Here is a 144179-nt window from a genome sequence, read left to right as displayed (position 1 = left end):
GACTGCAGTGTATGGTAAAGCCTTGGGAGTGGGACATCAAGGGAGTATGTGGGTAGGAATTGGAGGTGGCACTGATGTGGTGCCTGAGGATGTGGCCAGCCCAGGGGGCCAGAGCACAATGCAAACCCTATTAGGGTTGTGGTGCTGGGGGCAGAAATTGGCCTGGAGCTCTCCTATTTCATTGCACCATTTTAGGGGGTAGTTTCAGGGCTTAGCTTCTTAAAGGCAATGCCCTGCAGCTCAAGTGTGCAGCACTGGGGAGTCTCTGCCCCTTGGTCAAGGTAACTGCAAAAATAGACCAAACGTGCTCACAGTGGGTGGATGGAGGAAAGTGAGAAGAGATTGATAAAGAGAGGGATCTGCACACACCCACACTCCATGCCCTGTGGAATGACACTATCTTCACTGGCAGTTGTGCAGCTCAGATGATAGACCCCATGAACTGCAGTGGTGCTGGATGAGGGTTCACTCAGCACCTTGTGTGGGCTTCACGATCTCCATGCTGAGTGAAGGGCACCTGAGTCCTCCCTCAGTGGCTGCAATGGCAGAGGCAGGGTTTCTCTGGGTGCTGAAGGCAATGGGAACAGCTCCTCACCACCCTAAAACCTTGGTGCTGGTGGCCTGTGTCCTGCAGAAAGGTCAAACGAGCTGCAAACCACTGCAGTCTTTAGAAAGGTACCAGGACAGGAATCATTTATCACTGATAGCTTAGAAATTGACTGAATGTTTGACTCCTGTCAGGTCAGCTTCAGGGAGATGCTGTAGTTAGGGGAATTAAAATGGAGATTATAGCTAATAATTTAAAGCTTTAGGATATAAGAACTAAGCCTATGCTGACCAGACCTGAAAAGCCTGGACTATGTGGATAATCCCATGGACATTGCTACATGACTTTCTTGGGAAGTCAAAGATGTTCAATAGCTCAGGAACCAGCAACCCAGGCAACCAACACCAGAACAAGGGGACACAGTCTCAAGCTGTGCCAGGGGAGGTTTAGACTCGAAGTGAGGAGAAAGTTCTTCATGGAGAGAGTCATTCGTCATTGGAATGTGCTGCCCAGGGAGGTGGTGGAGTCACCGTCCCTGGAGGTGTTCAAGGGGAGATTGGACGTGGCACTTGGTGCCATGGTCTAGTCGTGAGGTCTGTCGAGACAGGTTGGACTTGATGATCCTTGGGGTCTCTTCCAACCTTAGTTATACTGTGATACTGTGATACTGTGAATGAGGAGAGAGATTCACAGATTGCATTGGGCTGGAAGGGACCCTTGGGGATGTTTTCAAGGGCTCTACCCTTGGTGTTCTTTTGCCCAGACTGACAGCAATGAGCTACTGAGTGCTCCAAATGAAGCACCTCAGTGCTCCTTGCTGGAGATAGGTTGGACCAGTGGTGAAAGCATTCATGAGATCCCTGCAAAGAGACCACATGGAGAGAGACAGTGGACTGCTGCTGCAGACTTAGGGCCTTGACACAAGAGAACAAGGGCTGGGGTTGTTCCTGCAGCTGCTTTTCAAATGACTGAATGTCTGCTGTCCCCGCAGGGCATGTTAGTCTGGTCCTTGCCCAATGTATTTGAAAGGAGACTTGGTTTTCTTTTTTTTATTGTTGTAAGCTGCCTTTGCAGAATAAAGCCCCTGACTTTTCCTCTTCCATAAGCACAAGAGCCTGCAGTGGTCACAAGACCACTTGAGCAGCATCCTGACTCCAAGCAGCTTGTTGTGTTGTTTGTAGAAGTTCAATTTTCTTTTTGAGGGAAATCAATACAGCTCATTACTTAGCTGAGAAAAGATCCCTCTGCCAGGCAGCTGCTCATTCCACTGGAGGGCAGCCCCCGAGCAGGCTCGGCCGCTGTTTCCTAAGCTGGACAACAGACTGATGGCCTCTCTCTTAAATGATCCCTTCTGAAGTAAAACTGCCCCACTGAGAAGTCCAATCAGCTTCCCGCGGACCAGCAAAGAGCTGCTCAACAAGTGAACACCACTAGCCTTGGGCAGATATGTACTGGCAAAAGAAACCAACACAAAAGACCTTCCCTCCCCCTCCCGACCCGACACCCCCCCCCCCCCGCCATAGCTGTTCTAATGCCTGCTAGTTCTCATGCTGCTTCTGTGTTAAATCCGGGCTCTGGCTACTTCATTAAGCTTTTTTGTTTGTTTGTTTTGTTTCAGTGCTAGGATGTGACATCAAGAACTACAAGGCTGACTGATAGCCAAGCAGTCTTTGTCTAGCCTCCCTGGTGTGGTGAGATGAAGCTCAGGTGCTCAGTCCAAACTTATGGTCAGTTTAAGACCTTTATGCAGGTGTGTAAGAGGTTTTAAAGCAGGTTTGGTGTCTAAGAAGAGTTGAGGGGTTGAGGCTGCTGGGTGAAGGAGGCAGTGCCTTTGCCTGCTTCATGTGTGTATGGCCTTGGGGACAGCACTATTGGTCACTGTGTTTATGCAAGACCTGGCTTAGGGGTAATGCTTGTTCTAGAGGGACATGCTTGTTCTAGAGGGACATGCTTGTTCTAGTCTGTCTCTTGTTTTTTCTGTTTGACCTTGGTCCAGAGCCTCTGTTTACCTTCCTGACTTTTCTATTTAACACCTTTTGAGCAGTAAATGCCTCTTGCCCTTTGTGCCCATTACTTACATCACTTTTCTTCTCCAGTAAGTAATACTTCATACGTGAAGTGACAATTGCTCCTTCCCACAGGCTGTCTTCAGGATCCAGAACTCCAGTCCCTTGTTAGAGGTTTACTAGTTGAGAAAGTTGGAGGAGAAATTGCTCCTGCATGAAATGGAGAATGGGGGGAAATCTGCACATTGTAGCTGCTGGGGATTTGGGAGTAAATAGTTGTAGTTTTGATTGTTTGTTTGTTTTGAGATCTGAAAAAGGCTGCTGAAACATTAGCAAAGACTTTTCACTGCAGTAAGTGAGAAAGTCAGTGAGATAAAAGGGCCAGTGCATGAAGAATTATGAAGCAAGCTATCTAGGGGTTAGGGCACATACACAGCTAACCAGGAAGACCTATAAAGGAGGATACAGAGCTGGGAGAGCCTGTTAAATAGATTCTCTGTTTTGACAGTTCACAGGCTGCTCCAAACCTGGACTGGATAACACAAGGACTAATGAGGAGTATTTTAAGAGAGCCATTGGCCAAGAGATCTCCATTCTCTCTCCAGATCACTGCTCCAGCCCTTTACAGTAGTTGCTTTCGAGAGCAGGTTTTGGATCACAGGAGTGCTGATGGGCTTGACCCTCCTCTCCCAGTCTGTTCTCCATAAAGCAGTAAAGGGCTGCTCCCCACCTTGTACCCCAGGGTGAGCAGGATACTCAGGGCCAGGGGGATGTGTCCTCACAGCAGGGAGCAGAGCAATGCCTTTGACAGAATTTTGCAGTGTGCTGGCCTTGAGACCTCCTTCTGGCTACACACATGTGCAGGACCAGGTCAGGAAGACTACAGACGAAAGCGATTGACATCCTTGTTACCACACACCTGCTGCAAAACCTCATTTGTTTGGAACTCCATTGGCTGGTCTTTTCCACAGTTTTTCTCTGTACTGAGACCTTAATCTCATGAGCTGTCTTTAAGAATCTATGCCAGATTGTAGATTATTTCAGGCTGCAGAAACTGTGAAGAGACGATGTTGCTTGTACTACCAGGCTCCTCTGGTGTTTGATGACAGCTATGATTGCAGTGCATATAACATTATGATTTGACTGCAATTACAATAGCATGGGTGGTGTTATGCCTGACTAGCTGATTAATCATCTGGAGCAATGAATGTTATCTCCCCCTCTTTTATGGTAATTAATATGTAGAGCTGGATAGCAGTTGGCTGAGCGAGTGTGGAAGTGATGAAGGTGAATGGAGAGGTATTGGGCAACTTCAGGCTGCAGAAAGGACAAACACATGAAGCTTTTAGAATAGAATAGGATAGAATAGAATAGAATAGAATAGGATAGAATAGAATCAACCAGGTTGGAAAAGACCTTTGAGATCAAGTCCAACCTGTCATCCAACACTATCTCATCAACTAAACCGTCCAGCACCCCAAGCACCCCATCCAGTCTCTTCTTAAACACCTCCAATGATGGTGACTCCACCACCTCCCTGGGCAGCACATTCCAATGGCCAATCTCTCTTTCTGTGAAGAACTTCTTCCTAACATCCAGCCTAAACTTCCCCTGGTGCAGCTTAAGACTGTGTCCTCTTGTTCTGGTGCTGTTTGCCTGGGAAAAGAGACCAACCCCCACCTGGCTACAACCTCCCTTCGGTTAGTTGTAGAGAGCAATAAGGTCTCCCCTGAGCCTCTTCCAGGCTAAGTAACCCCAGCTCCTTCAGCCTCTCCTCATAGGGCTTGTGCTCCAAACCCCTCCCCAGCTTTGTTGCCCTATTGGGACAATTATTCCATCCCTGATATGGGCACTGGCTTGAGGCAGCTCTGCTCCACCTCAGGGAGCTGCATTTGGTGGCCAAACTGCTGAACACAGGTTGGTCCATTCAGAGTTAGAAGGAGGTATTTCAGTGTGTAGGGATGCTCAGTAATGCCTTGTCCTCCCTTTCCTTCTTTAGGTTCCTGCTAGGTGCTGCTTCTGTTTCTCTCCTATCACAGGAAGGATGTGGCTTATTTTTTGGGGGTACCAGATACCTAAAGGAGGCAGTGGAGGCTGAATGGATTTACTGGGATTTGGTTTGCTGTATTGAAGGATTTACATGGGATGGACTACCTTGTGTATGTATATCCTTAGTGTAGAAAGCATGCTTGTTCTAGTCTGTCTCTTTTTTTTCCTGTTTGACCTTGGTCCAGAGCCTCTGTTTACCTTCCTGTCTTTTCTATTCAACACTCTCAACCTTTTGAGCAGTAAATGCCTCTTCCCCTGTTTGTGCACATTACTTACACCAGCCATAACTGAAACCCATGTTTAAAAGGTGTGGCTTTGAGGATGGAGCCATTTAGGATTCTGGGATGTAAAGCTCTTTCCTTCTTCCAGTGGTTAACCAGAGAATCCTGAGCCAGTATGTCTGCAGATACCCAGGAGTGCAAGGAGGAGGGAAATTCATTAGTACAGTTGGATTAAATACCTTCTGTGCTGGGCACCTGCCATGGTGGCTTAGTGCCACTGTTGTCTCCAAGCAGGTGGAGTGACTTTCTGGTTCTCCCTACAATCTGGGTCATATACATTCAGGCAACAGCAGTACAGATTATCTGGAAGTAACTCAGGGTTTTGCTTGTGGGAATTTGCAATTCAAATCAAGAGAAGTTTCAGCCTCTCTCTCCCTCATAGGGTGATTTTCTTTACTTTCCTGATACAGCAAAGATGAAATATTAAATGTCCTCCACAATGTAATTGTATCTTGCTGGTTGTAATCATTTCCCTCTGCCTCATGTATTTTGCTACTGCTTCTCCCTTCCCTTCATGCAAAAGACATGGGGCTGATTCTCATCTCCCCTGTGGGCTGGAATGGAGATGCTGCCAGCTCCCACATGGACCCACCAGTTTAACAGGAACAACTTAGAATCATAGAACAGTCCAGGCCAGAAGGGACCTCCAAAGGTCATCCAGTCCAACCTCCCTGCAGTCAGCAGGGACATCCCCAACCAGATCAGGCTGCCCAGGGCCTTGTTGAGCCTCACCTTGAATATCTCCAGGGAAGGGGCCTCAAGCACTTCCCTGGGCAACCTGTTCCAGTGTTCCACCACCCTCATAGTGAAGAACTACTTCCTGATATCCAATCTAAATCTGCCCTTCTCTACTTTGAAGCCATTGCCCCTCATCCTGTCACTGCAGACCTTTCGAAACAGTCTCACTCCATCCTTCCTGTAGGCCCCCTTCAGGTACTGGAAGGCTGCTATTAGGTCTCCCCAGAGCCTCCTCCAGGCTGAACACCCTCAGCTCCCTCAGCCTGTGCTCCAACCCCCTGATCATCTTTGTGGTCCTCCTCTGGACCCTCTCAATCAGGTTCATGTCTTTCCTGGGACTTATGAAAATGAATCCTCAAGAAAAGCCTCAAGCATTGCACAGTGTGTTGCTGATAGACTGGACTCTAGTTTTCATAGAGCCCTAAGAGATGCTTTATCTGCTAGGCTACAATTAAATTGTGGTGTTCAAAGCTCAGCCTATTCCAGCCAAGTGTCCAGGAGATCTTCCATCCACCACTCTGTGATACAGGTGTATTACAATGACAACACATGCAAAACTGTGTAAACCTTCTCCACACATTGGTCTTTGCCTTGTCTGTTGGAGCCTTTGATTTATTTGCTGCTGCTCCCACTACTGATGTGGCTTTGTTTATGATGCAAAAGAAAATGTGTCATTTTTGTTTGGTTGGTTTCTGATTGCTAGCATTGCTTCTCTTGTTTTACATTCCCTCCCCCCCCCCATCAATCTAAAGGAGCAGAGATAACTCAGATGAAAAAGAGTCAATTATGTGGTGCCTGGGATACTAGAAGTCTAGACTTTATGTCCCAGGAAGTTTCTATCTGGACCATGCTCCAAATTTGTTGGATTTTTTTTTTTCTCCTTAATATCAACAAATAACATATCTGCAGTCAACAATATTCACATTATTGGCAGGAAATGACTCAGAAGCTACTATATGTCTGTGGCTTTTGAGGTTTCTATCTGTCTGCCATCTCCCTCTCATCTCTTTCATCTCTTTCTCTCATCTCTCTCATCTCTTTCTCTCATCTCTCTCATCTCTCTCTCTCATCTCTCTCTCTCATCTCTCTCATCTCTCTCTCATCTCTCTCTCATCTCTCTCTCTCATCTCTCTCATCTCTCTCATCTCTCTCTCATCTCTCTCTCTCATCTCTCATCTTTCTCTCATCTCTCTCATCTCTCTCTCTCATCTCTCTCATCTCTCTCTCTCATCTCTCTCTCTCATCTCTCTCTCATCTCTCTCTCATCTCTCTCATCTCTCTCATCTCTCTCTCATCTCTCTCATCTCTCTCTCATCTCCTCTCTCTCATCTCTCTCATCTCTCTCTCATCTCATCTCTCTCATCTCTCTCTCATCTCTCTCTCTCATCTCTCTCATCTCTCTCTCTCATCTCTCTCTCTCATCTCTCTCTCTCATCTCTCTCATCTCTCTCTCTCATCTCTCTCTCTCATCTCTCTCATCTCTCTCTCTCATCTCTCTCTCTCATCTCTCTCTCTCATCTCTCTCTCTCTCATCTCTCTCTCTCATCTCTCTCTCTCATCTCTTTCTCTCACCTCTTTCTCTCACCTCTTTCTGTCATCTCTCCCATCTCTCCCTCCCATCTCTCCCTCCCATCTCTCCCTCCCATCTCTCCCTCCCATCATCTCTCCCCTCTCTCTGCCATCCCCACTCTGTCCCATCACCCCTCCCTCCCATCTCTCTCTCCTCTCCCTCTCTCTCCTCTCCCTCTCTCTCCTCTCCCTCTCTCTCCTCTCCCTCTCTCTCCTCTCTCCTCTCCCTCTGTTTTATTTTTTCCCCATCAGCTAGGAATACCTTTTATTTTCCCTTTTTTTTTCTTTTCTTTTTTTCTTTTTGTTCCTTTTCATCAGCACTTGAACATTTGCTGACACTAAATTTTGGGACAGCTTCTGGAGTGAACCCAAGCTAGAGATGTTATATTGTTTCCTATTTGCATGATGTTGTGTTCCAAAGCTTTCCTTCCCACTTCATCCTTGATTTGCACTGCTATGGACAGGAGAAGAAATGGGTCAGTGCTGAGTCCTTGGGAACTCTGTACCAGTGGCTGCTAGGAATGCCAAACTAGTGATGCAGTAGATTAAATTCACCAATGATATATTGCTATTGTCCTCAGGGAGATCTACACCTGGGACAAATACCTCCTCTTAGAGTGACTGCAGTGCTCAAGGTCCTCCCTTCTGAGCAGCTTTCTGTCTCAGCTGGCAAGTGGCCAAGCAATGGTGGCTGCTCTTAGGTGACTTTGAAGTTTGTATTTTTCTTTCTATTTTTCTTAAAGGTGAACTGAAGCTTATAAATTGCAGTCTTAGAATGTATTGAGAAGCAGAAGGTTTGAAGTAAAGTCACTATCCATTTTGAACAAGTCTTAAGGCACTAGGTGTGGGCACCTTGTAGGGGCAAGAATGTGCCTGGTTGGAAAGTACTAGAGAGCTAAATCTCTTTCCATTAAGTTTTGTTTCCAAACAGTGAAGCCTCACTGAAATATCTTATCTGTTGTGCAGTATTAAGTTATATATTGCATTGTTTCAGTACCAGACAGGAGTGTACAAAAGTATTGTTCCCTCTCTTGTAGAATAGAATAGAATTAACCAGGTTGGAAGAGACCTTTCAGATCATTGAGTCCAACCTATCATCCAATCATCTAATCCATGGCACCAAGCATCCCATCCAGTCTCTTCCTAAACACCTCCAGTGATGGTGACTCCACCATCTCCCTGGGCAGCCCATTCCAATGGCCAATCATTCTTTCTATGTAGAACTTTTTCCTAACCTCCAGCCTAAACCTCCCCTGGTGCAGCTTGAGGCTGTGCCCTCTTGTTTTGGTGCTGGTTGCCTGGGAGAAGAGCCCAACCCCCACGTGGCTACAACCTCCTTTCAGGTAGTTGTAGACAGCAATAAGGTCTCCCTTGAGCCTCCTCTTCTCCAGGCTAAGCAACCCCAGCTCTCTCAGCCTCTCCTCATAGGGCTGTGCTCCAAACCCCTCCCCTGCTTTGTTGCCCTTCTCTGGACACAATCCAACACCTCAACATCTTTGAGAGGGGATTACTTATTCCTTGTTATTTATAAATGGTTTTTTACTTGTCAGAAGGGTCATTCTGAATTGCCCTGCCTGCAGTGAATTACTCATGTATCTCTGTCTGGGCCTGGCACTGCTGGAAGGGTTAGGACCCAGTCCTGGAGCTGGTGGAGGCACCTCACCTTCTTTCTAAGGGCTGCATCCTTTGGCAGCTGTCCTTCCTGGGGATCAATGTGAGAGCGCTGGTTGAGGGATATCTGGTGTGCAGGTGTGGGTCTGCAGGCTCCAGGGTGGTTACCCTGACTTCACCAGAAGGACAATCTGCTTAAGAAAGGAATTCTGAATAATGCAAACACAGGCCACAAAACGGAAGGACAGCCCTAAAAACTTTTAAGGGACCTGAAAATCCTCTCACTGCAGCATGCCATTTTAAGCAGAGTCATTCTGATTAATCTTCTTTTAATATATGGTCAGAAAAACCACAACCCAACCCATACCTCTGCTGACCTGTATCCAGGAGACAGAGAAAGCCCTGTGAGGAGAGGCTGAGGAAGCTGGGGTTGTTTATCCTGGAGGAGATGAGGCTCAGGGGAGACCTTACTGCTCTCTACAGCTTCCTGAAAGGAGGTTGTAGACAGGTGGGGGCTGGTCTCTTCTCCCAGGCAACCAGCAACACAACAAGAGGACACAGTCTGAAGCTGCACCAGGGGAGGTTTAGGCTGGATGTTAGGAAGAAGTTCTTCACAGAAAGAGAGATTGGCCATTGGAATGTGCTGCCCAGGGAGGTGGTGGAGTCACTGTCCCTGGAGGTGTTCAAAAAAGGGTTGGATGTGGCACTTGGAGCCATGGTTTAGTTGTCAGGAGGTGTTAGGTGATAGGTAATAGGTTGGACTTGATGATCTCTGAGGTATTTTCCAACCTGTCTGATTCTATGATTCTATGGTTTAAAGAAAGATACTCTTTGCAGTCTGGTAGAAATGAAGTCCTGAAAGCAGGAAATGATTGAGGTGGAGAGTGGTAGGTAAATGTGGCACAAGTACCTGCTCTAAAAGCATTGGATGCAGTCATTCCTGGGGACACCAGGAAACTGTTAGCTGATTGGGCAGGGATGTGCTGTATGCTTCACTGTCATGTGAAAATTGAAACACAAGAGAAAATCCCTAAGGAGACAGTCAGCAAGTGACAAATGTTCATGCTGGGGCTCTCTGGAAGAGGGGAAAGCCATGGCCAGTGCCGTGACTCATTCCTGAACAAGCAGGGCTAAATGGCACTGAGGAAGCTGCTGCCTGAGTTTCATGAAGGGACCAGCCACGTGGCCATGGCATCCACTCCAGGCCAGCCTGGTGCTGCCAGAGAGCCTACTTGGCAGTGCCAGCAGAGCAGGTTATGAAGAGCCAGACTGGTCTGCTTCGAGGCAGCTCTCTCCCACTGCCAGGAAGTACAGTAAACACAGGAGAATGTTTGTAGAGAGCTCTTCTGCCTTGGCAGGCAGGAGACCAGGCTTAGCGTGACCCTGCTGGGAGCTGAGCAGGTCCCAGAGATGCCAGGTGTCCTCTGCAAGGCTGGAGGAGCTCCATGACCAGCAGGCTTTACTGTAACCAAAGGAGCAGAAAATGGCAATAGCTTATGCTTCACCTAGGGACAACCCACCAGGTGTTAAACAATTTTCTGGGAGGAATCATGTGCAACCCACATCATGGACCACTGCTCTTGCATAGTCCCTCCTCAACATGAGGAGGAACTTCTTCACTGTGAGGGTCACAGAGCACTGGAACAGGCTCCCCAGAAAGGCTGTGAAGTCTTCTTCTCTGGAGACTTTCAAGACCCATCTGGATGTGTTCCTGTGAGACCTGTGCTAGATTCTATGGTCCTGCTCAGGCAGAGGGATTGGACTTGATGATCTCCAGAGGTCCCTTCCAATCCCTAATATCCTGTGAACTTCTGTACATATGTTTGATGACTACTTTTCCCAGTCCACCCCCCTCCACCCCTCACATCCCACCCCCCAATGTATTGTGGAGGTTATATTGTACTCACAGAATCATTGAATCAACAAGGTTGGAAAAGACCTCAAAGATCATCAAGTCCAACCTGTCACCCAAGACCTCATGACTACTCGACCATGGCACCAAGTGCCATGTCCAATCCCCTCTTGAACACCTCCAGGGATGGTGACTCCACCACCTCCCTGGGCAGCACATTCCAATGGCTAACAACTCTCTCAGTGAAGAACTTTCTCCTCACCTATGCAGAGACTGTTGTACAGATTATGCTTTATTCTGGCTGTGTTGTAAACTGTGTTTTCTACAGATTCATAGATCCATAGGATGGTTTGGGTTGGAAGAGACCTTAAGGATCATTTAGTTCCAGCCCCATAGGTGGGGATACCTTCCACTAGACCAGGTTGCTCAAGGCCTTGAACACCTTCAGGGAGGGGACCTCCCTGTGCAATCTGTTCCAGTGCCTCATCACCTTCACTGTAAAGAATTTCTAATGTCCAGTCTAAATCTACCCTTCTCAGATCAAGAAGTGCACCAAAGTGCTGAAGCACAATCCCTGTCTCACCAGTGTTAGGGGCTAAGAGCACGAAAAGATAGGGTAAGATCATCTCCTTGCTCATTACTACCCACTAAGCTTCTTTCCTCTTCAGTTCTGTCATTTAGCTGTGCAAGCACTGGCACCTCTAGGACTCTCTTTATGCTGGTTCAACTCACTCATCTGACAGAAAAAAACCTATTACAGCAGAAAAAAAAAGGAGGTGATTGATTCATTTTATTTTTCTTTTCTGCTGAGTTAATGACCTGAACTCACCCCAGCTTTGTTGGCATAGGTGAGGGGGAAATCTCCTTCCCCAGTGGGGATGGGGCTAATTCTAGTCTCCAATTGTAGCTGATCTCCTGAATCATTCTTTTCTAGATTTCTTTTTGATGCAGGTAGGTAACTTGCCAAATGGACCTTGTGTGCTTTGCCTCCTCTGCCTGGAAAAGTGTTTTTGTTGCTACAGGTGGGCTGCCCAGGCAGGTGGTGCAGTCACCAGCACTGGAAGTGTTTAAAAAGAGACTGGATGAGGCTGGGCGGTGACTGGCTGGAAAGCAGCCCTGAGGAGAGAGACTTGGGGGTGCTGGTGGAGGAGAAGCTCAACAGGAGCTCTCAGTGTGCACTTGCAGCCCGGAAAGCCAATCAGATCCTGGGCTGCATCAAGAGAAGTGTGGCCAGCAGGTCAAGAGAGGTGATTCTCCCCCTCTACTCAGCTCTGGTGCGACCCCACCTGGAGTACTGCATCCAGTTCTGGAGCCCCTATTACAAGGAGGATCTGGAGGTGCTGGAAGGTGTCCAGAGAAGGGCCACGAGGATGATCAGAGGGCTGGAGCACCTCTCCTATGAGGACAGACTGAAGGAGTTGGGGCTGTTCAGTCTGGAGAAGAGAAGGCTCCAAGGTGACTTTATTGTGGCCTTCCAGTGTCTTAAGGGGACCTACAAGAAGGCTGGGGAGGGACTTCTCAGGATGTCAGGTAGTGATAGGACTAGGGGGAATGGAATGAAGCTGGAGGTGGGGAGATTCAGGCTGGAGGTGAGGAGGAAGTTCTTCACCATGAGAGTGGTGAAGCCCTGGAATGGGTTGTCCAGGGAGGTGCTTGGGGCACCGTCCCTGGAGGTGTTTAAGACTAGGCTGGATGAGGCTCTGGCCAGCCTGATCTAGTGTGGGGTGTCCCTGCCCATGGCAGAGGGGTTGGAACTAGATGATCCTTGTGGTCCCTTCCAACCCTGACTGATACTCTGATACTATGAGGCACTTGATGCCATGGTTTAGTTGATTAGATGGTGTTGGGTGGTAGGTTGGACTCAATGATCTTGAAGGTCTTTTCCAACTTGGTTAATTCTGTATTCTGTAAAGGTGGAGCCAGAGAACATTCTCTCCCCAGCACCACGTGGAGCTGGGCTTCAGGGATGCAAGCTGCTTGGGAAGTGGAAGAGATGCACAGTGCAGTAAGTGTAAGAGAAGGGCAAAACAGTGGTTAAGTAATGAGATAATTTTTGTGTGTATCTGATAGCAAGGGACTGGCTGTCTGTTAGGCTGGGCACCAGTAGGTTATTTTTTCCTTTCTTTTAGATTTGTATCTCCCAAAGCTGGTTTATTATTTTTTTTACTTTAAGCAATTACTTGTCAATGTACTGCATTTGAAATATGCCTCCTGCATGAGCACTGGTCTGGTCTTGTGGTGCAGGGAAAAGCCTTCCCTGGAGGGCAGATTCTCTGCTCCACCCTCTGGTCTGCCCCAGCCTTGCTGTGGGGCTTAGCCCCTGTGGGGAGGTGTCAGGGCTTGGTGTGCTCAAGCAGGGCTTAGGCAGGGAAACCGCTCTGTCAGCATGCAGCTGCAGCTGCTTCTCTCAGAAGTGTCTTGAGAGCATGGTAAAAGGGACTGGTGCTTGATGTTAGGACACTTGGCTTCTGGGCTGTGGGAAAGTTCATGACAGTGAAAGTGGCTGCTTTCTCTTTGCTCAGACCTCAGCAGTTCTTTCTCTCTGCTACCAACCCTTTTTCTTCCTCCTGCCTGAAGCCTCTCTGAAAAAGTACCTAGAGTTCTGTGCCCCCCTTCCCACATTCAGCCTTCATCTCTCTGCAGAGATGCCTGAAGCTAACTGCTTCTCTTGGACTGCAGCCCATGGACCCACCTACAACCTGATTCAGGTGCAATCATTAAAGACTAATGATGTTCCATTGTCTTGAATGCTATCTATATTGCACAGTGTAGTAGAAGGCTGAAAAATAACTATACATTTTTATGTAGTCAGCACAGTAAGCAGTTTAGCCAAGCTACCATGGGGCTCCTACAGGACTAATTTACCCCCTCTAGGAGAAGATCAGCAGAGACAAACCTTGATCTAGTAGGTGTAATTAAGATGTCAATCCAAAATTCAAATTGAGCTACACTTTCTGGAAGAAACCCAAACAATATCCTGAGTAAATCCATAGGCTGGAGGAAAACAGAATGAAGAGAAGACTCTTGGTTTAAAATTTCAATTTTCTTCATCCCAGTGCTAAAAAGATGCTTTGCATCTGTTTAATCAGCAGATGCTATTCACTGTGGGCACGCAGATGCAATAAAGCCAGGCCAGTGTTAGAGATAGGAGTCTCACTTTTAGAGGAGGCAGCACCAGAAACAACTTTTCCTAAGGAAAGATGCATGTGTGTGAGAAGCACTCAGCTGGACAGGACTCAGTGCATGGCCAGGTTGTGGGAGGAGCTACATGTGTTCAAGACTGCAAAAGCAAGCAACTCTGTTCAACAGCCTGAGAGGTACCTGGGGTGAAGGGCAACAGAGTGCTTAGGCATTGCCTGCAGTGACAGCTCTGATCTCTTCCTATCCCATTCTATTAGTATTTCCCATGGTTCCTCCATCTGTCATAGTCTTCATTAGATATGGAGAGATGAAATCATCCTCATAATTTCCTCTCTCAGTCTAAGTGAGGACTGTTTGTCCTTTGCTTGATTAAAATGTGCTGTGATTGTTTGGGGGACTCACAAATACCAGGATTTATCTGAAGCCACTGTACAAAGTGTGAGCTCTGGCACGTCTGTCAACAAGATTACTGTGACAGCGGTCTCTGGTCTCACATCTGGGCTGGAGGACGACATGGTAGAACTGCACTCCTGTGCATTTTCCCTTCATCAGGTAAAACATTGGCTTGTCCTCATTTAAATGGTCCATGGGAGAAAGCAAAGCTGCAGCACTGAGCATCTTCTGGATCATCGTGAACCGAGCGTTCATGGATTTTAGGAAGGGCTTGTGCAAGAGCAGGAGAGTTGGGAAGGAAAGAATCACAAAGCAGAAGACTGCCTCACTGCTGCTGCCTGAGAAGCTGAAAGTGGAAGAGCAGAAATACCACAAACACAACAAATCTCCTTTGCCAGGCTGCTTGGCATCACGAGCAGCAGGCAGCACAACTGTTCCCCAAATAGATAGAAACGGACGGCATGACGAAGGCAGCAGATAAGGGACCATAGGTTAATGCTGTTAGAGCCTATTCCACCCTTGAGCAATGGCAGACTATGTTTGGTCATGAAGCAGAGGGACGTCACCACATTCCAAGTGCTGAGTGTAATTATGGATGCAGTAGATCTCCTGCTAGGACATGGACATGGGGGAAATGTTTCCCATAGCTGGAGAGATTTCCATGGAGAGATTCCTTCTTGCCTTAACGCGCTGCGCCAAGGAAAACACAGCGCTGGGGCAAGGGAATCTCACAGCAGAAAGAAGTGAGTCCATGAGTGAGGGAGTCCACTGTAGCACACACAATGGGCACCAATGCATGCTGGCCCTTCACGTGGCAGTGGGAACAGGAAACAGCATTGGATGTAGCCCTGCCTTGCAGCTAGCTGCTGTTGATCCTGTCTCAAAACAGGAGATGGAGAAAGCTGTAACAACCGTCCAGGTTTGGCAGTACAGGAAGAAAGAAGGAAGGGAGGATGGAAGGACATAAGGAGAACACTCTTTGAAGACAGGCATATATCAATTCATGTGTTACTGAACCAAGACAGCTAAGTGAGAAAGTCATGATTACAGTACAAGGTCATGATTACAGCTCATTACCCCTAGCAACCTATGGCCATTCATTGTCTCTGGCAGCAGCACCTAAGTTTGTAGCAATGTCCAGCCTGGGGCTGGGGCTCTGTGTGCTGGAAGGTAGAGACACAATAAGGTACAAATACTTGTCTCATAAATGTTAAGGAAGTTGAAGAAGATAAAAGCAGTGCCATGGGAAAAAGAGCAGCTAAGCTAGCAAGGTGGACAACAGATCATGGACAGAAATTGCTCCTCCTGGCACCAAAGTTCAGCGGTGCATCCACAGGAGAAAACACCTCTACCAAGGATGACAGATACTTTCCATCTGTAGTTTCATAGCTCTTCATCTTCCCTATGTTGCCACAGGAATTCTCAGTGATAAAGCACTTTATTAGCTTAGTCCTTAAATGCTTCAGGAAGGAAATCAACCTGGCTGAGCAATCCTTCCTATACTGAAACTGCCCAAGAATTGCCAAGTCTGGTTTAAACTAACAATTCTCTAAGCTTTTCCTCACTACTGCAAAGCAGGATGCTGGTACTTATGTAATGTCCTGAAAGGGGGATTTTCTCTCCCTTTGCTTCAGGGGCTATTCCAGCTCTCTTCCTGGGAAAACAGAAATCCTGCCACCCACAGATAACTTCTTTCAGACCCTGCACTGTGCCTTGTGTCTCGGGGTTTTCAGACCACATCAGAGATCAGAATCTGGATTTCAATAACAAAGGATCATAAAAGGGAATGCCTGATCTTTCCCTCTGATACTCATGGGTATGTACTTAAAGCCCCTGCTACGCTCAGCTCTGGCTTTGGAGGCTGAGAGAGAGGAGTGATTTCTCTGAGTGAATCCTTTAGCCACTCTTGATCAAAGCCTGGCAGCTGGTATCCATCCTGAAACAACCAAATAGATGCATAGGCGAAGAAATGAGGATCTGGAATTTGCCCTTGGGTAGCAAACCTTCCATATAAACACTGAGCATTCTCAGCTGCTCAGCAAAAGCTGAGAAGATAAATCCCAAATATAAGAAATTAAAATCAATAAACTCACTGAGTCCTCCATGTCACTGTTCAGACTCATAAAGAGATACAACCACTAAATCCCTACAGTGCTGCTCTTTCACAATTGCACACATTAAGAAAAGGGAGGAAAAAGTTATTTGAAACATTTGGCTGGGTATAGGAATCAGTTATCTTAATAATGCAATATCAAAAGGAAATATTGTCTCATTTAGAGATCTACCAGCTACAGTCACTACAATACTCCCAAAAGGTTGGTAATTATTCTCACTGATGCCTAGAAATTAAGAATTATATGTTCACTGCCTTTAATATCCTAGCTGTAGTTTCAACAATCATCTATTTCTGTAAAGCTTTGGGGATCTAATTCCACTGGGCTTTCTCTGTCATTCCTTATATCTATAACGTGTCCTTCTGGTGATACCATGTTCCAATTGCTCTCCCAGAGGCTGGAAGTAGAACTCATGGACAAGAAAGGTCTGATCTATTCATCATGCATCTAGGACAGCATCCTGTCCTCAGCTGCCTTGTTTTGCAAAGCAAAGGACAGCATAAAACTTCCCAGCCAGATGTCTGAAGAAATTTGGCTTCCAGTTGCCTCCAGGTGACATCCAGCAGCTTTGTGGTCAGTAAGCCCATGGTTCCCTATGCCCCTGAGAGGCAATTGACAGCATCCTCTTCCATTTACCCCTTGTTAACACCCAGGTTTGTGCTCAGTAAGTTTACTGCTGGGAAAGAGATGTGTGCAGTGTTGATCTAGAGGTGCAAGTAGAGCATAAAATGTTAATGTGGACAATTTCACTTGGTCTTCACATGTCCAGTGTCTAGTATTAAAGAAGCAGTGCCTGGAGCAAGCCCAAGGACACAGTCATACAAGAAGTCTGCAACATGGGAAGGTAGGATCTTGGGAAGGCATCCAAAGGAGAAGGGAATGTTGGTGGTCCCAGGGGAGGGCTGGGTGGGATGCAGAGCAAGGAGGTAGGGGGGAGAGGAGGGGCACTGAACTCTTTTCTGCTGTTGAGCTTGTAAACACATTGCTACTTCTCTGAGCTGTGTTCCAACACAGCAGTTAACCACATTGAAAGTATGGGTCCATTTATGGACTCAGCTTGATGGTCAAAAGTACTCCTGATGTCCTAAAAATTAAATGTATGCCAAGTAGATTTGGGATGGGAATGTTAACTGGTAGGCAGCATCCAGTCTCAGACTAACAAATACATGTAGGGTCTTATCAGCTTATCAGGAAATAACCAGCAGTGCCTTTCAGCTTTGGAAGCTACCTCTCTTGATAGGCTCTTGATAAATGTATGCCAAGTAGATTTGGGATGGGAATGTTAACTGGTAGGCAGCATCCAGTCTCAGACTAACAAATACATGTAGGGTCTTATCAGCTTATCAGGAAATAACCAGCAGTGCCTTTCAGCCTTGAAAGCTACCTCTCTTGATAGGCTGGAGTATATTGTTCTCCTGATTAATAAACCACAAGATGGATTTCTTTCCAAACATGTGATGCCTTATGAATAATTTTCTTAATCAAAATGAATAAGCAGGAAGCACATATTTCACCATTGTTGCTAAGAGACTGTGAATTGTTGCATTTTTTTTTACCCAGCTGCTCTTGTGGTTTTGTACAGTTCTAGAAAATACAGGAAGAAATCATTCTGGAGAAGGGTTTAATGTGGTGCTGTAGAAAGTTTGGATTCAGCTCTCCACCAGATGCTGAGTCATAAAGAGAGAGAAGGATGTATCAGAGGTAATGGATTATGGATAGAGTTTGGAGGATTCAGTCTTAATTTCTATTAAAAAATCAGTGATTTATATCAACAGTGATTCTTGCTTGCCCAAGATCGATGTAGGAGAATCAGTGTAGGAGGGCATCTGTCCCTGGCACAGCACCAGCTGTACAGCTGCTGGCCCAGGTCTTAGGGCAAGAGGGAGAGAGAGAAGAGCCATCCAGAGCGTGTAGAGGAAAAAGATGTGCTGTGAGACTGGAGAGGGGGGAAAAAAAAATATGGACCATTTTTTACCATTTATTGATTAAATCCTGCCCAGTCTCTTCATGGAACACAGCTGTCTGCTATAAACTTTGAAAGCCAGCACAGATCAACAGCAGAGCTGTGCGGGGAGAAGTGCAGCTGTACAGCTTCAACAAACCCAGCGGTAAGTGTGCATGTCAAAGCACAGAATTCTGGCCTCACCCAGGTGTTCCCAGGGCTGTGAGCTTGGTCTTTCCCACTGTGCTATGGCCATTGGTCCTCAGGGGAGCAGCTGCTGCAAGATGCCTCCAGTTAGAGCAGGATTCAAGCCATGTTGCTGTGCTAGCTGGTTTTCTCTCTCTCACACACACATGCACGCTCACAAACAAAATGACAGTGATGGCAAAACCCAGGATGGGAAGTGGAGCTGTCAGGAATTTATTTGGTCATGTGAGGAAGATGGAGATTGGCCAAAAGAATTGAGAGGAGAAGGGGCAAATCCCTCATAAAGTAACCAGAAACACAAGAAACCAGAAGGTCTTTTGAGGCTTGAAGAAATAGAAGGAGCACCAAGTGGTGTGCAAGGAGAGGAGGAGGAAAAAGAGAGAAAAGCCAGAGAAGAGCTGTGAAGTTATTGATACCACAGGATAATGGACTTGATGGCCATGTGCTAATTATGCTTGGTTTGTAATAAGCAGTAAAGTTGATCCCCAGCTGCATTTGGATAACATGTTCCATAGAACTTGTTAGGCAATGGTCTTTTCCTACTGAGATATTTAGTGATAGACGACAATTGAGCTGGTCAGCTCTGCATCCATCTTCTAACAGAAGCAAGCTGTCCCCAAATCAGAATCTGTGAAGTTCCCAGCTGAACTGCTCTGCTCCAGCTCTGTTTTAGTTTCTACTGGAGAGCTGTGAAACCAAGCCCTCAGACTAATAAAGGTGGAAGTGAATGTGGGAGAGGCCACTAGCTGTGGACAACTGGAGTGATAGGGTGGAGAGAATCACACTGGCTGCTAACTTTGTGCACATGCAATGAGAATAATTTACAACTACAAAATGTTGCAGTGACCTCTGAAATATGTGTCTAGAAAAAGGACTGTTCAAAATAAAAGCATTTCCTAGATCTGGAACAAAGCAGCAATGTGAGTTCAGAGCTGCTGATGAGGACCACGCGAGGTTCCCCTTGCTACACTTCCATTTGCAACACATATGCAGGGAAAAGAGGACTGGGGGAGCTGAAGGAAGGATGATCCAGGAGAAGTCAGGAGTAAAAGAGAAGCAAGTCTTTAGCAACAGGTTGAAGAAAGTGCTGACTTGGAGGGAGGCCCACAAGTCCTCAGAGTGGGGCTGACCTCACATGGTCCTTGGCTGCAAGGATGAGCCTGAAGGCTGGTCAGCTTCTGGAGAGTGCTGAATACCCCTGGCAGATTGACAGCTAAGAAGTGCCTCAGGGACCCCACAAGTGTGACCACAGGAGAGGAAAGGCAGTGCCAAGCACATGCTTTTTACTGTGCCTCTGTTTCTCCTCAGCAACTTCTCATTTGGCAGCTGAGAACTTAACTAACTCTTCAGTGTGCTAGAGTACTTTGTGTCTCTAAGCTTGTCTAGAACCATGCCTAACGCCAGAAATGTCCATGGCTTGCTGCTTTTCTGGAAGGAAGGGATCCATCCAAGGCAGTGTGTGCAGTTTGTACACCTTTTGGGCATCTGCAAACCAGGATGCCTTTGGAAATGGCCACAGTATGGTTATAACCATTAAGACATACCAGGACTGTCAGAGATTGAGTTGAACCTGCTGCTGTTATTCATACCATGCTGAAGGCATGCCAACTTCCAAAATGGAAGTGCTGACTGGAGCAAAGTAATATAGGGCTTGAACTTCAGATTGCAATGTGGGAGGCCTCCTGTTTTGGTTGCTGCTTCTAGGTTCTGGGGTTTTTTTGGGTGTGGGTCTTTTCTGCTGGCATGGCAGTGGGACACGAAGGGATGGGGGAGCAGTACAACACTGGCTCACTTGCTCCTGCTTGTTGCTGCTTTGCACCATGCTGCTTCTGCAAATAGGCTAAGGTAATTATGCATTTGTATCATGTTTATCTGAGTTTGCTCAGTAAACACTATTCTTCTCTCACTTTTGTTTCTGTCTCAATCCCAAGTTTTTGTGTGTGTTACTTTCCCCTCACTTATGTGTTGGGAAAACAGCCAGGTTAACCTGCTGGTTCGGTTTAACCCCTTTTGTTCTCATTCAAACCATCACAAGGACCAGCCCATCAGCCTGAAAGAGCCAGCCCAGGGTTAGCACCTTCAGTGACAGTTCACAGAGAGAAAACCTTCAGGTTTACCCACCTGCCTGTCATGGGATAGGGATAGGCTGTTGGCAGATAGCTCAGTATGCCTTTTTATCCCAAACTGTCTCACCTAACAAAGACAACCAGCACCAGAACAATCCAGAACAATCCAGGCAATCAGCGCCAGAGCAAGAGAATACAGTCTCAAGCTGCACCAGGCTGGAGGTGAGGAGAAAGTTCTTCACAGAGAGAGTTAGCCATTGGAATGTGCTGCCCAGGGAGGTGGTGGAGTCACCATCCCTGGAGGTGTTCAAGAGGGGATTGGATGTGGCACTTGGTGCCATGGTTTAGCAGTCATGAGGTGTTGGGTGACAGGTTGGACTTGATGATCTTTGAGGTCTCTTCCAACCTTATTGATTCTATGATTCTGTGACAGCTTCTCAGGCTAAAGCAGATAGCATCATTACCAGGAAAGACATACAGAGATATTGAAGTGGGACCTGACTCCAGCTTGGGTACTTCAGGATCAGTTCTGAAGCACAAAATGTATGCAAAGATATCCTTTGTAAGGTGAGCTACTTCTGCCCCTGCCTTTTGCGTGAGCATGATGATTTCAGATCCTTATCTGTACTGCAATACACCTGTTCCTCTCTTTCCCTGCCTCCCTCTCCTGATTTCTCCATCCCAGATGCCAATTCTTTCAGTCACTTATCTGGCATGTGTGTATGAAGTATAGTGTTAGTTCCAGGACATGTACTAATAAAGTAAATATATCACAAAAGCCAGCCCCTGGTCAATATGCTTAAAATTTTGTGCAGCAGGTTTACCCAGGAGGAACTGGTGAAGCAACAACACTTGTTATGTTTGCAGAGTAGTTACACGTTACTGAGCAACTCAGATGAGCAGGATTCATCCCCAGTCAGTCCTCCCTTACTGTTATGTCACTTCAGGGAAGTGTGTTTTATTCAACTGCCTGTGGAGCCTGGCTATTAATAAGGGTCTAAAGTGCACTGAATTGGCCACTGGCAGTCCCATTATGGTGCATAAGTGCATATTACTCATTTTATAGTTTGCAATTTCAGCCATTCAAATTTCCCTTGAAAGTCTTAGCTTGGTTACGTATCATCATCACCTGAAGCAAAGGTGAGGAAGTTCAGGTGAGTTTTTCTCTTGAACTCCCTGGTGTAAGGTGTTGTGGGGGGTGGAAATCTGTGTGCATCCAGGATGCAAACTGCTGCTGGAGTCTGTGAATGTGTGTGGGAAATCTCATGGCTGCTGTTGGTGACAACCTACTGTCCCATGGGCTATCTGTTAACCTTAGTTTGACTGTGCTTCGATTCTGTGCTGTGTCATAGTTAACACACAGATCATGGCAGTTTGAGCTGTACTTGTAATAGGAGATGGAGAGGCCTCCTACTATCCCAGGCTGTTTTGAGGGCTTGCTGACAAGCCTTCACCATGTGCTAAAAAACATACTCTTCTCAATCATGGCTCCATTTCATCAGAAATTGGTAGTTTAAGGAGGAAGCATCTGCCTGGATATCTTCTGTTTTGCCTGAGCACACCAGGTTGCCAGGGAGGTTGTGGAGTCTCCCTCTCTGGAGATAGTCAAGACTCGCCTGGATGCGTTCCTGTGTAATCTGGTGTAGGTGATCCTGCTCTGGCAGGGCGGTTGGACTGCATGAGCTTTCGAGGTCCCTTCCAGCCCCTGAAATTCTGTGATTCTGTGATTGTCCATTTCACTGAGTGGTTAGTCCTAATCTGGCAGAGGACTTGCCCACACCTTGAGTACTGTGTCCAGTTCTGGGCCCCTCAGTTTAGGAAAGATGAGTTGCTGGAACGTGTCCAGAGAAGGGCAACAAAGTTGGTGAAGGGTTTGGAGCACAGCCGTATGAGGAGAGGCTGAGGGAGCTGGGGTTGCTTAGCCTGGAGAAGAGGAGGCTCAGGGAAGACCTTATTGCCATCTACAACTACCTGAAGGGAGGTTGTAGCCAGGTGGGGGTTGGTCTCTTCTCCCAGGCAAGCAGCACCAGAACAAGAGGACAAAGTCTCAAGCTGTGTCAGGGGAGGTTTAGGCTGGATGTTAGGAAGAAGTTCTTCATAGAAAGAGTGATTTGCTATTGGAATGGGCTGCCCAGGGAGGTGGTGGAGTCACCATCACTGGAGGTGTTTAAGAAGAGACTGGATGGGGTGCTTGGTGCCATGGTTTAGTTGATTAGATGATGTTGGATGATAGGTTGGACTTGATGATCTCAAAGGTCCTGTTCTATTCCATTCCATTCCATTCCATTCCATTCCATTCCATTCCATTCCATTCCATTCCATTCCATTCCATACTATTCTGTTCCAAACAGAGAGTCTGGGTAAGCCCATGCTGGCAATATGAAAATCACTCTTCAGAAAAGGAAAAGCATGGTCTTCTTCAGGGACAGAAGTACCTAAAATATGTATGATTGACTCTTGATGCTCAGATTGTACATGCTGCAACTCCCTCCCCTCTGTGTGTGGAAATTCTGAGGATTCTGATCACCTTTACATGAATTATGGAAAGGAACAGGATGAATGCTTAAAAACAAGAAAATGTATCTGCAGTCCAATAAGTTTGGAAAGCATCTCATTGATTCCTTCTTCACTGCATTGCCTGCTGCCTCCTAAGAACTGTGAATGGTCCTTAATAGCTCTGTATTTGAGTGCTCAAGATGACCACTAGAACCCTGTCTCTAGGAGCAAACTACAAACTTCCCTGAGAGGAATTATTGCACAACGATGCAAGTTCTGTAGCCTTTTCTGAGACATCCAGTGCTGGCTGCTCAGTGCTCACTCAGTTGGTGAGCAGTGTTGGCATTGCAATGTGAAGAAGACTCTTGGAGATGTCATGAGCAGGAAACTAATAGAGTTAGTACACAAACAAAGCCATTTTTTTTTGTTTTGAAGGAGCCACAGTTTAATTTCAAGTAGGATGTAGCATGGGAAGGTAATGAAGAAATCAGAGAGAGCAATAAGAACTGAACAAGGCTGGAGCAAAGAAGCATTGGACAAGTTATCTTTCCTATTTTCTGTGAGTGTGTAGCATGTGAAAGAACCTGCCTTATTCTTCATAGCACTGTTATGTGTGATGGTTTAGAGAATGGGTGCCTTTAAGAACCACAAAGTTACAGACCCCCAGTCCAGGAGGTGGGCTGGAAAAGTGTATTTCATTCCCAAAGTCAGCTGCAGAGTCAGTTTTCTTTCCCTTTTTCCTTCCCTCTCTCCTCCTGGGAGGACATACAGGGTGAATTTTAGCTGTCACAATGGTGTGGTATGAGGCATGGTGGGGTGGGAAGCATGAAGATTTGGGTTTGTTGGCTTGGTTTGTTGGCCTGGAGGATTGTGTGAAGCTTTGATTTCATGGGTTTCTGTGTTAAGCCCAGACTATGGATTTTTGTGTATTTTATATGCTTTGTACTGTTGGATGTAGTTGTGAATAGCATTTCCATTTAAACTCTCCAATTCTACCCAATCTGAAGAGGACACAGTCTCAAGCTGCACCTGGGGAAGTTTAGACTCGAGATGAGGAGAAAGTTCTTCACTGAGAGAGGTTTTAGCCATTGGAATGTGCTGCCCAGGGAGGTGGTGGAGTCCCCATCCCTGGAGGTGTTCAAGAGGGGATTGGACGTGGCACTTGGTGCCATGGTTTAGTCATGAGGTCTGTGGTGACAGGTTGGACTTGATGATCTTTGAGGTCTCTTCCAACCTTGGTGATTCTGTGATTCTTTTGTCCCTTTTGGAAGAGGTAAAAGAGAAACCTGTCTCACTCTAACCTCAGACATTATGATCTATATTACTGGTACTATAATCATATCTATATGTGCAGCCAACAGAGAAAATCAAGCCACAGGGATTTCCTGTAGTAATAGGTATGCTACCAGTCTGGAAGACTTATGGAAGCCAAGAAACATTTTGAGTCTTGCTACCTGTCCTTTTGACCACATTAGTATCAGGTACTAAAATAGGGCACGGCTCTGCTGTGCAAGATGCTGTGCAAACATACCACAGCAGTCCTTCAGCTAAGGAGTCATGAGGCCATTGTTTCCATTGGAAAAATCAATTTAGTACCTTTCTGCTTGATCTGTGGTAGGTTTTTTTTTTAACCTGGTATGAGCTTCTGTCCCTTCATGTCTGCTCTTCCCTTTGTCAGCTGCATCCTAGAAAATTGTTACAGGTTACTTCAAACAGGCTTTAGAGATTTATTTAGGGAGCATTGAGAGAATATTTAGACTGGGGGGAGGGAAAACGGTAGAGCAAGTGATCTTGAAGATTCAACTAGTTTGAGTGTTGTCTTCTGGGGATTTCACAATGGATACATTATGACTTCTCCTCGCCTCGCCCTGCCTCGCCCCGCCTTGCCCCTCCTCGCCCCTCCTCTCCCCTCCTCTCCCCTCTTCCCTCACCTCTCCCCTCCTCTCTCCTCCTCTCTCCTCTCTCCTCCCCTCCTCTCTCCTCCCCTCCTCTCTCCTCCTCTCTCCTCTCCTCCTCTCTCCTCTCCTCCTCTCTCCTCTCCTCCTCTCTCCTCTCCTCCTCTCTCCTCTCCTCCTCTCCTCCTCTCTCCTCTCCTCCTCTCTCCTCCTCTCTCCTCTCCTCCTCTCTTCCTCTCTCCTCCTCTCTTCCTCTCTCCTCCTCTCTCCTCTCCTCCTCTCTCCTCTCCTCCTCTCTCCTCTCCTCCTCTCTCCTCTCCTCCTCTCTCCTCTCCTCCTCTCTCCTCCTCTGCTCCCCTCCTCTCTCCTCCCCTCCTCTCTCCTCCCCTCCTCTCTCCTCCCCTCCTCCTCTCCTCCTCCCCTCCCCTCCCCTCCCCTCCCCTCCCCTCCCCTCCCCTCCCCTCCCCTCCCCTCCCCTCCCCTCCCCTCCCCTCCCCTCCCCTCCCCTCCCCTCCCCTCCCCTCCCCTCCCCTCCCCTCCCCTCCCCTCCCCTCCTCTCCCCTCCTCTCCCCTCCTCTCCCCTCCTCTCTCCTCCTCTCTCCTCCTCTCTCCTCCTCTCTCCTCCTCTCTCCTCCTCTCTCCTCCTCTCTCCTCTTCTTCCCTTCTCTCCCCTCCCCTCTTCTCTTCTTTCTCTTCTCTTCTCTCAAAACAAAAAGTTCAGTGTAAAGAGTGTATTGATTGTGAACAAAAATGTTCATGCAAGTTGCTAATGTGATTTCTTTAATCCACTTAAAAAATATGAACTCATTGATTTTCTTGGTTATTTGCATTAGCCCCAAGGAAGTGTAAAAGAATTGCTTGAGAGCTTCCCTTTGAATAACTCGAGCCTCTCAATTTATCATTATCAGCTTGAGAATATTGTTATCAAGAGAGAGTAGTTATCAATGGGTTGCTTTGCCAGCAGGCAGCTCTCTGACAACATGGGGTGTGCTCAGCAGAGGAAAGAGCAGGAGAGGAAGCCCAGGAAGAGAATTCTGAAGAAAGAAATGTTCATGAAGAAGTGTATCAGGTCTGTTTCGATAAGGAATCTGACCTCGGAGGTCCTCGCAGTGGAAGAAACAAAAATCCTTTCATATTACAGAGCTGCTGTCCCTAAAGCTACTGGCAAATACCCAGTGTCCTGGGTTATCAAGCTGGTATGGAGGAACAAAAAAAATCATGAGGAATTTCATGGAAGGCAGCCAGCCAGCTCTGGATTACATTTGTCCAGGGCAAGAATTTCCTTTGCTGCTTATTGGCGTCTGCTTAACATGAGCGAGATGAGGGAGAAAGGCCGTTCAATGAATCAGACTCACTCTGGACAGATAGAAAGGAAGCAGCAGGGATTTGAGTATTGCAATTTGGGAAACAAAATAATAATAAAAAAGGGATTAAAGTGATAATTTTTGGCTGTCAGACTTTGTTTGTAAAGCTCCAGTCATCTAATGGGGAAACTGAATTTCCTGGACAGCATATATATGCTGCCCTGTAGTCACTTGATTAAATAATTGATGGGGAAATGAAAAGAAAAGTGCATGGGGAATGATAAAGTACATGGACTGTCTCTGGCATCTCCATTTTGTGTGTGAACTACTTCAGTGCCACCAATACACTTGTGAGGGAAGCTTTGTCTTCATCCCTTGCTGGTATGTGTGAATCAGATCTATTCCTTACCTAGTAGACTAGACTAGACTAGGATAAACCAGGTTGGAAGAGACCTTTGAGATCATCATGGCCAACCCATCATCCAACTCCATCTAATCAACTAAACCATGGCACCAAGCACCCCATCAAGTCTCCTCCTAAACACCTCCAGTGATGGTGACTCCACCACCTCCCTGGGCAGCACATTGCAATGGGCAATCACTCTCTCTATGAAGAACTTCTTCCTAACATCTAGCCTGAACCTCCCCTGGTGCAGCCTGGGACTGTGTCCTCTTGTTCTGGTGATGGTTGCCTGGGAGAAGAGACCAACCCCCACCTGTCTGCAGCCTCCCTTCAGGTAGTTGCAGACAGCAATAAGGTCTCCCCTGAGCCTCCTCTTCTCCAGGCTAAGCAACCCCAGCTCCCTCAGCCTCTCCTCACAGGGCTGTGCTCCAGACCCCTCCCCAGCTATGTTGCTCTTCTCTGGACACGTCCCAGCAAGTCAACATCTTTCCTAAACTGAGGGGCCCAGAACTGGACACAGGACTCAAGGTGTGGCCTAACCAGTGCAGTGTACAGGGGGAGAATGACCTCCCTGCTCCTGCTGGCCACACTGTTCCTGATCCAGGCCAGGATGCCACTGGCCTTCTTGGCTGCCTGGGCACACTGCTGGCTCATGTTCAGCCTACTGTCAACCAGTACCCCCAGGTCCCTTTCTGCCTGGCCGCTCTCCAGCCACTCTGACCCCAGCCTGTAGCTCTGCATGGGGTTGTTGTGGCCAATGTGCAGAACCCGGCACTTGGATGTGTTAAATCTCACGCCCTTGGACTCTACCCATCTGTCCAGCCTGAAAGTAAGTCAGCCTGCTTCAGGGATGGGACAGAAAAAAGCTACTCCTCCTGAAGCACAGTTATCTGATGGGAGCAGCTAACCAAAAGAGATACAGTCATTCTGGGCAAGAGATATGTTAACTCTTCATCTTTCTGTCCTTCATCTCCTGAAGCTTGTATGAGGGCTGTGATGGCTTTCCAAGCTGCCTGCTCATGAAGGAACTGAAGAAGACAAGGCAATTATTTTCTCTCCTGAAGCAGAAAATGCCCTCTCTGGGTCTTACAGCCCAGACTAATCCAGGAGGCAGCAAATATGAAAAAGCTTTGTGGAACTCTCCACTGTGTAGATGTGGAGAACTACAAAGTATAGATGTGGGCAATTGAGAGACCATGGTGTACCCCTGAAATTTAGGTCAGAAGCCACACCACCATGAAGACCATAACCAAAGACAGAGCTTCCCTCCTGCTTTCCTCTCTATTTCTACAAGCTGAGCTGCCCCCTGCCTAGCTGGAGTGCTCTGCATTGTGGAAGAGGCAGAAGCAGCATTGGAGATATCCTACAAGCTATACCAAAAGAAAATGATACCAGGGTTTAATACAGAATAAGCTTCAGCACAGCAGCAGACTTCATTAGTTATTATGTTCCTGGCTCTTGTTTTGTAAGCAGACCTTCAAAGTCATCTTTGGCTTATTTGACATAATTACTATAATAGTACTCATCAGCTTGTTAGTGTAGAAGGCTCAGGTATTTGCTGTTCAGGTCGAGAGGCCACAGAAAGATATTGCCTGCCTTTGCACAGTGCTTGTTTTGCATAAACAACCAAATGGAAGATTTTCCATCATTCTGGAAGTGATGCAAATACCACTGCCCTTTTTTCATGGAAAGGAAAATCAGACAAGGAAGAGGTTAAATGATTTGTTTTGGTTTCTAGTAGAGTAGCAATGAAAGGTTTCTGCTGGCAGATGAAACCTTGGAGGCCAATGTTCTGAGTACCCTGGAGTCCTGCAGCAGCAGGGGAATAGGAGCAAGCATGAGCCAACAGGCTGTCTTTACTTGCACAGCCTCAGCCTGCCTTAGATCACAGGCTCCCTTGTGCCTTCAATGTGCTTAAATGTCCACACATCTCAGATTGAAGGGTAACATAGCTTCGAAGTACCTTGATTTCTCCTGTATGAGCTATGAACCTGTTCCAGAAAAATGCCAGGAAACTGACTTCACTTACAGTAGCAGGAGACAAGAAGTAGAGTCCCCTGTCCATGTTCCAGTGAAATATGTCTATGAGAGATGCTAAGGGAATACACAAGTCTCTGCTCAGAGAAATTCAAAGCCATGGTGTTGCTGTTATTGTTGTAATTATTATTGGTTCTATCACTGGTGTTATGGTTATTACCTAACATTCATTATTTTTTTACCTAGAAATATTTTGGCTGAACTCCTCAGTGAGTATTTTTGGACTGCCTCTGTTCTTGTGTAGGTGTTTCCATCAGATCAGCGCACGGATGGAGGATTGCTGTTTGGTAGCCTGCACATGTGAAGAGATTGGAAACTTGGAGGGTGGTGAGCGAGGAAAAAGAAGCCAGGATAAACACTTCACTGCCCTTTGAAGGGTCCTTACTGAACACTAGATGAAGACAATCCAAATCCTTTTATTGTGTAGGGTGAGGACTTTATCAAAGAGCAGATTGTCACCATCACACTTCAAAATGGCATTACATGATGGCATTCAACAAGTCCAAGTGCCGGGTGCAGCACTTTGGCCACAACAACCCCATGCAGTGCTACAGGCTGGGGTCGGAGTGGCTAGAATGCTGCCAAACAGAAAGGGACCTGGGGGTACTGGTTGACAGCTGACTGAACATGAGCCAGCAGTGTGCCCAGGCAGCCAAGAAGGCGAATGGTATCCTGGCCTGCATCAAGAATAGTGTGGCTAGCAGGAGCAGAGAAGTCATTGTGCCCCTGTACTCAGCACTGGTTAGGCCACACCTTGAGTCCTGTGTCCAGTTCTGGGCCCCTCAATTTAAGAAGGACATTGAGACTCTTGAACGTGTCCAGAGAAGGGCAGCAAGGCTGGGGAGATGCCTCGAGCACAAGCCCTACAAGGAGAGGCTGAAGGAGCTGGGATTGTTTAGCCTGCAGAAGAGGAAGCTCAGGGGAGACCTTATTGCTGTCTACAACTACCTGAAGGGAAGTTGTAGCCAGGCGGGGACTGGTCTCTTCTCCCAGGCAAGCAGCACCAGAACAAGAGGACACAGTCTCAAGCTGTGCCAGGTGAAGTTTAGGCTGGAGGTGAGGAGAAAGTTCTTCACAGAGAGAGTTGTTAGCCATTGGAATGTGCTGCCCAGGGAGGTGGTGGAGTCACCATGCCTGGAGGTGTTCAAGAGGGGACTGGACGTGGCACGGTTTAGTAGTCATGAGGTCTTGGGTGATAGGTTGGACTTGATCTTTGAGGTCTTTTCCAACCTTGTTGATTCTATGAAAATATGGTGGTGCTTCTCAGCTCCCATTAGCAGAACAGGTGGCAAGATGGCAGTGAATTGAAGGGTTTTTTTTCTTGAAGTATTAGAGACTGGACGTGTTGCCACTCTTTCCTTCTGATGTGGATATGGTTATGGGGCTCCTTAGTCTGCCTCATTTCAAGGTCTGTCTAATACTCTTCTGCTTACTTTAAACTGGCCAGGAAGAAGACTGAAGTAGAGGATATGGAGACCTGCCCACCATGCATGATCCTGGATAAGAGTCTGGCTTGTCAACGTTCCAAGTTTGCATTCTCAATATGGAATAAAGGTACTTGCATACTTTATTATTTTTTAAATTCACATTAGTTAGTTATTTATTGAAAAGAGATCTGATTCTGTTCCTGTGGGGAAGCTTTATGATGTGGACATACTATATCACGATTTATGTAACAACAGCGTAGTAGGAGTCCACAGCTAATTACTAGGTATGTCCAAACATAGTGGGAAAAGGAACAGATATAGGCATAGTTGCCTGCTCTACTTCATTCCCCCTGTCCCTTCCAAATATAAGGATCAAACAATTTTTCACATCCACTGTGATTTGATAGAGGATTAAATCACTTCAGGCTTAGATGCCCATCAGCTTGTAGTAGCTTTTTTATTACCACTTCAACAGGAAACTTTAGTCCCCATCCCTGGAGGTGTTCAAGAGGGGATTGGATGTGGCACTTGGTGCCATGGTTTAGTCATGAGGTCTGTGGTGACAGGTTGGACTCGATGATCTTTGAGGTCTCTTCCAACTTTGGTGATTCTGTGATTTCCAAGGGACTTGAGTTTGGTCTTCTGCTAAATTAAGTTGTTTGACTATCAGGGCCTCTGGGAACTCTTATTGAACTCTTCTAGCCCCCTTCATTCAGTGTCATGCTTCTAGTTTCTGTGCTTCTAATCAAAGGGATGGCTACTACCAGGCATCTAACTTAAAGTGATCTAGGCAAGCTGCTGAGAACTTTGTGTGAAACATTTGATATGAATGAAGTTTTCTTAATCAAAAAGGTCTTATGTCAAAAGTGAAGACAAGCCTCTGCTTTGGCTCTTCTGAAGCACTGGATGTTAGACATTAATCACTGAACTGGAAATCCAATTACATGATTATTAATCAGATGTGGGTTTTTTTCAGCTTGGGGGGGAAGAAAGGCCAAGTGAAACATGAAGGTCCACTGGGAAACACTGTCAGTTAAAGCAATTAAAAGGGGATGTGGAATTCTTCATTTTTACACTTGGCTGGAAAGTGTAAAAATCAGGCTAGATGGGCCTGACTCTCCTGGGAGTGGGTGTGCTTCTTAAGCTTATTTGCTTCTTGAGATCAAATCCCTCTTGTTTCCTTTATAAGGCATAATTAATTTTCTTTGCAGGAAACTTTACTTGTGATGATATGGGTAGCTGATCAAGTTTGAAGTGTTTGATCAGGTTAAGCGATGCCTGCCAGCTAACATTCCCACTCGTGAAGAGAAGCACATATTCTTTCCCCTCTAATAACACTCTGCAGATAGACTTTCTGACAGCTGAAGTGTAGCCAGTAAATTTCTTTTCCATTAGTTGCAAATTGTACAATAATATACTAAAGTAATTACACCATAAATCTTCTTGCCACAAAGTTAGGCTCTGTGGTATACACACTCATAAAGTCGTGCAGTAGTAAATAAAATCGCTGCATCTGTATATATTAGTCTTGCAGTAACTTTTCTAAGGGTGGTCTGAAATACTGACAACAGTGATTTGGGAGGAGCTGGGAGGAATCAAATGTTTCTTGCAATTTATAAGAGAGGAGCTAATGTTCTTCAATAATTAGGGCTACCTTGTAGCTGCACATAGGTCAAGGTGGTGACTATTGCCAGCAATCTCCACAGAAGGGCAACAAAGTTGGTGAGGGGTTTGGAGCACAAGCCCTATGGGGAGAGGCTGAGGGAGCTGGGGTTGCTTAGCCTGGAGAAGAGGAGGCTCAGGGGAGACCTTGTTGCTCTCTACAACTACCTGAAGAGAGGTTGTAGCCAGGCGGGGCTTGGTCTCTCCTCCCAGGCAAGCAGCACCAGAACAAGAGGACACAGCCTCAAGCTGCACCAGGGGAGGATCAGACTGGATGTTAGTAGGAAATTCTTCATAGAGAGAGTGATTGGCCATTGGAATGGGCTGCCCAGAGAGGTGGTGGAGTCCCCATCACTGGAGGTGTTTAGGAAGAGACTGGATGGGGTGCTTGGTGCCATGGTTTAGTTGATTAGGTGGTGTTGGATGATAGGTTGGACGCAGTGATCTTGAAGGTCTCTTCCAACCTGGTCTGGTCTGGTCTGGTCTGGTCTATTCTATTCTATTCTATTCTATTCTATTCTATTCTCCTCAAATGTTCATTGTGAACTAGAATGTAATATTGCCTGCATCATACAGGATGTGGTGAATCTTCATTGATGATCTAGGTCTGAGACAGACTGTGTTGAGGCACCCAAGGAGTCTATTCAGTCTAGACAGAATACCTCTAGACTAATCTAACCGTTGCGTGGATTTGAAGGTCAGGGAAACACAAACAAGAATATCTGCAGTAGAAGAAGTAGCTGCAAATGTATCTGTTTTTCTCAGATCCATGGAAAGGAGGAGGCAGGTGCTGTATCTAAAGCACTTTCTCAGAACCTTAATGTGAAGCTTAATCATTTAGCATTCACCACTGTATTGCAAACTGTGGCAATAAAACTATGTTTTCTAGGCAGTTTTGTTGCCAAAGCAAAAGGCTACCCTGGAGATAAAGCTGTCTGTAACCCTACTGATACACTTTGAATTGTGCAATAGGAAAGCTCCTTCTTTGGATGGCAGCAACCATTCCACCCTATCCTATCCCATCCTACCCCATCCCACATTTTTTCCCTTTGAGGCCAAAGCCTGTAGAGCTGATGCATTCTTCCTTCAAGCCATAACAGATATTTGTACCCACGTAGTCACAGGTCTTTCACGGGACAAGCAGCACGTGCTTAACACCTCTGTTTTGACTCCAAGTCAGTATACATGTGCACTTTGACTGCACAGCTCTTGCTCTGCCTTCCACCATCTCCAGGAGGACAATCAGGGCCTCAGAAAGTCATATACTGCTGAAGGACTCTGCATCCAGCTCTTTCATTGCCCAGCTAGATCCCCTGAGATAAGAACTGCAGGCTGGACTTCCAGGAGCCCGTGTCATGTTTAATTTGCTATAGTGTGTGTGGCTCAGCAGTTAGGGTGATTGAGCTTTGCTCTCTCCCCTGAGCAATGTTAATGCTGCTGTTTAATCTTCTCACATAAGGGACAGCATTTATAGAGGTTGGGCTCTTTCCAGGACCGTTCATTTCTTGATCTTTGGTGGCACAGATGGAGGGGTGGATTCACGGTAGTGACCAGACTGCTGGAGAAAACAATGCAGAGGCATGACAGGAAATAGGCTGAAAGAACCAGCGCCGTGGCTCATGATCCTGCACAGCAGCCAGGGGTCTCTGCCAGGGATCAGCCATGGCAGCAAAACCCCCAGTGTGGGAGCATTTCAGGAGAATGGGCTTTGCAGTTCTGTGAATAATTACCCTCATATGAGCAGCACCTTTGCCTGGGTCTCCAGTGATGGTAGTGTGAAGTGAACATTTGACTTGGAGTCATCTGGGAACCAGGCATGTACAGGAGCACTGGAAAAAGTATTTTCTCTGCACATCGAGGTCCAGGAAGTACATTTGATTATATTCACCATATTTGGTGTGATTTGCTGCACTCAGATATTCAGCTGCAATTAGGTGGTTAGAGGCTGATCGTTAATCTTCGCCTCAGTGCTGCCTATCAAGCTGTTACCCCACATAGCTTATAGCATTATTTTGAACATTTTGATGAGGATATATCCCTGCCTGGGATATATCCCTGCCTTGGAGCTGTTGCTGGTGACAGATTTCTCTGTGCATCTCCTGTCAATATCTGTATTACTTCTATTCAAGGCTTTTTAGAGCACTTGTCTATTGTGTATGACAATTATTTTGTCTTGTCTGATCCACAGATCCCTCAAAACCCTGCTGAGTTGGTGTCCTGACATTAGATTTCCAAGAAATAGCCTGTTCCTTGATACCTGAGCATATTCCTTGATGAACTTTTTGATTTTTTCTTTTTCCCCCCTTAGAATTTCTTAGGATGTTGGGATTCACCTAAGTTATCTCCTTCTGCTTTCCTCCTTCCTACAAAGGCTCACATTCTCATTGCTCTCATGAGATTTAAAATGAATTTGAATCTGCCTTCACAGGCCTTCCTGCTTTTCAAGTCATTCTTTCTTGAATAAGAAGAAGTGAAAAGCAGGGGACATTCAGGTGTGGTTGTGATGGGGAAAGAAATCAGAAACACCACTGTGAGGATGGCAGTGGGAAGTCCGTGCTCTTGAGGGAGTTCTCTTCCAGGTCAGGATACTTAAAGGCAGGGCTTAATTCCCTGATTTTAAGTAATGAGAGAGGCCAATAAGTGGATGGTTGTCTCCCTGCCTACATCCTTCTCTCTGGAAGCTTTAACCTTGTTTAGCCCTGGTCTGATATAGACACATGGTTCATTGGTGGTATCTCCTACAAGAAGACCTCACTGTATCACAGATACAGCTGTTCTTTATCCATGTGGTTCTCAGGCACCCTGAAGAAATCACCCTTGACAGGTTTATGGGGAATGTTTTACATATATCTAACCACCCTGTTGCACTCTGTATCACAGATGACATCCCCTTTGAAATCTCCAGCGTGGCTGCAGGTAGCTATGAACTTGAGGATTGTTATCAAGTATTAGTAAGAATGGATTTGTCCAAGATGAACCTGACCCATGCTGAAGAGAGACAATGGGGAAGTGAGAAACAGAATCCAAGCAATTTGTTTATTTCTGCCCATGCACAAATCCCAAACAATTCTCAATCTTAGCATGGTATAGTACAGTATCAATCAGGGTTGGAAGGGACCACAAGGATCATCTAGTTCCAACCCCCCTGCAATCATGGGCAGGGACACCCCACACTAGATCAGGCTGGCCAGAGCCTCGTCCAGCCTGGTCTTAAACACCTCCAGGGATGGGGCCTCAACCACCTCCCTGGACAATGCATTCCAGGCTTCACCACTCTCATGGTGAAGAACTTCCTCCTCACGTCCAGTCTGATTCTCCCCACCTCCATCTTCATTCCATTCCCCCTAGTCCTATCACAACCTGAGATCCTGAGAAGTCCCTCCCCAGCCTTCTTCAGTGTTGTTGATTTCCTCTCCCCCCTATTCAAATCCCACTCGTCTCCCTCTCTAGAGACAGCATGTATTTTGCCTGCTAGTGGAGCTCTCCAGTCAGTGGAGATGTTAATGATGCTTTTCCACTGTGGATCTACCTCTCAGCTATACCCTGCTGTGGATGAAAACGCATTGAATGAAGCTCTGAAGTTTTCTTCCCCTGGAAGCACCTCTAGTACGTTTCTTAAGTTTCTTTGAAGTTTCAACTTTTGTGTGTCTCTGCTTAAACAAATGAGGGCTGTGCTTTATTGTATTTGTGTCACAGATGTAGGAGAGATGGCTAACTGAGCCAAGTTTTGAATACTTTTCCTCTATCTTTATTTTTAATGAGCTATTGTATCATATTGCTTCTAATTGTCACCTACTTGCAAAATGTCAATTTTAATAGCTCAAATAGCTCAAAGCCTGCCCCAACTAATAACTAACAAATAGAATTCTGTGGGCATGCACAGTATAGAGAATGAGAGGAGGGGAAAAAAATAAACATGCATTGTGATTTCCCTATGATAAACATTTGCTGTTACTTTGGAAATGGTCATGTGTGTTACAAATGCTGTAGCTATACTATTGAAATTAAACAGTAGGAAGAGAATGACACAAAACTAGCTGCTAATCTTTGTGCATCCATGTCTGTTATGAGATTGAGTTTGGAGAAAGGATCAGAGATGCCTAAAGTCTCTGCTGTGCTTTATTTTCCACTGCTGGATACAGAGAAGTAAATCCAAATCATTCACTGCGTAACTTGCCTTGGATTGTTTACATTTGGCATCAGGATGCAGCTGTACTGAGTCTTCCTGAGCCAGATAAGGTCATATTAAGGGTGATGGGGCTGGGGAGAGGCCTTGAGCACAAGCCCTTTGAGGAGAGGCTGAGGGAGCTGGGGTTGATTAGCCTGGAGAAGAGGAGGCTCAGGGGAGACTTTATTGCTGTCTACAACTACCTGAAGGGAGGTTGTAGCCAGGAGGGGGTTGGTCTCTTCTCCCAGGCAACCAGCACCAGAATAAGGGGACACAGTCTCAAGCTGTACCAGGGGAAGTTTAGGCTCAAGGTGAGGAGAAAGTTCTTCACAGAGAGAGTTGTTAGCCATTGGAATGTGCTGCCCAGGGAGGTGGTGGAGTCCCCATCCCTGGAGGTGTTCAAGAGGGGATTGGATGTGGCACTTGGTGCCGTGGTTTAGTAGTCATGAGGGTGACAGGTTGGACTTGATGATCTTTGAGGTCTTTTCCAACCTTTTTAATTCTATGATTCTATGATATCATAGCTTAAATAATCCTTATGTTTTCAGTCTCTTGTAGCACATATCCTATTAGACCATTAAACTATTATCGCTGTTGTGTTTTTTTTTTCCTCTTCCCTGCAGCTGATGAAATGAATGATGATGATGTGCTTCTTACCAAAAGCATCTATCATTTAAACTCCCACACTTCCCTGTGCATTCAGTGCTGTTGAAAGCCAACTTAACACCTTTATTTCTTCAGTTCATGAAGACTGATAACGACCTTTAAATGGAGTCCAAAGGGTACCTGCAGGTATTTATTATTTGAATTAAAATCTGCACTGCTTTGTCAGAAGTTCAGTTTCCTCTAGAGTTCAGGTTTTATGGTAATCTAGGTCAGTTCTGTGCAATTATGGAAGACCAGATAAAAGTTTTTCTATTAGCTCCCAGGAAAAAAAATGCTTATTGGGCAAGGAGGCTGGGAAGTTTTGCTTTATCAAATTGTGTTTTCTCTGTCTTCCTCTCTTTCTGGGAACTGTCAATGTTTTAAGCATCAGATTCAATTTTGTTTCTAGTTCCAAGGTGGAATTTACCTAAATGAATGAGAGTAAATCTTAGGAGTGAGTAAACCTTAGGAGTGACTGAAGGAGCTGGGGATGTTTAGTTTGGAAAAGAGGAGGCTGAGGGGAGACCTCCCTGCTCTCTACAACTACCTGAAAGGATGTTTTGGAGAGGCTGGTATTGGTCTCTTCTCACAAGTAATTAGTGATAGAACAAGAGGGAATAGCCTAAAGCTATGACTGGGTAGGTTTAGACTGGATATTAGGACAACTCTTTTCAGAGCAAGAGTGGAATGAGCTGCCCAGGGAGGTGATTGAGTCACCAAGCCTGGATGTGTTTAAAGGTGGTTTGGATGTGGTGCTTGGGAATATGGTTTAGGGGTGAACATTGTAGAGCAGGGTTCTTGATTGGACCTGCTGATCCTGAGGGTCTTTTCCACCTGAATGTTTCTGTGATTCTGTAAACAAGTTTAGATTAGCCAGTTCTTAAAAAAACAAATAAATCACTAAGGTGCCAGCTGAAATAATGCTGGTGGAGACATATTATTTTTAATATGTGGCTGATTACCAAAGCTGGGAGAGCCCATGGGAAAAGACAGACTGCCTGGGAAAGCTGGAAAAGGCTATTGGCAGAGATTTTCCCAGTGCTGATTCACAGTCTCAGCCCCAACCATTTGCCAGACTCATCAGAACCTCTCAGAAGGTTATTCCATTTGTTTTTGGAGTGTTGTCACACTTCATGTCTCCCAGTGGTTCCTACAGGTATAAGACAGGAACCTTCCAGTGGAAGGTGAAACTTTGATAAGGGTTGAGAGGGATGAAACTGATTCATGCTGATAGAATTCACCAAACAGCATCATAGAATCAGTCAGGGTTGGAAGGGACCACAAAGATCATCTAGTTCCAACCCTCCTGCCATGGGCAGGGACACCCCACACTAGATCAGGCTGGCCAGAGCCTCGTCCAGCCTGGTCTTAAACACCTCCAGGGACGGGGCCTTAAACACCTCCAGGGACGGGGCCTCAACCACCTCCCTGGACAACCCATTCCAGGGCTTCACCACTCTCATGGGGAAGAACTTCCTCCTCACATCCAGCCTGAATCTCCCCACCTCCATCTTCATTCCATTCCCCCTAGTCCTATCACTACCTGATATCCTGAGAAGTCCCTCCCCAGCCTTCTTGTAGGCCCCCTTCAGATACTGGAAGGCCACAATTAGGTCACCTCTGATAATAATGATAATAATGATAATAATGATAATAATAATGGCAACCTGTATTATGCCTTGATCCAAGGGCCATGCCTGCCCATTCCCACATGAGTCAGGATGTCAGGACATTTCACAGGTGGGGTGGTTGTGGCAAGCCCTGAGCATCACTCAGGAAGCACACAGAAAGATGCTGTTTCTCTAGGAGAGACTTCCCTAGCATTTTTGATTGGCTCTTGGCAATAACGATCTTAAAAGGAATCCTAGAATCCCAGGAAGACACAGACCAGTCACATTAAAAAAACCCACCCAAACCAACCAAAAACCCCAAATGCAACAAAACAAAGCATACAAAAGAGAAAATAGAAATGGTTGAAGCCTATGGCTGAGAGACAACCAGTGCAGGGGACCACAGCAGACGACCGTCACAGGTAGGACTGGGAATTCACGCCAAGGTAAGTATCAGTTTGCCTGATTAAATTGCACATCTTCCAGCTGCTTGGTTCAGTATAGTTTGCACAGTCTCATTCTCTCTCTGTGTATGTCTTATACTTCTGATATATTAGCTAATTTTGGCTAAGTCTGATGGAGGGGTCCAGGACAGTAGGACTTGAGATAATTCAATTCCCAGGAGGATTTTGGAACATAGCAACTACAGATTGTGCCAAAGAGAAAACTAAGCACTCTGAGAAATTGTATTTGTTCCTTGGTTGTACATCACTTACAGGATATTCTCAAAAGAAATGAAGAGACCACAGGAAATGCTTTTAAGCTGATATGCCGGAGGCTTAGAGCCATTTTAGCTTTCTGGTATGGGCAAAAGTCACTTTAGAGTGCTTCAACGGTGCAGCAATGCTGCTAGTGAAATGACTCAAAATCCCAGCATTTCCACATTGCCTACTTTCTGCCTGGTAAAATATCACAAACATGGAGTAAATCAGGAGAGGTGTCTCTAGTGGAGACGTAGCTGTAGCATCAGGAATTGTGCAGAGAGAGTGAAACCCCACGATGCAACAGTAAAATGAAATGGAGCACAGCCTAAGCAGGGTGAGTCATATCCTCAGTCCTTAAATTGCAGTCAGGGAGACGTGTTGGTCAAGGAGCAGCTCCAGCCTTTCTGCAGCTGTTATTATTTGTATAGGCTGTGCATGCAGCAGCTCAGTTGTGGCTGATGATGCCACCATTCTGCACGGTGCAGGTCTGAAAAGCCAGATTCCACCTCGGGAAGGCAAGTACATTGAGCTGTATTGTTTTGCTTTGCTTTTGTTCTACATGTCGCTGTTCCTTCATCTGCACAGCCTCCAGGGAGAAAAGGAGAATATTTTGAGCAAGAGAGATTCATTCAGAGAGATTTTAACCTCAGTAAAAGCCTTCAGAATGGATGATTTGTTGATAAATTGTATCAGGTACCTCGGTGTTTGGAGAAACACTCTGAGAGATTTCAACTACTGATGGAAAAATGAATCTGAGAACTCCTTCTCCAGCAAAGGAGAATTTCAGAGGAGTCATGGGCTTGAAAGCAAACCAGAGGCTGAAGCTGAGTGAGGCTCATCTGGCCTCCCTACAGCTATGGAGAAGGAACAGGAGAAATCTTGGTGTTGAGCTTTCCACTGACCTGCTTGAGGCTGTGAAACTCAGGGCTTTAGGAATTGATAAGCAAGCTAGGTGCTGAAATTGCAGCAACCTGCAATAATGGCTGCAAGATGGCAACTTCCCACAGTGAATGTCGTCTTTATTTTGTGTGTTGTGTTCAAGAGGGGATTGGACGTGCCACTTGGTGCCATGGTTTAGTAGTCATGAGGTGTTGGGTGACAGGTTGGACTTGATGATCTTTGAGGTCTTTTCCAACCTTGTTGATTCTATGATTCTATTTTGTTCCTCCTAATTAGCTCAGTTGTTGTCTGCCAAGACCTGGAACGCTGCTGCTGAAAATGTTGAGGCATTTCTTATGTTTGTCAGTACCAGAAACCACAAGTGATGAGAAATCCAGCTGTCAGCCAGTCTTTTATCATTATGCAGCATTATGAATATCCTCTCTCCATTTCGATAGGCCAATGGTGCCATTGATTGAACTATCCTCTGATAGTTGGCGCCAGACTTATGATCCTTAAAACCACATAAAGATTGTCTTGGTTTCCTTGCAGCTGCATAATTTGTTTCTTGCCTCTCTCTGCAAGAGCACATACCTGGCTTCCTACATTCAACTATTCTGTCAGGCTTACTTTCTCATGGAACTCAAGACATCCTAATTGAGTGTGTGTGTGCTGGTGAACAACGGGGGTTCAAATAGCTAAGATGAGATATGAGGTCACACCTGGAATATTGCATTCAGTTTTGGGCTCCCCAGTTCAAAAGGGACAGGGATCTACTCGAGAAAGTCCAGTGGAGAGCTGCCAGGATGATTAAGGGACTGGAGCACTGCCCTATGAGGAGAGTCCTGGGGCTTTCTAGTATGGAGAAGAGAAGACTGAGAGGGGATTTAATCAATGTTTATCAATATCTGAGGGCTGGGGGTCAAGAGGCAGGGGACAGGCTCTGCTCAGTTGCACTCTGTGATAGGAGAAGGGGTAATGGATATAAACTACAGCACAGGAGGTTCCACCTCAACATGAGGAGGAACTTCTTCACTGTGAGGGTCACAGAGCACTGGAACAGACTCCTCAGAGATGTTGTGGAGTCTCCTTCTCTGGAGACTTTCAAGACCCATCTGGATGCATTCCTGTGAGACCTGTGCTAGATTCTATGGTCCTGCTCTGGCAGGGGGGTTGGACTTGATAATCTTTAGAGGTCCCTTCCAACCCTTGTGATCCTGTGATGAAAATCTCCTCAAAAATGTATAATGTGACCCTTCCTTCTCTGCTGTGGTTCTGGATCCTGCTCTACATCTAAAGAAGACGGGCCTGTGACTCTTGCTATGAGGAAGATCCATGTCTCCATAACACAGTGAAAGTGGAACACTTTGCGGTGTTTAATCTATCCCTGGGAAGCCAAGGACTGCTGTTACCTACTATTTTAGAGATAAGGACAGAGAAACATTAAGGCCCCTAGGTAGCCTGGGAATCAGTGGCCCTCAAGGGCACACATTTGTCTTTGCTGGACGTTTCTGGGAACTCGCAGCAGGGTTCTGGTCCTTCACAGCCGGCACATGAGAAAGTTCCAGGGAATGGTTAATTTTGGGAGGCATTCTCACACTGCTGTGACATTGTCCTAAGCTGGTGTCATGCTCTGGTAGCCACTGTCAACCAGTGCTATGAGATATGCCTTGGAAATAGGAACATGAACAACAGTCCTGCAGCAGAGGTGGCTGCAGCTGTGCTCGGGGTGATCTCAACTCAGCAGGGGCACACCATTCTGCCTCCATCCACTTCTGTGGAAGAGGAGGTTCTTTCATGGATCCCCTGAATGAAGCAGAAGGAACTGAGTAGTTGGCTGAGAGAAGCACTTGAATTTTATTTTGCTTGCATATGCAGTGGGAAAAGTTAGAAATATAGAAAAGGAGGAAAAGCAAGAAACAGCAAAGGCAAAGAGATAGTCACCACCGTGGATCTCACCACTACAAGATCTCACAGGTCCTGAAGGCCTCAATCACTGGGGGAGCCTCAAATTTTGCTGTTATCTTCGAGGCTTTATACCTTTTCCAATGTCATGTGTTCACAGTTCCTCACTTGGTCCAGCTTGTGTCAGCACAATCCCATGCTTAATTGAGTGCTGTTTGGCTCTAAACCTCATGTGTCAGTCATCTCTGGAGGGCTCTTTCTGTCTGAAGACGCCCCATAAACTGTTGAGCCATTCCATGACCTTCAGGTGCATCTGTGCAGTAAGCTCCAGCCTGTGTGACCGCACTCTTGGCCTTGGAACTTGTGGTTTTGTGAGCTCCAGCTTGTGTAGCAGCTCTAGCTTGTGGTTTTGTCTGGTTACAGTCACAGAGCTAAGTTTAGGACAAGATGTCCTGTTCAGTTGCCTTGGTTGCTGTCTTTTTGGGACAGTGTTGAAGCAAACTTAACTCCATGCACATTCTCCTGGAGCCACTGTACCTTTTCTTGGAGCAGGTAGTGAGGAGAGGTCTGTGCTTTCTGCTGCTCCTCTTGATAGAAAACTGAGCTAGTTATGAGGAATCATAGAATTGTTAGGGTTGGAAAGAATCAAGGATCATCTAGTTCCAATCCCCCTGCAACGGGCAGGGACACCTCACACTAGAGCAGGCTGCTCAGAACCACATCCAGCCTGGCCTTATAAACCTCCAGGGATGGGACTTCCACCACCTCCCTGGGGAACCTGTGCCAGTGTCTCACCACCCTCATGGGGAAGAACTTCTTCCTAACATCTAATCTGAATCTACCCATTTCTAGTTTTGTTCCATTCCCCCTAGTCCTAGCATTACCTGACACCCTAAAAAGTCCCTCCCCAGCTTTCTTCTAGGCCCCCTTAAGATATTAGAAAAAATGTATCTGTACTGATTATGTTAATCCAGTGTTTAGAACCTAGGAAACTCCATGAAATGATGTCATCTGGTACTGTCTGGCAGAAGATTACAATTAAAAATAATGGAAGTGTGTTTTGCATGCAAAATGCAGTGGCAGATCTGTAGTAATAATCATGACTCACTTGGGGTGAATCTTTGAGTCTTCTTCCTACAGCATTGTGTATAAAAAGACAGTGACAGCTGTTATCACCTCACAATATGAATACAATTGTCTTACTAATGCCTTCTTCTGTGCACTGGACTTGATGATCTCTTCTGGGGTTGTTTAGGTTCTTGGGGCCTTCAAAAACCTTCTGACAACTTTCTTGTGTGTTGTGGTTAATCAGGTGCATTTACTGTCAGAGAGCAGTAAAATTAAAGAAATAATGACAACTGTTGGCCACACCTTGAGTCCTGTGTCCAGTTCTGGGCCACTCAGTTTAGGAAAGATGTTGAGTTGCTGGAACTTGTCCAGAGAAGGGCAACAAAGCTGGGGAGGGGTTTGGAGCACAGCCCTGTGAGGAGAGGCTGAGGGAGCTGGGGTTGCTTAGCCTGGAGAAGAGGAGGCTCAGAGGAGATCTTATTGCTGTCCCCAACTACCTGAAGGGAGGTTGTAGACAGTTGGGGGCTGGTCTCTTCTCCCAGGCAACCTGTGGAAGAACAAGAGGACACAGCCTCAAGCTGCACCAGGGGAGATTTAGGCTGGATGTTCTTCATAGAAATAGTGATTGGCCATTGGAATGTGCTGTCTGCAGAGGTGGTGGAGTCACCATGACTGGAGGTGTTTAGGAAGAGACTGGATGGGGCACTTGGTGCCATGGTCTAGTTGATTAGATGGTGTTGGATGATGGGTTGGACTCGATGATCTTGAAGGTCTTATCCAACCTGGTTAATTCTGTACCTATTCTGTATCTATTTGAGGTCTACTAAAGCACCTTAAGCTGACAGTGGCTTTAAGCAGACACAGAATACAGTTCATATGATAAAGCACCTTGTGGATCTCAAATCAACCTAGCATCTCTTCTTAGATGAAAGAGAATCATAGAATCAATAAGCTTGGAAGAGACCTCAAAGATCATCAAGTCCAACCTGTGCCAGTCCACCAAGTGCCACGTCCAATCCCCTCTTGAACACCTCCAGGGATGGGGACTCCACCACCTCCCTGGGCAGCACATTCCAATGGCTAACAACTCTCTCTGTGAAGAACTTTCTCCTCACCTTGAGCCTAAACTTCCCCTGGTGCAGCTTGAGACTGTGTCCTCTTGTTCTGGTGCTGGTTGCCTGGGAGAAGAGACCAACTCTCTCCTGGCTACAACCTCCCTTCAGGTAGTTACAGAGAACAATAAAGTCTCCCCTGAGCCTCCTCTTCTCCAGGCTAAACAACCCCAGCTCCCTCAGCCTCTCCTCTTAGGGCATGTGCTCCAGACCTCTCCCCAGCCTCGTTGCCCTTCTCTGGACACGTTCGAGAGTCTCAATGTCCTTCTTAAATTGAGGGGCACAGAACTGGACACAGGACTCAAGGTATGGCCTAACCAGTGCTGAGTACAGGGGCAGAATGACCTCCCTGCTCCTGCTGGGTTTTATTTGGTTATGTGGCTTATTATAGGAGATTTTGAACTGTGTAACCCATTTCACAAAATGGTCAATCACACTATGGGAAGCATTTAAAAGTGTGATTTAATTCAAGGATTTAATACCTGGGCTTGAAGATGAGCACATTGCAAGGTTGCTGGGAACTGGGAGTTTCCTTTGGTTGGGTTGCTGGGTGCTGAAGGCTCTTGAGTATCTTACAGTGGCAGAGAGTGAAGAAGACAATTTTCTTGAATTGGTGCCTGAAACTACTAAGTCTGTGAGCACTCCCAGGAAACCCATCCAAGGTTTTATTTGAGAATCTGCACATCATGAGGCCCTCTGGGAGCCTTCCTTCAGCCCTTCATAGATTGTGAGGCTCCAGCCAGCTGGATCTAAGTCATTAAAGCTCCTTGCTCTATCCATTAGTACACTCATTAATATTTCCCTGTAACTTGGGACGCAACATTTCTCATGGCAAGCTTAGAAAAGTTAGCTTTCATCTAATTTTGACCTAGAGACAGCTGTGAGGACCAAAAGCCTGTGAGTGGAAGAAAAACTTTATAAGATTTGTGTTCACAGAATCTGTCCTTCTAAGCAAAGCAGTAGAGGAATTTTGCTTTGGAGAGGAAAATCTTTCCTGAAATTGTTGGCTGTAGGAGTGTTTAACTTTCGTCATTGTGCTTAGTGTTCCTGTCTAAAGCTTATTGAACTGCTAGCAGTAAAACAATGAGCTTTGCACAGCAGGTCTCTAAAAAGAAAACCAAAGGAATAAAGATTTCTTCTGGTTCCTTAGGAACTGGATACACATGGTGCTCAGTTGTTCATATCCTCTAGAGATCTGTACCTTTAGAAGACATCCGCTTTAAGAGAACTTGTTAGCCTTATCTCTCTGCCTGGGAAGATTATGGAACCGGTCCTCCTAGAAGCTGTGCTGAGGCACATGGATGACAGAGGTGATTTGAGACAGCCAGCATGGCTTCATCAAAGGCAAATCCTACCTGACCAGCTTAGTGGCCTTCAGTGATAGAGTGTACAGGTTATGAACGTTATCTGTCTGGATTTCTGTAAAGCTTTTGACTTGGTCCTCCAATACAACAATTGTAGAGATGTGGATTTAGTGGGTGGACTGTTTGGATGGCTTCATCCAGAGGGTAGTGGTTAATGGCTCAATATCCAGATGGAGAGCAGTGAAAAGCAGTATCCCTCAGGGGTCCGTACTGGGACCAGTGCTGTTTAGTATCTTCATCAGTGACACAGACGGGGGATTGAGTGCACACTGACTAAGTTTGCAGATGAAACCAAACTGAGTGGCACAATTGATATGCCAGAAGGATGGGATGCCATCCAGAGGGACCTGGACAAGCTGGAGAGGTGAGCCCCTGTGAACCTCATGAGCTTCAGCAAAGACATATTCAAGGTCCTAGACCTGGCTTGGGCCAATTCTTGGTAGCGCTACAGGCTGGGAGATTATGGAATCAAGGAACTGAGAGCAGCCCTGTGGAGAAAGACTTGGCAATACTGGTGGCTAAAAAGCTGGACATGAGCCAGCAGTGCCAACTTGCATCCCAAAAGACCAATTGCATCCTGGGCTGCAACGAAAGAAGTGTGGCCAGCAGGTTGAGGGATGTGATTCTGTCCCTCTACTCTGCTCTGCTGAGACCTCACCTGGAGTACTGCATCCAGCTCTGAAGTCCTCAGCACAAGATGGACATGAACTTGTTGGGAGTGGGTCCAGAGGAGGGCCACAAAAAATAATCAGAGGGCTGGATCACCTCTTCCAAAAGCAAAGGCTGGGATGGTTGTGGTTGTTCAGCCTGGAGAAGACTCCAAGGAGACCTTATAGAACCTTTCAATACTTAAAGGGAAACTGTAAGAAAGATATACAGTCTTTTTAGCAGGGTCTGTTCCAACAGGATAAGGGGTAATGGTTTTAAACTAAAGGAGGGTAGATTTAGAGTAGATATCATGGAGAATTTTTTTACAGTGAAGATGGTGAAACACTGGTGCAGGCTGCCCAGAGAGCTCTGTTCCTGGAATTCAAGGTCAGGCTGAACAGGGCTCTGAGCAACCTGATCTAGATGAAGGTATCTGTGTTTAGTGCAGGAAGTTAGACTACATGATCTTTAAAGGTCCCTTCCAACCCCAAACATGATAGGATTCTGTGATTCCCCATTTACATCCTTTTAGACTTATATGAATATAGATTCCATATGCACATTTATAGATATAAATATATAAGCTATCACATCTACATGTATGACCATGCATTTTAACAGAAACATCTGCATGCTCAGAAGGAATTTGAGGATTTGCATTTAGAATAGAGTAGAATAGAATAGAATAGAATAGAATAGATCAGGTTGGAAGAGACCTTCAAGATCATCGCATCCAACCTATCATCCAACACCATCTAATCAACTAAATCATGCAACCAAGCACCCCATCAAGTCTCCTCCTAAACACCTCCAATGATGATGGCTCCACCACCTCCCTGGGCAGCACACTGCAATGGGCAATCACTCTCTCTGTGAAGAACTTCTTAACAGCCAGTCTGAACCTCCCCTGGTGCAGCTTGAGACTGTGTCCTCTTCTTCTGGTGCTGGTTGCCTGGGAGAAGACCAACCCCCAGCTGGCTACAACCTCCCTTCAGGTAGCTGTAGAGAGCAATAAGGTCTCCCCTGTGCCTATTCCTCTCCAGGTTAATCAACTCCAGCTCCCTCAGCCTCTCCTCATAGGGCTTGTTCTCCAAAGCCCTCTCCAGCTTTGCTGTCCTTCTCTGGACACCTTCAAGCAAGTCAACATCTTTCCTAAACTGAGGGGCCCAGAACTGGACACAGGACTCAAGGTATGACCTAACCAGTGCAGTGTACAGGGGCAGAATGACCTCCTTGCTCCTGCTGGTCACACTGTTGCTGATGCAGGCTAGGATGCCGTTGGCCCTCTTGGCCACCTGGGCACACTGCTGGCTCATGTTCAGCCTACCATCGACCAGTACCCCCAGGTCCCTCTCTGCCTGGCTGTTCTCCAGCCACTCTGACCCCAGCCAGTAGCTCTGCATGGGGTTGTTGTGGCCAATGTGCAGAACCTGGCACTTGGATGTGTTCAGTCTCATGCCGTTGGACTCTGCCCATCTGTCCAGCCTGTCGAGGTCCCTCTGCAAAGCCCCTCTGCCCTCCAGCAGATCAATTCCTGCCCCCAGCTTGGTGTCATCTGCAAATTTACAGATGATGGACTCAATGCCCTCATCCAGATCATCAGTAGAGATATTAAAGAGCATGGGGCCCAGCACTGACCTTGGGGCACACCACTAGTGCCTGGCTGCCAGCTGGCTGTGGCACCATTCACCACCACTCTCTGGGCTCGGCCCTCCAGCCAGTTCCTAACCCAACACAGTGTGCTCCTGTCCAAGCCATGGGCTGACAGCTTGGCCAGGAGATGCTTTGCAAACTTGAGGGAAACACCCCCCCAAATATTTGATTTGACCAAGAAAAAAACCACTTCAGTGCTGAACACAGCAGGGGTGGTTAATTGCTCTCTGAAAATGGTTGCTGTTCTTAAAGAAAACAGTAGGCAGTGGCTCCTCATCACTTGACTGTAAGTTAGCTTTGAGGTCAGAGGTTAAATGTTTGCCTCATGCTCTTGGCCATACATGAGAAAACTCATTAAGCAGATTCTTCTTTTTATTTTTTAATTAAAGCTCCTTCATTCCTAAGAGGAATTTATGGGAGGAGAGAACTGGGGGCAGAGGGAAGAGACTCCGAGCCCTGCAGGGTGTACGCTGTACTGCCAAAGTCAATATTTATTCTCTGTATACAAAACGAGGAGCCCTCAGGCTCCAAACCCAAGTACAAGAACTCACTTTCTGCAGGTTTTTTGTTCTAGCTTTTCATTTGGGACATGGTTTGTTTTGATTCTTGCAGGCACAGCAGCTCTACTGGAATTTGGCTTTCTCTTCAGTGTTTTCTCCCAGCTTGGATGTTTGTAGCATGTCTCCACTCAGCAGAGGTTAATTATTTCTCCCCTCTCTGGTTAGTTGTTGTGTTGACAGTCATTGAAAGCTCAGTGTGCACTTTCTTGGTAACATCTAGATAGAGTAGGACTAAAGTAGTGTTGTAGTGTATCTCCTGAGTTGAGTCATCTAATCAAAGATGACAGAACTATATGGTCAGAAGTGCTGAAGTCAGGGTAGGAAGGAGGTGGCCCATGGAGACAGTTCAGGCTGAATACAGTGCATTGAATTCCACATATTTTGATCTTTGTTGCTGGAAGGACTCTGTTGGGACACTATGGAGCAGCCCTGCTGCTGAAGGTGTGGGGTTGCTAGGCACCTGGCACCTTGCCCAGCAAGAGCTGGTGCGCAGGGTGTCTGATACCTTCAGCAGTGTGGTGGGTTGAAATTACCCCCCCCCCAAAATAGATTGCTAGACTAGCTCAGATGAAAGCAATGAAATCTTTTCTGGGCCACTCACTTCAGGAAAGATGTTGAGTTGCTGGAACGTGTCCAGAGAAGGGCAACAAAGCTGGGGAGGGGTTTGGAGAACAAGCACTGTGAGGAGAGGCTGAGGGAGCTGGGGTTGCTTAGCCTGGAGAGGATGAGGCTCGGGGGAGACCTTACTGCTGTCTACAACTACCCGAAGGGAGGTTTTAGCCAGGTGGGGGCTGGTCTCTTCTCCCAGGCAACCAGTGCCAGAACAAGAAGACACAGTCTCAAGCTGTGCTAGGGGAGGTCAGGAAGAAGTTCTTCACAGAAAGAGTGATTTGCCATTGGAATGGGCTGCCCAGAGAGTTAGTGGAGTCACCATGACTGGAGGTGTTTAGGAAGAGACTGGATGGGGTGCTTGGTGCCATGGTTTAGTTGATTAGATGGTGTTGGTTGATAGGTCGGACTCGATGATCTCAAAGGTCTCATGCAACCTGTTTAATTCTAATTCAATTGAAGCTGTATTTACAAGCAAACCCACAGTCTAAAATATGAAATGCAATGAATATGCACAAAATATACAACATTGACATATATTTACAATTTATAAACAACACAAGAACCCCCCTGGACAAAACCAGGGGGATTACCAACAGCTTCACTCTGCTAGAGTGAAGAAGTCAAAAAGAGAGAGTTATTTTCTAGCACTAACTTTACATTAGTACTTAGACCAATGGGTTTATTTAGATCTTATCATTATTTTCTCTTTTACATCCAATGGTGATATATTTACATTCTACCACTTTTCTACTCAATCTGTGGAAAATTTTCCTTGGTGTAGCCTAAAACCACCACAGGCAGGAAGAATGATATCACTAGTATTTCTGTTGCAGCCACATGAGAATTATAAGCAGACCTTCTCCTGCTTGATGTCTGCCTTCCTGTTGCACCCACCCACAGCCTTCCAGTCCTAGTAAGCATGTTCTCAACAAGAGAGCTTGATGTGAGCCCACGAAGCCAACAGTGGCTGACACAGAGGCTTCTGACAGTGCTGCCAAGCCAGGACTTGGGGGTGCTGGTGGATGAGGAGCTCAACATGAGCCACCAGTGTGTACGTGTGCCCCAGAAAGCCAGTCACATCCTGGGCTGCATCAAGAGAAGCATAGTCAGCAGGTCGAGGGAGGTGATTCTCCCCCTCTACTCCACTCTGGTGAGACCCCACCTGCAGTACTGTGTCCAGTTCTGGAGCCCCTATTACAAGGATCTGGAGGTGCTGGAACGTGTCCAGAGAAGAACCACAAGATGATTAGAGGGCTGGAGCACCTCTCCTGTGAGGACAGACTGAGAGTGTTGGGGCTGTTCAGTCTGGAGAAGAGGAGACTCTGAGGAGACCTTCTTGTGGCCTTCCAGTATCTGGAGGGGGCTACAAGAAAGCTGGAGAAGGACTTTTTAGGGTGTCAGGTAATGATAGGACTAGGGGGAATGGAACAGAAATAGAAATGGGTAGATTCAGATTGGATGTTAGGAAGAAGTTCTTCCCCCTGAGGGTGGTGAGACACTGGAGCAGGTTGCCCAGGGAGGTGGCAGAAGCCTCATCCCTGGAGGTTTTTAAAGCCAGGCAATATGTGGCTCTGAGCAACTTGATCTAGTGTGAAGTGTCCTTGGCCATGGCAGGAGGGTTGGAACTGGATGATCCTTGAGTTCCCTTCCAAGCATGACAATTCTATGATTCAAGCCAGATTCCCACTACAGATGCAATGTGACTCCTGGTGCAAGCAAAACTCAGAGGATTAAAATAGGCATCTCTTCGATCTATGCCTCCTTGCACTCATAGTCCTTATCCAACATTGTATACACCTTTCTTCCTCTGCCTTAACTCACAACTCCTTGTTCTGCTGGAGCTTCTGCGTAGCTGAAGACTTCAAAGCCTTTGCTTAATTTGTGTTTGCACTTCTAAGTCCTGAACTAAGGTGTTAGGCACAGGCAGGTTCTTTCAAAGTATTTGTGTATAAACATGAAAGTTACAAGCTCCTGCTCCTTGCTCCTTTCATCTTTTCAGGCTCACAGATAAAATGCGGGTGGATAGTTGAACTCTATAGAAACTTTTATTAAAAGAGTGACTCAGACTCAAAAGTTCTTCCTCTGAGCTCCTTTCCTCTTTCTTCATTCCTTTATTTTTTTGTTTCTTTTCTCCCATTTAATCCTGTTCAGTAGTAGTCTCAGATGGTTTTGGTGGACATCTTAGAATAGAATAGACCAGGTTGGAAGAGACTTTCAAGATCATCGCATCCAGCCTATCATCCAACCCACCTAATCAACTAAACCATGCAACCAAGCACCCCATCAAGTCTCCCCCTAACCACTTCCAATGATGGTGACTCCACCACCTCCCTGGGCAGCCCATTCCAATGGGCAATCACTCTCTCTGTGTAGAATTTCTTCCTAACCTCCAGCCTAAACCTCCCCTGGCACATTGTTGGTTTGTGGAACGTCAGAGCTGTGTACTTGAGGGCCTCATTTGTTACAGCCCCCAAATCTGTCCACTGGACAGCCTCTATCACCTCTGATGTGGTGGAAATTTGTGCAAAATGGATTATTTCGATATCCTGTTGCCAGTTTACCTCCAGACTGCCATGGAGAAGAATTAAGGTTGTCTCTTCATTGACCACAGAGAGAGCACAGAAGACTAAAGCCCCCACATTTCAACCTTTTTTTCTCCTACGTTTATGGGGACATTATGGTCAAGAAATAATTCAACCAAAAGGTGAGAACTGGAGCAGGAATGGCAATGATCTATCACAAAAAGAGCTGCCTTTGAATGCTGCCATATTGTCCAGCAATACAGGAAGAACTTCTTGGGCTCCTCAGGTTCCCAGCAGATTTCTAGCCTCCTTCTCTTTGACCTTTCTGAGGTACTTGCATCTGTTTACACCAAATTTCATTTCTTGTATTGATACCAGCAGGGAAGTGGCATTGACATGTAAAATAGCATCAGTAATTTCAAATGTTGGTAATTACAGATCTAGGTTACAGTCCCTGGGTAACTGGAATGAAGATGTTAATGATAAACCCAGAAGACTCCTGGGACCTTCAGTGCTTTATCCACTAGATCAAAGATACAGAGCAAGTGCAAATATGTTAGTCAGCGACATATGACATTTATTTTGCTGAGCCTCCCATTAGTCCCAATTTTCTTTCAGTCTTCTGACCAACATCTGAGCAATGAGCACCGTATGCCCCCAATGTGCCCCTGTACTCAGCACTGGTTAGGCCACACCTTGAGTAATGTGTCCAGTTCTGGGCCCCTCAATTTAAGGACATTGAGACTCTTGAATGTGTCCAGAGAAGGGCTACGAGGCTGGGGAGAGGCCTTGAGCACAAGCCCTACGAGGAGAGGCTGAGGGAGCTGGGGTTGTTTAGCCTGGAGAAGAAGAGGCTCAGGGGAGACCTTATTGCTGTCTACAACTACCTGAAGGGTGGCTGTTGCCAGGAGAGAGTTGGTCTCTTCTCCCCGGCAAGCAGCAGCAGAACAAGAGGACACAGTCTCAAGCTGCACCAGGGGAAATTTAGACTGGAGGTGAGGAGAAAGCTCTTCACAGAGAGAGTTGTTAGCCATTGGAATGGGCTGTCCTGGGGGGTGGTGGGGTCACCATCCCTGGAGATGTTCAAGAGGTGATTGGATGTGGCAGTTGGTGCCATGGTTTAGTAGTCATGAGGTGTTGGGTGATAGGTTGGACTTGATGATCCTTGAGGTCTCTTCCAACCTTATTGATTCTATGATTCATAGTTACAAATGTCTTCTTTTTGGGAAGAGGTAATCATCACACAGAATCACAGAATCACTAAAGCTAGAAGAGACCTCAAAGATCATCAAGTCCAACTTGTCACCACAGAACCCATGACTAAACCATGGCACCAACACCTCAGGGCTTTCATGAGTGAATTACTCTAGTGACTCTCAGGACGAGCTCCTCTTGGAAGTTTGTGTTATCTACTTGAATTGACTTTGTGTCAGCTGGAATCTGATCATTTAAGTGATAATAACTTGTACTGGTGCAGCTGTTTGTCTTCCAGAACTCTATGAAGTATCATCCAAAATTTGCTGCTTCAAAGGTTATAAAGAGCTTATGTCCTTGAGGCATACTTGTGGGTTTTTGTTGTTGTTCTTTTTCCAAATGTGGAGAGCAGTAGCTATAATTTAACCTTTCTGTGCCCAAACCCAAGCTTGCTGAACCCCATTATAATGGCTTCAGTGGCTTGACTTACAGCACTTTGTATGTGGAGACAAGAAATATCCTGGAAAGTGTTTACCTCTTTTCTGTGGCTGCCAAGGTGACATTGACACATGGGCATCTCTACAGTTTCTTCAGATCAAGATGCTGGTCTCACTGATCAGACTGGGCCAAGGATACAGGATATCAGGTGAAATTTGCAGCTCTTCCCTTTTCATGAGTATTTTAATAAGGGTTTTCCTCGTTCATATTCCATCCACTGCCTTGGCTTAAAAGTGCAGTGCAAGGTTTCTTTTAAGGTCCACAACAAATTCCTTAAAATTATGGTCAAATAGTTGCAAGCAAGGAAATTATCATCTCCCAGGTGAGAGAAATCAACTTTTTGCATGCATTTGGCAAACCATTTCCAGAAAAGGTTGTTTGAGATCAGCCTTTTTGTTTTTCATTGCAAGATGCTGGAAGCACAGCAGCTTTCAGTTTCTGCAGTGCAGCTCAGGGTAGGTGAGTTCTTTAAATATGCATTAGTACCAGTATGAATTCAATATATATGGATACAAAAAATGGTTGTTCATTGCTTGGGAACCTGTGACCAGTGATGCAGACACCTCAGAAATCTTAGTGGTGGAGTCTCCTTCTCTGGAGACTTTTAAAATCCCCCTGGATGTGTTCTTGTGCAGCCTGCCCTAGGTGATCCTGCTTTGGCAGGGGGTTGGACTAGATGATCCCTACACATCCCTTCCAACCCTTAACATTCTGTGATTCTGTTGCTCAAAGGAATGCATTTCAGATGTTTTTTCTTCCTTTTTTCCATTATTTTTTTCCTTTTAAAAAATTCTTCATGCTGCTCTTTGTTAAAAATCTCCTGTCTTTTGGAACAGTCTCCCTCTCTGGAGATGTTCAAAACCTGCCTGGATGCATTCCTGTGAGATCTGGTGTAGGTGATCCTGCTCTGGCAGGGGGTTGGGTGATCTGAGGAGAAAGTTCACAGAAAGAGTAACTGGCCATTGGAATGTGCTGCCCAGGGAGGTGGTGGAGTCACTGTCCCTGGAGGTATTCAAAAAAGTATTGGATGTGGCACTTGGAGCCATGGTTTAGTTGTTCTGAGGTGTTAGGTATAAGTTAATAGGTTGGACTTGATGATCTCTGAGGTCTTTTCCAACCTGGTTGATTCTATGATCTTTTGAGGTCCCTTCTAGCCCTTAACGTTCTGTGATTCTCTGGGGGTTGGTGCAGGGAGGCTCTGTAACCCTGTAGGCCAATATGATGCTCAGCTGAAGAATTCCCACTTCTCATGTAGGCCACCTCCTACCTGGCCTCATTCAGCATCTGGACAGCAGCCACCCACGTGTGGCACATGAGGAGATTAGGACCCTAATGGCATTTGAGAATGGTGTTAATAAATGGGGACTTCCATCCTGCAGAACACTTGAAAAATGACATTTGTAAATCTGCTTCCTGAGCAGTGTATTCCCTTTTCCATTATCTCATCTATTTGTGAGCTATTAAGGATTCTTCTTCCTTTCTATTCAGTCTCTGCTTGAGCAGTTCAACACTGATTCATGATTCTGTGGTTTGTGCTGTCAAGATTTTACTGATTTTTTTTTTTCTTTAAAGGTATCTCAATAATTAATTACAGATAAATTATTGACAAAGCAGCAGCAGATGCAAAGGAAGAGTGCTCTGTATCAAAGAGAGGCTTTTCAAGCAGGTATCTTTGCAATGTCACAGATGAGTATACTTTCAATACTCAGTTATCAGAAATAAATCAGTGCTTGCCTGCCATTTGATTCTTCCTGTAATACCAGAAACTGCTGCAAAATAGTACTATTTCCTCTCAAGGTGCATCCATAACCAGCATGCACATCTGTTAAAAGTCTCTCAGAAGGATAAAAAAAAAAGTAATATACTGGGGTATCCAGACTACACTTCTGAGAAGAAAGTTCTGCATATTTAGGGAGCCCATTTTTGCTACCAGAGAAACTATGATAAGAGTAGACATACAGTTTTTGCCATTTTCTGCTTTGAAAATGCTTGCAGAATCTGAATGTTCACATCTGCCAACAGCAGCTCTGGAGTAATTCAAGAAAGTTACAGAATAGAATAGAATAGAATACAATACAATACAATTAACCAGGTTGGAAAAGACCTTTCAGATCATTGAGTCCAACCGATCATCCAACACCATCTAATCAACTAAACCATGGCACCAAGCACCTCATCCAGTCTCTTCCTAAACACCTCCAGTGATGGTGACTCCACCACCTCTCTGGGCAGCACATTCCAATGGCCAATCACTCTTTCTGTGAAGACCTTCTTCCTAACATCCAGCCTAAACCTCCCCTGGTGCAGCTTGAGACTGTGTCCTCTTGTTCTGCCACAGGTTGCCTGGGAGAAGAGACCAACCCCAACCTGGCTATACCCTCCCTTCAGGTAGTTGTAGAGAGCAATAAGGTCTCCCCTGAACCTCCTCTTCTCCAGGCTAAGCAACCCCAGCTCCCTCAGCCTCTCCTCATTTGTTGTCCTTCTCTGGACACCTTCAAGCAACTCAACATCTTACCTAAACTGAGGGGCCCAGAACTGGACACAGGACTCGAGGTATGACCTAACCAGTGCAGTGTACAGGGGCAGAATGACCTCCCTGCTCCTGCTGGCCACACTGTTCCTGATCCAGGCCTTAACACCTTCTGAAAGGATCTTTAGCCAAAGTTTTTAGTATCTTTTTTGTTGATCCAGGAAGGGCCCCTGTTGAGCTTATTGTGTTCTTGTGTGTCTCTAAACCTCAGTGAGGGTTTAGATACCAAATCTTAGTCTGAAATAATGTGAGTTACTCTAACTTCCTTGTGAGTACTGACTCAAGGAGTGGTTCAGACTGGAGGGGACCTCTGGAGGTTGTCCAGTCCAAACTAGGGTCAGGTCAGGTTGCTCAGGGCTTTGTGCTGAAGGTAGAGAGCTCACAGACACACTGGTCCTGTGTTTCAGTGGTTAATGTCTTTCATAGTGAAGATTTTAAACATTTATTTCCTTGTGATTGTTGTTCCTCATTCTTGCTGTGTGCTTCTGCAACAGAAGCCTGGTTCCCTTTATTTTTGTAATCTCCTTTCCAGCTAGGGGAGCACAGCAACCAAATTCCAGCTTAAGCTGCTCAGCCCCAGACTGAACATCCTCTGTGCTTTCAGCCTCTGCACATGCAGTGTATGCTCCAGACTTCAGCCTATGGCCCTCAGCTGGGCCCTACCCAGGATGTCTGCAAGCTGTGTTACCTCTTGTAGGGGACACATACACACAACTGCCAGTGTGGACTTTTACTGCAGCTCAAGTGACACACCTGGGTATGTCTGAGCTCTGAGAAGCATTGGCCAGATCCAGAAACATATCTATTCTTTTTTGCAGATCTCTGAACAGATCTGTATAGATATCTCCTCTTTCACATCTCTGCAGAGAACTGACTTTGAGGGTTAAATGTGGCATGGATAGCCTTCTCCTTTAATGTGACTGTAAAATATTTAAGAGTTTACACTAGGGAAGTAATTTCAGGACCTAGCTCAACAATACATCTCTCCTTATGAAAGCCCATTTTCAAAGAGCTGCCCCAAGGGCCCAGGGATGCCAAAAAGTATCTTTCCATTGACTTTTGTCTGCTTTGCTTTCTATTCTAAAGAAAATCCGAACTTAAACTAATCTATTGACTGCATTTGGTCTGAAACGTGGGCCAGTTTCACATCTCAGCTACCTGAAGAAGAGATGGCTCCAAGGCTGAGCTGCTGTTTTCATGAAGAACAGCACAAAACCCAGGCTCCTTGTTAGCAACACAAAAAGCTCTGCATGGGGAAATGAGCTGTCTTTGCAATGGCACAACTGATATTTTAGCCCCAGGATCCTTTTCTAAAGGTCACAGCAGAATTTAAAACCCTGAATATTGCAAGGCATTTAGATATCTGAAATCTAGGGTAAACAAGGTCTACTAATGTAAAACAGAAATGAAGAAATTACATATACCTTCCCCATGCCAGAACTGACTCATCTCAGGAATAACAATTCCAAGTGGCAGGAAAACAAAAATGGTCTTTCAGTGCCATGAGCTTAAGACCTCCTTCCTCACGGCACAGAAGGGTGATAGCCGCTAAGAGAAGACAGAGTCATAGAATGTTTTGGGTTGGAAGGGACTTTAAAGATCATCTTGTTTCAAGCCCCTGCCGTGGGCAGGGATGCCTCCCACTAGAACAGGTTGCTCAAGTCTCCATCAGCCTGGCTTTGAACACTTCCAGTGCTGGATCCTCCACAACTTCCCCGGGCAGCCTGGTCCAGTGCCTCATCACCATCACGGTGATGAATTTCTTCCTAATGTCTAATCCAAATCTGACTTCTTCCAGTTTGAAGCCATTACACCTCATCCTATCACTATATGCCTTTGTAAAAACTCCTCTCTGACTATCCTGTAGGCCCCTTTCAAATACTGGAACTCTGCTCTGCAGTCTTCTGCAGGCTGAACAACCCCATCTCTCTGCTCATCATCACAGGAGAGGTGCTCTACTCTATCCTCATCTTCTTAGCTCTCCTCTGGACCCACTCTAGCAGTTCCATGTCCTTCTTGTTTTGGGGGCTCCAGAGGTGAGCACAATACTCCAGGTGGGGTCTTATGAGAGCAGAGTAGAGGGGAGCTAACACCTCCCTTAACCTGCTGGCCATGCTTCTATTGGTACAGTCCAGGAGTTGTGTGGCTTAGATAATTGACTTGGTGGATGAGTTGAGAGCAGTGGATGTTTTTTATCTTAACTTCTGGAACTGCCTTTCAACACTGTTCTCCTTGAGGTCCTCAGAGAGATGAAGTATGAGGCCAATAAATGAAAATGGCATGGGGTGAAATGGGCTGAATGGCTGTACCCAGAGGAGTAAGACCAGTAGTACAGAGTCCAGCTGGGGGTCAGCACTAATAGAGTACTCTAGGTGTTGATACTGAGTCCTGTATTAATTTCCCAGATGATGGGACAAAGTTTACCCTCAGCAGCTATTCAGAGAGACTGAAAAAATAAGTGAACAAACGGAGCAGCAGCTCCCTCATGAAGTTCAATAAAGGAAAAGGCAAGGTCCTTCCCTCAGAGAGGAATAATTGCATGTGCCAGCACTGGCTGGTAGGGGTGACTAACTGGAAATGAGCTTTTCAGAATGGTCATGGTGATCCTGGTTGGCCACCAAGTTTAATGTGAGCCAGAAATGTGCTTTTGAGGCAATTAAGACCACTGGCACCCAGGGTTGTACTGGAAAATGTGTTTCCAGGAGGTGACGGGAGGCGATTCTTCCGTTAGCACTGATGAGACACATCTGGAGGGCTGGGCCTGGTTCTGGACTCTCCAGTACATGAGAATACTGTACATACTGCCTCCAGCAAAGTTCCATGAAGATGAATAAGAGACTGGAGCATCTGTCATACGAGGAGAGGTTGAAAGATCTGGTGTTGCTCAGCTTGGAGGTGAGAAAACTCAGGGGGATCCTATCCATGCATATAAGCACCTGGTGGGAGGAGTAAAGAAGCAGCAGCAAGACACTTCTCAGTGATGCCCATTGACAGGATGAAAAACAAAGGCCACAAAGTGAAATACAGAAAATTCTACTAAAAGGAATAAATCACTTTTACTGTGAGGATGGCTAAATACTAGCACAAGCTTCCCAGGGGCTGGAGGCTCCATTCTTAAGCTGTTCAAAGCCCAATGAGCCACAGCCCTGAGTAACCTGCTGCAGTTGACCCTACTCTGAATAGGGATCTGGCACATCTCCAGAGGTGCCTGCCCATGTTGCCCAGTCTGTGATATTTTGATTGGGGGACACAAAGGATTTTTGCAAGCCACATTGAAGGAAACAGTAATAGAACAGTTATAGGTTGGAAAGGACCTTTGAGAGCATCAAGTCTAACCTATCACCCAACACCATCTAATCAACTAAACCATGGCACCTAGTGCTGCATCCAGTCTCCTCTTAAAACACCTCCAGTGATGGTGACTCCACCACCTCCCTGGGCAGCCTATTCCAATGGCCAATCACTCTTTCTGTGAAGAACTTCTTCCTAATATACATAGAATACATAGAATAGAATAGAATACATAGAATAAACCAGGTTGGAAGAGACCTTCAAGATCATCGCGTCCAACCCATCAACCAATCCAACTCCGCCCAAGCAACTAACCCACAGCACCAAGTACCCCGTCAAGTCTTCTCCTAAAAACCTCCAGTGATGGTGACTCCACCACCTCCCCAGGCAGCCCATTCCAATGTGCAATCACTCTTTCTGTATAGAACTTTTTTCTAACATCCAGCCTGTATCTCCCCTGGCGCAGCCAAACGCAGCTTAAATCTCCCCTGGTGCAGCTTGAGACTGTGTCCTCTTGCTCTGGTGCTGGTTGCCTGGGAGAAGAGACCAAGCCAGTGTAGTGTCAAGGATCATCAAGGCCAGTAGCAACTGATAAACCCTGAATAGTGTTTTGAGAGAAATTCAGAGCAAGGCCTGGCTGTAGAGAGTATGTGTTAATAACACATAATTACAGTGGTACATTTTTATCATAGGAAAACTATCTTCACTTAAGCATTTGAACCTTCAAAACATGCCAGTCATGCTATCTGTAGGATAGTAAAAGCTGCAAATCACTCTGATAACTCTTTCCTTACCAAAAGATAATCAATGAAATTGAAACTACCTCGGTATGCATGCATTGACTTTTTTTATTTCCTCCCTAACACTGGTTTAACTGTAAAGGCCTATTTGAGTAGAGATCAAAGCATCTACCAAGGGCTTCACTTAGCACTGTAAAAGCATAGAGTACTTAGAAGAAAATGATAGAAAATACAGGTGGTGGAAGTGTAACGGGTGTTCATTACACTAAATCCTGCTTAGGAGAAAAAGCCTTGGGTTTTGCCTGGAGAGAGAACAGGATGAAAAGCAAAGTTTTATTGTGCTTTTGCCTAATTGAAGGTGAATAACTGAGTCACTCTGGCAGTCTGGATCAGTACTGAGTATGAAAGGTGGATGTGAGTTCTAGTCTGATGGTCTTCGTCACCAAATGGCCTTTGCTCTTGCCGTACAGCGAGAAGGAGAAGCCATGTTCCACCCAGCCTCTGGACTATGCACCTGAATTGAGGAGCATAAAAGAGTGAACAGCCCTGTGTGAGCAGTGTGGAGTTGCATGATGATAGATGGTGTCTGGGATGAGATGAGCCTAAAAGAAGAGAAGCAGCAATATGTTGTTTTCCCATTGCAGCAAGCCACATAAATCAGGAACTCACAATCCCAAGCAGCCATATAGGCTGGGCAGCAACTGGCTTGAGAGCAGTCCTGAAGAAAAGGACCTGGGGGTGGTGGTGGATGAGGAGCTCAACATGAGCCACCAGTGTGCTCTTGCAGCCCAGAAAGCCAAGCACATCCTGGGATGCATCAAGAGAAGCATAGCCAGCAGGTTGAGGGAGGTGATTCTCCCCCTCTACTCGACTCTGCTGAGACCCCACCTGGAGTACTGCATCCAGTTCTGGAGCCCCTATTACAGGAAGGATATGGAGGTGCTGGAGTGTGTCCAGGGAAGGGCCATGAGAATGATCAGAGTGCTGGAGCTCCTCTCCTATGAGGACAGACAGAGAGAGTTGGGGCTGTTCAGTCTGGAGAAGAGAAGGCTCTGAGAAGACCTTCTTGTGGCTTTCCAGTATCTGGAGGGGGCCCATAAGAAAGCTGGGGAGGGACTTTTTAGGGTGTCAGGTAGTGATAGGACTAGGGGGAATGGAAAAAAAATAGAAGTGGGTAGATTCATCTTGGATGTTAGGAAGTTCTTCCCCATGAGGGTGGTGAGACACTGGAGCAGGTTGCCCAGGGAGGTGGTAGAAGCCCCATCCCTGGAGGTTTTTAAGGCCAGGAAGGATGTGGCTCTGAGCAACCTGCTATAGTGTGAGGTGTCCCTGTCCATGGCAGGGGGGTTGGGATTGGGTGATCCTTGAGGTCCTTTCCAACCCTAACAATTCTATGATTTTCTCCTTTCTCTTTCAACTGCCACACAGAAACCATCTCATCAGCCACACAATCAAAGAAGCCTCTGTTCCTCTCATGTGCAGAGAACACTTGTTTCTTGCTTGCAGAAGGAAAAGTACTCACATGCACACACACACACACTTAAAAAGTGGTTAAAAAATGTCCTGTTTGACTTCCTGGCTAGTTTGACAATTCTCTTCAAAATAGCTCTCATGACTGCAGGCTGGCAGAGCTGTTCCTGCCTTGATTTAAATTGGAAAACTCAATTAGAGTTTGAATCTGTTGCACTGAAATGGAATTGTCTCTTGCAAGCAGGGCTCGGTCACGGACATGAAACAGTGCGAGCGAGAAGGGCTGGGAGAGGAGGAGGCTGTGCCTGTGCAGAAGGCAGGTTGTGGGAGGCTCTGAGCTAGTTGGGACAGGGATTTTCCATGCGCTGTCACTCTGGAAAGGGAACTTTAGAATACATAGAATACATAGAATAAACCAGGTTGGAAGAGACCTTCAAGATCATCGCGTCCAACCCATCAACCAATCCAACACCACCTAAACAACTAACCCATGGCACCAAAACTAACCCATGGCACCAACTAACCCATGGCACCATGGCTCTTCTCCAAACATGTTCAAGGAACTGCTGCTTCTTCCAAGGTTTTTTTTGCTTCAAACCCCTCCATGCCTGAACAGCCCTGATGGATGTAGGGGTGGCAGGGCCTGGGCACCGAGCAGCTCACAGGCACAGAGCAGGGGCTTGGTTCATCAGGACAATGTCTTCTTGCTTTGCCTCTCTGACTGAACAAATCTCTGTTCTTCCCCAGACTCTTTCCCCCAGGTTTGAGGACCCCATTTCTGTTCCTATAGTCTAGAAATACTTGTGAGGTTTCCTGGCTAGGCTGGAATTTAGACACTGGCAAAGTGTTTGGCTTTTTGGTGGCAGGTTCACTACAGGAGACCCCTCCCCTTCCTTACCTCTCCTAGTGCCATTGCAGTCCCAGGTCTCTGCTGCCTCCACAGAAGACTGTTTCCAGGGGAGGCACTTCCATACTACCTTTTATCCTGGGAACCCTGAGCTGGCTGCTGCATTTTCTCATCATTGTGCATTGAGATACATGTCTAGAAATCACTGAGTCTTCCCTTACCTCTGTTACGTGGCATCTCAGCCTGAGCCTTAGTTTCCATTTGCTCTGTAAGTCATCTGTGTTAAACTTCTCCTCATAAATGGCAGCTTCCAGAATTTTTTAATCTGTGGCTTGTATTTGTGTGCAAGAGGGAGAAAATAGGTCTAATTTGCATCAGAGCAGCTGCCTTTGCTGATCTGCCACCTGGAGATTTGGCCAATGGGGAATAAGTGCCTGCCAGCAGACCAGACCTTTGCTCCCTCTGGCTGCATCTGTCTCTGCACTTGTAACCCTGCTGGCAGGGGTCTAAGCATACCCCTTGACCCAATCCTTTGGGACCTGGTGGACACTGATAGTGGATTATGGATTGCAAAGAGGATGCACAAGTCCTAGCAGTGCAGCAGGCTCCAATGATCCTCTTGCAAAACCTGCAGTGCAGAGATTCAAGTGTGCTTGTAGAAGCAGACCCAGGACAATGGATTATGCTTGGATAGGATGGGGCAGTGGGCAGGCAGGGCTCAGGCCTGCTCTGATCTCCTGCCCTAACCCAGCAACCAAGGGAATAGGGTAAGCGTTAGTGCCCTGCACAGAAATGCAGGTTACAGACTCTCTGTCCTTTGAGCAAAGGCAGATTAGTGCTGTAAAGCTCATGACTGCAGGCTCCTGCTGCTCTTCCACGTGTGGATGGATGTGTGTGCATGGTCTGAATCGAGGTGGTGTTGCGTGCAGTCAGGTTACCCTGTCAATGACATGAGACAGTTGAAATGCTTCTCTTGGGAACCAGGAACTGTGACAAACTGTGACAGTTACTGTAGCAGCACTTTTCATACTCCAAGGAGATACTCCAGGGACTTTTGGCTTCTATTGGGTTATGTGATGGTTTTGTTTGTTTGTTTGTTCTGTTTTCTTCTTACTTTTTTCTCCTGTGAGCTGGAATTTTCTTTAGGGTCAGCTTCAAAAGAGCAAATGAGAGGGTCTGGAAAATATGTGAGTTCTGATCACATTGTGGTTGGTAGTCAGCAAAGCAAGAGCCATGCCTGAGTAGTACTTATGGGGAGAAACCCATAAGTGCCAAAACTGTGATGAGGCTGGCAGCTACTTTATGTTTTGGGGGTGAGTGGGGACCTCACTGAATGTCAGAGCTTGTCAGTGAGGAAAGGAGATCATTCTCACTTGAACAAATGCCACAGACTTGTGAGACAGGAAACATTTCTGGAAAGAGCTCCTGAGAAAAACTAGCTGAGCCATGGTAGAAAAAGGGGAGGCTATGGCTGCTGCAGCAAGAGCAGTGACTGCAGCACCTGCGAGAAACACCAAGAAGGGGGATGGTGGTGGGGATGAGCATCAGGCCCGAGAGTAAAGTGCAGACACCTGCCACATGGCCAGCACTACCTGCAGCTGAAGTTTTTAATGATCTCAGAAGAAAGAAGAGCTAAAATAAAATCAAGGGCTTTGCCTGTGCTGAGGTTCTTTAGAAAAAGGTAAAGCTGAGTCAAAAGAAAGGGGAAGCATTTCCAGCGTCTCTGTAAAGCACTTCGCCCCCAAGGGCAAGTTTGCCGTCTGCTCTGCTGCCCATCACCAGGTCATTTTCCCAGCTAATGCTGCAGACAGACAGCCAAGTCCCCAAGCCAAACTGGGTGAAAAGAGGTGGGGACAGTTGGAGGCAAGGGAAGGGAGATTTCATTCTCATGCTGAGCCCTTGGAGAGGAAGTGCCACCAGCCAGTAGTCAGCAGCGTGGCTGGTTCAGAAGGACTAGGAAAGGAAAAATCCATTGCTGACTGGAGTGGCATGTGGTGTGCAGCCACAGAGCCCTCTTGTGTTGTCTGTTGGGCTGCAGACCAGCCTTACGAGCAGCCTTTCCCTTTCAAAAAGACCAAAGGTTGTTTTTATCACCCTTAGCTGTTTTCAGCTTTTGGGTGTTTCTAGAAGGCAAGAATGGGAGGAATTAAATGATCCAGATTCCCTTGTCTGAGGGAGGAGGACATACCCCCTGCACGACTTCTAAAGAGCCATGCACCAGAAGGAGGGATTTATATGGAGCTGTTCCCATGGCATTACCTGTTATTAATTGTTTGATTTTCCACATAATGCCATGGTTTCTTGCAGAAGCCCAAGCCCCAAGAACTTGCTGTTTCAGCCAGAAGAAATTGTTTTGCTTAGAAAAATCCCATTCATATATTTTTTCCCCCGTGGAAAATAGGTACTTTCCCCTCCCCCTCAAAAAAAAGTTAAAGGGAAAAACCAGCCTGTGGCTGAAATGCCAGGGCTAAAAGTTCAGGCAGCCTTCCTTCAGGCAATATTGAAGCCACGGTGGGCTATTCCACCTCACTCGTTTTTTGGTTTGTTTTATTCTGACCTGTGTGCTCATCACTACAGAAGTAAAAATGAGTAGCAAAGAGACAAGGTTTTACCAGCCACCTTTTTTTTTCCTTTTTAGAAAATAAGGGCTGTATTCACTCCTTTCAGTGGTGCTCCCTGCTTTCCTCTGGCCCCTGCAAAGCACCCATGTCTCTGCTCAAGTTTACGGCTTGCAAATCCCTCGCTTTGTTGCAATCTTTGAGGATAGTCACCTTAAGCACAGGGGCTTTGTTCAGTGGAGGGTGATGAGTATCACAGCTCAGCTTCGGCAGAGTCCCTGTGGAGACAATACTGTCTTCCTCTGGTAGTCATACACCATTGAAGAGTTGTCCAGAAAACATACTGAAATATGAGATTCTTTCTGTCTTTATTTATTCTTATGATGGCAGAGGTATGCTTGTCTCTGGTTTTAATGGTTGTAAAAAGTGTAAAGCCAGAGGACACAGTCTCAAGATGCGCTAGGGAGGTTTAGGCTGGATGTTAGGAAGAGGTTCTTCACAGAAAGAGTGACTGGCCAGTGGAATGGGCTGCCCAGGGAGGTGGTGGGGTCACCATCACTGGAGGTGTTTAGGAAGAGACTGGATGGGGTGCTTGGTGCCATGGTTTAGTTGATTAGATGGTGTTGGGTGATAGGTTGGACTTGATGATCTTGAAGGTCTTATCCACCCTGGTTTATTCTATTCTATTCTATTCTATTCTATTCTATTCTATTCTATTCTATTCTATTCTATTCTATTCTATTCTATCCTATCCTATCCTATCCTATCCTATCCTATCCTATCCTATTCTAATTCTATCCTATTCTAATTCTATTCCATTCCATTCCGTTCCATTCCATTCTATATGACTATTCTATTCAATAGTTTTAATAGTTTTCAATAGTTCTAATCTTCTCTCTGATGATTTTTGTAAAGTCTTCTATTATGCAGGCCTTCATCTCCAACACATACCACCATCGAGGCAAAAAGGATGTCATCAAAGCTAAGAAGGCTTCCAACCTGCTGTCGGAGGGGAAAAAAGGGTGGAAAATGCATATAAAATTATGACCCATGTTGCAGAAAAAGGTAAATGTGTCCTTCCCTCTATCTGGTCTAAATTGCAATGAATATGAACAGGGAGACAAATAATTCCTGCATTCAAACCAGGGTCTCCAAGACCCTGAGAATACAAACAAGGATCGTACGACGCAGTCATCCAAATACAGCGCAAGGGAGGTCTTGTTTTCAGTCATGTCCATAAACAGCCAACAGAGCTGTGTGTCAGCATCTGTTTTTTCCTCTATTTATAATCTTTTGAATAAACTCTTCTTGTATATGTCTAATATGTTTGTGGTTAGGAGGAGGTTATGAGAGGTTAGGAAGCTGATGTTGTTTTGGAATGTCCTACCCACCGAACTACCTTTCCCTAATAACGCAAGATGTTGTCAAATGGAATACAATCATTCTGATGATGATGCTGTGTGTTTGTCAGCTTCTATTTGAATAATGCAGCCTGTCTTTTGGCTGCTTAGGTATGGTTTTTTGATCATCATTTCTTTTTCTCTAAATTGCTTCCAGCATGATTCTATTTGAACTCAGTGCTGGCAACGAAAACGTAAGAATGAGGACCTGTTTTAGCAGTCCCTTCACCTTTCATCAATGCTCCTTTCAACCTGAGCTGTTTGTTGCCTGAACACCTCAGCAAAATATTTGGATTGGAATTATTCTACAAATATATTCCCTTCAAAATTTAAGTTAGTTCCTGAAAATTATGTTCCCTGTTGCTGATTTGGATAATACCACATCACTTCAGAACAAAGCTCCCGGGTTTTTTTCTTTCCCCATCCTCAGAATGTGTGTTCATCAAAGACTGGAAAGTATGCAGCTTTGGAAAACAGTCAAATAGCTGTGTGGTACAGCATGACTCTTTGGTGTTGCATTGTGCCAAGACAAACAAGGTGCTACCCAGAACATTCTCTAGTTTAGCTCTAGTTATGCTTTTTTGGTAGGAGACAGATCCTTAGCCTGGCACATGGCAAATGTAATTAATATTTTACCTTTTTATTTATTCTCTCTTTCATTGCCTTCTTGTAAAGCTATCCCACCTCCTGCTGACTGTAATTGAATGTGCTCTCTGTATTAGATTGTTAGAGGCAACCAGCACCAGAACAAGAGGCCCCAGTCTCAAGCTGCACCAAGGGAGGTTTAGGCTGGATGTTAGGAAGTTCTTCCCAGAAAGAGTGATTTGCCATTGGAGTGGGCTGCCCAGGGAGGTGGTGGAGTCACCATCACTGGAGGTGTTTAGGAAGAGACTGGATGGGGTGCTTGGTGCCATGGTTTAGTTGATGACCACAGTATCACTAAAGTTGGAAGAGACCTCAAAGATCATTGAGTCCAACCTGTCACCACAGACCTCATGACTAGACCATGGCACCAAGTGCCACGTCCAATCCCTTCTTGAACACCTCCAGGGATGGTGACTCCACCACCTCCCTGGGCAGCACATTCCAATGACGAATGACTCTCTTGGTGAAGAACTTAGATAGTGTTAGATGATAGGCTGCACTCGATGATCTCAAAGGTCTTTTCCAACCTGGTCTGGTCTGGTCTATTCTATTCTATTCTATTCTATTCTATTCTATTCTATTCTATTCTATTCTATTCTATTCTATTCTATTCTATTCTATTCTACTCTATTCTATTCTACTCTACTCTACTCTACTCTACTCTACTCTACTCTACTCTACTCTACTCTATTCACCGTGTGCTCTCAGTCTAACATTATTCATTTGAGATTATTGGTAACACCACCAAGAGCAAGCAAATGCAAAGCCTATAGGAGTGGTCACAGAGCATCTTCTTGTGCCAGATGGTGTTGCAGCCATGCTGCAAACTGTCAGGTAGGTGTTACAGACACTGACATATTCACCTTTTGAAGGCACTGCTATGAGATGATCCCTAAAGCCTTCCAGTCCAGAGAAGGAGAGAAGCATTGTTTAAAAGGACAGTTGGAGAGAGAAGCTGAGGTGTCCATGCTATGGTTCTCAGGTGTAAGGTCAGTCTGTAAAAATGGCACAAATTTTCAGGATTTATGTCTGAATATGACTTTTTGCTTCTCTGCCTTGGGCATGTTTTCATGGATTACCTTAAAAACCCAATCAACCAACCAAAAAAAAAAAGGTGTTATTTGTAAACTCTCCTTGTCTGTTTCATGTTACCCTTGCCAGAAGGTGTCTCACTTGCATGGTCATTGCAAGAAAGCATTGGTTCATTTACTCTGCTGAGATGTCTCTAGGTGCACTGCAGATTGCTGGTTTGGTTCAAGGTGATGTATTGCAGCCAGCCAGCAATGTGATTAAGAGAATATATTAACCTAAACTGGGTAGTGTGCCTACAAGGCTTGAAGAAGCTCAGCACATCTCACAAACGCTAGTTAGCAGCAGAAATATTTCTTTTTTTCCAAGGTAGATTATGTTGAAAAGAGGGAAAGCCAACAATTAAAAGGGAAAAAAAAGGAAGATGGAAGGGGATCTGACTGGTGAAGGGAGAGAAGGTACTCAGGTACTACAGTGATTGGCAGAGCTGAAGGAGATGGGAGAAGATGGGAGTTTGTGTATCACAGAGAAACAGAGCAATGCAGTCTGCATGGCAGGGGAGATGCCTGTAGAGGGAGAAGATCTCTCATTAGAGGAGATGGTGTAACCAGGGAAGGGGGACCAAGTATCTCAGTCTCCTGCTAACAGCTTTGCCAGTGGTGACACCCCTGGATTGCAGTAGTCCCTTACTCAGATGGCTCCTGTCCATGTGAGATGTACTCCCAGGGCTAAGCCATGCCCTGGCAGGAGGCTGTGTAACTCTGATTACAAATTAATTAACACAGCTGATAATAGGAGATATGATGGAATGAGGGGGAGAGAGAAAAACAGAGCTAAGAATTTGCTTTAATGAATTTGGCTTTCTTCAGTGAGGGGTTGAAGACATGAAAGATGTTTTCGAGGAAGCAGGAAAGCTTGCTGAAGGAATAGATTATTTAGAGAGTACAAAATGCTGATTGCAAATTGCTCTGTGTATGCTTTAGGTTGTTAAATGTAAAGAGCCCTTAATAACTCAGCTAATAAACTCCTCAGCGTTTCAGCCTGATATTTTTATTTATGTCTTTGGAAATATTCTAGTTTGCTGCATAAATAACAAGGCATATGTAACCATGCAGCAAATAACAAACACAGTCCAAGATGTATTCAACATCACAGGAAGTGAGGATTTTTTTCATTGATGTTATTGCCCTTTGGGATCTTCTGTGTTTCATATTGTCCACAATGTGTGAAGTGGACACAAATTTTGCCTGCATGATCTTTGGGGAGTATCTAGCAGACCTCTGTTTGTGTCCAAGTGACACATGAAACCTTGACAACACTGATGAGGTTGAGGCACTTTTAAATGTGGATTCATTTAAAATGCTTTAAGATTTGACCTTTTTTATTTTTTTTAAAGCCTAGAATAGAATAGAATAGAATAGAATAGAATAGACTTTACCAGGTTGGAAAAGACCTTTGAGATCATCAAGTCCAATCTATCACACAACACCATCTAATCAACAAAACCATGGCACCAAGCCCCCCATCCAGTCTCTTCCTGAACACCTCCAGTGATGGTGACTCCACCACCTCCCTGGGCAGCTCATCCCAAAGGGCAATCACTCTTTCTGTGAAGAACTTCTTCCTAACTTCCAGCCTAAACCTCCCCTGGCACAGCTTGAGACTGTGTCCCCTCATTCTGGTGCTGGTTGCCTGGGAGAAGAGACCAAACCCCACCTGGCTACAACCTCCCTTCAGGTAGTTGTGGACAGCAATAAGGTCTCCCCTGAGCCTCCTCTTCTCCAGGCTAAGCAACCCCAGCTCCCTCAGCCTCTCCTCATAGGGCTGTGCTCCAAACTGCTGCCCAGCTTTGTTGCCCTTTTCTGGACACATTCCAGCGAGTCAACATCTTTCCTAAACTGAGGGGCCCAGAACTGGATACAGTATTCAAGATGTGGCCTAACCAGTGCTGAGTACAGAGGCAGAATGACCTCCCTGCTCCTGCTGGCCATGCTATTGCTGATCCAGGCCAGGATGCCATTGGGCTTCTTGGCCACCTGGGCATACTGCTGGCTCAAGTTCAACCTACTGTCAACCAGTACCTCCAGGTCCCTTTCTGCCTGGCTGCTCTCCAGCCGCTCTAACCCCAGCCTGTAGCTCTGCATGGGGTTGTTGTGGCCAATATGTAGAACCTGACACTTACATGTGTTAAATCTCATGCTGTTGGACTCTGCCCATCTGTTCAGCCTGTCAAGGTCCCCCCTTAATTCCAATTGGAAGCTCTTGCCATCTTCTCTTTCAAAACCAATTCAAAGACTGAGTTGCAAATAGGTCTTTTCCTGAGAAGGTGAGAGTTTAGAGTGAGTTTCCTTTGTTTGGTGGCCAGAAATATCCCTTGGAAAAGCTGTTACCCGGCCACTCTTAATGCCTTTTCCCTGAGGCAGGCAGGGCCAATTTTAATTGTACTTATTGATCTGTGTTATGAAAACATTTACAATAGCATTCATGAGCCTTAAAAACACAAGCAAAGATAATAAGCATACTTCACTTAATTCAGTCATTTGGGGGGGGAGATGTAATATGCCTCTTGGTGCATAGCTCGAGGAAATCATCTTGTTTACACTGCTTGAGGAGGCCCTGGAAATGTTTTTAATAATAACAGCAATAAAACCAAAGCCCAGCGAGCTACCTGGTTTGTGCAGTGTTGCAAAACCTCTGCTGTCATCACACCAGCACCTTGGCTGGCCCTAGACCTCTTCCAGCCCTGTGTCTATGGGAGAGGAAGGAGCAAGTTCTCCCTCGCCCTCCTCCTTTCTGTTGAGACGGCAAACACTTCAGGCAGCGAGCGCTGACTCCGCAGAGCCCCCGCTGGAAAGCAAGGTCTCATTTCAGCTGGGGCTCTCAAGCACTAGAGTAGCACAAATAATTTTATGTAATGATTTCATTTTGTTTCCAGTCCCAGGCTTTGTCCAGAGACTCACAGTGGAACTATTAGGCATGTCTGGAATTGTTATGAATCTCTTCCCCCAAAAGTGATTTATCTGACTGAGGGTAATACAATGTAATTGTATGCCAGCCTCTGACTATTCTTCTAAGACAGCTCTGCTCCTGTCTCTCTGAAAAATCATCCCAGGATGAATAAAAGCTGGACTGCTCTGCAAACAGCCACTGCCTCTTCAGGTTGGTATTGTGGAGAGCAAAGGTATGTGCCTGGATGCATACATTGTGTACCCACCTCTAGTACTGACCTCCAGGGACCTCTTCAACAGCTCAGGGCATTTGCCACATTTTCACGCTTTGATGGCGTGCTGTGTCAAAAATGAAAGGCATAAGGGATCAAAAGTCCCCAGGGTGGCAGAAGCAGTGGCAAAATCACATGTATGTGTGTTCACCTCAGCCTGTTATATTTTCCCCAGCTTTAGAACAAAGTTTCTTCACTTTGAAATGGTCTTTGAGGGCAGAAGCGTGATGAATCATTTGGGTTTGGATACAAATGTACTGCACTGAGAGAACTGCACTGGGAAAGCATGGCCAGGTCTTCCAAAGCCTGTGTGGCTGTGGAGCAGTAGAGTGGCTGCAGTGCCTTTCCAAGATCACTGAGTACTATGAGATCTGGCTGATTTCACTGAACTGCCTTTCTGAGTGAGGAGGATAATCTCATTAGAGCAAGTCCTGCAATGCTGGTGGAGTCTAAGCAGTGGATTGAGTCATCCAAAGAGGCTGATAGGAGTGTCTCCAGCATGAAACAAGGCAGTAGAATGCAGCCCAGTAACTGTCCAGGGAATAACATCATTCTGAACTATTCTGTGAATATAAAAGGTAAAGGGGACTAGCTTTTCCTTGAGGAAGGAAATGTGTAGGCCTGCAGGAATCATTTTAAAGGGATGGACTTCGAAAAGTATTCTGCAGCTGTGCTGAGAAAGCAAGCTAGCACTGGTCTGACTATCTTCTTTAAGATCCTAGCTGTCTGTATAAAAGTATCTTTCTCATCTCAGTTCTGAAAGCCTTCCTCAACCCCTTTGTCACTGCCCTAAACTGAATACCACAGCAAGACCTGTTTTCTGCCATTCAAGTGGTTTGCCCACAGAAGAGGATAGAGCCATCCCTCCTGGTGTTTAGTCCAGGTGCTCTTCTCACCTGGAGCTGTACTCAGCACTGGTTAGGCCACACCTTGAGTCCTGTGTCCAGTTCTGGGCCCCTCAGTTTAGGCAAGATGTTGAGTTGCTGGAAGGTGTCCAGAGAAGGACAACAAGGCTGGAGAGGGCTTTGGAGCACAAGCCCTATGAGGAGAGGCTGAGGGAGCTGGGGTTGCTTAGCCTGGAGAAGAGGAGGCTCAGGGGAGACCTTATTGCTGTCTACAACTACCTGAAGGGAGGTTGTAGCCAGGTGGGGGTTGGTATCTTCTCCCAGGCAACATGTGACAGAACAAGAGGACACAGTCTCAAGCTGCACCAGGTGAGATTTAGGCTGGATGTTAGGAAGACGTTCTTCACAGAAAGAGAATGGTCTGCCCAGGGAGGTGGTGGAGTCATCATCACTGGAGGTGTTTAGGAAGAGACTTGATGGGGTGCTTGGTTGCATGGTTTAGTTGATTAGATGGTGTTGGGTGATAGGTTGGACTCGATGATCTCGAAGGTCTTTTCCAACCTGGTTTATTCTATTCTATTCTATTCTATTCTATTCTATTCTATTCTATTCTATTCTATTCTATTCTATTCTATTCTATTCTATTCTATTCTATTCTATTCTATTCTATTCTATTCTATTCTACCACTGCTGCACTACTTCATGTCCAAAGTCCATCCTGGAAGCTGCCACCAAATGTCACATTTGTCTGGTGTGGCAAAGGGATGGGTTTTAGCATGCACAGTTGTGTCCTGTCTCCCAGGACTGCTGACTGGCTCCCACTGACTGGCTGAACTTCAGAAGCACAAAGCAGGAACATGCTGTCTTCTTTGAGACCTTGTAGATTCTATATCCCAACTGCTCACAGCAAAAGTGAGGTAATTTTAGGCACTGAGAATGAGTAATTGCAAATTCACATTCTCTGCATATGTGCTGGAGACACTAAACAGCTATTCAGGAGTACCTGGCTCCAGCCAGAAATGATGAAGACAAGCATGACCATGATCAGAAATGTATTTGTGGACAGATGCCCAGTTACTTGATGAACTCCCTCTGTAACTACCAGTCTCGAAATCCTGTAGCTGTGATGAATTTTAAAACAGGCCTTTTCAGAGCATCCTCAAAATAATGGTCTCTGGCAAGAAGGATCCTCATTTGCTGCTTAGCTCTAACAGCCTCAGCAACCCAGAAGTGTCCCTGCTTGATGTGCACCAGGAGAGGCTTTCTGCATTACCTGCCACATCCACAAGGCCTTACCAAAGCATTCAAGACTCACGTGTTTGTCCTGCAAGAACATGTGAGGAAATCAAATTGGGTAGGGCTCAAAAGTGTGTGAAAAATACTCATTTTTGCTTCTTGAGAGATTTTATAGTGAAATTCTTGCATTCTCTTTCTTGGATACAAGGCTTCTCCAGGGAATGGGAGTCTGGCAGATGTGCTCTTTGCTGGCTGCTGTCTCCACCATCGCTGAGAGATGGAAGCTGTGTGGTGCAATGGTGCGTGGGGGACAAGAGAGGTGCTGTGAGGTATGTCTGCAAAAGGAATTCACACTGGCAATACAGACAGCATCCTATCTCCCTTTGCCCCAGTCCTACACTAACTGAATTTCATGCCCCACAAAATACTGTGGTAGTTTTTGGGTTTACCTCATACGCACAACTGACTGAGCTGGTCCAGCAGTTGTGCTGCCCATACCATGCTAGCTCTTTTTACCCTCCTTCTCCTCTTCTCATGGCCAGCAGGAGCAGGCAAGTCATTCTGCCCCTGTACTCAGTACTGGTTAGGCCACACCATGAGTACTGTGTCTGGTTCTGGGCTCCTCAATTTGAGAAGGACATTGAGGCACTTGAACATGTCCAGAGAAGGGCAACAAAGCTGGGGAGAGGTTTGGAGCACAAGCCCTATGAGAAGAGGCTGAGGGCACTGGGGTTGCTTAGCTTGGAGAAGAGGAGGCTCAGGGGAGACCTTACTGCTGTCTACAACTACCTGAAGGGAGGTTGTAGCCAGATGGGGGTTGGTCTCTTTTCCCAGGCAACCAGCATCAGAACAAGAGGACACAGTATCAAGCTGTGCCAAGGGGAGGTTTAGGCTTGAGGTGAGGAGAAAGTTCTTCACAGAGGGCGTTGTTAGCCATTGGAATGTGCTGCCCAGGGAGGTGGTGGAGTCACTGTCCCTGAAGGTTCTCAAAGAAGGATTGGACATGGCACTTGAAGCCATGGTTTAGTTGTCATGAAGTGTTAGGTAATAGGTTGGACTTGATGATCTCTGAGGTCTTTTCCAGCCTGTTCATTCTGTGATGGTCAACACGCAGGCTGGGAAAATCAGTCTCTGTTTTCTCTGGTGTTTTTCTTGAGTGAAAGCATTTGTTCTGCTTTTGCTTTAGTTAGTCTCTCATAGTGCCACTCTGACAGACCAAATTAGATGCTGGTAATAATATACTTTGTAAATGCAATCATTTTGTTGGTACAGAAATTCTCCGTGCTCAGGCTGCTTTTATTTTCCATTATTCACTGCACATAAGAATACAATAATCTTCTAGAAACAAACAAGAACTAGTGGCCAGATCTTAAACTCTGCCATTTCTCAGTTGTTACTCTTGGGGTGTGACTGGCCAGCTTGTCCACAGGGGCAGTAAATCTGCTTGTCAGTCAAGTGATAGAAATGTTTAATATAAGGGAGAAGAAATAGCTCTTAGCAATGCTGTCTATTTAGAGGTGATCTGTTTATCTAGCAGAGCAGATTACAAAGTGCAGGCACTGAGATTTTTTGCAAACATTTTTCTTCCTGCTGGGTTTCTTAAGCTGTGTGTCTTCAACACAGTAACTGGCACGTTTCAGATCAGAGCCACAGCTTGAATCAAAGGTCTAGGACTTGAGCTCAAGCATGAATTCAAGCTGTGTGGTGGGTTGAAAGTAAGCAAAATGGATGTTAAGTAAGATTTTTGTGGTCAAAATGGAGTTTTAAGATTAAAATGGATCTTTAAGATCTTTATCACAGTGTCACAGTATCACAGTGAATTAGAGGTTGGAAGGGACCTTAAGAGATCATCGAGTCCAAACCTCCTGCCAAAGCAGGATCACTTAGGGTAGTCCACACAGGAATGCATACAGGTGGGTTTTGAAAGTCCCCAGGGAAGGAGACTCCACAACCTCTCTGGGCAGCCAGTTCTGGTGCTCCATAACCCTCACTGTAAAGAAGTTTCTCCTCATGTTGAGGTGAAATCTTCCATGTTCAAGCTTGACCCCCTTGTTTCTTGTCTTATTGGTGCCACCACTGAAAAGAGCTTGGCCTCCTCCACTTGACACCCACCCCTCAGATATTTATGGACATTGATGAGATCTCCTCTTAGCCTTCTCTTCTCAAGACTATATAACATTTTCCATAGCATTACCCCTGTTTAGAGTCCAGCAGATCATGTATCATAGTATCAGTCAGGGTTGGAAGGGACCACAAGGATCATCTAGTTCCAACTCCCTGCCACACTAGACCAGGTTGGATATCTTCATTAAAGCAGAGCTGCTCCTGTCTTAACCAGAAGACACCAAGACACAGGGAGTGGCCAATTCCCTTTGCTGATTGTTCTTATCTCAGGCCACCCTTACTGTTAATTAATTTTGTCTATTTTACACAATGGGACAACAGAGAACCACTAGAAAGAAAGACTGAATAAATAAAATTGCAGCTTGTAAGAAGCAACCCTCCTTTTCAGCAAGGAAGAGAGGTTTCTCTTACTTCAGCAGATGTTTTGTAGGAAGATGAGGAGTATACCCTTGTTCCAGTTAGATTTTCTTGTAGCCAAGTGTGCAAATTGTGCAAGGAAAGGGTGGCAGTGATTACCATGTGCTAAGATTTCTCTGAGCCATTTCAGAGTGGGCTGCAAGAAGACCACGTTTCATAGAAAAGCATTTTCTCTCTCTCTCTCTGCATACTTCCATACACTTTGGATTTAGAAATGCCTATGCAGAATTTAGAAAAGTCTGGGTAAATGGCAAGACTAAACACTAGCTTTTATCTGTTTTGTTTTGCTTTTTAATCCTTGTCAAACCCAGAATGATGTCTTTTTAGCTGCTCATGGTTTGTAAATTCCCCCCCCCACCCCCCCCCCCTTTGAAACTAAATTCAATGCCTCAGGGAAATAAGAAAACAAGGCAGGAGTGGTATTTTTTTCCTTCATATTTCATAATGTCTTGTTCTAAAATTTCCTGTTTATGAGACCCTTTGAAAATATTCCCTATGAATGGGAACTCTGTAGACATAATGTACTTAAATTTGTCTAGTGGGCTGGTTCCTGAAGAGAGAGAAAGTCTTATTGTGGCTTCTCAGTGGTGGCTGCATTCTCAATAATGAAACATGAAGAACAATTTTGTTACCTTGCATTTATACAAACCTGAAGAGTAGAAGAATGAGAAACTTAAAAAAAACAACAACCCTTCCCAAACAGGAGTTCTAACCATTCTTCAAGCCTCCCAGGCATCAAGAAAACTTTGCAGATCAATGCCATTATTATTCGAGTGAGAGGACTTCAGAAAGCCATCAGATAGGGAGGGAGGTCTGCGGTGTGTGGCAGATCCTATTGGAAATGAGCTCCCTTATCCCTGCGTGACTTCCTCTGCTTTTCAAAGGGGTTAGCTTAAGAGGTGTTTGGGATTCAGCAGTTGTGATGGAATCTGTAACAAAACTCAGCATGGGAACTGCAAGGAGGTATTTAAGTAGTTTGAGTGAGAGTCAGAAACTGGTTTTAAAAAGCATTTCCTGAAGGTACAATCACTCCTGGCACCAGAGTAGAAACACTTATGCATATTCTGCACCCTGGGGCAGTTCTCAAGAATGCTGCTAACGTTAAATCTGAACTCAAAGGGCTTTAATTTTTCTGTTTGATGGGGAGCTCTCATTATGCAAATAAGGTAGCCTTTGGGCAGTTGTCTATTTTCCAAAGTTATTTTCTTCTTTTTGGGGGAGGATGCTAGTTTAAAATGGAAATTTCCACACTGAAGTTGCCTAATTTAGTCACAGATTTGCAGTGGGCCTGGAAAACGTGAAGTGGAACACAATTAGATACAAGCGTGATTGGTAAAGCCCCATCCTGGCATGAAAGGAGCCTTGTTTCACTTCAGCACTGTCAGTCTTGTCCTAGACAGGGACGTTGAAGCAACCTCTACTTGTCCTTGGCCTCACAGCATAGCTGAAAAGTCTGTGTTTCTTTCCATAGCTGGCCTCTGGTGGCCAGGTAAATCCCACTGCTCTTCTTGACCTGCCTCTACACTAGGCTTGTGGGGCAGGGACAGTTTGGGTGAGGGTGTCCTCAGTGCTCCAAGGTAGCTAATCTCTGTACTCTGCTTTATGGTACTCTTGCTGCCCTCAAGGCATTTGATGTTGTAGGAGGGAATTAATTCTGAATTCCTGGCCAGCATTTCCCATGTGTCAATACCATGGGGAATAGTGGGAGACATGGCCCTGCAAGAGGTAGGTGGACACTTTGGCTTATGCTGTCCTCCAGTTTTCCCACATGGTGGATCCCATGGCCTTCCTGAATGCAGGCACACATCCAGGCAGGCTTTGCCTATGTGATTACTTAGGTAATAGCACAGTGTTTGGTAAGCAAGGGCTTTATTCATCACCAGCAAGGTCAAAGAATTAGTCAGAAGAGAACCTGAGGACATATCCTGCTCTTGTGTAACTCATGTGCCATGAGCAAAGCCAGTGGAGCAGGAGTGTGTGTGTGTGTGTTTGGTTTTCCAATTCTGCTGGTGCTTCTCTTTGCCAGTACTGCAATCTCAAAGATCTTACAGAGAATTCAGGAGTTTTGACCCTCATCACCACTCAAAGTCTAAGTGCTTTTAAGAATCTAGTTTTAACATCCCAGGGAACATGAGAAGGGTATGGAAAAAAATCAAACACTGGGAAAAACTTTGTTGTAACTCATTTTAACTTATTCCCTCTTGACTGCTCTGTCTCAGAGCATTGAAGCAAGAACCTGGACATTTGTCTGCAGGAACTAAGAGAAAGACTGGAGCAACCCTTCCCTGGGAGTAGGGGAGGAAAAGAACCAGCCTCCCTTTTACAGTGTTTCTTTTTTGGGGTGTAATTGTAAATTATCTGACTTGATACCTGTGGTACCCTTCTGTTTCTTCCCCACTCAGATTTCCCTTACCAATAGCCCTCATTTCTCATGCTGGGCTGGTGGTAAAACATCTGCTTCCCAACATCTGAAATGGATTTGTTGCACAGTGTTAAGGAGAGATTTCCCAGCTGAGTTTGGCTTGCTTAATTAAGTAACATTTTGCAAAATGCTTTGGATCCATCTGGAATGAAGATCCTCCTGAAATGGAGCTCATGATCCTGAAAATGCAAACCAACTTGGGTGAGTGAGGGCTGGGAAATCAAATCTTGTCTATAAGGAAGATGCATGACAGAAGATGGGCAGCTTGCTGAGGGGTAAGCAGGTGGCTCTTGTATGGTTTAGTGGGAGCTCTGCTCTCCTGGGGAGGAAAGCAATAGCAACAGTAAGTGCTGAGAGTAACAGGAAAAGTTAGTGGCCCTATGTTGCTGGGCACAGCTGCGGCACAGCACTTTGCCGTGCTTGAAGACATAGGGCTGCTGAGCTTGCAGCTGGAGGTGGAAAGCTGCAGAGCCAGTCATGGAAGGTTGTAAACAGTGAACTCCACTTTTCATCCATCTCTGTAGAATGATTGGAGTGCATGGTATGCAGTCTCCAGGCATTCAGAAGTTTGGGATGGAATAAAACAACCCTGGGCTGGGATGTTTTTAGATGAAGAGCGCACAATTAGTTGCTGAGCAGCCTGGCACAGGGATGTGGCTTGGTCTACCACCTTCCCAAGCACTCTGCTTGTCATATACTGCTTCTGGTTGTGTCCTGTTTACCAGGACAAGAGGACACAGTCTCAGGCTGCGCCAGGGGAGGTTCAGGCTGGATGTTAGGAAAAAGTTCTATACAGAGAGAGTGATTGCACATTGGAATGGGCTGCCTGGGGAGGTGGTGGAGTCGCCATCATTGGAGGTTTTCAGGAGAAGACTTGATGGGGTGCTTGGTGCCGTGGGTTAGTTGTTTAGGTAGTGTTGGATTGGTTGATGGGTTGGACGCGATGATCTTGAAGGTCTCTTCCAACCTGGTTTATTCTATGTATGTATTCTATGTATGTATGTATTCTAAGGGTGGTCAAAGCCAATAACTTCCACTTGCCTCTCTTTAATCACTGTGCAGAGGAACACTGGGGTAGGGTCCTCAGAATAGTGTTGGGCAGCATCCAGGGTAATGGTCCATAGCATTTGCTTCACTGCCATGGCTGCTTTCTGCTTGGGGTGAGCACTTTCTGTGCCAGTTTCTGCTTAAATGTTCCCACTCCCTCCTTTATTTAATGCAAGAAACTGCATGAATACAGTGGTCCAAGTGGCTTTCTGGGTTGGCAAGCATATTATGGAAGGAAGTGCTGTAACCTTACAAGCAAATAATTTCCTGCAGGCATTTCGTTCATGTGCTGCAGAAGGGGATGGCTGCTGAGGCAGTTGTAGCAGGGTGAACCAAAACTCCCAGCTTCTTACAGTGTATGTTTTCATCTCTCTGGCATCTGGATCACGTTTGACACAGTTGTAGGATCCTTTGAAACCCAGCATTTTATTTTTCTAGCACTTGGGAAAAATAGACCCCGAAGGAGGGACAACAACTAAACTAAATCAAAACATATTTTCCCAAAATACACAGAAACTTCCCCTCACAGCAAGAAAATACCCCAAGGACGTTGGGATCTCAGCACAAAATCCAAGCCTTTGGAAACAGCCTGCATAAACAAGGAAAGTAGTAAACCCTGCTGTCTTGTCAAGGTCAGCTATGTGCTTCTGGTGCCTTCATTCTTGGAGGGAATGTTGGGGTCCTCAGGAGACTCCAACTTCCTGTGACTTTCTGGGAACACCCCAGGAGGAGGAGAGCAAGCACTCTTGGTCTTGCTTGGCTGGAATGACTGCCACCAAATCTGCTGTCTTGACAGCTGAACAGGTGCAAATCCCACAGAAGTTGTTTTTATCTAAACAAGGGTGGGAGGTGTTTTCTGAGCTGGGGTTGATTATAATAGCAGCTCAAACGAAAACAAAGCTGTGCTTTTCTTTCTTTTCAATGCATTCTGCAGAACTCCTTCACTCTCCCTACAGTTTTGTTCTAAGATAACATCGGTGACTTTAGGGTATTTCCTGGTGTCAGCACAGAATCCCACACTAATGGTGACAATTTGCACATGCAAGGGACAAGTACTGCCATAAGGTGCTGCACGAAGAATAGTTACAACTGTGTTTAAGGACTGAGTTTGTATTTTCTGTTACTTTCATTTCAGTAATGAGTTGTCACAGTGCTGACATCGGCGACCAGACATCACACAAACATGCCCCAAGTTTCACTGTGTATCCATAGCCTGCCCAGGGGAGCTCACTTCTGTCTGAATGCAAAAAAGCCATGAAAAAGTCATCATAGACTGAAGGACTTCATTTGAAGAGGTGCAAGAGATGTCCAAGAACTGCTTTTATGATTTTTATTTTGAAAGGAGAGAGATTCTTGAACAAACCCCCAGCAGCTGGCACCTCAAAAGCCAGAGAAGGGTCATGACCCACCCACAAAGTACAATGAAAGAGAGAAGAAGAAAGGATACAAGGGAGCGACTTGATTTTAATTTTTTTTGACAAGAAAATATCCTGGTGAGTTGGCTTCTGCAAGCTTATTGGAATAGGTACTCTGAAGAAGTCAGATTGACCCCACCACCTGCCTGGGCAGCCCATTCCAATGGCCAATCTCTCTGTGAAGAACTTCTTTCTAAGATCAAGCCTAAACTTCCCCCTGCACAGCTTGAGACTGTGCCCTCTTGTTCTGTTGCTGGTTGTCTGGGAGAAGAGACCAACAACCCACCTGGCTACAACTACCCTTCAGGTAGTTGTAGACAACAAGAGTAGAATAGAATAGAATAGAATAGACCAGACCAGACCAGACCAGACCAGGTTGGAAGAGACCTTTGAGATCATCGTGTCCAACCTATCATCCAACACCACCTAATCAACTAAACCATGGCACTAAGCACCCTATCAAGTCTCCTCCTAAACACCTCCAATGATAGTGACTCCACCACCTCCCTGGGCAGCCCATTCCAATAGGCAATCGCTCTGTGTAGAATTTCTTCTTAACCTCCAGCCTAAACCTCCCCTGGTGCAGCTTGAGACTGTGTCCTCTTGTTCTGGTGCTGGTTGTCTGGGAAAAGAGACCAACCTCCACCTGTCTTCAGGTAGTTGTAGAGAGCAACAAGATCTCCCCTGAGCCTCCTCTTCTCCAGAGATGTTGACCCCACCACCCCTGGAGGTGTTTAAGAAAAGACTGAATGAGGCACTCAGTGCCATGGTCTAGTTGATTAGTTAGGGTTGGGTGATGGGTTGGACTTGATGATCTTGGAGGTCTCTTCCAACCTGGCTGATTCTGTGATCAGAGACGCTGACTGCGTCCCACTCCTAGGACTTTAGAGAACCTGGGAACAATTGTATAAGATACTTGGTGGCATCTGACATGAGCTATCCTCACTTCTCAGAGAGTGATGTGACTTGCTTGGGCTACCTGGGGTCATGGTTCTCTCTGGTAGATGAAATAAGCCTGTGAGAGTTGGATAAGGTTTCCACAGAGAGAAGTTTCAAGGTAGCAATGCTGAGACCTTATGGAGTGTTTTGTGCATGGTAACAAGGTTTTGTATCATCCCCTGAGCAGCAGTGCAGAGTGTGGGCATGAACTACGAGCTTTTAGCTGAAACTATGAGCTTTTAGCTTTATGGGCAGTGTGGGCATGAACTATGAGCTTTTAGCTGAAAATCAGAGCCCTGCTGTAAAGTGGGATGAAGATAGGAAAGCTTGTTTCACACAAGGCAGGAATAAAACCCCATAGCTTGGCTGTCAATGAGAATGAAGCTCCTCCTCCAATGCAGCATGCTGCAGGGATGCAGTACATGAGATCGTTGGGCAATCTCAGCGTGCTGCTGGCCCCAGCCACCTGGCAGGTATTTTCCTGTCTTTGATTCTGCTTCCCTTCCAGTTGTTCTCTAACAAGTTTTGAAGTTACCAAACTGGCAAATTGTGCTTCCTTGGGTGTCTGTCACTTTCTCCAGAGCTATAGGTGGGAGCGGACTGTAACTGTCACAAAGCGGGTCCATATGCTGTAGCGCAGCTCCGAGGCATTTGGGATGGGTTGCTTATATGCTGTCAAGGATTCTGTCTTTTGCCAGGAAATGTCAGTTGGGTGCTTGTTTAGCTAAACAGAAAATTCAGAGCAAAATTCAGCAAAGGAAAGAATACACTATTCAATGAGTAATTTGAACAGCAGTTACACTAAAATGCACTGCTTTTAAAATGCAAAGCCAGCTTCTTTCACATCTTTGCTATTAGTATCAATTTCTCAGGATCTAAAAACCCATCCTAGCAGCTTTGCTTTTAATACATTGGAAAGTCCAGAGAATTTATTTATTTATATATGTATGAAATCTAAAATAGTTTTACTGCTGGTGGAGTCACCATCCCTGGAGGGGTTCAAGAGGGGATTGGACATGGCACTTGGTGCCATGGTTTAGTCATGAGGTCTTGGGTGACAGGTTGGACTTGAGGGTCTTTGAAGACTCTTCCAACCTTGGTGATTCTGTGATTCTGTGATATTACCACAGATTAATAGCTGGGTTCACCATCCTACCTCAAATCCTGTTTCCTTTTAAAATCTATTTGTTATGTGTCATTCCAAGAGACTTTTAAGAAGATGCAAATATTCAAATAGACATAGAATAGAGTAGAATAGAATAGAATAGAATAGAATAGAATAGAATAGGTTGGAAAAGATTGAGATCATCAAGTCCAACCTTTCATCCAACACCATCTAATCAACTAAACCATGGCACCAAGCACCCCATCCAGTCTCTTCCTAAACACCTCCAGTGATGGTGACTCCACCACCTCCCTGGGCAGCCCATTCCAATGGCAAATCACTCTTTCTGAGAAGAACTTCTCAGAAAGAACAGTCTCAAGCTGTACCAGGGGAGGTTTAGGCTGGATGTTAGGAAGAAATTCTTGATAGAAAGAGTGATTGGAGTCACCATCACTGGAGGTGTTTAGGAAGAGACTGGATGGGGTGCTTGGTGCCATGGTTTAGTTGATTAGATGGTGTTGGATGAAAGGTTGGACTCATGATCTGAAAGGTCTTTTCCATCCTGGTCTGGTCTATTCTATTCTATTCTATTCTATTCTAAGTTTAGCAGTTAATAGATGGGCCAAAGCTCAGGTAAAGCGTAATAACTTCACTAAAGTCAGTTGAACTTGGGTTTGTTTGCTTTAGGCAGGATTTGGCCTATTTTTTTCCCCTTTAGCACTATATTGTCCTGCTTTATTTCTATGGCATTTCTTATGCTGGCCTCCAAATTTCCTTGCAAAACAACCTGATTTTTTGTCTGCATCCTTATGAGGAGATGCTGAGGGACCTGGAGCTTTTTAGTCTGGAAAAGAGAAGACAGAGAGGGGATTTAATAAACGTTTATAACTATCTGAGGGCTGGGGATCAGGAGGGTGGGGACAGGGTCTGTTCACTTCCTCCCTGTGATAGTGCAAGGAGAAATGGATGCAAGCTGCAGCACAGGTGGTTCCACCTCAACACAAAGAGGAACTTCTTTACTGTGAGTGTCACAGAGTACTGGAACAGGCTCCCCAGAGAGGCTGTGGAGTCTCCTTCTCTGGAGACTTTCAAAGCCCATCTGGATGCGTTCCTCTGTGACATGAGCTAATTTGTATGGTCCTGCTCTGGCAGGGGGGTTGGACTCGATGATCTCTTTGGGTCCCTTCCAAGCCCTGACATCCTGTGATCCTCTTAGGTCATCATTTTTACAGTATTTATTGTTTGTGTCAGAATGAACTCATGATCTTTCTCATTAGTGAAAAAGCCATGAAAGCTGCGCCTCCATCTCCTCTCCTCCCCCATTCTTTTTCAAAAGGATTTAACTACAAGCTCTAGCAAACTGAACACTGGGCAAATATTAAACAACAAACAGCAGAAAATTGCAGTGACCTGGGTGAGGTTTACAGTTTAAGAGCTTAAAAAATGCATTCATGCTTTGTGTAAAAGGTTAAGTGCTTGATCCTATTTTCATGGTGCCAGTGGGAGTTCTGCCATCATTCAGCAAGGGATGGGTCAGGTCCTTAAGGTGTTTGGTGAACTGACTTGGCTGAGGATTGTAATTTTCAGTACATTAAAGCACATGTATGGTCAAAATAAACTCAAAAGAATAATAACAAAAAGCTGTCTCTGGTGGCTAAGCCATGTGTAAGATTTTGCTTTGAAACCAGAGCAGCTGCACTGAATCACAGAATTGTCAGGGTTGGAAGGGACCTCAAGGATCATCTGAATTCCAACCCCCTGCCATGGGCAGGGACACATTCCACTAGATTAGGTTGCCCAGAGCCACATCCAGCCTGGCCTTAAAAACCTCCAGGGATGAGGCTTTCACCACCTCCCTGGGCAACCTGTTCCAGTGTCTCACCACCCTCATGGGGAAGAACTTCTTCCTAACATCCAATCTGAATCTGCCCATTTCTAGCTTTTTTCCCCATTCCGTTCCATTCTATTCTATTCTATTCCATTCCATTCCATTCCATTCCATTCCATTCCATTCCATTCCTGCTTGCACCTCAGCTACTACAGTAAGCTGAGGTGCCCTGACCTCTGGTTTGTGACTTCCATCTCAGTACTGCTGGAGTATTGCTCTTACCACTACTCATATTCTGGCCCTCAAGAATTCACAGCCCAGAGAATGAAGCACTCTCCCCTTCTACTCAATGAATCCAGAGCAGAAAACTCCCTGGGGCAGGATGAAAAAGTTGAGAATCAATCTGTTATAGCTATTTTCTGGCTGGCAATCTGGACAAGCACTGTTCAGTTTATTATTCCCAAAACAATCAGAACATGCAAACAATGGAAAAAAAGATAGAAGATGGCTTTCTTCAGAAACCTTACCTGCCTTACCTCCTTTCCATCCTGTGGGCTGCTTCCCTGCTGATTCCATAATACAATACTTGCTTAAAGTTGTCTCCCTCAATTTTGTGAAAGGTTGCAATATCAACAGCTGATCTGCACATCCCTCTTTCTGTCTCTTAGATTCTGGCTGGCTGAGGTCTCTCAGTCCTACAATGAGAAAAGAAAGGGTTAAGACTACTTCAGTCCCACCTATCACTTCCTGTTGGCTTTCCTCATGTAAACCAGGGAAAGTCAGATCCTTCTGGGCCATGACTTAGCAAATACCAGGTAAGGTAATGTCTGCAGTGTACTGTGACAGCTAATGCCCCTGCATTCCCTCAAGGTATTTGCATGCTGTAATGTCATTGCTATAAGGAAGAACCTGTTTGCTGAGGAACCTTGGTAATACATTTGGAGTCTCAGATTTCTTTTTCTAAACTCCATACCTCTCATGAACTCAACAGGAAGGGGAGAAGCTTTGTTGTGTGGAGGAGGAACACTGTAGGAGTCTTTTATGCTGTTTTTAAGAAGTGCCATTCATCTCAAAAGTGATGGCTATGAAATAATCTCCCATATTAAAACTTTGTTGGAGGTTACCTTGATCCATCAGCCATAGCTATGAGAGTCTATGGCATATCACATAATGTCTGGATTGCTTCTTCTCCCAGGCAACTTGTGATAGGATGAAAGGGCATGGCCTGAAGCTGTGGCAGGGAAGGTTTAGGTTGGATATTAGGAAGCACTTCCTCTTGTAAAGGTTAATTAGACACTGGGATGGACTGCTCAAGGAGGTGACGGAGTTGCTGTCCTTGGAGGTGGATTGTATGTGGCACTTAGTGATGTGGTCTGGTCAATGTGGTGGTGTTAGGTCATAGGCTGGACTTAATGATCTCAGAGGTCTATTGCAGCCTCAATAATGCTGTGATTCTCAGTAGGTTTGATTTTATGCTGACTTTGCTCCCAAACTGACTTGCCATAGGGTTTGATATGTACCAGGGGTGAGAAGGAGGGACAAGGAGCACAGCTTCTGGCAGGCAATAAAAGCCATCAGATTGGCTTAGCTTTACCAGGGGTTTGCACCCTTAGGTTATCCTCCAGTGAAAGAGGTTATCCCCAGGAAAATCCCCAGTGCTTTGGGGACAGATCAGAGTGGTTAATGGGCCTTTTGTAACTCTGTGCACTTATAGTCTGTATGTGTCTGAGCTCAGCAGCCACAATACTTTACTACACAGGAGGCAGAATGTAATAAACACTTTTAGCAATGTAAAAATACAACAGCAGCCTGTGAGTTATAAGTAGAAAATGGGGACTTTTCCATCCATGCATAGCAGTGTGCCCAGGTGGTGAGAAGCCTCGAGCACAAGCCCTGTGAGGAGAGGTGGAAGGAGCTGGGATTGTTTAGCCTGGAGAGGAGGAGGCTCAGGGGAGACCTTATTGCTGTCTACAAGTACCTGAAGGGAGGTTGTAGCCAGGAGGGGTTTGGTCTCTTCTCCCAGGCAACCAGCACCAGAACAAGAGGACACAGGCTCAAGCTGCACCAGGGGAAGTTTAGGCTCGAGAAAGTTCTTCACTGAGAGAGTCATTTGCCACTGGAATGTGCTGCCCAGGGAGGTGATGGAGTCACCATCCTGGAGGGGTTCACGAGGGGATTGGACGTGGCACTTGGTGTCATGGTTTAGTCATGAGGTCTGTGGTGACAGGTTGGACTTGATGATCTTTGAGGTCTCTTCCAACCTTGGTGATTCTGTGCATAGCTTTAAATAAAAGAAATAACTTGCATGCTAATAGAGTTGTAGCACAGACTACAGTTGTATTCTGTGCTACACACACCGAATGACAGCTCCTGCTTCTCCCTAACATATGAAAGATGAACGTATTTCCGTGGGAAGAAGCTGTCAGGTTTTGCATAGCAGAAAGCACTGCATGGGTCTTATTAATGAAGCAAAAGAGGCAGAAAGTATAGAATTATTCTTGCTCAGAAAATAAGTATCCTAGAATCATAATGTATGTAGTAGACAAAAAGCAGAAAACAGATCTCATCATCTTTCTAGTCAAGAAGATAACTTTCTTATGAGCTGGAGAAACATTGGTTACAGTTTTGTTTCTCACTAACTACTTTTTCTTTTGTCTTTTCCTATTACTTTTTTAATTTCCTTTTTGGGTTGGAAGCAGAACTGCTTTGTGGCCAAACCAAGCTCACAGCAGGGTGATTAAGCATCATTCTGGTCTTGTTGTTAAGCATCCTGTGGGGCAGAACAGCCAAATATTTGGAGTTATCAAAGATAGAGGATATGGCTGGCCCCAGAGTATAGAAACATGTGATGAGGTGTTCCAGTGGTGTATCTTGTGAATTCACTTCCATTGCAGTTGTACAGCAGTGTGACTGAGTCATGAAAGCTACCAAGTGCTCACCCAAAAAGCTGGTTTTAGCTGCAGAAAGCCTTCTGAGCTCAATGTCTATATGGATTAGAATTTCAGACATCACTGCCTGTCTGGTGAGTGTTTTGGAAGGTGAGCAGTCCTCTCTTTACTGGTGGAGAAAGGTCTGCCCAGCTTACAGAAGAACCCAGCATAAGTGAGAAATATGTTGTCAGTCTCTCTTTGCAGGAACTTTGGAGTGGAAAAGCTCCTAAGGTTCATAGTATCAGTCAGGGTTGGAAGGGACCACAAGGATCATCTAGTTCCAACCCCCCTGCCATGGGCAGGGACACCTCACACTAGATCAAGCTGGCCAGAGCCTCATCCAGCCTGGGCTTAAACACCTCCAGGGACGGCGCCCCAACCACCTCCCTGGACAACCCATTCCAGGGCTTCACCACTCTCATGGGGAAGAACTTCCTCCTCATGTCCAGCCTGAATCTCCCCACCTCCAGCTTCATTCCATTCCCCCTAGTCCTATCACTACCTGATATCCTGAGAAGTCCCTCCCCAGACTTCTTGTAGGTCCCCTTCAGATACTGGAAGGCCACAATTAGGTCACCTCAGAGCCTTCTCTTCTCCAGACTGAACAGCCCCAACTCCTTCAGTCTGTCCTCATAGGAGAGGTGCTCCAGCCCTCTGCTCATCCTCGTGGCCCTTCTCTGGACACCTTCCAGCACCTCCAGATCCCTCTTTTAATAGGGGCTCCAGAACTGGACGCAGTACTCCAGGTGGGGGTCTCACCAGAGCTGAGTAGAGGGGGAGAATCACCTCCCTTGACCTGCTGGCCACGCTTCTCTTGATGCAGCCCAGGATCTGATTGGCTTTCCTGGCTGCAAGTGCATGCTGGGAGCTCACGTTGAGCTTCTCGTCCACCAGCACCCCCAAGTCTCTCTCCTCAGGGCTGCTTTCCAGCCAGTCACTGCCCAGCCTGTCTTTGTGCCTGGGATTGCCTCAACCCAGATGCAGGACCCTGCACTTAGTCTTGTTGAACCTGAGGTTCATTCAGATCTGGGGAGGTTTGGTCATTGCTTGCAGCGCATTGCTAATTGATGCAACTATAACCCTCACAACGCTGCTTGTTCTTTGGACAGTGTATTTAATTTTTCACATTTGCCAGCTGGATATGTTCCTTGAAAACTGCATTTGTTTGGAAAGAAAATATAGTAAAGGCTGGTAAAAACTGACAGCAGTATAATGGAGTTTAGGGAAAGGGAATGTAAGGAATTTCAAATAACTGACTTTTGCAGGTCTGAGCCTTTCCCTTCCCTGTAGCTGTCAGCAGCTTAGCACAGAGAAACTGTCTACAGGAACAGAACTTAAGCAGTAAAGCTGTCACAGTGAGGAGCTGGGATAGGCAGAAATGGTTTTTGTTTAACCCAAGAGTAGTGACAAACACAGAATCTACAAGAAAAGCACAAAATCTAAAGACACAGCAAAGTGTATCTGCGTTTTTCTCTTCACAAAGGAAAGTTAGGGGTTAAAAGAGAAAAAAACCTGATGGAGAAAGTCTTTAAGCAAACTGTACTTGTGTCACCTGTAGTTCCTTCTTCTTCCCACTGAGATGGGAACTTAGTGTTCCAGGAATTTTAGAAATATATTGGAAAACAGTGTCTTTGCCAAGACCTTCTAGGATAAATCTGTCATTACTCACCCTATTACTTGTACTTTAAGCAAAGCACGTCCTTGAATACTTATTAAACATGAGTCTAAATCTCAGAATGGATGGAAGGAGGGATAGCTGGAGAGATGTCAGGGAGAACTTGTACAAAATCTAAGCTATTCCCCTTGATGCTAAATGATTTCTAGGAGTCCAGTGCATTTATGTGACTCCTGCCAGGGCAGTGTGTTTTATTTGCAGCTTAACCAACAAATCCAAGTAGAGTGAGGGTGGTGGTGAATGTAGGAACTTTAATGGTTTGGGGTCTTGATAAACTATGCACTCAAGAGAGCTAAAAGGGAATGGATGTCTGCTTCATGAGCAACTCTGCAGTTTTCACATCTTTTTATCTTGGATCTCACACCAAGAACTGCATTTAAAAGAAAAATCTCTTCCTTTGGATCTCAGCTTTTCCACTGTTCTCTACATCTATATTTTACATAATTTGATTTATTATTGTACAAGATGTGCCAATCTCTCTCTCCATTGCTGATGCTCAGTTTCACTGAAATCACTCTGCTCCCATGAAAGGGATTTAATCTGGCAGCATTTCTGAGGCAAAGACATGCTTCTATAGAAAATCTTTAACTGGCTGTGGACATGTGGCATATAAACGTGATTAATCACCAAAAAAGGCAACCCAAAAGGCAACCCCTTGTAATGCCAGCAAGGCTATTAAGTGGTGTATGTGTTGCAATTGCAACCAAGCAGAGCAATTAAACTGGAAAATAATAAAGGCAGTTACTTGTGCAAAGTTGAAATCCATTGCTTGACCCAGAATTGACTTTGACATGAAAAAAAAAATGCTTGTAGAAAACCTGCTGTAAGGTTTAATGTTGGTTCTATACAAAGCTTCTTAGAAGTATCTTCCTATAGAAATGGACTCCTGGAGGTGTTCAAGAGGGGATTGGATGTGGCACTTGGTGCCATGGTTTAGTCATGAGGTCTGTGGTGACAGGTTGGACTTGGTGATCTTTGAGGTCTCTTCCAACCTTGGTGATTCTGTGACTCTTGTGAAGTCTATATTGCTCTCCTCACCTACTGCTAAGAATGAAAAAGAACAGATGGATTGACTTTCAGCCACCATCCCTAGACAAAATGCAGGAGGGCATCATTTCTCTTCTTCCTGCTCAGAAAAATCCCTCCTGCAAAGATTTTGGCATCTCAGCACCATGACCTACTGTGTCTGCTCGTTCATTTCTGAGCTCCTCTCTTGTATCTTTTGCTAAGTTTTGCATCTTCTCTACGCTGCAAAGTAATTGTAGCAGGGGCCTCTTGTGCACATGTATCACTGAAACAGCTTCCTTTTATTATTAGGTTTGTTTTAAGCAATGTCTATAACATGTTTGTAATTAGTTTGATTTCTCTTGGGATGAGCATCAGGGATGAACAACAGAATGAAGCCATATGTTGGCAGGAATGCCACTCACAGTTTGAAGCCATGCAAAGACCGAGAAATAACGCAGAAAACACTTAACATCCTCCTCCCCTCCTCCCCCAGCATCTGTTCCCATTGTTCAAAATATATTACAAATCAGTCATGAACCTTGTTGTCAAGAAGAAAGTTCCTTGGTTAGTTCCTGAGTTAGTACAGAATCAGACCTGAGGACTTCTGCAGGAACAATGAAAGACACAGAAGCAAGGGTGACTGAAGTCCACCTTGCTCCATAACTGCTCTCTGAGCAGGGCCAGGTGAGGATGCTTTATGAATCATTGTAACAGCAGTGCCTGTAATGACTGATGCAGGTCTGTGTATGTTATTATTTCTTTCCCAAGCTAGAGAGACCCTGAGTTGTTCATCTTCTCCACAAATAGAAAACATAGAATCATAGAATCAATAAGGTTGGAAAAGACCTCAGGGATCATCAAGTCCAACCTGCCACCCAAGTCCTCATGACTACTAAACCATGGCACCAAGTGCCACATCCAGTCTCTTGTTGAACACCTCCAGAGATGTGGACTCCACCATCTCCCTGGGCAGCACATTCTAATGGCTAACAACTCTGTGAAGAACTTTCTCCTCACCTTAAGCCTAAACTTCCCCTGGTACAGCTTGAGACGATGTCCTCTTGTTCTACCACTGGTTGCCTGGAAGAAGAGACCAACCCCCACCTGGCTAAAACCTCCCTTCAGGTAGTTGTAGAGAGCAATAAGGTCTCCCCTGAGCCTCCTCTTCTCCAGGCTAAACAATCCCAGCTCCCTCAGCCTCTCCTCATAGGGCTTGTGCTCGAGGCCTCTTCCCAGCCTCATTGCCCTTCTCAGGACATGTTCAAGAGTCTCAATGTCCTTCTTAAATTGAGGAGCCCAGAACTGGAACACATTACTCAAGGTGTGGCCTAACCAGTGCTGAGTACAAGGGCACAATGACTTCCCTGCTCCTGCTGGCCACACTATTTCTGATGCATGCCAGGATGCCACTGGCCTTCTTGGCCACCTGGGCACACTGCTGGCTCATGTTCATCCCTCTTTCCCAGTCTTTTCTGTTCATTTTCTAGGGCCACACCACTTGCTGTACTCATCAGAGAGTAAATTAAAGTCAGGGAACAGGAACCAGTGTATTCACTGAGTCTTTGGATCCAGCTTGCTTTTATGTAATGGAATGGAAAGATACAGCTGATTTTCAGAAAGGTGATTAACTTCAATCAGGTAGATAACAAACCTATTAAATCAACAAACTGTGGCATGTCCCCAAGTGCCTCTATGAATCAAGGCCCATAATTTAAAAGTTTTTAATTATTACTTTTTGAAATTTCTGGGTTGGTCAGGGTCTAGGAAACATACAAGTGATTTATTCCTAGCTAGCCAAGTGCCCAGAAAAGTGTGTTAATCCCCTTGGGAATGACAAATCTTCTTTAAATGAATAGAGACTGAAGATCAAGGATCACGTTCTCCAGACTTTCTGATAAACGTTCTTCCTGTTATTTCCAATGAGCTTTGATACATGGAGCTGGATAATTTATTCTCAGCAATTTATCTTTGTTCTCCTTCGGTATCAGTTCCTCTCTTTTCATATTTCCTTAGCAGAGAAACACAGAGGAGGTTAGATCACCATCAGTTAAAATAAGCATGATCAAAGTCACCATGTAAGTTCAAATTGATGGCATGGCAGCTGCTTGCTTAGATTGGAAAAAAGGCACTGGAGAATCATGCATTGTGTCTTCTGTACTATGGAAATTCTGTACATCTCTACTGTGAATGATTTCATTTGGTCCTTTGAGTCATGTTATATTATACCAGGGGAGGTTTAGGCTGGAGGTTAGGAAGAAATTTTTCACAGAGAGAGTGATTGCCCATTGGAATGGGCTGCCCGGGGAGGTGGTGGGGTCGCCATCATTGGAGGTGTTTAGGAGTAGACTGGATAGGGTGCGTGGTGCCATGGGTTAGTTGATTAGGTGGTGTTGGGTGATAGGTTGGACGTGATGATCTTGAAGGTCTCTTCCAACCTGGCTTATTCTATTCTATTCTATTCTATTCTATTCTATTCTATTCTATTCTATTCTATTCTATTCTATTCTATTCCATTCCATTCCATTCCATTCCATTCCATTCCATTCCGGAAATATATGCTCTACATACCAAGAGCAATAGAACAAGTTCTGGATGCATGGGTTTCAATTGGGACTTCTGCTGCATGAAATGTGGATTAGAAAGGTACCAGGGCAGAGATAAGCCTTTTTTTGGTTAGGTAGATTTTCAGATGTTCATGGCTTTCTGGCATTGAATCATAGAATTGTCAGGGTTGGAAGGGACCTCAAGGATCATCCAGTTCCGACTGCCCTGCCATGGGCAGGGATACCTCACACTAGATCAGGTTGCTCAAAGCCCCATCCAGCCTGGCCTTAAAAACTTCCAGGGATGGGGCTTCTACCACCTCCCTGGGCAAGCTGCTCCAGTGTCTCACCACCCTCATGATGTTATCCATCCATCCATCCATCCATCTTAAAAAAAAATAAGTCTGGGTGGAACTACACCCACAGAGTTTTAAGTATTTCTCATCTGTAGATTATTTTGCAGTTTGCCTAAATTTAATTGGTTTCATTTCAGTCCCAATAAAGAAGGGGGGGGGCTAAAAAAAATCACCCAGAGCTGTACTATTTTATTTATTTACTTATTTAATTTTAAAACCTTGCAGGTGATTAGAAATCTGCACAAAAAAACCCTCAGACGTTATTCTTCTGTCCTTCTTTTCTAGAAGTGGAGTTTTCTACTTGAAAAAAGAAAGATGGTCTATCAGGAAAAAACCCCACACCTGTGGGCTGCCTCCCTATAGGAAACAGAAATGTGGCTGTGACACAAGGAGAAATAACTCTGATGATAGATGCTGCAGGCATGATCATAAATAGAGGAGTGGGACATTTCCAAACCAGTTGCCACTTCCTCAATATACAGAAGTAGGAATGAAAAGACGAGCTTCAAGGCTCCATGGCTGAAACACTGTAAGGGGCTAGCTATTCAGAGGGGATTTGGAGGTGTATCTTGGAAGGCTGAGGACAGAGTATGCTTTTGGGGAGGTCACTGGACAAGGGGATTTTCTGGAATGATGAGATTTAAAATATCTTGTTAAGGTGAGAGTGGAGCTTAGAGGATTTGTCAGAATGAGAGAAATCTGCAGAGCTTTCTGCCCTCAGAAAGACGAGTAGTGACTTCACTTGGGAGCTGGAGGAGAGGTATCAGGGTTGATTAACATAAGAAGGATGTGTTTGGCTTGGTCGGTCAGAAAACAAAGGGTTTGAGATACAGAAGATAAATCAATCTGCTATGTAAAGCAAGGGTCAGTTCTTTTCCCAGCTTATGTGTCATTTCAGAGGAAAGAAACTTGAAAAATACTGTGAACAGGGTGTTGCAGAGGGACCTTGACAGGCTGGGCAGATGGGCAGAGTCCAATGGCATGAGACTGAACGCATCCAAGTGCCGAGTTCTACACACTGGCCACAACAACCCCATGCAGAGCTACAGGCTGGGGTCAGAGAGGCTGGAGAGCAGCCTGGCAGAGAGGGACCTGGGGGTGCTGGTTGACAGTAGGCTGAACATGAGGCAGCAGTGTGTCCAGGTGGCCAAGAAGGCCAATGGCATCCTGGCTTGTATCAGGAACAGTGTGGCCAGCAGGAGCAGGGAGGTCATTCTGCCCCTGTACTCAGCACTGGTTAGGCCACACCTTGAGTCCTGTGTCCAGTTCTGGGTCCCTCAGTTTAGGAAAGATGTTGAGTTGCTGGAATGTGTCCAGAGAAGGGCAACAAGGCTGGGGAGGGGTTTGAAGCACAAGCCCTATGAGGAGAGGCTGAGGGAGCTGGGGTTGCTTAGCCTGGAGAAGATGAGGCTCAGGGGAGACCTTATTGCTCTCTACAACTCCCTGAAGGGAGGTTGTAGCCAGATGGGGATTGGTCTCTCTTCCCAGGCAACCAGCACCAGAACAAGAGGATGCATTCTCAAGCTGCACCAGGGGAGGTTTAGGCTGGATGTTAGGAAGAAGTCCTTCATAGAGAGAGTGACTGGCCATTGGAATGGGCTGCCCAGAGAGGTGGTGGAGTCAGCATCACTGGAGGTGTCTGACACTGGATGGGGCACTTAGTGCCATGGTTTAGTTGGTTAGATGGTGTTGGGTGATAGGTTGGACTTGGTGATCTCAAAGGTCTTTTCCAACCTGGTTTATTCTGTTCTATTCTATTCTATGTGTACTGCACTGTAGAGCTGGGAAAATGCATCAATACTATTCAAGCTGCAGAAACTAATGTTTATTCCCCGTTTTCACTCAAGCTGTTTCAGCTAAATATGCTGCAATACTTTAAGGATGTCTATGATACAACACAAACCAGCTTCTTTCTTTTTACAGAGTTAATGGGATGATTTTAAGGGAATTTTCCTTCCAAGTACTAAATTTCTTTAGGGATTAACACTTTATTTTTTTTTGCTTAGGTAGAACATCTATTCCCTGATGATGGGCTGCTTTGATCATTTGAATAAGCTGCCACTACAGAGCTATCACGTTCTCTATCATTTATTCAAGGTTGCTGAAAGAAGACTAAACCTCTTATGAATATTAAGTAATCAGTCATGCTTTTTTTTTACTACCTCCAATCTACTTCTATTACAGAAAAGTGGGGAAACAGTGACTTTACTCTAGTCAGTCCTTCTATGTGTAAAAGCAGATAGCACTGGTAGTTTGTCAGCCCTGATGCCAAAACCCAGGTTGTTGAGAAAGGGAGAAGATTTAGGGGGGTTGTTTGTAATGTGAGGGGTCTTCTGCTAACTCCTTCATGGGTGAATGTCACAGGATCACAGGATGTTAGGGGTTGGAAGGGACCTCTGAAGGTCAGAGAGTCCAACCCCACTGCCAGAGCACAGGTCACACAGGAATGCATCCAGATGAGTCTTGAAAGTCTCCAGAGAAGGAGACTCCACAACCTCTCTGGGGACCCTGTTCCAGTACTCTGTGACCCTCACAGTGAGGAAGTTCTTCCTTGTGTTGAGGTGGAACCTCCTGTGTTGTAGTTTATATCCAGTGCCCCTTGTCCTATCACAGGGTGCAAGTGAGCAGAGCCTGTCCCCTGCCTCTTGACCCCCAGCCCTCAGCTATTTATAAACATTGATTAAATCCCCTCTCAGTCTTCTCTTCTCCAGACTAAAAAGCCTCAGGGCTTTCAGCCACTCCTCACAGGGCAGTGCTCCAGTCTCTCAATCACCCTGGTAGCTCTCTGTTGGATTCAAAGCTAATGTGTGTGTTATTATACAAGTTAAAGTTCCATACAGTATCGTTTTCACTATGAATAGGACTTGAGAGAGTAAAACAATTGTTGGCTGCTCCAGTTTTGCCTTACTATATTTAATAGTTGGTTTTTAAAGCCTGTGTTGTTTTCTTGCTCTGGTATGCAGCATGCCACCCCAGCAGGGAAATGAATGTGAGACACTGGTTGCTCTTATGACTGCTCTTTTTGAGTGGCTGAAGCGAAACAGAGAAGTCAGGGTGGAGAGCCTGGACTGTCAGGATACATTCACTTGGTGCAGCTGTGACCAAAAGCTGTTCTCCCTCTTCACAGACTTCACTAAAACCAGCCTTTCACCTCACTAGGAGCGATTTGGGTTAGCAGCACTCTCTTTCCTCATCCCAGCTGGCAGAAATGATGCCATTGCTGCCACATGGCTTCACTTCATGGCTTGGGCTGTCAGAAGTTACTTTTCTAGGTGCCCCTTCCAGAGCTCAAGTTACTGGTGAACAATAAAATGACCAAATCTGGGATTTTGGACTTAATCTGTAATGGTTTATCCCAAGTTTTACTTCTAGCTCTGATTTGTTCCTACAAGCTCTGACCTCTAGAATTCACCCCACATAATGGATATAATGTCATTGCTTCAAAACATGTCATTTGCTCTGTAACAGCCCCAATTACTCAGAGGTTAGTGACTTTGGCCTTTAAAATGCACTAGCTAGAGGAAGTACCATGACCCCAATTACTATAGATATGTTCATGGATCAAAGGCCCTGCAGCCAGACTTCTCCTGGCTAATCATTAACCAGGAGAAACATTGTGGAGCTGTCACTGATTTTTCTTGAGTTACTTTAGTGTCATGACCCATATAGCATGTACCTTGTTCCTCTTATCATTAAAGGGCTTCCAGAATATCAGTCAGTTAAACCTGATAGGACTTCTGGAAGGGGCTTGGATTGACCCAGCAGAAGCAGAGCTTGAAAATACTTTGGGGAGCAACATCTGTCCCAGTTCCCCCAGCCTCATTGGTTGTTCCATTAGCACAGATGTAATGAAGAGGAATTTTTTTATACATAATGTGCAGGATGCTTTAGAGAGACCTGAAACTGCAGCTAAGGGTGGCTGAGGGAAGAGCCACACATCAGTTCTTGTTTCAGCTGTGGGCTTTGCAACAGCTTTCTAGATACTTGTCAATACTGAGAGGGAAAACGGGCATGTCTAAAGGTCTCATCACATCACATCTCCCAAGGATGAGTCCCATTTGAACGAGGACCTTTTACATGAGCTGTCTCTACGAGTTCAAGGTGAATAGAGGTTACTTTAGGGTACAAGCAGTTGGAGTGCTGTCTTGGTAAATGCACAGATAACTTTCAAGGAGACAGATCCTTGACTGTAGTTTTGATGGGACAAATAATTTCCAGAGTGCTAGGAATTTCTGTAGATGAGGAGGCTTTCTGATGTGACTGCCTAACAGGTTTTGCAGGAGCAGATAGCTCTCACTGCATTTGTAGTCAGACCCTATTTTTGTGCCACCAGGAAATGCATTCCTTTACCCATGCAGTAAATTAGAAAAACATACACACATCTACAGAGTAATTTATATAAGCACCACAAAATTGTGATTATCAGGAAGCCTTGCATTAAAATGTTCATTCCTGATTAGAAGATGGCATGCTGAGTGCTTCAACCCATTTTACACTTCAAATCAAGCTATTATTAGGTAGTCTGTCTATTCACACTGTCACTTAATGAGAGATGTTCTTTAGAGATGCAACAATAATGCACCTGATATAAACTGTCATCCAAAAGTGTGATTTGGTTAGGCATCTCCTTGCAAAATGAAAAGGTGAGTCCTGCTTTTGCAAGTCTTTAATGGTACACTGATATGATACAGTGATATGAATCCTTTCAGCATAGCCTTTTAACCCTAGCCTTTGGGATACTAGAAGGAGCACACCTTAGAATAGTTTGGTTGGGAAGGGACCTTTAACAGTGACCTACTCCAACACTCTTGCAATGACCAGGGACATCAGCAAGATCAGGTAGCTCAGAGCTCTATCCAACCTGATCTTGAATGTTTCCAGAGACAGGGAACCTACCACCTCTTTGGGTAACCCTTTGCAGTGTTAATCCACTCCTATAAAAATATTTCCTTCTTTGTGGCTTAGAGAGCAGGAGCATGAAATGTGGGGTCCTAGGGCTGTATGATTTGCTCATCTTTCTTCCTTCTGGGAAAACAAGTTATGTGCTAAGGAGCCTTGCTAAAATGATCAGGGAAGCTGGATTTCAGGAGGCCACTGCAGATAGGAGTGCATGGAGACAGGTCTGCTCTTGTGAGATGGGTAGGCAAAGCAGCCAAGACCCACTGGAGACGGTTCACATGGGAGCCATCAGCCAGGCTGTATTGTGTGCTCTCTGAAGTAGTCCGGGGAATGACCAGACCTTGGTTGGATGCAGTGGTCACTGACTTCAAGAGCTTTTCAGTGAACTTCAACCCCCTACACTGATGTACTGGAGACCACCCAGTAGGAAAACTGTGGGGTTTGTAGTGCTTTCCCTACATTTTATCAGTATTCACTCCAGCAAGCACCTCCCCAAAACAGAGCCCTGCAGCCATCTGTGGTACTACATCTTTTCTCCAAAGAGTATCTGCTCTGTTGGTTGGTGGTAGTGTTCACTATCCATACATTATGTTTGGCAGAGCATTTTGGCTTGGTTTTCCTACCTCAGCTTCTCTGGAGGTATTTGTTATGTGACAGCTAGAAAAATCACAGTGATCATAGGAAGCAAGAAAGCGTTAAAGCACTCTTGCTTTCGTTGGTGGTTGGGTTTTTTTTATTCCCTAATTTGAAGTGGTTTTAAATTAAAAAAATTGAAGAGGACAAAAATACATTAACTGAATCTAGAGCCAACCATGGTTTGCATCTTATAAATGCTCACAGACAGACTGCCTGAAAAATTGCTGCAGTCAAACCATTGAGTATTAAGCAAGTTAGGACAGACTGAAAGAGGTGGGGCTGTTCAGTCTGGAGAAGAGAAGGCTCTGAGGTGACCTTATTGTGGCCTTCCAGTATCTGAAGGGGACCTACAAGAAGGCTGGGGAGGGACTTCTTAGGATATCAGGTAGTGATAGGACTAGGGGGAATGGAATGAAGCTGGAGGTGGGGAGATTCAGGCTGGATGTGAGGAAGTTGTTCTTCACCGTGAGAGTGGTGAAACGCTGCAATGGGTTGTCCAGGGAGGTGGTTGAGGCCCCATCCCTGAAGGTATTTAAGACCAGGCTGGATGAGGCTCTGGCCAGCCTGATCTAGTGTGAGGTGTCCCTGCCCATGGCAGGGGGGTTGGAACTAGATGATCCTTGTGGTCCCTTCCAACCCTGACTGATTCTACGATTCTAAGTTCTCTTACAGACTCTTGAATCTTTCTTGGGCATGATAGAGTTAAGGGGAAACACATTAGCTCTTCATTGCAGATATCAAATACAATGCTGTATAAGTGAATGACAAAGCATTAATTAATATTTACTTTGCATATGTATCTAGGGATGTTCATGAAGATAATGCTCCCAAAATAAAGAGCAGGGATTTTTTAATGCAGCTTGCTCTTCAGCCAGGAGTTATTCAATTTTATGTCACTTGTCTTTTAAAGATGATTTATTATGAATCTTTTACACCACCCTTCATTTTACATTTGAAATGTCAGTGATAGCCAAGGTGTCTTCAGTGAAATGTCAGCAAAATGAAAGCCAGAGATTTTGGTCTGATCCTAAAGGGAGAACAGATCATGCAGGTTTGTGTTGAGATGGTGTTATTTGCTCTAGCACCTGCTGTGTATGGGGACATCTGTACTAGGCTGAGGGTAACTTCATTATTGATAAGGAGTACCATTCATCAGCACAGCCCTTTCCTTTTGATGTGACTTCTAGCACATGGTGCCTCAAGGAGAGCTAGTGTGGAGGACACGCTGTCTGCCTTCTGCCTCTGGGTGAATCTGTGTTTGTGAATTGCAGGTCCCAGTGGTCCAAAGATGCAAACTGTCAATGTACAGAATTTCATTACCTTGCAAGGCAGCAAGACCTGGGCCCTGAGGCCAAACTGCAGATCAGGAAGTCACTGTATACTCTAGAGGTGAATAAAAAATAGTAGAAAAGGAGAACAGAGGAAAGAGCACTGATGGAGAAGGCTCTGAGAAGACTTTATTGTGGTCTTCCAGTATCTTAAGGGGGCCTTCGAGAAAGCTGGGGAGGGACTTTTTAGGGTGTGAGGTAATGGTAGGACTAGGGGGAATGGAAAAAAATAGAAATGGGTAGATTCAGATTGGATGTTAGGAAGAAGTTCTTCCCCATAAGGGTGGTGAGACACTGGAACAGGTTGCCCAGGGAGGTAGAAGCCCCATCCCTGGAGGTTTTTAAGGCCAGGCTGGATGTGGCTCTGAGCAACCTGATCTAGTGTGAGGTGTCCCTGCCCATGGCAGGGGGTTGGAACTAGATGGTCCTTGAGGTCCTTTCCAACCTTAACGATTCTGTGATTCTATGGTTCCCATTGCTTTCTACTGAGGCTGCTCCAAGGGCCCACTGAAATACCTAGCAACACAGGCTTCATCTTTGGAGAAATGGAGTACTCTGCAGCTGGCTTTCAGACCTCCCTCTGTGACACTGTCACTGTCACAAGCCTGAAGGAAAAAAAGCTGCCACTAGGAAGAAAATTTTTCTCCTCCTAGGAATATTCAGGGTTGCAATAGGAATAACTAGTCTCGTGTGCCTGCTTCTGCTCTGCTGCTTCAAAAGGCTGGAATATAAGAACAGGAAATATGTCAGTTTTATAGTTCTTTGTATTATCTGAATCTGACAATGTGGTTTTCTTAGTGGTTATGCTGCTGATTACCTCCAGTTTCATACTAATGACTTATTCTGTTCTGGGAATTTTCTATGCTTTAGGAAGGAAAGAGAGACACAAATAGTGTATGGTTTGCAAGCTTTCTCAGCTTCACTCTCCCAAGTCCTATGGAAGCATAAAAATGTGATCTTCCATGTACTAAAATGTAAGGTAATGTATAGAACCATAGAATCATGGAATCAACAAGGTTGGAAAAAGATCATCAAGTCCAACCTATGATCCAAGACCTCATGACTACCAGACCATGGCACCAAGTGCCATGTCCGATCCCCTCTTGAACACCTCCAGGGACAGTGACTCCACCACCTCCCTGGGCAGCACATTCCAATAGCTAAGAACTCTGTCCGTGAAGAACTTTCTCCTCACCTCCAGCCTAAACTTCCCCTGGTGCAGCTTGAGACTGTGTCCTCTTGTTCTGGTGCTGGTTGCCTGAGAGAAGAGACCAACCTCCACTGGGCTGCAACTACTTTTCAGGTAGTTATAGACAGCAATAAGGTCTCCCCTGAGCTTCCTCTTCTCCAGGCTAAACAATCCCAGCTCCCTCAGCCTCTCCTCATAGGGCTGTGCTCAAGACCTCTCCCCAGCCTTGTTGCCCTTCTCTGGACAGGTTCAAGAGTCTCAATGTCCTTCTTAAATTAAGGGGCCCAGAAGTGGACACAGTACTCAAGGTGTGGTCTAACCAGTGCTGAGTACAGGGGCACAGTGACTTCCCTGCTCCTGCTGGCTGCACTGTTCTTGATGCATGCCAGGATGCCATTAGCCTTCTTGGCCACCTGGGCACACTGCTGGCTCATGTTCAGCTGGCAATCAATCAGGACCCCCAGGTCCCTTTCTGTTTGGCAGTTCTCCAACCACTCTGACCCCAGCCTGTAGCTCTGCATGGGGTTGTTGTGACCAAAGTGCAGCACCCAGCACTTGGACTTGCTGAGTCCCATCATGTTGGACTCGGCCCATCTGTCCAGCCGGTCAAGATCCCTCTGCAGAGCCCTTCTACCCTCTAACTGATCAACACCTGCTTCCAGCTTGCTCATTCATGCTGTGAAAAACAAGACTCTGGGACTCAAACTGATTCACACATTGCCAGCTTGTGTAATGTTTTCCATTCCATGTGTAATAAATGATAATGGAGCAAGTCACCAAGAGATAACAAAGCTTGCCAGAAGTGTACAGACAGAACCAAATTAAGACACTGTGCACCCTTAAGTTTTCAGTCTACCTTGGCAACACTAATGAACTTTAAATAGTTGAACAGTTTAAGCTTTTCTTTTTAAAACAAACTTTGTGTAACCTTTGCTCAAATTAAACACAGTTCTCTACCTTTTCTTACTTTTGCAGAGATTGTTGGTTTGGGTTTTTCTTTTCCCCATGGGCTGAACTCAATAATGAATTGTTTCCTCTGATTCATGGGTAAGGAATACTTCCTCAGATTATTATTATTATTATTATTATTTTCTTCCAGTTTGACACTGAAAATGAACCCACAGAGCAGAAATCCAGGCTGAGTCAGCCTTCACATCAGTTTCTGTGAAAGAATCACCCTTATTTCCAATTATCCAAAGCGGTGGCTGCTAAAGTATTGATGCTTGCAAGCTACAGACATCAGAAATTAGTTACTGAGGCAAATTGCCTTGCTGTGCTTCCATCTTCAAATGTAATTCCACCAAAGAGACACTTGATTTTTCTCATTAAGTCCTTCTTGTTTTCCAAAGGGCAAATCAAAATGGAGAACTTTCTTGGACGTGCCATTCTCCTGCACGGTGCAGTGTTATGGGGAAGGAATTCAAGAACTCAAAATGTTGGGATTCTTTCTGAGGACAGTATTTGACCTCTCTATGAACAGGTCTTTTGCAAGAATCTTGGCTTAACAAAATCAGCTGGTGGGCCTTGTCAAGCACAGATATTATTTTCTTCTGATTCCAGTAATGAGTGCAGGATCAGTCTGGAGAAGTGCTGTGATTACAGGCAGAGTTTGTGGATGAACTGCAGATCTCCTGCCCTAGAGTCAGGTCAGGCAGACTGTTTCTGGCGCTTCTAGAACGTTTCGGGTGGCAAATCAGTGAAGGATCTGCAGGTAAATCCCCAATAAATTACTTTGTTTAGCCTTACTCTTGTGCTTTTAGCTTCCTGAATTAGCCACCTAATTGTTCACAAAATGTGTTAGGGAAAAATTAGTTACAAATTGGGCATCTGTTATGTACTGGAATAGACACTGAGCAGACAAATGTGGACTCAGTGTTATCTTCCAGCATCTGACATGTCTGTGTGTGGCTAAGAAACCCACATGCTGAGCAGAGTGTTGCTTGAAGGAAATTGTCTGAACTGAATCTCTTTTCATAGGTGAAATGCAGTGAACATGACACAGTTCTTCTCATCCTGTGTCTCTATCCAGGAATGCAAAGTCATCTGGGTTCACATTCAACATCTCACCTTGCCTGCTCTAATTGTAGCCAGAGTTTAAGTCCAGTCGTTGGTGAGAGCTGTAAGGAGTGGGACAGCTTGGATGAGGTGCCCAAAGTGGGAGTCCTACACCCTAGGTACTGAGAGATGCCTGGGCAGGTATGTTTTGGTTCTGTTGACCCTATTCAGCAGCTCATATGCTGTGCACCAGCATTTAGAGAAGCCACAGAACTTTGAACAAGTAGGAATGAGAAATCACTGGGTTAGGCAACATCTCAAAGGTGTCTTGTAGAAAGAATCTGGGTGCGAACACTTCTCTGTACATCCAGCCTTAGGTGCCACACTTGTTCAACAGCTGTTCTACAATGCTTTAATTTCACCAATGCAATGAGACAGTGTCCCTGGTGTTGAGTATATGTACTACAAGAAAATAAATGAATGTAAAGTGGACCTGCACTTCCTCATTGCACTTACCCAGACAAATAACTTCCTCACATTTGCAAACTATTCAGAGCTGCTCAGCTGCTTTCCTCACATTTACTGTCTGTTACCTGCATGTGCAGGGTTTATGCACATGAGTGGAATGCTCACAAAGTAGTGAAGACCTAAAATCCCATCAGCATTTATGGAGAAATGAATCCTAGTCATCTAGGGTCTCCCTAATGGCAGCTCCATGGATTGGTTCATCCCATCCTAGAATGGACCAGTAGCAGCTCCTCACAGAAGACTTCAGGTATGGGTATAGCACAGTTTGAACGGGAAGCACTGAAAATAACAGAAATGCTGACAAAATAAGAAGGATTTTGGATCAGTCTCAAGCCAGTTAATTATTCAACATACCTTACTCAGGCCTTGACCTTGATTTACTTTCCTATTTTCTATTTGATGTCAGACCTTTTCTTTCAGTGCCTTAATTTGTCCATCCATAGATTGGCTATTACATATCAAAGTAATACCAGATTAATCCTTATTATAGTAAGTTTCACCTTAGAACCAGCCATTTCTCTATTTTGCATTGATCATTTGTTTATTAAAGTTCGGCTTAGAACTGTTGTGTAATGTATGTATGGTTGTGGGGTTTTTTTTAATGGCTGTGTTCTATTTTTTGGGCCCTGCTTCTTCAATACCTGGTAAATTCAATTAATTTTTGTTCTATTCCATTCCATTCCATTCCATTCCATTCCATTCCATTCCATTCCATTCCATTCCATTCCATTCTATTCTATTCTATTCTACCTTTCAAAACTTGTAGAGTTTTGAAACCTTTCCACTTCAATTTGTATTTTATGCTTAAAAGAAAAAAATCATTTTTGCTTGTAATCCAAGAACACCTTCCTTTTCATTCAGATAAAAGAAACAATGCCATCACAATCTCCATGAGCTGGAGTGAAATCCCTATATTTGGCAGATGATGCAGTGGCTGCTTTAAAGAAAAAGGTAAGTAGGATCACAGAAGTTACAAAACCCCCGACGAGATCTGGGATTTATCATTGGTATCTCCATCAACGAGGTTAGTTGTACATATATATAGATATTAAGCACACATATAGATATTAGGCCACACCTTGAGTACTGTGTCCAGTTCTGGGTCCCTCAATCTAAGAAGAACATGTCCAGAGAAGGGCAACGAGGCTGGGAGAGGCCTCGAGCACAAGCCCTATGAGGAGAGGCTGAGGGAGCTGGGATTGTTTAGCCTGGAGAAGAGGAGGCTCAGGGGAGACATTGCTAACTACAACTGCCTGAAGGGAGGTTGCAGCCAGGTGGGGGTTGGTCTCTCCTCCCAGGCAATCAGCACCAGAACAAGAGGACACAGTCTCAAGCTGTGCCAGGGGAAGTCTAGGCTGGAGGTGAGGAGAAAGTTCTTCACAGAGAGAGTTGTTAGCCATTGGAATGTGCTGCCCAGGGAGGTGGTGGAGTCACTGCCCCTGGAGGTGTTCAAAAGGGATTGGATACGACACTTGAAGCCATGGCTTAGTTAGTCATGAGGTGTTGGGTGACAGGTTGGACTTGATGATCTCTGAGGTGTTTTCCAACCTTATTGATTCTATGATTCATTCAGTGCTTCCTTCTGAAAATATTACTTAGGATATTTCTTAATGTGAGACACTCAAGAGGGAGAAACCTATTAAAAACAATCAGGGTGGGAGAGAAGTTTCTATGAACAAACTGCTTATAATAGCTGTATCTGATGTTTAATATCTAAGACATCTCTAATAACACCTTATCAAATTTAAGCAAGTGTACAGCTCCTGGTATGATAAAGTAACTGTGCTGTGCATCTGAGAAAAATCCCTCCAAGGATGTTGCCTTCCTTTCAGTTCTTTGAACTCTTCAGAGAATTTAATTAATGAAGAGTTTTCCCAACAGACAGTAAAAGAATAGAGCACAGATTCATGCATGCCTCTGGTGTAATATTCCCTCAGAGAGCTGCAACCCAGACTCTGGGAATGAGGTGCCAGAATCACTGTATGCATGTCTAGTGTCTTATTCTCTTTTATCAAGTATCTTGTGCTGGTTACTATCACATACAGAATAGCAGGTTAAAAAAATGAAGGGTTGCTAAAAGCTTCTTTGGTTTTAGGCTCTACAGCCATGTACCCACTTTGTATTTTAATCTGGCAAAATAAAATTGATACAGTTAAGCATGCAAGAAGGATGGCATAAAGTAGCTGCTAAATTCTGGAAGCTTTGTTTCATATGTATGTCTTGAAGAAGGAGGTGGTGAAGTTTGTTGCAAGACATTTCAACTGTAAGGTCTTTTTAAAGCTTTAAGAAACAGGACACAAAGGGAGTGATAAAAAGCCTGTAAGCAACCATATTCTGAGATTTCAGCACATATCCCAAGTCTTGCAATTATCATGATCAGAATTCAAAGCTAGTGCTATCCATTGAAATCGAAGAGCAGATGTTGGGAGGTAAAATTTATGTATTTGTTTTGGTCAGCTGGGCCTGTGTGCTGCAATAACAAAGTTGGTGAGGGGCTTGGAACACAAGCCCTATGAGGAGAGACTGAGGGAGCTGGGGTTGCTTAGCCTGGAGAAGAGGAGACTCAGGGGTGACCTTATTGCTCTCTACAACTACCTGAAGGGGGGTTGTAGTCAGGCAGAGGTTGGTCTCTTCTCCCAGGCAACCAGTACCAGAACAAGAGGACACAGTCTCAGGCTGCACCAGGAGAGGTTTAGGCTGGAGGTTAGGAAGAAGTTTTAAACAGAGAGAGTGATTGCCCATTGGAATGGGCTGCCCGAGGAGGTGGTGGGGTTGCCATCGCTGGGGGTGTTCAGGAGGAGACTTAACAGGATGCTTGGTTGCATGGTTTAGTTGATTAGGTGGTGTTGGATGATAGGTTGGACACGATGATCTTGAAGGTCTCTTCCAACCTGATTTGTTCTGTTCTGTTCTGTTCTGTTCTGTTCTATTCTATTCTATTCTATTCTATTCTATTCTATTCTATTCTATTCTATTCTGTTCTGTTCTGTTCTATTCTGTTCTATTCTATTCTAATATACTAGCAAAGGTAATGAAATCAAGTTGCTTGGATTGCTCCAGTTAGACCTTGCTTCCAACAGAGCAAACTGCCTAGAAAAAATAAATTAAGGGCTAGTGGATTTGGTTGGACCTCTTGGTATGTGGTAAAACAAGGGCCAACATCAGATTCTGATAACAGAGAAAATTAATTGAATCCAAGTATAACCCCATGAAAAAAATCACTGTTCCATCTGGGTTTGGACCAGAGGGCAAACTGGTTTGGAGTTCACTCTGGGAATGTGCTCAATAGAGTCTCCTGATTCATTGGTTTAGTTGGCTTCTTCCATGGGATCAGTCAGCTGTTAATGCCACTCATCTGAATTCTGCAGGAAACTGGAAGCAAAGCAGTATTGTTTAACTTCTATGTTTTGTGCTTGTCATGGTTTAACCTCAGCCAGCAACTAAGCACCATGCAGCTGCTCACTCACTCTTCCGCCCTCCCAATTTAGATGGGAAGGAGAATTGACAAAATGCAGAACTGAGATAAGAATAGAGAAAAACTAAACTAAAGGATAATAATAACAATAAAATATAATAATTGTAATAAACCAAATAACAGTAATAATAGTAGTAATGAGAGGGGATAAAAGGGGAGAGTAATGAAACCCCAGAAAAGGGAAGTGATGCAGAATGAGTACTGTGTCCAGTTCTGGGCCCCTCAATTTAAGAAGGACATTGAGACTCTTGAACATGTCCAGAGAAGGGCAACAAGGCTGGGGAGAGGCCTCAAGCACAAGCCCTAAGAGGAGGGTGAGGGAGTTTGGGTTGCTTAGCCTGGAGAAGAGGAGGCTCAGGGGAGACCTTATTGCTCTCTCAACTACCTGAAGGGAGGTTGTAGCCAGGAGGGGGTTGGTCTCTTCTCCCAGGCAATCAACACCAGAACAAGAGGACACAATCTCAAGCTGTGCCAGGGGAAGTTTAGGCTGGAGGTGAGGAGAAAGTTCTTCACAGAGGGAGTTGTTAGCCATTGGAATGTGCTGCCCAGGGACGTGGTAGAGTCACCATCCCTGGAGATGTTTAAGAGGGGATTGGACATGGCACTTGAAGCCATGGTTTAGTAGTCATGAGGTCTTGGGTGACAGGTTGGACTTGATGATCTTTGAGGTCTTTTCCAACCTTATTGCTGCTATGATTCTATGATTCTATGGGCTTGATCACCACCTGCTGACCAATAGCCAAGCAGCGATCTGCCCCTCTTGGCCAGGTCCCTTCAGTTTATACATTGAGCTTTGGCTAGTTGGGGTCAGATGTTCTGGCAGAGCGCTCTCCCAGCTTCATGTGCACCTACTCACTATCAGACCATGGAAAACTGAAAAATCCTTAGCTTGGGTTAAGAGCTACTTAGCAACAACTACAGCATTAGTGTGTTATCAGTGTTGTTCTCACACTAAGTCCAAAACATGGCACTGTATCAGCTAGTAGGAAGAAAATGAAAATCACGGCCAAAAATCAAAATACTGCTTCTGGTAGCAGTCAAAGCTTTGCACTGTTCAAGCTCTTTCCCACAGGTTCACTGCAAGACTTGGGAGAGACCATCAGTGTGAAGATAAATTCTAGTTCTGAATCAAATCAGGTCTATATCAGGCTCATCCATCAAGAGTAGCCTAATGAGATGCTGCAAGCAGATTAAGATTAAAAATAATAAATATCCTTCAGACCACATTTCCTTTCCCTATCTCTGAGCACTTCATTTTGGCTATGACATTATGATGAAGTACAGGACTGGAGTAGTAGGGACCTATTGTCAATCAAAATCAGGTGACATAGCATCTCTGGCCAGGATATCCCATCCTAAACCTTTCCTCCTGGAAAGGTGTATGCAGGCTGTGATTAGATCGCAGTAAACACAGAAACATTGAGATGATGAACAGGCACTTTCTAACCTTTTCACACATTGCTGCAACATGGCAAAGTGTTTTACTGTTTTGTTTGAGAGGCAAAAGTTGGCAGCTGTGATGGGAGAGATGAAGCACCAAGTTGGGAGGGAGTGTGGATCTCCTGGAGGGTAGGAGGATGCTGCAGAGGGACCTGGACAGGCTGGGTCAATGGGCTGAGGTCAGTGGTATGAGATTCAACAAGGCCAAGTGCAGGGTCCTGCACTTTGGCCACAATAACCCCATCCAGTGCTACAGACTGGGGGATGAGTGGCTGGAGAGCAGCCTGGCCAAGAGGGACCTGGGAATGCTGGGTGACAACAGCTGAACCTCAGCCAGCAGTGTGTCCAAGGGGGAGTGGAAGGCCAATGGCATCCTGGCCTGTATCAGGAATAGTCTGGCCGGCAGGACTAGGGATGTAATTCTGCCCCTGTACACAGCACTGGTGAGGCCTCACCTTGAGCACTGTGTGCAGTTCTGGGCCATTCACTTCAGGAAGGATCTTGAGGTCCTGGAGAAGGTCCAGTGGAGAACAACCAGACTGGTGAGGGGGCTGGAGGGAAAGTCGTATGAGGAAAGGCTGAGGGAGCTGAGGGTGTTCAGCCTGGAGAGGAGGAGACTTAGAGGGGACCTTATCATTCTCTACAACTACCTAAAAGGAAGTTGTAGTCAGGTGGGATCAGGCTCTTCTCCCAGGCAACCAGTGACAGTACAAGAGGGCATGGTATGAAGCTGTGCCAGGGGGGGGGTTTGGTTGGGCATTAAGAAGCACTTCCTCACAGAAAGGCTGATTAGGCACTGGAATGGACTGCCCAGGGAGGTGGTGGAGTCACCATCACTGGAGGTGTTTGGGAAGAGACTTCATGGGGTGCTTGGTGCCATGGTTCAGTTGATTAGATGGTGTTGGATGATAGGTTCAACTTGATGATCTTGACGGTCTTTTCCAACCTGGTTAATTCTCTTCTCTTCTCTTCTCTTCTCTTCTCTTCTCTTCTCTTCTCTTCTCTTCTCTTCTCTTCTCTTCTCTTCTCTTCTCTTCTCTTCTCTTCTCTTCTCTTCTCTTCTCTTCTCTTCTCTTCTCTTCTCTTCTCTTCTCTTCTCTTCTCTTCTCTTCTCTTCTCTTCTCTTCTCTTCTCTTCTCTTCTCTTCAAGATTGGATGTGGCACTTGGTGGCATGGTTTACCTGATATGATGGTGTTAGGCCATAGGCTGGACTTAATGATCCCAGCCTTGATAATTCTGTGATTCTGTGAGCATGACTCAGGGCCTATATTGCTTGCCTGCCTTTACTGTAAAATGTGAGAGCAGGAGTTTGTGGTTGTCACCCCACACCCCATCCTGACTGCAGCTGCTTGGAGCAGGAGTGTGCATGCTAGCTGGTGAGTCCCAGGACTTTTGGACCATTTGTTTTGAAGCAGTCTGCAGTCAGCATGCATGCTTGCTTCTAGATACTGTGGGAACCTAGGCAAGGAGAGCTTACAGGGCTAGAATAAAAGTTCAGTTCCTTTCACTCTCTTTGGCCCTGGTAGAAAAGAAAGTGTGAGTTAGTAAGGAAATAGTAATGTCAAAAAAGTAGAATAGAATAAACCAGGTTGGAAGAGACCTTCAAGATCATTGCGTCCAACCTATCAACCAGTCCAACCCACCTAAACAACTAACCCATGGCACCAAGCAGCCCATCAAGTCTCCTCCTGAACACCTCCAATGACAGCAACTCTACCACCTCCCCAGGCAGCCCATTCCAATGGGCAATCACTCTCTCTGTATAGAACTTCTTCCTCACATCCAACCTAAACCTCCCCTGGTGCAGCCTGAGACTGTGTCCTCTTGTTCTGGTACTGGCTGCCTGGGAGAAGAGACCATCATCCATCTGTTTACAACCTCCCTTCAGGTAGTTGTAGAGAGTGATAAGGTCACCCCTGAGTCTCCTTTTCTCCAGGCTAAGCAACCCCAGCTCCCTCAGTCTTTCCTCATAGGGCTTGTAATCCATGTACAACCCAAACCCCTCTTATTGCTGGAGGTTCTGTCATTCTTGTAATGGTGGATTGCACTACCTTGGGAGAAGAGTCTGGGCCAGACTTTCTTTAACGTGTTGAAGACCTTCAGGCTCAAAAGCATTTTCAATTGCACACTTCCGAAGTTTTTTGTTTATACTTTCTTCTATTCTTGTTACTTCAGGATAAAATAAAAAGATTTTTGTTGAAATGTAATTAACAAAGAAATGCTCAGGTTGGAATTTGAAGGCCTGGATTCAGCTCACTCAGATGAACTTTTAAAGGTCCATCCATAATTCCCTACAACATTTGTGGACGAGGAATATATTTAGCTTTTTACACAGTCCTTTCAAGAATGTAAGCATCCTTTTTCTCTAGACTGGTGGCCTGTTTTCTCCTTGGTATGTCTTCTCCATTAGAATTCTAAATCTATTTTCTCATGCTGACAAAGGGAACAAAAGGCTCTCTAGTGTTTTCTTTACCATTTTAAAATCTCAGGCAAACCTGAAAACTGCAAGAAATCACTTTAAAAGAGCTGCATCAAATAAATGCTGCAGCAGGGTTAGGTCCTTCTCCCTAAAGAAAAGCAAAATAAAATGAAAAGAAAGGACTCTTCAAAACCCATCAGATTTCCCCAGGTGGAGATGAAACACTGACTGTTATCTGCAAAACTATTTATATTAGCCAAAGTGTTGAGCTCTAGGACCTAAACATCTTTGTGTTTGGAGATCAATCTTGGGACCTTAATTTTACCTCATGTCTAACCAACAGTATTGTAAGTTACTCAGCATGCTAAGCAAGATTCACAGCAATGGCAAAAGTCTCTCATGCCACTGACTCCAGTTGCTCCTACTCCCAGGCAGCCATGTATTGTGCATACATCTGCTCCTCACATCCAGTCAAAATGTTTCCCCATGTAGTCCAACAAACACATGTTCCTTGCTACACAAATTGCAACCCACAAAAAAATGTGAACAATGTCCTAGTTAGGCCACACCTTGAGTCCTGTGTCCAGTTCTGGGTCCCTCAATTTAAGAAGGATATTGAGACACTTGAACGTGTCCAGCGAAGGGCAACGAGGCTGGGGAGAGGTCTCGAGCACAAGCCCTACGAGGAGAGGCTGAGGGAGCTGGGATTGTTTAGCCTGGAGAAGAGGAGGCTCAAAGGAGACCTTACTGCTGTCTACAATTACCTGAAGGGATGTTGTAGCCAGGAGGGGGTTGGTCACTTCTCCCAGGCAACCAGCACCAGAACAAGAGGACACAGTCTCAAGCTGCACCAGGGGAAGTTTAGGCTTGAGGTGAGGAGAAAGTTCTTCCCTGTAAGAATAACTGGCCGTTGGAATGGGCTGCCCAGGGAGGTGGTGGAGTGCCTGGAGGTGTTCAAAAAGGGATTGGATGTGGCACTTGAAGCCATGGTTCAGTTAGTCATGAGGTGTTGAGTGATAGTTGGACTTGATGATCTTTGAGGTGTTTTCCAACCTTACTGATTCTATGATTCCTCTTTATACCCACAATTATGCCCTTCCTGTAGTTCCTTGGTTTGGTTTCCATCAATGTAACAGCTGCTAACAGAAATGCTAAGCTACTTGCATGATACCATTTTGTTGTTTTGGTATTGTTTTTTTTTCCCTCCCATACAGATACAACTTTCCCAGACCTCCCATTATGAAAAGAAATTTTCCTAGGCTTAATGGCATTCAAAAGCAAAATTGTTTGGAAAGTTTGAGCAAAGTTTCATAAGAGGCTTTTAAATGAGGTGAGAATGAGGAGCATAGGAAACTTGGAAAGTTCACAGGCCATGACCCTCCTCCCACAGACGTCAACCATTATGGTTCAAAAATCCCCCCAGAGGATCTAGAAGCAGGGACAGGGACTCTTGCTCTGCATTCCTTGTATAGATGGAGTTGGCAGTGAATCTTGGTGTAGCACTAGCAATCCCCAAACCAACAAGACAACATAACCCCTGAGTCCAGTCTTTATAGTTGGTTCTTCTCAGCAAAGCACTACACAGAAAACGTCCAGGCTAAACAACCCCAGCTGCCTCAGCCTCTCCTCATATAGCTTGTGCTCCAAACCCCTCACCAACTTTGCTGCCCTTCTCTGGACACCTTCCAGCAAGTCAACATCTTTCCTAAACTGAGGGGCCCAGAACTGGACACAGGACTCAAGGTGTGGCCTAACCAGTGCTGAGTACAGGGGCTGAATGACCTCCCTGCTCCTGCTGGCCACACTGTTCCTGATCCAGGCCAGAATGCCATTGGCCCTCTATGGCTGCCTGGGCACACTGCAGGCTTATGTTCAGCCTACCATCAACCAGTACCCCCAGGTCCCTTTCTGCCTGGCTGCTCTCCAGCCACTCTGACCCCAGCCTGTAGCACTGCATGGGGTTGTTGTGGCCAATGTGCAGAACCCGGCACTTGGATGTCTTAAATCTCATGCCATTGGACTCTGCCCATCTGTGCAGCCTGTCGAGGTCCCTCTGCAGAGCGCTTCTACGCTCTAACAGATCAATACCTGCTCCCAGCTTGGTGTCGTCTGCAAATTTACTGATGATGGACTCAATGGCCTCATCCAGATCATCAATAAGTGGTCAATGATGGAAAGATTTTGCAGGTTTGGCATGTCACTTTTGCTGATGGAGTTGTAACCTTCACTATTTTGCTGCACCATTCCCTTTTCCAGAAGAGAGAGTTGCTTCTGCCACACCGTGTGCTGTGATTCACAACAGGTTCATCTAACAGAACCAGGGAAGATCATTACTGGACCAAGACTCCAAAGGTAGCAATGTATATACCTGCAAGATATATAACCAAGTGTCCATGTTACAGTTCAAGCAAAGAAGTATGCTTGGTAAGGATTTTGAATGCCTAACTATTTTCAGGTCTGTGAAAGAGCTGCAAGAAGTTCTTCATAGAAAGAGTGATTGGCCATTGGAATGTGCTGCCCAGGGAGGTGGTGGCATCACCATCACTGCAGGTGTTTAGGAAGAGACTGGATGGGGTGCTTGGTGCCATGGTTTAGTTGATTAGATGGTGTTGGATGACAGGGTGGACTCAATGATCTCAAAGGTCTCTTCCAACCTGGTCAATTCTATCCTATCCTATCCTATCCTATCCTATCCTATCCTATCCTATCCTATCCTATCCTATCCTATCCTATTCTTAATGTGTAGATCCAAAACTGACTATAAGTATCAAGACAACCATATTATTCTAAAAGGCAGAATAACAACGTCAGACTCCTGATAGCTCAACACTCCCTGAAGGGAGCTAATTCAGGAGCTGCTAGGACAAATGCAGGTGAAGAGTGAAAGGACTGAATGATCCACATTGTTTGAAAGGATGGTGCAATCTGCAATGCAACTAGCAACCTGCTACCTGAGCTGAACTACTGATAACTGCTGGTCACTGCTGCATCAGCATCCAGCTTCCTCATTGCTTGGAACAGGATGTTGCAAAAGAAAGCAGTGACTTCAGTGTATGAGGCAGGATGAATCTCTGCTGTCTTCATCCCTAAAATATATGATGTTTGTATCTGCTGCATCTGCTCCTTCTTTTAGTTCAAACATTCAAACGTCATGAGGAAACCCTCTTGCTTACAAAACATTGATAGTTTGTAGTGTAAGCAAGAACTATGTCTATCCTACTCTAGTATCTTTTTCTCTATGCAAACAGTTTCAGTAACTGTGATAGAAAGAGATGCTGGCAGGCCCCCAAGAAGAATTCAGGATGGAAGTTATACAGCTTGAGTTCAGCAAACTACATCTCTTTTGTCTGTAAGATCCTACAGTTCCTTCATAGTTGATTAGGTGGTGTTGGATGATAGGTTGGACACTATGATCTTGAAGATCTCTTCCAACCTGGTCTGGTCTGGTCTGGTCTATTCTATTCTATTCTATTCTATTCTATTCTATTCTATTCTATTCTATTCTATTCTATTCTACTCTACTCTACTCTACTCTACTCTACTCTACTCTACTCTACTCTATATATCTGGACGCTGAACAGCAATGTCTCCTGGATGCCTTTGGTTTGCCGTACAAACCATCAACACAGAGGAATAACTTCATGGAACTCCAACTTGGAAATCATGTGCCCTGCCAGGGAGAGCTGAAACAGATGTCCAGCTGCTCCCAGAAGTCATATAATACATGATAATCATTGAACTACATGATCTTTCTGAGTTCTCCTGAGTTCGTGCTCCCAATAAAAGACAAGATTAAGGGTAGAAATGATTATGTATCTCTTGAGTCTTGTAACATAAGAACTTAAGTGATGAGCCTTGGAAATGATAGGAAAAAAACCTAGAGAGGAGATAGTCAGTGCCATCATGGTTCAGGACATTGGTCTGGTAGAGAAGTCTGTGTAGGCTTAGCAGAAGTCAGTGGAGAACATCTTCCAGGAGCCATACCTGCATTCCCATCTGTCTGTGGACCATAAGAGCTTCACTAATTTATATCATTTAATGGTTGTCAAAATTTGTCAATCACTTACCATCATATGATTCCCCTTGACAGGATTTTCCTCCTGATTGATCCCCTCAGCTGCTAAGGCTGCAATTGTACGTGGCAGTACGACCTGTATCTCCTCAGTGCTCATTGTGGCTACAACTTTTCCCTGCTTTCAGTCCTGAGGCCTCATTTGCAGTACAGGAATGCGATTCAACTGCTGCATCTGGTTGGCAGGTGAAAGGCTCCTGGTGCACAGACAGTTTTTCAACTTGTGAAGCGATTAGCAGTCCTTCAAAATAAAAGGCACTAATGAACCAAAACTAACGAGCATTCCTTCAGAATAGTACAGCACTTTCAGTCTTGCTTTTCCTTTGCAGCTTTGCCTTTTAAGTGGCTTAGAAAGGAACTTCTGAGGGTGTTTTTATCCCTGGAAGTTGCTCAGAGGGAGTGCATTTTTTTTGAAGGAGGAGTTAATGAGGTTCTCAACCCATCTGCCAGTCTCCTCTCCCACCCCAGCTTCTCCAGAATAAAATAGCTCAGATTAGTGTCATCTTTCATTATGCTCCCTGGAAGCTAGGACAGGTCATCCCTCCTCTAAGCAGAACAGGTGATGAAATGTTTATTCAGTTAAATTATCTAAGTTGGAGTCTAGTGTGCAGATGATGAGGACATAGAAAGCAGAGTATGTTTGCATTCATATGCATGTCTCTGTGTGTGTGTGTGTGTGTGTGTGCAGATTGCAAATGGTTGTTTGGGTTGCAGAGCTGAACTAATTCAATCTTTGAGGGTTAGAGTGGCCTTCCCTTGTACCAGTCACCAAGCTGTGCTGGAGTTTTCAACAGACAGAATCACAGAATCAGCCAGGTTGGAAGAGACCTCCAAGATCATCAAGTTCAACAGATCACCCAAAGCTAGTCAACTAGAACATGGCACTAAGTGCCTCATCCAGTCTCTTCTTAAACACCTCCAGGGATGTTGACCCCACCACTGCCCTGAGCAGCCCATTTCAATGGGCAATCACTCTGGGATGAATTTCTTTCTAAGATCAAGCCTAAACCTCCCCTCACACAGCTTGAAACTGTGGTCTCTTGTTCTGTCACAGGTTGCCTGGGAGAAGAGACCAACCACCACCTGGCTGCAACCGCCCTTCAGGTAGTAGACAGCAATAAGGTCTCCCCTGAGCCTCCTCTTCTCCAGGCTAAGCAACCCCAGCTCCCTCAGTCTCTCCTCATAGGGCTTATGTTCCAGACCCCTCACCAGCTTTGTTGCCCTTCTGTGGACACGTTCCAGCATCTCAACATTTTTCTTGAATTGAGTGGCCCAGAACTCCAGATGTGACCTAACCTGAGCTGAGTACAGGGGCAGAATGGCTTCCCTGCTTCTGCTGCTCACACTATTCCTGATACAGGCCAGGGTGCCATTGGCCACAAGAATAACAATTCCTCTCTTCCATCCTGTGATTGCCCTTAACCTGATTGAAGTTGTGCAGCAGACTGACTGTTATGGCACTGCAAAAGCAGTTCACGGTCCAGCAGGCCATTAAGTGCAAACACCAAACTGATGTATTGAGCTCTCTCTGTTGGATATGCTCAAGGCACATACAGTCTTCATGAATTTTGGCTGTCACCAGCAGTCATCTGGGAGCTTCTGGTGGTGAACGGAGTTAAATCTGGCTGGCACCCAGTCACTAGCGCTGTTCCCCACGATTCAGTACTGGGATCTGTCCTCTTTAGTATCTTTATTAATCATCTGGATGAAGGGATTGAGGGCAGCCTCAGTAAGTTTGCAGATGACACCAAGCTGAATGGCTGTGCTGTTCTGGTAGAGGGTAGGGAAGGTTTACAAGGGGCATCTGAACAGGTGAGACCAATGGACCAAGGCTAGTTGTATGAAGTTCAACAAGGCCAAGTGCACCTGGGTCACAATGACCCTATGGCAAGCTGCAGACTTGGAGAGGTAACTGGGGGTATTGGTTGATAGTTGACTGAACATGAGTCAGCAGTGTGCCCAGATGGCCAGGAAAGCCAATGACATCCTGGCTTACATTAGAAACACAGTGTCCAACAGGAAGAAGGAGGTGATTGTCCTCTCCTGTACTCAGCACAAGTGAGGCCACACCTCAAGTATTGTGTTGAGTTCTGGGCCCCTCACTGCAAGAAGGACATTGAGGTGCTGGAGCATGTTCAGAGAAGGGTAACAAGGCTCAAGAAGGGCCTGGAGCACATGACATATGAGTGTCTGAGGGAGCTGAGGTTGTTCAGTTTGGAGAAGAGGAGGCTGAGGGGAGACCTCATTCCTCTCTACAAGTACCTGAAGGGAGGCTGGAGAGAGAAAGAGGCCAGCCTCTTCTCCTTGGTGACAAGAAACAGGACTAGAGGAAATGTTTTCAAGCTGTGCCAGGAGAGGTTTAGGCTGGATATTAGGAAATATTTCTTCACTGAAAGGGTTCTCAAACACTGGAATGGTCTGTCCAGGGCAGTGGTGGAGTCACCATCCCTGGAGGAGTTCAAGAGGCGTGTGGACCTGGTGCTTTGTGGCACGGTTTAGTGTTGACCCTTCAGTGCTGGGTTGAAGGTTGGACTGGATGATCTTGGAGATCTCTTTCAACCAGACATATTCTGTGATTCTGTGAACTAGATACTGCTCTCATTTTACAAAACCTTACATATCATCCTGCAGATAGATCTAGTTGATTCCATTTTGATCATGGGTAGGAAAGAAGACCCTATGCTGGCTGATCTACATCATCACGTTAAAAATGCCTGGAAACAAAGTAGCCATTTTCTTAACTGTCTCCCTGATGTTTAAGGGGCTAAAAAGCAGCAACTTTAGTATGTCAGTAAGCACAGGATTTGGCAGTGTTCCTCATGCAAAGGAATCTATATGAATAAAAGAATAAAAAAATCCTTGCACTCTCCAAGGATGTGAGATGAAGGAGACAGATGCCCTCCTTTGGAGTTGCAGTGGTTTGGGACCTGCCCTACTGAGTTGGTTCTTGCAGGTGTGCAATTAAATAACCTGGGAGGGAGATTCATGCCACTGCTTTCCTCTGCTACTCTGTACAGGTAATGGTATCTTCCATCTTTGTCTTAGGCAGTGAACAATGAATACTGTCCAGAATTTGGACACCCTCCTTTCAGTTCATTGTGCACCTGGGAATTTCTGTGCTCTTTTTTTTTTCCCCCTACTCTGTGCATGGTTCCACATCATGTGTCTTGACAACATGAAAAGCCTCTCAGTGGTGATTTAAATTTCTCTTTTGGCTTGCATTCAGGTAGAACCACTGTACTATGCTTTTGGGAAACAGATCTTGAGCCTTTGAAGGCTCTCTTTGCTTAAGGAAGCACTAGGCCAGTGTTTGCAAATCTATGTTTTCTCAGGCTTCAGGAACAAGCCCTATGAGGAGAGGCTGAGGGAGCTGGGATTGTTCAGTCTGGAGAAGAGGAGGCTCAGGGGTGACCTCATTGCCCTCTATAACTACATGAAAGGTGGTTGTAGTCAGGAAGGGGTTGGTCTCTTCTCCCAGGCAACCAGCACCAGAACAAGGGGACACAGTCTCAAGCTGCGCCAGGGGAGGTTTAGACTCGAGGTGAGGAGAAAGTTCTTCACAGAGAGAGTCATTCGTCATTGGAATGTGCTGCCCAGGGAGGTGGTGGAGTCACCGTCCCTGGAGGTGTTCAAGAGGTGATTGGACGTGGCACTTGGTGCCATGGTCTAGTCATGAGGTCTGTGGTGACAGGTTGGACTTGATGATCTTCGAGGTCTCTTCCAACCTTAGTGATACTGTGATACTGTGATAGAGATGGTTTAGACTCACAGTTTAAACCAAGCTCTAATTCCCTTTCTAAAATAAGGTCTGACCTGTGATTTCTACAGAGGCAACTGTTCTTCATCAAGATACTACTTCAAATGAGGGGGCCCCTCTATTTAAGAAGGACATTGAGACTCTTGAACATGTCCAGAGAAGGGCAACAAGGCTGGGGAGAGGCCTTGAGCACAGCCCTATGAGGAGAGGCTGAGGGAGCTGGGATTGTTTAGCCTGGAGAAGAGGAGGCTCAGGGGAGACCTTATTGCCGTCTACAACTACCTGAAGGGAGCTTGTAGCCAGGAGTGGGTTGGGGTCTTCTCCCAGGCAATCAGCACCAGAACAAGAGGGCACAGTCTCAAACTGCACCAGGGGAAGTTTGGGCTCGAGGTGAGGACAAAGTTCTTCACAGAGAGAGCTGTTGGCCATTGGAATGTGCTGCCCAGGGAGGTGGTGGAGTCACCATCCCTGGAGATGTTTAAGAGGGGATTGGACGTGGCAGTTGGTGCCATGGTTTAGTAGTCATGAGCTGTTGGGTGACAGGTTGGACTTGATGAACTTTCAGGTCTTTTCCAACCTTATTGATTCTATGATTCTTTGATCATTTGGAGAGGGAATTGCCTGTGGCCCAATCTCTTTTACCTTGCTAATATTTTACACCTTTACATGCCCTGTCCTGGCTTTCAGCTTGCATGTGGAAAGGTGTAAGAATCCATGTCAGACATGCTAACATGACCCTACACATCAGGTCCACAACACTTATATCCCAGAGATTTCACTGGAGCTAAGTGCATAAATAATTGTGTGTCTGAGCCTCTACACCTAAGAACGGTTTAATCTATTGTTAATTTCAGCCTCCACAATCTCACTTTCTTTTGCTAATTCAAGTAAGCATTTTACAGAGGTATTTAATGCCCCATTTCAGACCCAGGGGTCCAGGGTCATATCAAGTCTTTGGAATGGTGAGTGTGTTATTGTTCTGTAAGCCAAAGCTGCCTTTCCCCTCCACAACTCAAATATACAGTCCTGAAATCTGCAAGAACTGATGTGGCTGAGAGTCAAACCGGAGTTGAGACCCAAATTTTGCTTGCAAATAAGGTACTTCAAAAAATTCAATCAAAGCAGAGGTGACCTGCATGCTTCATGAAAGGAGGTTCAGGTCTGCTCTAAACCCCACTGGCTTTGCTGGCTGTGAAGTGTAGAAAACCACCCTGCTCATATCTTGGCCCACTGACAGACACGTCACATGCCAGCAGCTGGTGGCATGTGCTGTCTGATGTTAGCCTCGCTGCAGCCTGGAGCGCCTGCTGCTCTCTCTCCCTTCAAAAAGGAGCTCCTGCTGGGCTGGTGATGTTTGATAGCTCACCAAAATCACAGAGCTGATCCTAGGCTGCACCAGGCCTGCTGCTGAGAAGCTGCCCTCTGCTAGTGGAGTGCCACACGGCATGTTGCAAGCTTTCCATATTAATGGCATAGCGTGAGGCTAAGCAGCAGGGGCTGCTGCCTGAGAACCTTTCAAGATACCAGCACTTTTACTTATTTATTCTTCACCTGCTTTTGGTGTAAGATCATCAAGAATCTTCTCACTGATTCTGAGAGCCTCAGCTTTGCTTTATTTTATGAAGAGGAGTTGATACCTCCTGCTGCTTCCTCTGTCCTGTATTGCTGTCACATCACAGGGGGACAACCCATCCCTTTCAGACCCCTTTTCCACTATCTGTGCAGGTAAAGAGTGTTTGCTCTGGTGTGTATGTGTCTATATTTATTGCCAATGTAAATGTCTGACTGCTGGAGAATTATACCTGTGCAAAGGAACTGAACCTTGCAAATGGTCTCCCCACTGGGATTTTTGGCTGGTTAAGCATTGCCTGTAGCAGTGGGCAGTAATAACCTGCCTTCTGAGAAAACACTTATTTCTGTCAATAATGCTGTGGAGTTTTCTGCTAATTGACTTCAACTCCAGGGTTAGGTTGAACTGTTTTGTTCAGCCAAACAAAAGAAGCTGGTCAAGTGTGACATGCAGGCACCTGGACTTGTAGGGGGGTTGAAGGCTGATGAATTTCCAGACACTTCAGGCTGCAGCACCTCAACAGCATGAGATTGAACTGCCTTTCAAAATCCTGTCTTCAGATTTCAACACAGGGTGAGATTCTAATCTTTCTCTTCTTTTTGGAGTCAGTTGAATTCAGACCCATGATCCATAAGCTGATCTAGCACTTGGCATTCAGGGAAAGAAAATACTCACATTATGTGATTTGAGGTGGATGCTATAGTTGAGGAGAGAATTTGGGTATTTGGTAAGAGGAAAAGACAATGTCCCTTTACATGCAGTGGGTTGGACTCAGTGGTGAAGACCTTGCATACACAAAGCAAATGTCAAGCAGAATTCTACATTCTGCTGCCTTCATCTAAGGATCAAATGGAAAAGAGCTGCAGTAATCACGAGGTGCTGTTCCTCGGGAGCATGCTCCTTTTATTCTTACAGGATAACTTCCACAGCAACTACCAAACCTCCAAAATAGCCCAGAGAAAAAGCCTCTCAGATCCAAGCAATTTAAATTCAATGAATGTGATTTGGCTTGCAGTTAGTTCCCTAGGAAGTAATGAAAGAGGTAATTAAAGACTGGACAACTACCTTAAGTAAAACATTATTCATTAGAGTAAAATCATTTCAGATAAACTCTTTTCAAGCCATGAAAGCCAGCTCCACATCTTTCTGGATATCACTAAGGTTGCCCAGTTCTGGATGGGGGAATGAAACATCTTTCTGAAGATCCTACCACAGCCTAATTGTCTCAGATGCCTAAGGGAACTTAATACAGGAACATGTGGAAAAATCCAGGAAGTGGTAAGATTTTCCTGCACTCACTCCTTTTGCTGATTGAAAATTGTAGTCATAGAATCACAGAATTGTTTTGGTTGGAAAAGACCTCTAAGGTCATCGAGTCTTACCTGAGACCACCATGGCCATTAAACCATGTCCTGAAGTGCCATGTCCACACATTTTTTGAACACCTCCAGATAAGGAGACTCCACCACTTCCCTGAGCAACTTATTCCAATGCCTGACCACTCTTTACATAAAGAAATTTTCCCTAATACTTGATATAAACCTCCCCTGGGGCAATTTCAGGTCATTTCTCCTTCTATCATGTGATACTAGAGAGGAGAGACCAACCCCCACCTCAGTGCAGCCTCCTCTTCTCCAGATGAAACAATCCCAATTCCCTCAGCCACTCCTCATGACTTGTTCTCTAGACTCTTCATCAGCTTTGTTATCCTTCTCTGGACACACTCCAAGACCTCAATGTCCTTCTTGTAGTGAGTGGCCCCAAATCAAACACAGTATCCAAGGTGCAGCATCACCAGTGCTGAGTACAGGGACACAATCACTTCCCTACTCCTGCTGGCCACATTATTCCTGATACAGCCCAGGATGCTGTTGGCCTTCTTGGTTGCCTTAGCACACTGCTGGCTCTTGTCCAGTTGTCTGTCAATGAATGCCCCCAGCTCCTTTTCTGCTGGACACCTTTCCAGCCACTCTGCCCCAACCCTCTAGCACTGCCTGGGGTTGTTGTGACCCAAGTGCAGGACTCAGCACCTGGCCTTGTTAAATCTCATGTAATTGACCTCAGCCCATTGATCCAACCTGTCCAGATCCCTTTACAGAGCCTTTCTATCCTCCAGAAGATCAACACTCCCACCAAATTTAATGTTATCTGCAAACTTACTTAGGGTGCCATCAATTCCCTCTTCCATATCATTGACAAGGGTGCAATCAATTCCCTCTTCCATATCATTGACAAGGGTGCAATCGATTCCCTCTTCCACATCATCTATAAGGGTGCAATCAATTCCCTCTTCCACATCACCGATAAAGATATTAAAGAAACCAGCTTCTTGCAATAACAAAGTCAGTCTCTATTGCAATCAGATAATGTTTAGCTTCTAGGGATCAAGATAGTCAATCATCTGAAAGATATCTGATTTTGACATCATGCATGCTGCTTTGCAGCTTGTTAATGGGAAAAACCTCCTATTTGGTTCTAAAGAATGGATGAGTAAGCTTAGAACATACACTAAAATATTCTTCCTATAGCTCACTGTTATTTTCATTCTGCCCATTCAAATTCTTTCCTCTTCCACCTTTCTTAGCATTTCAATTGCAGTTCATCTTGGATGACTAAGAAGGAAATACTTTTGCAGAACGGTAAATCATCATCTCCTTGGTATAAAACAATCCAATTTTTTTCCCCCTTAAGGAAACACAAGCCTAACAAAAAAGACAGAGTAGATCTTTGTTGTTTTTCCCCAATATCTTCTCTGACAAGATGAATTTTTGGATTTGCTTTCATCAAGGCTTTACATATACAAAAAAATAAACAGCAAATTGTATACAAATCCTTCATAACTTGTGAATCTCTTGCAATCTGACCTTAGGTACTCTTTAAGACGTGCCTTCTTGTGAGCAGTAGGGAAAATTAGTGTACAGACCAGTAACAAACAGTAGTAATGACTCAGAACGAGCCAACCAGCTTTAGAGGTTCTTTCCTCTGTGTGACACTTCTGTGCTTGCAGGGTCTTGTATTGCCATCTTGGACCTTCATATAAAAAAGGTCATAATCCTGTCAAGCCTGAGTAAGTGATATGAGCCTAGAGTTGCTCAAAACACTAATGTAGAGCAAGAAGTGCTTTTCAAATTCATAAGACAGTGTTTTTGTCAATGGAATCAGTGACATGAAGACAAACTGTCAGATTGTTGGAATGGGCTGCCCAGGGAGGTGGTGGAGTCACCGTCCCTGGAGGTGTTCAAGAGGGGATTGGACATGGCACTTGGTGCCATGGTTTAGTAGTCAGGAGGTCTTGGGAAACAGGTTGGACTTGATGATCTTTCAGATCTTTTCCAACCTTATTGATTCTATGATTCTATGATTTTCAGAATGGATTTGGGGGTGTGAATGGTTTTCCCAAGAACAGCTTAGCTGAGGGCTTTGAATGTCTGTGTGTGCTCATGGGACTGTGTTATTGACTACTAAGGTTGGTAGAATTGTATAGGGAAGTAGGGAGTTAATGCCCCCAGGTCTGAAGATACAAGATGTTAGCAAGCACAAGTAGCTGAAACCACTGTTTGGAGTTAGGCACCAAGGATAAGCTGGATGACTACGGTCTGGAAATTCCCCCTCACCTGTAGGTACAAGAGCTTTGGAAACCTCTATAACTTCAATGGTCAGTCTTTATATGTACAAAGAGTAAGGGCAGCTCTTCAGGACAAGATGGGACATGGGTACAATAAGGAGGAGTTTGATTCTCTTGGGGTACTTCTAGTTTGCCCCTGTAAATACAAGCTGACGTTCTCTCTCTTTCTCCTGCATGGACATCTTGCATGAAATGTGGAGGCATAGATAGATAAATCTCTTTCCACTCATATTTCTTAAGCCTAAAATCACTAAGTACCATAACCCATAATGTGCATCAGGAGCCATTCAACATGTTCTTCAGTGAAGTGCATTGCCTTTCACAACACCTTACTTTATAGATCCACAGAAGAGAGAATTGTCCACCTCCTTGTGCAGGACATGCATTTTTGCCATGTACACCTGGTACTGCCAGGTACTTCCTTGGGATGTTGCCATGTTATAAATTAGGAGGAATGCAAGGGCTGAACGACTGAGATTGTTAACTACCCTCTTGTTTTATCATGGTTTTCTTCATGGTGCTGAACAATTACCTTGAAGCAAAACCTGCCAAAGGAGAGACATACCTTTTCTTTTCAGGCTTCCAGGGACCTTACCCTTCCTTTGCAAGGCTACTTTGTAGGGTGATGTAGCTTTTGTAGCTAGACACATGCTTCAGACAATCAAATCTTTTCTCTCTCTTGATCTTGAACTGGATTGCTGTAAAAAACAATAATCATTTGCCTTGAATATCTTCATTTAGGATCAAATCCTTACACACCATCAAGTGAGGCTGGGGTCAGAGTGGCTGTAGAGCAGCCTGGCAGAAAGGGACCTGGGGGTGCTGGATGACAGTAGGCTGAACATGAGCCAGCAGTGTGTCCAGGTGGCCAAGAAGGCCAATGGCATCCTGGCCTGGATCAGGAACAGTGAGGCCAGCAGGAGCAGGGAAGTCATTGTGCCCCTGTACTCAGCACTGGTTAGGCCACACCTTGAGTCCTGTGTCCAGTTCTGGGCCCCTCAGTTTAGGAAAGATGTTGAGTTGCTGGAAGGTGTCCAGAGAAGGGCAACAAAGCTGGGGAGGGGTTTGCAGCACAAGCCCTATGAGGAGAGGCTGAGGGAGCTGGGGTTGCTTAGCCTGGAGAAGAGGAGGCTCAGGGGAGACGTTATTGCTGTCTACAACTACCTGAAGGCAGGTTGTAGCCAGGTGGGAGTTGGTCTCTTCTCCCAGGCAACCAGCACCAGAACAAGAGGACACAGTCTCAAGCTGCACCAGGGGAGGTTTAGGCTGGATATTAGAAAGAAATTCTTGATAGAAAGAGTGATTGGCCATTGGAATGGGCTGCGCAGGGAGGTGGTGGAGTCACCATCACTAGAGGTGTTTAGGAAGAGACTTGATGGGGTGCTTGGTGCCATGGTTTAGTTGATTGGGTAGTGTTGGATGATAGGTTGGACTTGATGATCTCAAAGGTCTCTTCCAACCTGGTTAATTCTATTCTATTCTATTCTATTCCATTCCATTCCATTCCATTCCATTCCATTCCATTCCATTCCATTCCATTCCATTCCATTCCAAAATGTACTGGAAGAACACTGTGTGAAGGAGGTCTTGCACAGGGAATGGGAGAGTTGCCTGGAATTTGATGAAAATACAGATACTGAGCTATCACCATGCCTTACTACCTTGCTCTTGTTCATATTCTATTTCTTTCATCCTTCTTTCAACACCACAGAACTGATTCTAATAAAAACCCTTTGCAAGGTCTTTTCCCCTTGCCTACACTTGTGATTGCAAAAATCACTACCACTTTTGATTGCGATCTTTAATTAGTAGGAAAGTGTATGTGTTGAATTATTTAGTTAATGGTCATTTTCATCATTGTATTTTGGCAGCTTTTACATTAATACATTAATTTGCTGGATCCATAGACCCTGGATAGCCCCGGGCAGAATAGTTTAAGGACAGCTGTTAAACACTTTGCCCTCTGAAGACCTTAAAGCATGATGTGCTACTCAGAATTTTTCACTCCCAGGTGCTTCCTAATCACTTTTCTGTTCACTTCATAGCTTAATGAATCTTTAACACCATTCCTTCCTAGTGGAACAAGTGCAAAAGGAGAGGAGGAGATAACATCTCTGCACAGCCTGTCTGTGAGAGTGGTTATGTGGCTTGAGGCCAAGTTCATGAGTTGCCTGGCTGCATGGCCTTCTGGATTGATTCTGGGGCTGCTTAATTGGTTTTCCACAGACAACAGCTTTGAATATACCTTAATCTTTATGATGTTCTCAAAGAGCCTTTACCAGCCTCATAGAAGTACCTCTGGGCTTCTATGTTTGATCCAGCATCTCTTGTGTCTCAAGTCTACATTTCTGGTGAGTAAAACAGCTCAAGGTATTCTCAGAAGGGCTCCAGCATCCTTGCCAGGGCCTTTTGGGGCTGTAGACAGCAAAACTTAAGGGTGTCCTATGGGATGATCCTGTTTCTATAGCACAAAGACTGCATCTTGCAATGAGCATCAGATGGAAGGCTACCTGTTTTCCTGTGCAATTTATTACCTGTGGAATTTACTACCAAGTTGTAATGTAATCAAATGGAGCCTCTTTGACTGGATGCATTCATGATAAAATGCAGTCCCTGTTTGATCAGCTCCAAGGCTGCCACCCAAGTCGGCATGTAAGGCTGAGTACAGCTGCTACTCAAGTATGATCACTGAAGTCCTCTGCCACTGTTGGAGTCTATCAAGATTTTCAAGATGTAGGTAGGTTGCTGGGATTTAGGTTTTTTTCTGATTGTTTTGCTGTGACTTTCTGTCCAACCTGATGAAATGATAGAGTTTATAATTGCAAGCACCGTGGTTAGGTATTTCTGAGTGCACGTCATTTATCAACTTTAATGAGCAAATAAGCATCAAACCACTGTGGCAAGAGATGTGCCTCAGATCTTTAAATAACAATAAATCCAGCTACATTGGAATTTTCAGACTGGAGCAAGTGCCCCATGTGCCATCATATCCACACAAGCAATCATTTAAGACAGTTCTAAATGCTTTATGTCATCACTGGTGCTGGGAAAACAATTTTGCATCCCTTCATTTGCTGCAGTACTTAATTTTCTTTAGTGCTTCTGGAAGGAATAATTGCTATCAGAAAATGACTATAACAAGACTGCATTATTTAAGGTTTAGTTTCCATCAGGAGTTTCTCAGTCCAAACCAAACTAGAATCTATGCAATGGAGGAGTATTTGCAATGGAGTATCAAAATTAGCTCAAAGGGGGGTGTTGTCTGGTCATCAGGATACTGGTGAACTTGGAATCATAGAATCAATAAGGTTGGAAAATACCTCAAAGATCATGAGGTCCAACCTTTCACCCAAGACCTCATGACTACCAAACTATGGCTTCAAGTGCCATGTCCAATCGCTTTTGGAACACCTCCAGGGACCACCTCCCTGGGCAGCCCATTCCACTGGCTAGCAACTGTCTCGGTGAAGAACTTTCCTCTCACATCAAGCCTAAACTTTCCCTGGCACAGTTTGAGACTGTGTCCTCTTGTTCTGGTGCTGGTTGCCTGGCAGAAGAGACCAACCCCCACCTGGCTACAACCTCCCTTCAGGTAGTTGTAGAGAACAATAAGGTCTCCCCTGAGCCTCCTCCAGGCTAAACAAGCCCAGCTCCCTTAGCCACTCCTTGTAGGGCTTGTGCTCGAGGCCTCTCACCAGCCTCGTTCAACAGCTGAGTTCATAGTATCATAGAATCAGTCAGGGTTGGAAGGGACCACAAAGATCATCTAGTTCCAACCCCCCTGCGATGGGCAGGGACACCCCACACTAGATCAGGCTGGCCAGAGCCTCATCCAGCCAGGTCTTAAACACCTCCAGGGATGAGGCCTCAACCACCTTCCTGGACAACCCATTCCAGGGCTTCACCACTCTCATGGTGAAGAACTTCCTCCTCACATCCAACCTGAATCTCCCCACCTCCAGCTTCATTCCATTCCCCCTAGTCCTATCACTACCTGACATCCTGAGAAGTCCCTCCCCAGCCTTCCTGTAGGTCCCCTTCAGATACTGGAAGGCCACAATAAGGTCACCTTGGAGCCTTCTCTTCTCCAGACTGAACAGCCCCAACTCCTTCAGTCTGTCAGTTATGCAAAAGTATATTTACTACTAATGAACTTTGAACAAAGTCAAGAATCTAGAAAGACAACCTGGGACTTTTTTCTCCATAGATTTGAAAAAAAAAAGGTTGGTTTATTCATGTAGTTTACTTTTAACTTTAGCAATGAGAAATGGGGATTACCCCTGGAAAGGTTCCTTTGGACCTTTTTCTGACCAATCCTGAAAGAAACATCCCTCAGCCAAAAAAAACTTTTGACATAAAATAAACTAAAAGTGAAACCCAGATACTCTGCTTCTAAATATGCACTCAGGGATTTATTACAATTCAACTCCATCTTGAAAGATTTATTCAGATGGGTGTTGCTGACTGTCCTTACACTCGAATGTACTCAACTGAGTGCACTGATAGAAGAGAAAAAACCCCAAACCATTATGTAAGAGAGTTTTCAGAATGTTATGGTCTTGTTTTAAACAGTAAGCTCCTTCCTGTACAGTTGGAATAATACTTAATATTCCTAGAGCCACAGCACCTCTTGAGGCATCCTTGCAAACAAGATGCCACATCTCAAGGACTTATCTCCAGACTTGCATCCTTTCAAATGAATCTTTTCAATTGCTTTCTCTTGCTTGTCAACTTTTTATGCTGCTCTTTTCACTAAAGGAATTGTTTATACGTATCACCCTCCATTTAGCTTTGAGTAGATGCTCAAACTTTGTTGTTACAAGTCCCTTAAAAAAAGAGAAGGGGAATAAAAAAAAAAAAAAGAAGGAAGTCTGGCATCTCTGTAGGGGCAGAAATGATTAAAATGGTAGTTCTGACAGCATCAGTGATTAATGAATGGCTCTCGAGAGTGCCCTTATGCATTCACAGTGTGGGTATCATTATATTTGCTGAGATGACTGTTCCCAAAGCATCGGAAATGCAGAAACTGTGAGCATCCTCACTGCCTTCATCAACTGTCTAGTATCTGTTGCCCTCTGTGAGCCCACAGATCCTAGCCAGGGGTCTGGGAAGTGAAGGAAACGTCCCATTAGAGCTCAGGTTTCATGGTCAAGCGCTTTGTTTTGGAAAAAAAACCCACAAATAAACAAACAAAAAGGAGCATTACAAAGAACTGTTGCAAGAAATGAACCTGCCTCCTGAGAGGCGGTTAAGTATTTCAGCTGATGAGCAGAGGAGCGGTAGGAAAGCAGTTAGCATGGCATCGGCCCCGAGCCGGTGGGAACCAGAGGGTTTTCAACTAGAGAAGATAAAAGAAAGCAAAAAGTTAAGAAGAGCTTTTGCAGTGGCTGCTTGGGCTGTGCAACTCTGGATCTTTTAGGCTCCATGTGTAAGAGGTCTGAGAGGGAGACTTAGCATTTCTGAGTAGCCTTCTGCATAGTATTCCTTGACTAGCTAGCTGTGAACTCAACCCCCATCGTCTCCCTATCTTGCACGTATCACTGCCTCCTTGTTTTCCTCCTCTCCCTGTATATCACATACCCCCAGAAGTGCTGCTTCTGGCTTCTGTGTTTTTTGTTTTTGGTTCCCCCACCCCAAAGTCCTTTGTCAGTGGTCCTGTCACTCTCCAGGAGAACCTTTTTGCTGCTACAACAGGCAAAGTGATTATCCTCCCATGCTTGGGACAGCTGGAATTGAGATGGGGTCAGAGGGGAGGAGATGGAGATCCCATCCCCAGAGACAACCCCAGCCGCTGACAGTCATCTTGTCCCTGTCTGTGCTCTTGGAGAGCATGGAAAACCCCTCACCCTTCTGCTTGGGCTGATGAATTAGCTCTCTGCCTTTGTTGCACCTTGCACGTTCCTGGGGTCACAGGAGGGCTCTCTTGAGGCTTGTAGTATGATGTCCATGGCCACTGTGTGCGTGAAAGAGGAGCTGGTGAGGGGGAGGGAAAGATGTCAAGTTTAATGTCACGTCAGTGGAAAGCAGGGCAGGAAAAATGAGGTTGGAGGAGGGAGATAAGAAGGGATCTCCTGGGTCATGGAATCGCTACTGAGATAGGCAAACAAAGTACAAACCAATTCATTAAAGAGGAAGTAAGTAAAAGTAAGATAATGAAAGATTAATTAATTGATAATTAATTACATAATAGATAACTTCTATAAGGAGATTCATTGATTAATTAGAAATAACATCTATTGATTCAATTGCAATCAAGTTTTAAGTCTGGTTAGTGAGTTTGCTGTCAATTCTTTCTTTTCTTTTTCTTCCTTTTGCATGATGATTGCAGATCTTCCTGAATTTCAGCCTAAACTAATTTGTGGCCATATTTAGCCACTTTATTCTTATTCCCCTTTAGAGGTGAGGGTATGGTCAGCTTGACTTGGTATCACACTTCTGTCAGGTGTACTCTGTGCACTCCAAATGCAGAAGTGTAAGAGGTTACCATGCTCATCTGCCTTTCCTTTTCAGAATAAAAGCAGAAGCCCAGCAGTGAGAAGGCTGGGCTGCCAAAGTGTTACTTTTTGTCAGGGAGTTCAGTACTGTTTTGTCAGTGACAAATTATCCCTGGACTCTTTAATCTGTGCATTCTACTCGTATGATAAAATGGAAAGAGATTAGGTACCTTATGGGAGAGACTCAGCTGCCAGACCTGCAACGTGACCTTCCTGCTCCCTTGTGTGGCATGCTCAAGTTGGAGCTCCTAGTCCTTTAGGGAGGTGTCAGCCTGTAGAAGAATCAGAAGGTAGCTGGTGTGATTGTGGCCAATATCTTGGTAGGCATTTCCTGTCCACGTATGATTAGCCTAAACCACCTTACTGCATTTGACCTCACATCCTGCAAGTAGTAAGTTCTCATTTATTCAGCTGGCATATGGCCTTCTGAGCCTCTCCACTGCCATTTGCAAGATACTTTATGGTAACAGCAATTATTATAATCATTCCAGTCAGCAGCAGGCTTGAAGCCTACTGTTTCCATTGACATAGTTGATCTATCTGCAGAATAAGTCACATGTGAACAGCTGGACTGAAAAAACACCCACAGATGTTGCTTAATAGGAGCCTGAGTAAGTCCACCCACTGCTGGTACATTTAGTCCTCCTAGAGGAGGCAGGTGTATAATCTAGGAAATTTTCCAGTTCAGCCCTTAGAGACATGAATCATTAATGTTTAGTGCAAAGAAACAGTGTCCTTTTTACCCACCAGGGGAAAAAGAAAAAGACCACAAACATAGGAAAAAAGAGGGCTGGGACATTTGTGAGAAAGCTCACAAGCAGATCACAGCCAACTTTTCTTCATGCCAAAACTAGCTACTGGTTTTCAGTGCAAGAAATAACACAGCAATCTCTCCCAATCCTCTGATAATTTTTTTTCTTGTCTTATCTAGAGCATCCACACTGTCTGCAAGCCAGGGTCAGAGGCATCAGGCTGTGAATCAACTGAAATAGTCAGGCACTTCTGCTACTGGCAGCTCTGGGAAGCGTGCTGCGCTAGTTATGCTGGAGGGAAACAGGCTCAGGAACTCACTTGGGGTCTGTATGGCTCCAAGGAGTGGTGGCACATATGGCAAGCCCCTGGTTGTCCACTTTGTCCCCTGCCTGCCTCCCTATCATGCCTGGACAGTGAGACAAGCCTAGCTTTGCCTGCCACAAGGGTCACAGAAACAGTGCTCGGGGTAGATGAAGACAGATGATGCTTACTAAGCAATGCAAAACAGGAGGAGGTTCATTGCCCTGTGCTCAGAAAGGAAAAGGCTTCCAGGACAAAGCCCAAATAAGTAATTCACACAGAGAGCCCCTGTATGTTCCCACAGCTCTGTGTCTACATTTAGCCTGTGTCCAGGGCTAAACTACAGCAGTTGATCTATCATGAGATGACCCCTCCTCAGCAGAGAATGAAAACTGGGAAAAGGAGCACAGACCTGTGGGTCAAAATGGAAACAGAATGAACAAAATAGGCAAACCAGTACCAGTATAAAGTATGTGAAGTGATGCTCAGCATGGTGAGCATACAGCTGTCACAATAAACAGGAAAACAGCCCTCAGGAGGAGCGGGGTCAGGAAAAACACCAGCACAAAATTCCTCATCCTTAGTAAACCTCCCTCTTTATAATGAGTGTGGTGTTTATGGTCTGGGATATACCTGCAGCAACCTCAGGTCAGCTGCCCTGGGTGACTGAGAACTCTTGATGGCCTGCAGACCATGGCTGGCCTAGGATTCTGTCCCAGCAAAATCAGGACAACCTGACACAGGGCTGAAAATGATGAAGTAAATAATGGCCTGATAAAATAAATGCAAAGGTACTTTCTTTTTCCTCACTCTCTTTCTGAATCTTTCCAAAAGTTGGAGTATTTTGTAAAGGCAGAATGGCTAAAACCTCAGTCAAGCTGCCAACCCCTTGCAGCGGGCAATAGTGTTCCTGTGTAATCTGAGGTAGGTGACCCTGCTCTGGCAGGGGGGTTGGACTAGATTATCTTTCAAGGTCCCTTCCAGCCCCTGAAGTTCTGTGATTCTGTGACACAGGGACAGTCTGGAATGGACATCCTAAACCTTGACTTTGAGTGAGGATTTTCAGCCAAAAGCCATTAGGTTTTTTGTGGTATTGGAACACCCAAATTGTGTGACCTTGGAGAATGAGATTCCTTTGCCAATGCAAACTGGCATTTTCTGCTAAGTGCGTGGCTCAAAACCATTACTTCTGCATTTTCCTCCCTTGTTATTTTGTCCTTACTTCAAAAAAACTTTGTTTAAGAAAATAAACAGATTGTAAAGGCCATTTCAGTTTTGATCAGTGTGATTTTCTGGAGATGATAGGCTGCTGTCTGGTCCCTACAAGGTGAGTATAATGCAGTTAGTCACAGGGCAACATAAATAAACATCTCGGAACTGTAAGCACTTCCATGACTGGCAAATATGATGCAGCCTCATCTGGTGAAATGGCATTTTTCTTCCAGTGTTTACAACACAACTGGCAACAGCTCCAGAAAGTTTTCTGCTTTTGCCTGGAGATCTTAGCTATTGAGCCATGAGTTTCACTTGGCATTAAGCAAGAGCTGAGTTAGCCATGTATTTTCATGTGACTTAGAAAAGATGTTGACTTGCTGGAACGTGTCTAGAGGGCGGCAACAAAGCTGGTGAGGGGTTTGGAGCACAAGACCTATGGGGAGAGGCTGAGGGAGCTGGGGTTGCTTAGCCTGGAGAAGAGGAGGCTCAGGGCAGACCTTATTGCTCTCTACAACTACCTGAAGGGAGGTTGAGACAGTTGGGGGCTGGTCTCTTCTTCCAGGCAACCAGCACCAGAAGAAGAGGACACAGTCTCAAGCTGCACCAGGGGAGGTTTAGGCTGGATGTTAGGAAGAAGTTCTTCATAGAAAGGGTGATTGGCCATTGGAATGGGCTGCCCAGGGAGGTGGTGGAGTCGCCATCACTGGAGGTGTTTAGGAGGAGACTTGATGGGGTGCTTGGTGCCATGGTTTAGTTGATGAGATAGTGTTGGATGATAGGTTGGACTCGATGATCTCAAAGGTCTCTTCCAACCTGGTCTGGTCTATTCTATTATTCTATTCTATTCTATTCTATTCTATTCTATTCTATTCTATTCTATTCTATTCTATTCTATTCTTAAGGATATTAACTGTTCATTATCTATTTTTTTGTGGATTAAAAATTCTTCCTCTGTAAAAATTAAAACCAAACCCCCCATGTTACTTCTTCAAAACCAACTTCTTGAAAACCCTCTTGGGAAAAAACACTTTACTCTGGGGATGAGGAATGGGTTGTTTTCAGTTCCCTCAGTTTAGCCAACTGCTCTGGAAGATTTATTCAGTGACTTGTGACTGCTCTTTTTCAAACTAGTGGGAGAATATTAACTTCAGCCCTGACCCTATTTGAGGGCTCGGAGAGAGTGTCTGGGAAATATCCAAGGAGAACCAATGGCAGCTGATTGAATAGTGAGTCACATTGTAGGGATTGTGATTGTGATGTTGGGGCAACATCACTGCAGAGGGTTTTTTTGTTGTTATGTGTACAAATACACTTCCTTCAGCAAAAATATCATCTCACTGATCAAGTGTTCATTCAGCAAGAACTAGACTTTTTCCTGGGAAAGGAGAGAGAAGATGAACCTTTGGATGAAATTCACAACCATGAGGAAATATAAACACCAGCCAGGGCAGACCTGGATCTGTTCAATTGCTATTGACATGCTTGTTACATCCCTCCCCGTGGGTATTGCAAACGGGGCAGCTTTTATTCGGTACCTTGAAGTCCTTATACTTGAAAGTGTCCCATTCTGAAGAGCAGGCAAAGGGTGAAATGCACAAAAGCTTTTCTTAATAAAACCACTTGTACAGACAGTTGGTGAGGTACAAGAAATGACCAATTTGCTATTGGGTTGGTGAAGGTCTACTCCAACAGTCTGAACTTGTAGGGAGCCACGTTTCCTATTCAAATATGCAAATTGCCCTTAATCAGAAGATTAGACCAGCCATAAACTGTTTCCCTTTAACTGACTTGGCACAGTTAAAATCAAACCTATTTTATCAGAAGAACCCTTCAGGACAGTGGGTTATAGGATCATTTTGCATGAAATGCCGATGCGTTTGTTCGGCTGGGAAACATTTTAATCTATAGCTTCCTATCTGCTAAACGGTTTGTCCCCCGCACAATGCATGAATTCCAAGTGCCACGTTTCATTGGCAAAGTAACAAGGACATGAAAAAACCCTGCATTAACATATCATAAAAAATGCAAGAGCATTGAACACTTAATTACGCCTTGAGCTGTTCCAAAAGCCTCGGTAGCTGAAATGGTAGAAGAGACAGTTTCTGAGTCTGGCTGACTGTCTAAATCACACCTAATTTTCTGGGATTTGTTGCTATCAGTAGAGGGGAAATCAGAGGTAGATGAAATGAGCAATCCACTGTTGACACTGATGTACAGAAGAGTGTCTGATTCAGAGCAGACACTAATGTTTTATCCGGCAGGTGCAGGACATGAAGTCACGTGCCTTGAGGTGTAGCATGAGTGAGTGTGTGAATGGCCTCCTCTTGACATCAGAAACAGACTTGCTCAAGCTAGCCAAGTCATTTGCAAAGCAGCTCACTGGACTGTTCATATGCCTGCAAGGTGAGGTCTGATCAAGACTGCTCTAGCTTTGCTGTTTACCAAGAGAATAGAACAGAACAGAACAGAACAGAATAGAATAGAATAGACCAGACCAGGTTGGAAGAGACCTTCAAGATCATTGTGTCCAACCCATCATCCAACACCACCTAATCAACTAAACCATGGCACCAAGCACCTCATCAAGTCTCCCCCTAAACACCTCTAGTGATGGTGACTCCACGACCTCCCCAGGCAGCCCATTCCAATGGCAAATCACTCTCTCTATGAAGAATTTGTTCCTAACATCCAGCCTGAACCTCCCCTGGTGCAGCTTGAGACTGTGTCCTCTTGTTCTGGTGCTGGTTGCCTGGCAGAAGAGACCAACCCCCACCTGGCTACAACCTCCCTTCAGGTAGTTGTATATATAGAATTAGAGTAGAGTAGAGTAGAGTAGAATAGAATAGGTTGAAAAATACCTTTAAGAGAGAGCAGAGAGAAGGGTAGGGCCACCTTCTTGCAATTTCTTTAGGGCACCTGTTCCATGGCAGTCAGTATAATTTCAGGGGCAGGACTGCTAGCTTGGAAACCATATGCTGTACATCAGCTATGCCTGAAAGCCTGTGCTGAATGGGAGGGACCACTGCCATGCATGAGGAGGAAGATGCTGTGCAGGACTGGCTGCATCTGGTGGGTTTTCCAGTGGGCACCATTTAACATCTTCTTATGGACTGAGCAGATCCAATCACACCACACCTCAAATATGTGAGCTTGTGGTTTAGTGAGTCATTGCCTTTAACAGATCTTATTAAGAAAGGCTAAGGGACCTGGGGCTTTTTAGCCTGGAAACGACTGAGAGGGGATGCTTATAAATACTTGGGCATCAGGAGCATGGAGCCAGCCTTTTTTCAGGGGTTCCCAGTGACAGGACAAGAAGTAATTGGCACAAAAGTGAACATAGGAAGTTCCATCTAAATATCAGGAGAAACTTCTCTACTTTGAGGGTGGTGGATTACTGAGACAGGCTGCCCAGGTTTTATGGAGTCATTCAAAGCTTGCTTGGGTTCTGTCCTGTGCAACCTGCTCTAGGTGAATCTGCTCTTGCACAGGGTTGGGTTAGATGACCTCCAGAGGTCCCTTCCAACCCTTATCATTCTATGATTCTGTGGTAGGAAAATGCAACAGCAAATAGGAAGTAAAATATATTGGTTTAAACTTCTCTCCTTGATACTCTAATTTACTCCTTACTTATCTCCTTAGAAGGGAAAATGATTTATTATTATGACTCAAGTGCTGGGCAGTAATTTATTGAACTGAGGAATCTTGATACTGGATCCCACAAAGGTACCTGCAGAATTTTTCCAGGAAATTTTGCAGGAATTTTCCAGCTTGTTTTATCCTAAGATGGTAAAATGATTAATTATTATGACTCAGGTGTTAGGCAGTAATTTATTCAACTGAGAGACCTCGATGTTGAATCCCACAGAGGCGCCTGCAGGAATTTTCCAGTGGCCTGCTGTACTGTAGGGAGGCACAATGGCTGCCACATCTCCTCCTGGATCACACTAGAAGGAACTTGTTGGGGGAACTCAGAAGAAGGCATGAATCTTTGCTTTCTCCATAAATAACTTCAGAGAGCAAAGGAGGAGGTGTCACTCCTGAGGAGGGAGATAAAACTTTCACTAGAATTTCTAAGAGCTTTTTTAAAGTTTTTTTTAGGAAGAGAATGTAGGATGAGTAAGACCATCTCATTCTTGCACTGCAAATGGTATGCTCATATCCCTAGAGAGGGTCTGACATCTCTTTTGGGAAAGGGGATTGCTGCTGTCTTAACATGGAGTTGGAATGGGGGTGGGGGGAAGGAGAAGGATGCTTGGATGAAGGAAGTTAAGTAGCAGTACTTGAGTGTGTACAGTCCCATGCTGACAAAATCTGGGAGAAGTTGGAGAGGGTGAGGAGTTATTGTCTGTGCCTTCTTTGAGTAGGATGTATCTGTTTTGGCTGAGGTGGTTTTTTTGGCTCTGTGGAGACATGGCTACACAAAGTGGTCTCACCCTTCCCAGGCCCAAGAGCAGCAAGAATCATAAATTGGATTTTCTAGGCCACCCCACTGTTAGCCACCTTTCTGCAGCAGGAATTGACTGATTTCACATCTGTCTCTTGGCTCCATACAATTGTCACCCCTTCAGGGGACCGAGCAGGGTGAATAAAGGCTGCCAAAGGAACTTCTGTTCTCCAGTCCTTCATCTTTTGGCTCTGTGAGCATTTTATCTTGCAGCGCTTCTTCCATTACCTCAGAAGCTTTCAAGTCTTGAAAACAATTTTGTCATTTTTCTAACTTTTAAGAAGCTGGGTCTTGATTGCCTTATTTTATGGCTTCCTTGTGGTTCCAAAATGTTCTCCCTGCAAAAAAAAACAACCCACTGAAGTTAGTTTTTGAGCCTGTAAAGAAGTGTTATAGAGTATTTTTATATAAGCCAGATTAATGGTTTTAGAAGACGATGCATTTGTCACACAGCAGCGTTTTGGCAGCAAACTGAGCTTCGGTGAGCAGTTGTTTTCAATCATGTCACGCATCCTCGAAGAGCTAACCTGAATTTTCTCCTGAATTGGAGTTTTAAAAAATCATGACTCAATGCTATAATAAAGGGAAAAAAAAAAAAAAAAAAGAGAAAGAAAGAAAAGAAAAAGAAAAACCCCAACCTTTTCCACCTATTTTTTCTGTATCCGCATCTTCGAAGAGCTCCCCTGAATTTTCTCCCGAACAGGAGCTTTACAAAATCATGGCTTAATGCTATAATGAAGAAAAAAAAAAGAGAAAGCAAGGAAAAAAAATAAATAAAGGAAAATCAAACCTATTCACCTAATTTTTTTCTGCATTCTGATACAGAGCAAAAAGGATTTTTTTAAAGATGTATTCTCTGTCCTTCTTTTGTCTGCGTCCTCCTAAGCTGCACTTCCCCTTGTACGGAGCTAAAATAATCACGTGGAGAGATTTCTGCATTACAAATGAACATCCTGAAACTTCAAGTCAAAGAGAAATGGTGGAAGCTGGAAGAGGAATCTCTGTGGAGCATTTCTAGGGGTTACTTTTTTTCTTTAAATAAATCAAATCCCAATGTCAGCACCCAATAGCAACTGCAAAAGGATCTGGAAACAGCATTTCATCCCGTGCAAGCTAGAAGCAGAGAAATTGCTCCAGTGATTAAAAAAACCAAAACCCAGCGAATTTAACTGCAAATTCCTTAGATTGGTCATTGTATTTCAGAGTAAAAGTCTAATAAACCACCCAAAGTGGTTGCTTGAAGCCTGTTCTTTGGAGCTCAGGAGGACAGCAATCTGCCAGCTCACACTTGAGTGCAGGCAGAGCAAGAATGCTTTCCTTTAATGACACAAGTTCTGTAAATTGCAGTACCTGAACTTGAATGCTGGACCTTGAATGACAGACTCCTAAACATGACTTTTAGGTAATGTGGCCAATTCAGACAATTCAAGATCACTCCCTTTGGCATATTCCCCCTCTCCCTCCCACCCCCCCCCCCTTTTTTTTTTTTGGTGTGTTTTGTTTATTTCTAGAATGAAGCCTCACAGTAGTCCATTATGCTTCTCTTTGCAGTGCTCAGTAGATCTCATTTGCAGCTTAAAGGAGTTAAAAACCTGAGTGGAGAAAGACCAAGGCCATAGCGGGGAACAGAGGTATTCTTATGGGGGACAATTAAAAGCTAATGCATGGGGCTATTGTTCTTTAGGGAAACCAAACCAAACCAAGGAGCATAAAACAGAGCAGGAGACCTGCCAGAGAAATTTTCTGTGTCATCATCCAGCTCTGGGGCTGTGTGAGCCATCACGTACACCAGAAAGGTGATGTGTTTCATGCTGAGCTTCCAGGTATTTGCTTTTATAATGCAACATCCTGAAAGATGAGCAGGCTAGAACAGAGTAAGCGGGAGAGGAGACAGAGTGACAGGGTTCCCGTTCTGGTTTCCTTCCCTTAGCATGTTTAGCCTGCCTGTATCGAATGTCTTTAATGTGTTGCTGCCCTTTGCTGTGGTGTTCCCTGGCAGCTGGGACAGGCAGGCACAAAGATCCATGACACCACTGGGGTGGAAGCTCCAGGGCTGTACCTAGCTGCAGTTGGGGCCCTTCCCATAGCATGTATTTTTCTGGCTGCTAGGAGCCTCTGGGTTTAAGAACTTGAATAGTAGCACTCTGAGGCTAACTCAGGGCTAGCTGTGAGACACAGTAAGGGTGACTTTGGACTTTGAAAAGCCCCTTTTGAGTGCCTTGACAGAGCCCATGGCTGAGGCAGGGAAAATGTGGCAGCCTCCCTGGGGCTTTGGGGAGCTGAGAGGGAAAAGCTGAAGCTTTCCATTTCATCTGCCATAACAGACTGAAATAGAGGAAGGGATTAAAGACTAACTCACTTTCACCCAAGGGAAGTCCCTTGTGAGATGGAGTATGCCAGGAGGTCACTCCAGGAGAACATATAAGGGACAGTGTCTTTCTCATTCTACTGTCTTCAAGCTGGCCAGCAGAAAGAGCTGGAGAATTGTGCGTGCTCCTTTGCTCTGTGCTGCCTTTCCCAGGGGAAGTTTTCTTTATTCTCTTTTAGCCAAATTAGATTTTTATCCCCAAATACACAGATTTCCATCACTTCTAAAATCCCTTTAAAAGAGAATGGTCATCTGCAGGCATGTCTTAGGTATGAAAGTAAGTGCATTTTGCTTACCAGATGTGTGTTTCTTTCTTTGTCTGTAGGCTGGGGATTTGCTGCATGGATTCTGAAAGCTGTGGGGGGTCACACAGTGACTGTTTATTCACTGAGGTTTTTCAGCCTTGCAGAGATTGAAGTCTCCACGGTATGCAGTGTGCCGGTCAGCCTGCTGATCGCCGTGTATCCAGCTTTGTTTTGTACTACCTGACAAACAAGGAAACAGGGTTTTGAAATAATTATGACTGCTATTCAGGGAATTGGTCAGAAATTAGAGGTCATCTAGAAAATCAAAGCCAAAAATTCCAGCCTCAATGAAGAGAAGACAGTGATGACACCATCTAGCATTAGGCAGTTGAAGAAACAAAGCTGAACCTTAATATTCTCTGCAGAAGCTTGACTTAGAGGTTACCATGTATTTAGTGACTTTACTGGAGCTTACTCCCCGTTCCCAGCACAGAAAACAAATGCAAGTCACTCTGGGAGCAAATAACTGTCAAAGGCTTCATTCCTTTCATTCCCTTTCTTGTCATTTCTCTTTCAAACCCCTATACTAGCTTCGTAGAGTTTATTATTAGCAGCTGTGCCTGAGACCAGGCTCAGTGTTGCGGGAGGACAGCTATAGATGTTGTTCTCTTTAGCCAAAACAACGTCTCTTTCTTGCTGAGTGTCTTGCAGCAACTTCATTGTGGTGTCACAGGGTGTGGGAGTGAAATGGAACTGGTAATCTTTGAAAAATCACCTTGGGCAACTTGTTTAACTTCCAGGCTGCTCTGTGTTCATCTTTGGGGCTGTCCAGCATCCCTCAAAACTCTATTGCCAGTTTATGGAAGAGAAAATAGTCAATACAGCTGTTCATGGTATCTGCTGTGGCAGACCGGCATTCAGTTAGGAGAAGGGCAAACCATCCCATTTCCATTTGACACCAAGTATATATAAGACATAGCCCAGCAGGAACTGCCTCTCTTTTGTGTGTTATTTTAACAGGGATTTACCAGGCTTGGTAACTCTCAGCTGTAATAATCCTCATAATAAAATTTCCTGCTGAGTCAGTCCCAGTGAAAGCAGTCAGTGAAGAAGTGTAGAGCAGCTGCTGCACCACTCTGGGGCCAGCAGAGAGAATAAAGGCAGGTATCTGCTGTTCTCTCTGCACTGAGCAGTGCTGTGGGGCAGAGAAAAAAAAACCCTACCCAAAACAAAAAAGAAGATTCTCTGTCAAACCAGAGCTGCTATGTATTGATTATATTGCTTCAGCACTGCTCTGTCTGACCCGTGCAACCAAAATGTCTCTTTGCAGAGCCCAGAGGGAGAAGAGGGCCAGCTCAGGTCTCTTCTGATAGTGGCATCAGGGTGCAAGAAGTTCACATCTTAAAAACCAGTACCAGAAAATGTTCTGGGTTACTATTTTAAGGAACTGTTTAAGCCTCTTCTCTTGGAGAGCAATAAAGCTAGGATGACATTGAAATGGTTGGAATGCCTCTCCTTTCACTTAATATGCCAGGTGGAGCAGGCACTGTTAAATCCTAGTAAATTATTAACTTTTTTCTTTTCTTTTTCTAGCTGAAAAAGAACTGCTTTTTTTTTTCTTTACAACTTTCTGACAGATATTAAAACATGATAAAATGAAAGTGGCTTCTCACTATAATTCACTGGGACTTCTCTCCTGAGACTGGAACGAAGCAATGCAGAATTAATGTTGATTTTATTGCTGCTGCCTTCTCTAAGGGAAAAAAAAAATATCTTTGCAGATTTAAGAGAATGTTTTTTATTTGTGAGACAGCCTATGGGGAGTTGTGCTGCCTGTAGTTAAGGTCCAAGTCCCCCAGGACTGCGTGGAGGACAGCCCTAGATGAGGATCAGAGTAATTCAACTTCATAATAAGTCAGGTTGTAAGAAAAGAAACCAGTGTTAACACAAAGATCATTCAAAGGCCTGCCTCAGAGCTTATCAGACACAAAAAGCTTTGGTCCAGTCTCCATCCAGACTTTCTTTCTCAGGTTTATAACTGTAGGTAAAAATATTGAACAAGTGTGTTTCTCCCTTCTCTGCAGTACTTCTATCTGTTCAAAAACTACATTTAGTTTCTACTACTACTTAGTTTGTTCAGGGCGAGGCTTGACAGGATGCTTGGTTGCATGGTTTAGTTGATTAGGTGGTGTTGGATGATAGGTTGGACATGATGATCTTGAAGGTCTCTTCCAACCTGGTCTGGTCTATTCTATTCTGTTCTATTCTATGCTATTCTAATTCTATCTATTCTATCCTATTCTATTCTATTCTTACAGACTAGAGTTTAAGGGGATTTTGGCCACCAGGATCCATCCTGAATGACATATGTTTGCAATAAGAAATGTTCAAATACAGCTTACAGGCACAGAAAGTGTTTCCCAGATAGCTCCAGCCTCCTGGTTTTGTGTGTGTGGGGCCTGCCAAGATCTGCTGCCTATGCGAGCTTCAGGGAATGTGGAAGCGGGAGTGAACTGCGTGCAGGCCAATGTCAAGCAGGTTATGTAGATCTGACAGTATGACTGGTGGGAGAAAGGAGGTCAGATAGGGCATTCATTACCTCATTCACAGCCTGGTAAATCTGTCTCTGGCTTTGCCCTCAACTGTTTGGCTTTTGTCACCCACAGCCCCCGTGACTACATCACCGCAACGAATAATTCAATAGATATTTTAAGCTCCAGCTATTATTGCCTATTTGAAACTTCATGGTTTGTGGGGTTTCAGGAGCTGCTAAGTGTCAGTTCTCTGTGGTTTTTATAGGTTTTATAAAGGGCATGGGGAAGAAAGCAGGTGGTGTTTGTTGGTATAGCAAGCAAACAATTCATTGAAACTGGCATAATTGACAGGCTGGAAAAATATAATTACAGCTGTGGGTAAGAAAGGAGAAAAGACCAGAGAGTCCTTGAGGGTTAGAAACAGCAAAAAACCAAACAAACACCACCACAACCAAACAAAAACAACCCAACCAAAAACCAAAACAACAACAAAACCCCAACCAGTAAGAGAAGTCATTTGAAGCATTCAAGGATGGAGAAATTGAGGGGCACTCAGACCTGAGGGAATACATGGATGGAGCATTTATTATTTGTACAGATTTAAGCAACACTAAAGAAATGCCAGGAAGGCTGGGAGGTGAACAGGGACAGGAGGGCAGGGTTTGTAGTTTAGCTTTAGGGAATAAACAGTCAAAAGGAGACACTCAAGCTGTGACTAAAGGGAAAAATGGCATCTCTTAGGGAGAGTTAAGAGAGACAAGAAAGCAAACAATTCTGGAGCAAAGCACTACCAAAGCTCACCTTGCCCTCACCTAAATGAGATTTGCTCTCCTGTATTTTGCAAGCTAAATCATGAAAACCTCAGAGCATGCCTGTAAGGACGCTAACACTATATCAACCCAGTGCTTGCAAGGCATAGGACAATAGATGCTGCAATATGGAAGGGCCTAGCACATAGCAGTGTCCAACAGCTTAGTGTAAACGTTTCTGGGGACTTCTGCTCTAGTCCTCTGGCTCAGTTTTCTGTCTTGCTCAGAGCTTGCTGTTAAGCACAAAGTATCAAGTTTCTGTTTATTTTCCCGTTAAAGATAGTTTCTAAACAGTTTCCAATGTCTGGCTTATTTGACATTTCAAGGACACCACAACATGCTGTTCTGATTTCTACAGTGGCCATCCCAGTCTCTAAAACTGTGGGAATTTCTTATATGGGGACAGAAAATACCTTAGGAGTGGAGTCAGGGAGGAGAAGGGAGGAGAAGGGAGGAGGAGGGAGGAGGAGGGAGGAGGAGGGAGGAGGAGGGAGGAGGAGGGAGGAGGAGGGAGGAGGAGGGAGGAAGGAGGGAGGAGGAGGGAGGAGGAGGGAGGAGGAGGGAGGAGGAGGGAGGAGGAGGGAGGAGGAGGGAGGAGGAGGGAGGAGGAGGGAGGAGGAGGGAGGAGGAGGGAGGAGGAGGGAGGAGGAGGGAGGAGGAGGGAGGAGGAGGGAGGAGGAGGGAGGAGGAGGGAGGAGGAGGGAGGAGGAGGGAGGAGGAGGGAGGAGGAGGGAGGAGGAGGGAGGAGGAGGGAGGAGGAGGGAGGAGGAGGGAGGAGGAGGGAGGAGGAGGGAGGAGGAGGGAGGAGGAGGGAGGAGGAGGGAGGAGGAGGGAGGAGGAGGGAGGAGAAGGGAGGAGAAGGGAGGAGAAGGGAGGAGAAGGGAGGAGAAGGGAGGAGAAGGGAGGAGAAGGGAGGAGAAGGGAGGAGAAGGGAGGAGAAGGGAGGAGGGCGAAAGAAGGCGAAAGAAGGCGAAAGAAGGCGAAAGAAGGCGAAAGAAGGCGAAAGAAGGCGAAAGAAGGCGAAAGAAGGCGAAAGAAGGCGAAAGAAGGCGAAAGAAGGCGAAAGAAGGCGAAAGAAGGCGAAAGAAGGCGAAAGAAGGCGAAAGAAGGCGAAAGAAGGCGAAAGAAGGCGAAAGAAGGGCTGATGTTTCCTTCTTTTTCTTATTTCCTTTCTCTTCTCTATTTGACTTTCCCCTCAGTAAATATTGATAAAACTGAATGGCAGAGAGATGGGTTTCTCACTGTTGCTTGTATTAAAAGATATAAACACATTTCATTGCCAATATCTTCCCCTAAGTGCATTCATCAAGTGTGGCAAATGCACCACTTCTTTCCCATGACTCAGTGAGGTATTTTGTTATTAAAAATGTTTTCAAAGCAATAATTTTTACTTTTAAATTCCATTTTCTCAGACAATTTGGGAAAAAACACCATGATAAATTAAAAAAGAAATTATTTTAAGTTAGTGACAAAAAAAAGAAGCCAGAACTGTGGTTTTGGTGTAGAAAGCTATAAGAAGTTATGCAGTTTGTAGCAGGAAATTGGATGAAGTTATACAATTGAGTAGAATTATACAGACAT

The sequence above is a fragment of the Dryobates pubescens genome, chromosome 8, assembly GCF_014839835.1.
Source record: "Dryobates pubescens isolate bDryPub1 chromosome 8, bDryPub1.pri, whole genome shotgun sequence".
NCBI classification, from domain to species: domain Eukaryota; kingdom Metazoa; phylum Chordata; class Aves; order Piciformes; family Picidae; genus Dryobates; species Dryobates pubescens.
This window is presented reverse-complemented; position numbering follows the sequence as displayed.